This window comes from Chelonia mydas, chromosome 5 (genome assembly GCF_015237465.2).
Source record: "Chelonia mydas isolate rCheMyd1 chromosome 5, rCheMyd1.pri.v2, whole genome shotgun sequence".
In the NCBI taxonomy this organism is placed as follows: domain Eukaryota; kingdom Metazoa; phylum Chordata; order Testudines; family Cheloniidae; genus Chelonia; species Chelonia mydas.
The window spans coordinates 94,065,687-94,200,856 of NC_051245.2; the positions used below are offsets into that span (position 1 = coordinate 94,065,687).

General features: G+C 40.8%; 3 protein-coding genes across 9 annotated transcripts; 2 read left to right on the plus strand and 1 right to left on the minus strand.

The window, feature by feature from the left end:
• Nucleotides 1-18,838: 18,838 nt before the first annotated feature.
• Nucleotides 18,839-46,561, minus strand: OSTF1 (osteoclast stimulating factor 1). The gene is made up of 10 exons (XM_007065611.4): nt 46,247-46,561; nt 32,517-32,563; nt 30,270-30,320; nt 30,107-30,170; nt 25,815-25,868; nt 25,102-25,209; nt 24,516-24,565; nt 24,321-24,399; nt 23,747-23,845; nt 18,839-19,884 (listed from the first exon to the last, which is right to left on the minus strand). Exons 1-10 carry the CDS (start codon nt 46,278-46,280, stop codon nt 19,826-19,828), a joined length of 645 nt encoding a protein of 214 aa, XP_007065673.1. The 5' UTR covers nt 46,281-46,561; the 3' UTR covers nt 18,839-19,825.
• Nucleotides 46,562-46,695: 134 nt separating this feature from the next.
• Nucleotides 46,696-99,267, plus strand: LOC102942325 (carnosine N-methyltransferase). Of its 6 annotated transcripts, none has more exons than XM_037901830.2 (15): nt 46,696-46,923; nt 48,399-48,487; nt 49,296-49,386; nt 50,393-50,441; nt 52,313-52,484; nt 52,590-52,661; nt 54,311-54,417; nt 60,329-60,431; nt 67,471-67,666; nt 68,697-68,860; nt 84,887-85,027; nt 94,346-94,524; nt 96,963-97,076; nt 97,722-97,838; nt 98,126-99,267. In XM_037901830.2, exons 2-15 carry the CDS (start codon nt 48,459-48,461, stop codon nt 98,164-98,166), a joined length of 1,575 nt encoding a protein of 524 aa, XP_037757758.1. In that variant the 5' UTR covers nt 46,696-46,923; nt 48,399-48,458; the 3' UTR covers nt 98,167-99,267. The 6 variants fall into 6 exon arrangements, with proteins under 6 accessions (XP_037757758.1, XP_037757757.1, XP_027683718.1 ...); XM_037901829.2 differs by having other exon boundaries at nt 97,722-97,825; XM_027827917.3 differs by lacking the exons at nt 67,471-67,666; nt 68,697-68,860; nt 84,887-85,027; ... (2 more) ...; nt 97,722-97,838; nt 98,126-99,267 and adding an exon at nt 58,548-58,632 and having other exon boundaries at nt 60,329-61,170.
• Nucleotides 99,268-102,152: 2,885 nt separating this feature from the next.
• Nucleotides 102,153-108,844, plus strand: C5H9orf40 (chromosome 5 C9orf40 homolog). Of its 2 annotated transcripts, none has more exons than XM_043547606.1 (2): nt 102,153-102,773; nt 103,084-103,260. In XM_043547606.1, the coding sequence occupies exons 1-2, from the start codon at nt 102,201-102,203 to the stop codon at nt 103,132-103,134; spliced, it is 624 nt and encodes a 207-aa protein (XP_043403541.1). In that variant the 5' UTR covers nt 102,153-102,200; the 3' UTR covers nt 103,135-103,260. The 2 variants fall into 2 exon arrangements, with proteins under 2 accessions (XP_043403541.1, XP_007065614.2); XM_007065552.4 differs by lacking the exon at nt 103,084-103,260 and adding an exon at nt 107,413-108,844 and having other exon boundaries at nt 102,317-102,773.
• Nucleotides 108,845-135,170: the final 26,326 nt, after the last annotated feature.

Below are 135,170 nucleotides of genomic sequence, written 5' to 3' on the forward strand. Positions count from 1 at the left end.
GCTAAAAACTGAAATGAAGAACTTAATTACTGTAGCAGAAAAGATTTGTGATGTAAACGCTACCTCAGGCCATTTACTGAAATAGTCTATTAAAGGGATGGCATAATGGCAGTCACTTGGAGCAGTATCAAAGGGTCCTGCAATGTCATATATGGATATAAACTGGCCATTGGGAAGTTTAGACTTGAAATTAAACGAAGGTTTTTAACCATCAGAGGAGTGAAGTTCTGGATCAGCCTTCCAAGGGAAGCAGTGGGGACAAAAGGCTTATCTGGCTTCAAGATTAAACTCGATAAGTTTATGGAGGAGATAGTATGATGGGATAACATGATTTTGGCAATTAATTGATTTTTAACTATTCATGGTAAATAGGCTCAATGGCCTGTGATGGGATGTTAAATGGGGTGGGATCTGAGTTACTACAAAGAGTTCTTTCCTGGGTATCTGGCTGGTGAATCTTGCCCACATGCTCAGGGTTTCAGTTGATCACCATATTTGGGGTCGGGAAGGAATTTTCCTCCAGGGCAGATTGGCAGAGGCCCTGGGGGTTTTTCGCCTTCCTCTGTAGCATGGGGCACGGGTCACTTGCTGGAGGATTCTCTGCACCTTGAAGTCTTTAAACCATGATTTGAGGACTTTAATAGCTCAGACATAAGTGAGAGGTTTATTGCAGGAGTGGGTGGGTGAGATTCTGTGGCCTCCACTGTGCAGGAGGTCAGACTAGATGATCATAATGGTCCCTTCTGACCTTAATATCTATGAGTCTGAGTCAATCGCCACTTTTTCCCATGCAGATTCAGGAAGAGGAACAGGCTGTAATGGAGCGGTACCTGTCACTGCTGTCTTATCATGCATTTGGCAAGTGACACAGGATTTTATGTATACTTCAGTTTGAGAGTCCATCCCTAGCCACCAATACAGATCCCGTAGTCGTTGTTTGGTTCTGACAATTCCTTGATGAGTATCGTGTGCCGGGTCTATGAGTTTTGACTGTAATTCTTCTGGCACAAGTAGCTGGTGTGTACCTCATAGCACACAGCCATCAAGCAAAGAAAGTTCATCCCAAACTCTAAAATAAGGCAGCAAAACTGGGTCAAGGTTTTTAGGGTTACTGGGCCATCTCTTTGTCAGAAATTCCCATAGTTTTTCTTGAATTGGACATGCTGAACAAGCAGCTTGAAATTAGTCTCTTGTAACTGCAGTGAGAGTGCTTGTAAAAAGTGCAACTACTACCTCCTCCTCCTCCGGTGGACCATCTGGTGAAGGCAAAGGCAGGTGAGAAAGGCAATCAGCTACCACATTTTGGTTTCCAGGCTTATATTCCAGTTCATAATTGAAAGAGAGTAGTCTTTCAGACCATCAAGCAATACGGTATCCTGCTCTTCCCAGTCCTTTTGTGGTGAGCAACGTCGTCAAAGGGCTGTAGTCTGTGCGCAACTTGAACGTGTGGCCCCACAGATAAGTTCTCCATTTTTCAGTAGCCCAGACACAAGCAAGTGATTCTTTTTCGACTGTAGAATATTTCCTCTCAGCATTACTTAGTGTCCTTGAAGCAAATGCAACAGTCCTCTCTGTGTTGTCCTCCTGAAGTTGTGTGAGGACAGCCCCAAGTGCATAATCAGAAGCATCAGTAGTTACAATTGTGGGCAATGCAGGACTGAATAGTGCAAGTACTGGACTGTGTACAATCATACAACCGTTTCAAAACTAGCTTGTCCATCCATTGTCCACACTAAGGTTGAACTTCCCCGTAGTAATTCTCGTAACGGTTCAATAACAAAAGCATAATTGGGAATGAATTTTGCATACCAGGAGGTAAGACCCAAGAAGGAACATAAGGTTTGCAAATCTGTTGGAGTAGCATTTGAAATTGCCAGGATATGATCTGGATCCTGTTTTAGTCCAGCCTGTGAAATTGTATGCCCCAGAAAGGAGAGTTCAGTTTGTCTAAATTTGCATTTGGACCTATTGAGCTGGAGGCCTGCTGTGCTGATGCAGTTTAGTACAGACTGCAGGTTATTGTCATGCTCCTCAGCGCTATCTGGATGATATTATCGTGTTTGGAAATACTTCTGAAGTCCATTTTGATTCTTCAGAATCAATGACATCATTTTTGGAAAGCACTTGAGGCAGATGCGAGATCGTATGGAACACATTTAAAACGAAATAGTCCCTCGTGTAATAAATGCTGGGAGGTCTCTGCTGTCTTCATGCAACATAACCTGGTGGTATGCAGTCTGCAGATCAAGAATAGAAAACATCTTTGCTCCACGGGAGTTCTGCAAATACTTCTTCTATGTGAGGAAGAGGATGGCTGTCAATCACAACAGCTTTATTTGGCTCCCTTAAGTCCACACAAAGGCGAATGCCTCCACCCTTCTTCTGAGTCATTACTATAGGTGAAACCCATTCTGAGGAGTCGATCTCTTCAATAATATCCTTTTTGAACAAGTTTTCTAAGTTCATCTGAAACAGCTTCCCTGACTGAAAACGGTAAGCGCCGTAACTTCTGTCGTACAGGCATCACATTATTCCGCATTTTAACTTTATGCAGAAACCCATAAGCACAGTCGAGTTTCTCCTCAACCTGGTGTTGGGTCCCAGCTGAAACTGGTGTGTGTACCGCAAGAGTGCTTTGCTGAGGAAGATCAATTCATCCATTAGCTACCCTGAGATTTAAAGCAGCCAATAAATCTCTGCCAAGGATAGGAGTGCCTTTGTGGACAATGTAGAACTCTGCAGTTACACAGCAATCACCAAAAGTAACTGTTGCTGGCAGGCAGCCATGTATTGGAATATGGTTTTTCAAATAGCACACCAAGTTACTGGGTTCAGTAAGAGGCACATCTTTAAAGTAATGCAAATACATGGAATCAGGTAGTATAGATACTGCTGAGCCAGTGTCCAACATTGGATCGAGTGTGATTTGCCTGAGGGTACAGCGGAAACGTTTACAGTGCACTTTATTTGTTCTGGAATATGTGCAGTAGTGATTTTGTCCACGCTCAGCACAGCAACATCTGGTATTGTAACTGGATGCACCTGTTGATGGAACTGGCTGCTGCTGCGACATACTTTTGCAAAATGTCCAATCTTTTTGCAATGATTGCAGTGAGCTTCTTTTGCCTGACATCCTGTGTAGCTTGCAAGGTGTTGTGGGGATCTACAGCAAAAGCATGCTTTTGCTGTATTTTGAATTTGCTGATTCAGTGGTTTTCCATTAGTTTTCCTCTTGTAATCGTTTGTCTGCAGCGATAGTGAACTTTTCTGCAAAGGAGTTACAGCCTGGACAGTGCCTCCTGTATCAATGTTCATTATTTTGGCTTCAACTGTAGATGACTCAATCTGAGTAGCAATGATTATTGCCGTTTCTAGTGTAAGTTGTGGTTCTAGAAGTAAGCGTTCTCTTACATGAAGCATGGTTATTTTCTCAATGAGCTGGTCTCTAATCATCTCATCTGCCATATTCCCAAAGTCACAAGTTACAATCAGACTTCTCGGGGAGGCAATATACTGCATTATAGTCTCCCCTGTTTTCTGCTCACGCTGGCGAAATCTGTAGCGATTAGCTACTACGTTCACTTTTGGCACAAAAAAGTTCTTTAATGTAGTGAGTGCAGTCTCATATTTATCGTCTGCAAGGGGAAAAGTGTAAAATATAAGCTGCCCTTCTGCTCCAAGGCAGTGGATTAGCAGAACACACTTTCTTACTTCAGAAATCTCTGTAGCTGTGATTGCAAGCAGATAAGTCTCAAACATATGGATCCAGGCAGTAAAAGTAATTGGAGGCTCACCTGGGCTTTGGAGAAAGGGTGCAGGTGGATTCAGAGGCAGAAGATCCATCCTCGTCACCAGAATGTTGTAGCAACCAGGCAAGGTACTAACAAACTTCAACAGGACTTTATTTTTAAAGTGGAAACCTCTTTACCAAGCTGCTGCTGCTGCACCCTCAGTAGCTCTCACTCCGCCTCCTCAACTTCCCACCCTCCTTCCTGTTTCCTGTCCTTTCAGACTCCCAACAGCCTGTGCTCCCAGTTCTAATAATTACAAGCAACATCTAAACACCACACTGACGAGGGATTTTTTTGGGGGGGGAAGAGAAGGGGGTGCTGCTTTTGCACTTTTTGGAGACGGGTGGAAAGTAGTCAATGAGATTGACTACTCTAAATTATTAAACAATAACGTGCTCCTCTTAGTTTTTCTAAGTTAGCTCTTAGATAACTTCTGTCCTTTGTTAGCAATCCAACTTGTTTGTTTCAATCAATCTTTGCAAAACACTTAGTATTCTCTACTAAGAGCCAAATTTTTTCTGTGATAGATATGCATAACTTTCACTGACTTTGAAGGGAGTTGTGAAAAATTGAGCTTTATAATATTTATTTAGCTAGTGTGCTATCAAGTAAATATTCACTAATGTGAATAACTTCATTAGGCTGTACTATGCGATTAACTAGCTAGAAATTGACAGACATTGGCCATACTCTGAAATCTGTAGTGTCAGTTTTCATAACTGTGCATGTGCAACTGCATATTCAAAAATGCACTGGATTCTATTGTGCATGTCAAGGTTCCTTCCCCACTCTGAACTCTAGGGTACAGATGTGGAGACCTGCATGAAAGACCTCTTAAGCTTATTCTCACCAGCTTAGGTTAAAAACTTCCCCAAGGTACAAACTTGCCTTGTCCTTGAACCGTATGCTGCCACCACCAATCGTCTTACACAAAGACCAGGGAAAGAGCCCACTTGGAGACGTCTTTCCCCAAAATATCCCCCCAACCCCTACACCCCCTTTCATGGGGAAGGCTTGATAAGAATCCTCACCAATTTGCATAGGTGAACACAGACCCAAACCCTTGGATCTTAAGAACAATGAAAAATCAATCAGGTTCTTAAAGGAAGAATTTTAATTAAAGAAAAGGTAAAAGAATCACCTCTGTAAAATCAAGATGGTAAATACCTTACAGGGTAATCAGATTCAAAACATAGAGAATCCCTCTAGGCAAAACCTTAAGTTACAAAATGACACAAACAGGAATATACATTCCATCCAGCACAGCTTATTTTACCAGCCATTAAACAAAAGGAAATCTAATGCATTTCTAGCTAGATTACTTACTAACTAACAGTTGTAAGGCTGCATTCCTGATCGTTCCCGGCAAAAGCATCACACAGACAGACCAACCCTTTGTTTCCCCACTCCAGATTTGAAAGTATCTTGTCTCCTCATTGGTCATTTTGTTCAGGTGCCAGCAAGGTTATCTTAGCTTCTTAACCCTTTACAGTTGAAAGGGTTTTGCCTCTGGCCAGGACGGATTTTATAGCACTGTATACAGAAAGGTGGTTACCCTTCCCTTTATATTTATGACATGCATCAACAGGTTTGTTTACTTGGTTCCAGTCAGTTACACTTGTGCAAACACATGAAAGGTGATAGGCCCTCTGACTCCTATAAAACCCCATCTTGGCTTGCAGAACCCTTTATGTTTGGTGCAGATGCCTGAGATGGGAAGAATACAGCTTAGCTTTCAAGGCCCAGGTTGTGTTCTCAAGATGACAGTTAAAAACAAAACACTTAAGCAGAGCACGCTTGATATAGAAATCAATGAGACAAAGATGGAGCCTCACAATGACATTTTTACACTCAATTTTCAGAGTAGAACCACATTTTAAATAACTGATTTTAATTACTTAAACTTTGTTTTAGAGCTCTATGTCAGGCAACAGTGATTCTTACGAAATCTGCTCTGCTGGTATCATTCAGTTACACAAAACTTCATTTATCACCTATTGAAGTTCAAATACTATGAACTGCAATAGAATCTCATTAAAAAAACATTTTACCAGCCATTAAACAAAAGGAAATCTAAAGTATTTCTAGCTAGATTACTTACTAACTAACAGTTGTAAGGCATGCATGCTCTTTGTAACTGTAACATTAGTTGAAAGTAAATTTGCTAGGATGAACATGAAATTATGGATGTTGTGCTGGAGCTAAGTACCTACCCCTTCTAGAGTATGTGCAAAGAGCTTCTGCACTGCAGCTAACTTTGCCTTTGATCTGTGTGTCTGAAAGAGGCGGCATACACTATTGTAATAAGTCCAAATTCTGATCTCATGCTGATTTTGACACTGGTGTAACTGACTTCAAAGGGGGCACTCCTGGCACTCACCTCAAATGAGAGCAAAATTGGTCTGTAAATGAACAAACACAATAAAACAGATTCTTCACTTTTCAGAAGTGTAGCTTACAATACAGTGCTTCACAATATACTAATTCTAACTTCTGCCGTGTGTATCAATATATTCAGTTGTGCTGTAGCCATGTTAGTCCCAGTATATTAGATGCGGTGATGGGTGAGGTAATGTTGCTTTTTAAACCAATAAAAACCAGATGGGTGAGGTAATATTGCTTTTTAAACCAATAAAAGATATTACCTCACCCATCTTGTCTCCCTAATATAAACATCCATTTAAAGTGAGATTTTTTTTTTTTTTTAAATGAGCTCTCATTACTGTGTCTTGCAATCAAATCTTTGCTGGGGAGTTGGGAGACAGTCACATTTTTTGCCCCCTGCAAATTTGTATCCAGATGTTTGATAATCCATGCTCTTTGTAACTGTAACATTAGTTGAAAGTAAATTTGCTAGGATGAACATGAAATTATGGATGTTGTGCTGGAGCTAAGTACCTACCCCTTCTAGAGTATGTGCAAAGAGATTCTGCACTGAAGCTAATTTTGCCTTTGATCTGTGTGTCTGAAAGAGGCGGCATACACTATTGCCAACCCTGGATGTTCGAAAATCATTGGACCAGTTTAAATAATCTGTTTTGTCTTTTTGTTTTGTTTTTTTAAGTGCAGTTTGGATTATTTACCGTTTAGGGTACACTTGAATCATATTTTCAAGCTCTCTTCTGCAGCCATGAGGGCTAGAAATATACACTCGTATAAAAAATGAAAGCTCAAATTCTCATGTAGTCACATGACTCCATGAGCTGGGGCTTTACTATACCAAGTGTCCAACGCTGAACATGATCTAGTGGATAAGGCACTGAACCGGGTGTTGGGGTGGGATCTAAAGAAATACTTAGGTGCCTAAGTTCCTGTTTTTGCTCCACAAATCCCACCAAACCCCGTAGGCACCTAAACTCACTGAACACCTAAATTTCCAGTGTAAAAGCTTCCTCTGCACCTATGTTTCTGCCTCTGGGCATGTGAACTGCTGTCTCCTACTAGGCATCTGGATGCCTATCTCCTACCTAAGCCCCAGAGTGATCCACAAACCAGTGGAAAACAGGCATTCATCTACCTAACTTGCATGCGGGGCCTGATCTGGTAGGTGTGCTCAGTGTGCCTACAATGGATCAGGCCCCATTCAGAAGCAAGCTGGAGGAGGATGGTGTCCACTTTATAACTTTTAGCCCAACTACGGTACTCAGCAGGAGTGTGGGAGACCCAGGTTCAATTTCCCCCTTCACTGGCAGAGTGTGAGAGGATTTAAAAGTGGGGGTCTCCCACTTCTCAGGTGCTAATCAAACCGCTGGGCTAAAAGTTATAAGGTGGACATGACCACCATCTCCTCTCCCCTATCTTGTGTGGAGTGAGGCAAGCGCCTAACTCATTCCTGCAAGAAACAACATAGGTGGTTAAGCCAGGAGAGGGGCTCCTGTTTTTGGATCTCTAGGAGAGCTAGGCACCTTCCTGAAAGGGTCAGTGTTTAGCACATCAGCATCTCCCATTGGCTATCTTGAGGGGGGGTGTTCCCATGATTTCCTAGGCACCGTGATGTTCAGCATTGCAATACTTACATCCCTTTGAAGATTCCACCCTTCGGGTCAGTCATCACAAGGAAAATGATTCTTTGCTAATAGTGGGTGTCATCAACGGGTTTCACTCAACCTTTCTCAATTGAAGTGGAAGGAAATGATTTAACTGCTCTAGATTGCTTTCAATCATATTTCCTGCAACTGTTTGACAATAACCTTGTCACATTTACAGTAGCAGTTAAACAGTCTAACAGCTGATGGGGACCAGATGTGAACCATCATCATCAGTCACTTGTGTTTGAAAAACTTTAAAAGCCCTTCTATTGCAAATAAGAGTCTCACTTTATCTCATTGCTGTGACACTGAGGGTTCATCTACACAGGGAAACTTGGAAGATTGAGTAATCTGGAATAAAGTCCTTTTATTCTAGAATATTGTGTCCACAGGGGTGCGTTTTATACTAGCATAGCTATAGTAGAAAGTTATTCCAGTATAACTATAACAATAGTTATACCTGTCACTTTCCATGTGTAGACAAGCCATAAAACCAAAATAAACGCTCATGGCTAGGTTTGCACCAGTCTAACTAAATTGGTATAAAACAACACTTTTAGTTAAACCCAGTGGAACTTTCTTATATAGACAAGGCCTGAGCTTCTGCAACATTCCTTAAGAAATTTCTCTTCCATTATCAAAATGTTTACTAGACAGTCCCTTGGTGCATGTAGTAACACAAGGCCAGATCCTCAAAGGTATTTAGGTGCTTGACTGCCATTGAAAGTAATGTGAGTTAGGCTCCTAAGGACCTCTCTGGATCTGGGTAATTTTTGTTTTTTTTGCTGCTGTTCTTGTTTTCCTTGGAGACTGTTGACAAAAGGATGCCAGATCTCTGGAAGATTTCCTAGCAAAATATTATAATAAATAATACTGAAATACCTTACAGCAAAAATCAATTAACTTTCTATGATACAGCATGGCCAGAGGGCAGCAGGAGAGTGTTAGAAGGGAGCGTAGAAGGAAGAAAGTTTGCTATAAATTAATTAAAGCACCCGAAGCCAGTTAAAGCACCTGAAGCCAGTCACATGATAAAACCCCCCTGCTTCAATCAGACAAGAGGAGGAGTTGAAGCAGAGTGGATTGGTGTTGGAGCAGAGAGCAGTTTGGAGGGAAGCAGAGGAGAGTTTGGAGAAGTGCTGCAGTGCGCTAAGAAGACCAAGACCCTAGGTAAAGGGACACCTGGTTTGTGCAGCGGGAGGGCAGGAAGCTCCACAAGCTGAAGGGCAGGAGGGGGAAGGAACCGCTAGTTCAAGTGGTTTACCGCTATCCCTAGGGCCCCTGGGCTGGGACCCGGAGTAGAGGGAGGGCCTGGGTCCCTCCCTCTCCACTCCCCTCCTTTAGGACACTAATGGGGCAGTTAATACCACAGTTCAGGGGCGAGAAACGGTGCCCTGAACCCGCCCCAAGAAGAGAAAGTGCAAGACCATCAAAGTAGTGTCAGCAATTTGCCACACGTGGTGTTAGCAGTGGAATCTATGCGCTGGGAACTTAAACCAGGGTTAGCCAAAACCCTCCCGTCCCTAAGATGGACGACGTGGTCAAGGCCCTAATACAAGCCACTGCAGCCCAGCAGGAGGCTACCCGGGTCCAAGCAACCGCCCAATGGGAGGCGACTTGGTTGCAGCAGGAGACTAATGGTCTGTTGATGAGTCAGGCTGCCCAGGACTGAGCCCTGCTGCAAGAGCTGATGAACCAGATGGAGGCCCTTATGGAGCTGAACCACAACTGCAATGGGACCTGGACCATACGGGCCAGCCACTGCCTACAGAAAATGACACAGGAGGATGATGTGGAGGCATACCTCCTGGCTTTTGAAAGAGCAGCCCTGTGGGAGGCCTGGCCCCGAGATCAGTGTGAGGAGGCCCAGAAGGTCATCTATGATATGGCCACGGAGACTGCAGCAGATTACCCCCAGCTGAAGGCAGAGATCCTGGCCAGATCCAGAGTAATGAAGGCATTGCGAGCCCAGAGGTTCCATGAGTGGCAGTATACGGACGACAAGAAACCCCAATCACAGTTGTTTGACCTGATCCACCTGACCCAGAAATGGCTGCGCCCTGAGGCCCTCAGCTCTGAGAAGATGATGGAGCTCCTGGTACTGGACCAGTATATGAGGGGGCTATCACCAGGCCTCCAGGCTTCAGTTGGCCCGAATGACCCCTCCACCTATGATGAGTTGGTCTCCCTCGCGGAAAGACAACTGGCAGCCAGCAAACTGTTCCAGACCCCAGGGGGTGAGACGCAGCAAACCAGGAAGCCAGTCCCAAACGCAAGGCCCTGGACTGTTGAGAACTCCAGGAGAACCATAACTGGGAGGAAAGACACTGAGAACTGGCCCGAGGCCAAGAAGGGACCTGGGGGTTTGGGAAGAGAGGGCTGAGAGGGCTGGCCAAATAGCCCCAGGCAGAGGTGGCAACCGGAATAAGGGGGCTGTGTTATGAGTGTGGGGAATTGGGGCATATAGCAGCCCAGTGCCCCAACAGGGGAGAGCCTATGCAATGTAATCTGGGGGATCACGGGGAGCAATGTGGCCTAATCGGCCTGGTAGGAGTCGCAATGACCTCGCATGGGTATACAAGATCAGTAAAAATGAATGGAATCGAAACCATAGCATTAGTAGATTCCAGGAGTGCTGTCATGCTGGTCTCGGGAAAGTTGGTGGGGCAAGACCAACTAACCCGGGCCAAAAACACAGGGGTAACATGCATTCATGGCACCGTAAATTTCTACCCCACAATCCCGGTATGGATTGAGATCCAGGGGAATACTACCAGGGTGACTGCAGGGGTGGTCCCCAGGCTCCTCTACCCTGTCTTAATTGGTAGAGGACTTCCCCGGGTTTGAGAGTTTACTCCACCCAATAGAGCCAAGCGAGGGTAGCAACCCTTGGGATGAGACTGAGGCACCTACAGATCGGCAAACATTGGAGTGAGACTAATTTGCCCCAGAGTTATTCTCATCCCCTGGAAAACCCTGAAAGTCTAGGCAGGAAAGGAGGGCAGATAAAAGGTTAGGGACCAGGATTCTAGCAGAGAACAGAAAACCTCCGTTGTTGGTAGGCGAACCTGTTCAGGAGGCCAGGAGATAATTCAGGCCAGTGAGGACTCGGAGGCGGTTCCTAGCCCAAGTAGGGGCAACTCCAGGGGTGGAGTAGAAACAGGCCCCCTGGAATTAGGTCAGATTGGTATCGCACATGAGAATTTCGGGCAGGACCAAGCCAATGAGCCGCTATATGCAAATGTGAGAGAGGAGGTAGTGGAAGTAAATGGCGTACCTGTGGAAGGAAAAACCTAAGGCCATATTATGTGCTCAAACGCGATCTGTTATACAGGATAGCACAAATACAAGGGGAAGAAGTAGAGCAACTCTTAGTCCCACGGAAACACACAAGGGCAGTACTAGAGTTAGCTCACAGTCATCTATTTGGGGGACATCTAGGAGTAGACAAGGCACTGGATAGAGTCCTAAGAAGGCTTTATTGGCCAGGAATACATGCAGAGGTCCAGCGTTATTGTGTCTCCTGTCTTGAATGCCAGTTGCATAGCCCCCGACCTCACTTGCCGGCCCCATTAGTACCTTTGCCTATTATTGAAGTCCCTTTCGAGAAGATAGCAATGGACATAGTGGGCCCACTGGAAAGATCGGCACGGGGCCACCGAAATGTACTAGTCATCCTTGATTACACGACACGGTATCCAGAAGCCATTCCTTTAAGAAACCCCACATCCAAGGCAATAGCAAAAGAACTACTCCAGGCTTTTGCTAGAGTGGGCATCCCTAAGGAGATCATGACAGACCAAGGAACCCCGTTCATGTCAAAATTAATGAAAGACTTATGTACCCTACTCTGCATCCCAGGCCATACGGACCTCAGTCTACCATCCACAAACAGATGGACTGGTTGAGCGGTTTAACCAGACTCTTAAAAGTATGATCCGGTAGGTGGTAGCACAGGACGGAGAAAACTGGGATACCCTTCTACCGTATCTAATGTTTGCTATACGGGAAGTCCCCCAGGGGTCCACTGGTTTCTCTCCCTTTGAGCTACTAAATGGACGCCACCCATGCGGAATATTAGATATTGCGAAGGAAGATTGGGAAGAACAACCCAACCCAGGAAAGAATGTCATTGAGCACGTGACACAGATGAGAGAGTGAATAACTCAAGTAACTCCTATAGTACAAGAACATTTGGAAAAAGCTCAAGAGGCCCAGCAGACATATTAAAACCATCGGGCAAAAGTATGGAGATTTCAGCTGGGGGAAACGGGTAATGGTGCTAGTACCGACAGCAGAAAGCAAACTCCTAGCCAGCTGGCATGGACCATATGAGATAGTGGAAGCCATTGGGGAGGTGGACTATAAGGTCAGACAACCAGACCGCCGAAGGCCAGAGCAAATCTACCACATCAACTTACTGAAGCGCTGGCATGACCGAGAGACGTGCCTGGTCATTCGGGGAGCTCCACCCCAGACAGACGACCCATGGGGGCAGGGAAAGATATCTCCTGAGTTAACTCCAGAACAACGAACAGAGGTCATTGATATGATCCAACGGAACTAGGACGCGTTCTGTACACAGCCGGGCCGTACGACACTGGTCCAACATCATATTGTCACCAGGCCCGGAGTAAGGGTGACAATAAGACCGTACCGGATACCGGAAGCTAAAAGGGAAGAAATTAGGACAGAAGTGAAGAAGATGCTGGAACACGGGGTTATTGAAGAATCCCACAGCCAGTGGTCCAGCCCTATCGTCCTAGTCCCCAAGCCTGATGGCACCCTGAGGTTTTGCAATGAATTCCGAAAGTTGAATAAAGTATCCCAATTCGATGCCTGTCTGATACCACGCATTGACAAGCTAGTTGATCAGTTAGGCAAGGCCAGATACCTAACCACCCTGGACCTGACCAAAGGATATTGGCAAATTCCCCTGGCCAAGAATGCCAAGGAAAAGACTGCCTTCTCTACACCTGATGACCTGTTCCAATACACTGTCCTCACTTTCGGACTCCATGGGGCCCCTGCAACATTCCAACGACGTATGGACAAATTGCTGCGACCCCATGCCAAGTATGCCGCCGCCTATCTAGACGACATAGTCATCCATAGCCCTGACTGGGAAACGCACCTAGGAAAAGTAGAAGCGCTACTAGATGCCCTGCAGAAGGCTGGCCTCACTGCCAACCCTCTCAAGTGCGTGATAGGACTAGCTGAGGCCAGATACCTCAGGTATGTAGTAGGGAGAGGGTTGGTGAAACCCCCATGGAATAAAGTGGAGGCAATACAAGGTTGGCCTCGACCAGTACGCAAAAAACATGTCAGAGCATTTCTAGGGATAGGATACTATCGGAGATTCATCCCTCATTTTGCCACAAGAGCAGGGCCATTGACAGATTTTATAAAGGCTTGGGGCCCCGAGATAGTAAAGTGGACTGTTACGGCAGAAGGAGCATTTGCAGATTTAAGGACAGTCCTTTGCTGCCATCCAGTACTCATAGCCTCAGACTTCGAGAAGGAATTCATCCTACAAACAGATGCCTCGGAGGTAGGGCTAGGAGCCGTCTTTTCGCACATGGTAGGGGACGAACACCCGATCTTGTACCTCAGCCAGAAACTCCTCCCCAGGGAACAAAAGTACGCTGTCGTTGAAAAGGAATGTCTGGCGGTAAAATGGGCTATGGAGACTCTCCACAACTACCTATTGGGGTGGCGGTTTACCATTGTGGCAGACCACGCCCCACTCCAGTGGATGCACAGAAACAAGGAGAAGAATGCAAGAGTGACTAGGTGGTTACTATCCCTGCAGCCCTTCCATTTCCGGGTACAGCATAGGGTTGGAAGCCAACACAATGATGCTGATGGTCTATCACGACAGCACTGCTTCTCGTCCCAAGTAGCCCAACTACATAGTGTTGAGGAAGGGGCCGGGGGATATGTGATACAGCATGACCAGAGGGCAGCAGGAGAGTGTCAGAAGGGAGCCTTATTCCCTGTAGAGGGAAGAAAGTTTGCTATAAATTAATTAAAGCACCCGAAGCCAATTAAAGCACCTGAAGCCAGTCACATGATAAAAATCCCTTGCTTCAATCAGACAAGTGGAGGAGTTGAGGCAGAGTGGATTGGTGTTGGAGCAGAGAGCAGTTTGGAGGGAAGCAGAGGAGCGTCTGGAGAAGTGCTGCAGTGGGCTAAGAAGACCAAGACCCTAGGTAAAGGGACACCTGGTTTGTGCAGCGGGAGGACAGGAAGCCCCACAAGCTGAAGGGCAGGAGAGGGAAGTAGCCCAGGGGAAGGAACCGCTAGTTCTAGTGGTTTACTGCTATCCCTAGGGCCCCTGGGCTGGGACCCAGAGTAGAGGGAGGGCCTGGGTCCCTCCCTCTCCACTCCCCTCCTCTAGGACACTAATGGGGCAGTTAATACTCCAGTTCAGGGGCAAGAAACAGTGCCCTGAACCCCCCTCTCCCTCCAAGAAGAGAAAGCGCGAGACCCATTATAGTAGTGCTGGCAATTTGCCACATTTCATAGAGATCTAAAAATTGGTAGACCGAGAAGGAAGAAAACTACTATGAATTTCAGATTGTGAAGTGTACCATACCTTTTATCTATGCTCAGAAATAATACAAGAAAAAATTAAAATCTTGTCAAGTCTAGGATAAATTATTAATGTGGAACTAAAGGTTTTAACTTTCGTTGAACAGGAAGAACCTATTAAAATTGTAATTAAATTCCTAAAAATTTACAACTGATTTTATGTTGTAGGTCTGCGAAGAGCACTATGGACTAATTTCATTGTTATGAGATTTTCCTGGTAGACATGAATTCAAATGAAACAGTCACTAACTCTGCAATAAAGCAATGCATTGAGCCATAGAATAAACAAAACAGATCAAGCAAATAAAAATGAACTTTTATATTGGGCTTGAAGTTACACAAAAAGAGTGGGTTGGGCCTGTTGGGGCCTTGTATATCTTCACTTGTCGTCATTTAGATTGCAAGACCTTCAGACCAGAGACGTGTCTCTTGATATGCCTGGGACGTGCCCAGCATGCTTGTGGGTAGTATAAAAGATCTTTCCATCTTTATTTTATGTACTTGTGTGGTCATATCTAGGCTCACTGCAGCATTTGCAGTTCGATTAGATCTTTGCTGAGGAAAAGAGGGAAGGGAGAAGAGACCCTTTTCTCTTAGGGTGAAATTCATTATCCCCTATATAAATCCCAAGCAAATCTGTGCGGAGAAATTTACCGGTACTGGTGGAAGAAAAGATTCTCATATGCTATTACTGCCCCTATGCACCTCCTCCAAAGAGATTGGGGGTAAGTGGATATATATTAGTGCAGATCCTGAAAATTCTCCTGCATGTAACTGCGGCTGAGTGAAACTCATTTCTCAACAGGCAGAGGGTGAGGAGGCCTCTCTACAAACTAAACACAATCCCGGTTCCACATATTGTTGGGCCTGAGTTGCACAGGTAGCTTTCCATGCTGGTGTAAATCCATGCAGAGCTATTCAACAAAGATATTTTTCATAGATCTTTGCTGTGTTCCATCCACTGAAGGAGAAGGCCTAAGCATTCTTTATCATCCTTATAGAAGGTAGGTATTTTAACACACAGAAAATAGTTCCCCTATCCCATGAGTATTAGATTTCGGCCCTGGTCCCACCAAAGGAGGATTGGAGAGTTTGGCAGAGGAATGAAAGGCAATAGTGCAGGATTCTAGGAAGGGGCTGCAGACTGGAAGGTTGAAGGCTAGTCTGATTGTCAGGGCAGGGTGCATCAGCGTACTGGCTAGGGGAGATGCACAGACTTCACACAAATTATCACCCTTTGCCCACAGGTAAGATGAAAAAATTTGTAACATCATAACCATCAGGTTGTCAGAGTTCAAATAAATTTTTCTGACATACCAAGCAATTGTCCTGCTCTAGACACTGTCAATCGAAATTCTGCATGTAATATTTAGGAAAGACCTTCGAGAACGACTTCTGTTAACTGTTCGTGGATCTGTCAAAATTAAAAATAAACACTATTTCTAGCTTCAACACTTCTATAGTGAAACTAATCAAATAACTTGTTGGATTTTCTTAAGAGTTTCTGGTGATCAAATTCACTTCCTCTGAAGAATCATGTGGTACAAAGACCTGAAAAAATGCTTCTGCTTGTATGTGACGCTTTTGGATGATCAGCGTACACTGTGGTTAATAAGCTGTCTTGCAGTACTTCCCCTCAAACTTCATCTTTCATCTGTGTTTAAGAAGTTGGAGATTGATGGCCTTTTTTAAAATGAAATGAAATCACTTGAACTTTTTTAAAATTAAGCAGCCACCAGTCCAACACACAGTACTTCTAACTGGGAATGATCTGTGCTGCAAACACTTAAACATTTGAAATTCCTTCCACCTGTCACTAGCTTATCAAAAGATCAGATAAACTGACTGTAAAGCACATCCTTTTCCTGGATTTTAAAAAATCATGTATAAAGCCACAATATACATGAAATATCCTCTACATTTAAAACTATTAACAACTGCCAAACACTGACCTGAGCTGCAGATAATGTTAAAGGAAAGGGCCACATGATGTGAGTATTTTGCGTGACTTCATCTCTTTTTCCATGCTGTCTCTTGTAAATCACATGCACACAAATTGCACCTCAGGGAGATGAGACATTTGGGGATAGAAGGCTGAGTGGGTGAGTGGATTTTTTTTTAAACACCTTGCCAAAGCAGTACTACAGTAGCTTGGGATAAGTCACCTAGGCCTGGCTGCACAAAAGGACTTAGGTGTTACAATGCCTAACTTCTAGGCACTTAGGAAATCACAGGAAGAACCCACTGCAATCCACAACACATGACTCAGGCGTGTAGGCGCCTATATAATGCAAGGGGGAGAGAGAGGCGTCTAAGTCTGTGATCCACAAAAATCAGCATGGGAGGCCAGGAGCTTCCTAAGCCAGCCAATGGGAGAGGCAAACACCCCTCTTTATGGGTAAACCCTGCCTAGATGCACACGTTGTATCTCAGTGGCTAGAACAGTCTCCTCAGAGATGGGAGATCCTAGTTCAAATCTTTTCCCCCACTCAGGCAGAGGAGAGAATTGAACCCGGGTTTTCCCACATCCCAGGTGAGTGCTCTAATCACTGGACCAAAAGTTATCAGGAAGGTAGCACCTCTACCTCTGGCCAGATTTTGAATGGGACGTGATCCAGTAGGCAAACTCTGAGCTCACCCACTGGACTGGATCCCGCACACGAGATAGGCAGGCACACACTTATTTTCCTCCTATTCATCAATTTGCTCTGTGGCTTAGGTGGGAGATAGATGCTTCGGCACTCAGAGGGAGGCAGCAGTTGCCTGCTCAGATGCAGAAGTTTATGCACCCAGGGAATTTCTAGCCTGAAAATTTAGGCACTTAGTGAATGTAGTGCCTACAGGGTTCGATGCAAGCTTTATAGATCACAGTGGTACCTAAACCCCTAAACTCAGGTGCCTAAGTACCTTTGTGGCCATGGGACTGTCCCTATAAAATCGGGACATCTGGTCACCCTACTCACAAGAGAAAGCACTATGTTTGATGTTAATTCAGAGCCACAGAGTTTTTTTTTTTTTTTTTTTCAAATAAACTAGTTTTCTTACAAGCCTGAAGCCAGCTAGCTTTGCAGAAGTTCCCAGATTTTGCAGGAAGCCTGTACTGCATTGTGGTTTCAGAGGAAAGCCATGATACCTTTTGCATGGTTTCACCTTGAACTTTGCCTCCCCCCGTTTCCAGAGTTTTATTCTGGTTTTTGAATCATTCAGAGCTAAAACTCTAAGACAGACTTGCAGATTGAAGATCCCCAGAAACTGCTTGCACATAATGCTGCAAATGAAAACCGCTGGGTCCTGTACACATCTTGTGGAACTGAGCAGCTGTGACAATTAAATGTGTTGATAGTTGTTCAAGAAAAAATGTAGCTTTTTTTTTTTTGGACACTTAGTAACTATTTTGATCCCAGAAACAGTGTTAGGGTATCAGCTGCTGCCTGACACAATCATGCACTTTTTAAAATTTCCCTTCTTAAAATAAAAATCTTGATCAATGCAGTTTAAATTTAGGCTTCTGAGTCCAACTTAATGTCTGTCACCATTCCTCCCTTTCTAGTACCTCACAAATGTCCCTTAATGGTGGCTTTGCATGAAAGTGTTACAGAGGGACCTGGAGGTGAACAGCCAGTCCCCTACTCCGATAGGAGGCTGCTAATCTCATGGGTATGCGAGTGGAACCTGATTTTTCTTAAAATGGTGTCTCCTCTTTAGCTGCAATTGAGCAACTTGCAGGAGGATGACCAAACACAGGTTCTGCTGGAGAAGTCCTGCTTCAGGGAAAAGAGAAGAGAGCCAGCAGAGTTATCATTGCAAGCAACTCCTACTCCCACATCATGTTGACTAATTCAGTGTTAAATATTGTTCAGCACTCATTGTAAACCAGGGCTGCTGTGTCTTAACAGGTTATCTGGCTGCAGTGAACTCTATGGCCAGTTAACCACAACCAGAGATAGTGTGGAACAATACAGTCCTTGTCTCAGTCATACTTAACCAGTGTTCTAACACCATCTTTTCCTCTACACTTGAAAGGAAATATGACCCAACATTCTTACTGAACTGGACACGTTCATGCCATGACCTAGGTTAATTGTGAAATTCTCTGATTCATCTTCTTCCCCCTTCCTAACTTGTTTTACAAGAGGGTAAGAACTTGCCAAATTGCCAAGTTTTTTGCTTTAAAATGTATTGTGGTGTTGGAACTGTTCAAGCTGCTAATACATACACATAACAAAATATTATCCCATTTATAACTTCATGACAGAATATATTTATCAAGAACTCCTCAGCACAGTCTAGTGCCTTGAGTACAGCTGTTTGGAAGGTATGCCAGTTGAAGGAAGCTTTTAAAGAGTAATTTCACATGAAGGCTAAAAAGTAGTGGTTCAACTTACTTTTGCCAGCTCTACTGAATTCATAGGACTAGACCATAACTTCAAGTGTTTTAAATGATTTATTCAGATTAGGCAATTTTCTCAACACTTTTTTTGGTTTAATATAATATATATAGTTTCAAAAACATTTCAGCTTTGAGGTAAAGTACTTTAAAGGAAAAACAAGAACACTTTTAAAAATAAAAGCAAAAGATCAGTAAAATTCTTAGGCAGGATAAACAGAAAAATATTCCCTCCTCATTTCAATGCTAATGATTCCAACACCAATACAATTCAAACAGCAAAGTAATCCAGTCAGAGTCCAAGTTCCTTCCTAAGGCAAAATTCTCTGATTCCAGAGGCAATTTTGCCCAAGTAAGGATTTCAGGATTAGGCCCATAATAATAAACCAAGAAACTGCTCAGGGCAGCTCTTCCCCTGCCATTGTACCCCACACCCCCACTCCCATATGGTGGAAATTAAAAGAAGCCTTACATTGTCTCTTCCTGCTCTGTGGAGGTAGATAATGCATTCACCATTGCATTATCCCATCTCTTAACTGCAGGGTTTCCCCATGTCAAATAATGCTCACCTTGCCAGTATTATGTTTTAAGCAAGTTCTTATCCACACATAAGAAAGACACCTCAAGAAGATTCTTGGGAGTGCTGCCAGTGGGAGAACATCTATGCTGACAAAGACGACAGCTAGGATTCAGGAGTGTATTCTCGAGATACGAAGTACCTGAAGGGATATCTTGGGACAACTGCATGTTTAGAGGGTTAAGTCCATTCCCCATACAGCAAGATGGGGGAGAGAGATCAGCATATGACCTCCAGCATGATGATTTCAAGGGAACTCTGATTTAAAATTTGGCATTTCCTAGCCTTTGTGGGGTCTCCTTGTGCAAGAGATTTCACCCTCTGTTTACATGTTATAGTGAGAAATTGCAAGACTTCATTACTCTAAGGTATTTTTTACAGTTGCAAGGATATGATTTGGGAATGACAGGCAATAGAGGTTATCGTTTTTAAGACATTATGAAGGAAGTTAATCGGAGTCTTCATCATCGAGGTATTCCTCTGCGTTACTTAATGTCCGCACTGTATCTGAAAATAAAACAATTCTGCTTTAGCCAGGGACAGAATCAGGCATAAAACACAAAACTTTTAATAGTTTAAATTTGTGGTGCTGTGGGCAAACACATGTGAGCAACTCTTAACACTACATTAAGAGGTTTTTTTTTGGGGGGGGGGGGGGGGAAGGGGTATTTCTTAGGGTTTAAGATATTTGTAGGTGAGGAGCTAGCCAGGAGTTGGTCAAATGGTCACCTTTTCTACACATGAACCTTTGCATATGTCTGTTGGAGAAAGTTCAGTTGATGAGACACTGGCATGCCTGCTGCTCAGTTCTCTTCATGTGAAGCTCCAGGAGCCTGGCTGCCTGAAAAGCTTTGCACACCAGAAGAAAGTTGGACACAATTTAAACCTCTCTAATGGGAAAGTTTTAAACACAGAATATCTGATTGGTGAACTAGAAGAAATTTCCCTAACTCACTTTGAAGGCTCTAAGCCAGTCTTCATCCTCTACTTTAACTCCCATGCAGACATCTCCTGTCTCTTCTCCTGTCATCCACCGTCCCTTGTTCTCTTCCCCACCTGGTTGTCTTCTTGTTGACTACGTGTTAGTTTTTAGACATGGACTTATACTTTCAAAAACTGCATGTATAAAACACATCTAAACCTTGTGCTTCTGGATGGCAAGTAGAAAATTGGATACAGCAGAGAGGGAGGGCATAGGACTAGTGGACACTGGGAAAATGGTCCTCCTCACCCAGATATGTAGTAATGTCAAGAGAAGAGCATCTAGCTTGTGCTCCTTAAAGAGATGCATAGAAGGGGAATTCTTTTGTTGTTGGACAGGAGTTCCCCTCCTACAGGAGATGAGCCCTGCAAGGAGGTTCTCATTTACATCTCTTCCAGTGAAGGAATGGAAGGCAGTCCTAACCAACCACGGCTTCTGTCTGTTTCCTCAAATATGACTTATCCTGCAGAGTTGTGTTGTACAACCCATTCTCCATCAAAAATAACTGATGCATAATCTGTTCTACACTGGTTAATAAAATATATTTGATGATAAATTCTGAAGTTATGCAGTATTCAAAAAACAATCATCTTAGTAAGCCAGCCCATGTCTTATATTTTGGAGTAATTGAGAAGTCAATTTTAAACTCTGATCTCGGGAATTGTTTTGCTAAAGGGAGCCCAAAAAGACTTGTTTTTAAAATCTCAGAAAATCCATTTAAGATTTAAGAGTGAGGGTAGTAAAGGTGGGGAATATACACCATCTTGCTTAATAAAGGTTTAGTCCCAGCTGTAAGTGCAAATATCCACACAGCCTTATCTATCAAAGGGCTATGGCCCTTCCAGACACTGCTGTACCAAGGTCAGCCTCCGACTTCTCATTCTCAGAAAGGCCCAGCACATTTCTCTCCTATCTTCTTCCCATTCCTTTTTTCTAATTCCCTTCATCGCCTCCTCTTCTCAGGATCTTCTTTCTTTCTGCAGCTCTCTGCCAACCCCTCATCTCCTTTAAATCTACCTTTTTTACAGCCTTCCAATGAAGAATCTCTAATACCCCTTTGCAACCTTATATTTGAATACTTATCCCCAACTGTATTTGTTTGCCTGAATTACAATACAAACTTTCTGGGGAAGAGATCATGTCTTGAGTTTAATATTCTGGAGTGCATCACACTTTCCAAACATCAGAATTTCTCAAATATTCTCCTCTCCCCTAATCCTCCAAACTTTTAAACACAACCGTTATGATTTGATGTTACTACAGTAGCTTCTGAAAAGTAAACCAACTAAGAGGGTTCCTAATGCTTAAAAAATAAGGTTTATGGAAAGAACAAATCAATTGAATGCAGTGCCATTAAGTACAAACACATTTTTAAAAACATGCACAAATTAAAATATTGTAAAATGAGGTAAAGCAGACAGCAGAAGCTATAAATATGCCACATTCATGCTATAGGGAACATACTGGAAGCAGAACTAAACTTGGATAGTTTGATAGTAGGAACAGGAAGAGTCCTAAAATAGTACATAGCAAGTACTGAAATGTAAATTGCAAGGAGTGCAATAGATGCAGATGCATTTGAAAAACAAACATAAGAAGAGGGGAAGAACAGAATCAAATATGAATGGTCAGAGAAATTCAGGGAACAAGAAAAGCACACATGTAGCTGTGACCGTGTTAACAAGAGGGAAGATTATGGAAGATCAATTTAAAGGAGAGAAGTGAGCAAGAAGTTAAACACTGATGTTGAAATGAAAACTGCAAACAATATTACAAATTACATGGTGATAGATTAGGTGGATATTGATGAAAAATGATATGATTTTTGTTTCTCAGTTGTCTAGAAGGAATGAAGGAAATATTCCAGAAATAAAGATTAGCTTTCTGGAGATGGAAAAGGAAAAATTAATGTAACTAATAGGGACATTAGAACAGAGAAAGATTCAGTAGCAGATGCCTTGAATCCCAGAATTCTAAAAGAGGAAGATAAAAAATACTTCTCATGGAGATTAATTCACACTAGAAAAATGTATAGGAACCTAGGAAAAACCAGTGTGGCTTCTGTTATAGCTGTTTTTTTCTGACCCTACGTTGACAAACAAGATATTCTGATGTTGCAGGAAATTGAATATTATGCTACTACCTCCTAACTTACTTCCATAAAGTACTCAAGGTTAAGGAGTTGTCAGATGTTTCATTAACATTATTTAAGGGTGGTTATAATAGCTCTTCCTTGCCTAGTTAAACTTCCATATAACTATCCCCCAAACAAAACTGTTGCTAACTTTGAATTAAGATATACTTTCATCCTATTTCCTTTTCAACTCATTCTCCACCCCTTCAACACTCCATACAGGTTCCCCATCTCACTTCTATTCCCTCCCACAGTCCACCTATCTCACCCCTGATCCTGAACAACTGACTTTAAGCTTTTTAAAACTGCCCTGTATCAGTGTGTGTAGTATGTATAGGTGGATCTATACCTGTGTTTAAAAAGTTAATCTGTCAGGGGGGTGGCGATATGGGTGGGAAGATTGTGGAAAGATTATATTGACACACATTAGAGCACAACTCCCTTTCTCAAGCCAGCAGGAGGCTGGGGAGTATGTGAGGATAATGGAGTGGGATGTTGTTGATGGGAAAGAGTAGTTTCTGCTTCTGGGATAAGCTGTGGGGGGAGAAATAGGCATGAAAACATTTCATATGGCTAACCACATGAAGTACAGAGCAGGGGTGAGAACCTTTTTTTCTTTCTGAGGCCCCCACAACATTCTATAAAAACTCCACGGCCCACCAGTACCACAACAACTATTTTTCTCCACAGAACAGCTATGGCTGACACTAAGGGGTAGGAAGCAGGGCAGTTGCCCGGGGGCCCATACCACAAGGAGCATCGCAAAACTAAGTTGCTCAAGCTTCATCCCCAGATGCTGGAGCTCAGGGCCCTGGGCTGCAGTCCTGCAAGGTGGGGCTTCAGCTTTCTGCCCTGGGCCTGGGCGAGTCTAACACCAGCCATGCTTGATGGACACCCTGAAACCAGCTCGTGGCCCCCCAAGGGTTGGGAACCACTAGCATAGAGTACAGCTCCTTTCTTGCCTGATTCTCCCTCCCATCACGCTCCATCCTCCAGGAATGCCCTGCTTCCACAGGAGACCCCCACCTTTGCTCTCCACCAGGATACCTCTCCTTTTCTCCCTATCCAATCCCATGATCCCCCTGGACAGTCATGCTCCTCAACCTCCCTAGCCTCCTGGTGACTTAGGAAGCTCATCAGAACTCAGCTTCTCGTGGTTCATCAAAATGGAGTTGCTCTGATGAACTCGAGGTCTGTTAGAGCCCTGCTCCCCGTGGTTCCAACTGAACAAAGAAGTGAGAAACAAACAATACCTCTCCCTTGTTTCTTTTTAAGCAGAGAAGCACAGGCAGCATTGGTAGCCATATCCAGAGCCAATTTCTTCTCATTGTTTCTTAAATCTGTTCTTGCCCCTTAAAAAAAATAAAGTCCAATTATGTCCAGAAATACTGCCCTAGCAAAACCTTTAGTAACAGTAAAATGAAATCCCTTCTCACACAAGTAACTTGGTCAGCATAACCAATGGGAAAGGGCAATGGACAGCTCATCTAGGGGTTTATCCAAAGTCAATAGAAAGATACCCAGTGGGCTTAGGATCAGGCTCCTTCTTAGGAGCTGTGGAGCTCCCTTGCTGCTTTACTGGGTTTAGGTACCTATTTTTGTCTTCCACTGCAGAGTGAAATTTTACCCTGGATGGGTCAGCCTGTTGCACAGACAACTTCCAGGGTTTGCATGGTTTGCAAATATATGCTGGGCTAGCTAGGAACCATAACGAGATTATAGAAAACAAATTGATAAAATATGCAAATTACAAACTCAGCAGTGATTTACACACAGGAAGCAGATTTGCCACACACAGAGTATTAAAATCTTGGTGAAGATCTTTACCCTTTGCCAGTAGCATCTCTACAATATCTGCATAACCCTTCCAAGCAGCAGCATGCAAAGCTGTGTCTCCCAATTTGTTCTGTGGAGTTACAGGGAAAAGCAACAGGATTAAAACAGCAAAAAATAATCCATTTGCACTAAGAATTAACAATAACAGCACTGTAAATGTTTGAATAAACAGGATAAACTTCCTACCTGTTGATTTAGTTCTACACTTGGCTGGGTAAATAACACTTCCACTATATCTACATAAAATGAAGGGAAAGGAAAAGAAAACTTGATGAAATCAAAACTTGATTTCTTATATTCCAATTACAGCATTGAAGTCAGGATTGCACAGAGAAAGGATATAATTAGTTAGAGAAAATCCATATCATTAAAGCCTGTGAAGACTGCTGAGCAAGCACTACAAATAGATACAGAAGTGAAACATTAATGTAAACCTCAGTGACAAACACCATTTTTTTGCTCTTCCCCTCAGCAGTCTGCATTTCGTCTCTCATTTTTTATAATCAGACTGTGATTAAGAATGTCTGTCCGCTTTTAAAGTAAAAGGATTTAAAGATGTTCTATTTTTTTAAAAAACGCATTACATTTGACATATCTGAGCCCTTCTCTGCTGGTTTTTATTTTTATTTATTTTTTTTTGCTAACCTGAATTACATAACAGTATAGACTTTGTTACTGATTACAGCAGATTAAGTAGTAAGTGGTCCATTAGCCCAGCAAATAGAAAAAACTAGACCATAATCAGTAGAGTTGATTGAGTGCTATACTGTACCTTTGTGCCCACCATGGCAAGCCCAGTACAGAGCTGTGCTTCCAGCTTTGTCTAAACCATTGACACCAACTTGGTTATCTAAGCACTCTCTCAACCAGCTCACGTTTCCTGAAACAAATAGAAAAACCTGTTTGTTTTTTCAAATCACTGTTTTTAATAGAGATTTTGTTTGAAGAATTGAATAGCAGAACCACGAAGGGCATTTAGCTCTGTATGAATACTATGTTGCATTAGAACTTAATTTTTGTTTAGCAATTCATTAGAAACCATGTTTGGCAGTAATAGTTATTGCTACAGGTTATGGAGGGGGAAAAAATAGTCCAACTACCATTAAACATCTTGTTCAGAGGACAATTTTTTCCCACCTTAAAAGCTAATCAGTAATGGAATAGGACAAACACATTATATATTGCATCCATTTGCAATCTGGTAAATTCCCTGCCCTCCCTCCCACCCCCTTTTTTTATTTTACTCTGCTACTCAATGCTACAGAATTTAGATACCAAATGTATTCAAAATATTCAGGTTAGCCAGCCAAAATATGCAGCACATTCCGTCTTTATTCAAATAACATTCAAACAGAATGCCTTTGTTGGCACACATGTGCATACATACACAAACCACACACAGACTTCTTTTGGCATTACAAAATTTAAAATTCTCTAAATGAGAAGTCCAGGGTATCACAGTCCAAACCACACACCCACACCCACCTCTTTTGGCAGCTTCATGCAATGGATTATCAATGGACTCAGCTTGTTCAGCCACTGAAATGAGACACACAATAAATTCTGATCAGTTTCTCATAGTAAAGATTTTTGTATTTCATTTTTTTCAGACTCTTGATAATTAAGTCCGAGAGGCTAGTGTACAGAAGTAGATTTTGCATTTTGTTCTGATGGTGCTGAGGTTAGTGGTCTTCCTGTCTCTTGTGAAAGTGGGTTCAAGAATGATGGGTTAGTCACTGAGACTGTTCTACTTCCTGTGCACATGAGCTCAATTCAAAAGAGGCTGTGGAAGCTAGAGGTCCCAGGATGAAATCTGTTGGAAATCTATGGCAAAATTACCTCTAACTTCAACTGGGCCACAATTTCACACATGGTATTTCTTAGCCTAATGTAAGCTTGTGAAGTGACTGTAATGGTTGACCACCAGCATCTAGTGATCTGCACTCTGAAGCTCACATTTCCTGTGAGTGTTCTTTCTAGCTAAGACTTGGAATGGGGAGGAAAGCATTGACTGGTGCTGGTGAAGATCAGAAGGTGATGAGGGGTGCGCTCCAGATGCCCAGGGTGAAGCATGTGTGTTTGGTTTTCCCGGGCCCTATGCTGTTGCTGTGGGAAGTGGCAAAGCTAGTGAAATTCCACAGCAGAGCAGCAGGGAGTTGGTTTGCAAATGGAATGATTCTCTTTGGAAAAACTGAGGTGCAAGCATTAGGCAACTTTGAGGACGTGTCCGTGGTATTCATGTCAGTGGTACTCTGAAGAATGTGGTGGTAGGGGTCCCTTCTTTACATGAAAGGATTTTAATTCCATTGTCAAATCCCCTACGCTATCCAGACCTTCTTTGAGTTTTCCATTTATGATATCACCCAAACAGTGGTTTATAATTGCACTGTTTCATATGTTGAAGTACTTGATTAATCCTGAACAAACGAAAATGCAAATCCGAGATTCTTTGATTATGCACACAAATGCTGTTAAACAATTAATATATGGAGGGAAAAGCAGAATTTGATCACTGTATCTTAGCCACTCTGCAAACAGAATTGCTTAATTATACAGTACACTAAAAGCACTATACAATGTGAAGTAGAACTCTTCTTTTTATTCTATATGGATTGTACTTCTCTCAGAAGACTGAATTTCTTTTCCCATTATTTCGTACTATTGCCAAATGGCAATTTTTCCCCTCAGTTCCTTATGATGGAATTATTATGGCACTTAATATCTCCCTATTATCAGTATTGTCAAATTTACATTGGTTTTCAGTTTGTGCTTCTGCAGGTCAAGCAGATGGAGCACACGATCATTGGATAGGCATGCTTGCTGTATCAGGGCATATACCCTGAATTGGACCTCCTGTAATTTGTCTCTCATTTATCCATACTAAGTTTACATCAGGGTTCAGGCCAATGTACTGTGCCTCAAAGTAGCTTAGGGATGGGGTAAGGCACCATGGAACAGTTTCAGCAGGAGAGACTGAGGGATCCCCACCTTAGAATATCCCATAGTACAGTGGTTTGAGCACTCTCTGGAGAGGTTTGAGCCCCCCATGTTCAAATCCTCCCCCCGCCCCGTGGCAGAGAGGTGAGTGATGTAACCACTGGGATAAAAGTTATAAGGTGGGCACCACCTCCCGCTGGATTTTGAATGGGACCCGAGCTGGCAGGCAAGCTCAGAGGCTGCAACTCAGGTGGTAGCTGAAGAAGAAAAGACTTTGAGGAACTGGTCAGCACCATCGCAGTAGATCATGAATTTGTCACCAGGACACTGGATTGTTGCAGTTCACTCTACCTATGGTTAATTAGGACATTCATAAAGAAGTCACCGCTGGTAAACAAAACAGCGGTCCATTTTCTAAGCAGAAAGAGGCACAGGAAGCCCAATATACTGGTACTCTGCAATTTGTATTAGCTCCGTATCATTATTAGAGCCACCTAGAGATTCTGGTATTGATTTATAAATCTCTTTAAAGCAACAGGCTTATGCTATCTCAGACATCTTCTCAGAGCCACCACAGCAGTTGATTGTCAACCACAATGTATTTAAAAGATACTGTCACAGAGTGACTTGCCCCTGCAAGAAAGGGAGCAGGATTCAGTGCACCTCGACTGATTACCTGCTGCCCAGTTGGCCTTTAAGGGGAGGCACCTGGACTTTACAAAGGAGGAGACAGCTTCAAAGGGGTTGTCAGATGCCTGCAGGCACTGCAGGGAGTAAGAAGGCTCCTGAAGGACCCTGAGTTAACAGGGAGAAGGCCTAACTCCAGGCAAGAGGTGCTGGAAACACAAGAAGACAAACCCTCAGGGAGGAAGGGCTGTGCCCAGATTGTGATTGGGGAGAAAGAAGGCAAGTTTAAAGAAAGGACAAACACTCATGGATGAAGACTGCGTAAGCTTGAGTTCTGTTTTTAAAAGACTTTGTGCAGGATTTAATAAACTGAACTGCAGGAGGGGATTTTTTGTTTTGTTTTAATATCTAAACTCTGTAGACCAGTGGTTCTCAACCAGGGGTACATGTACCCCTGGGGGTACACAGAGGTCTTCCGGGGGTATGTCATAAATATAAAGGGAAGGGTAAACACCTTTAAATCCCTCCTGGCCAGAGGAAAAACACTTTCACCTGTAAAGGGTTAAGAAGCTAGGATAACCTCGCTGGCACCTGACCAAAATGACCAATGAGGAGACAAGATACTTTCAAAGCTGAAAGGGGGGGAAAAACAAAGGGTTCTCTCTGTCTGTGTTTTTGCTTTTGCCGGGACCAGAGCAGGAATACAGGTCAGAACTCCTGTAAAGGGCTAATAAGCAATCTAGTTAGATATGCGTTAGATTCTGTTTTGTTTAAACGGCTGATAAAATAAGTTGTGCTGAATGGAATGTATATTCTGTTTTTGTGTCTTTTCTTTTTGTAACTTAACGTTTTGCCTAGAGGGATTCTCTATGTTTTGAATCTGATTACCCTGTAAGGTATTTACCATCCTGATTTTACAGAGGTGATTCTTTTACTTTTTCTTCAATTAAAATTCTTCTTTTAAAAACCTGATTGTTTTTTCCTTGTTCTTAAGATCCAAGGGTTTGGGTCTGTGTTCACCTATGCAAATTGGTGAGGATTTTTATCAAGCCTTCCCCAGAAAAGGGGATGTAGGTTTTGAGAGGAGTTTGGGGAGAAAGACGTTTCCAAGCAGGCTCTTTCCCTGTTATATATTTGTTAGACGCTTGGTGGTGGCAGCAATAAAGTCCAGGGACAAAAGGTAAAATAGTTTGTACCTTGGGGAAGTTTTAACCTAAGCTGGTAAAAATAAGCTTAGGGGATTTTTCATGCAGGTCTCCACATCTGTACCCTAGAGTTCAGAGTGGGGAAGGAATCTTGACAGGGTACATCAACTCCTCTAGATATTTGCCTAGTTTAACAACAGGCTACATAAAAAGTTCTAGTGAAGTCAGTACAAACTAAAATTTCATACAGACCATGATTTATTTACACTGCTCTTTGTACTATATACTGAAATGTAAGTACAATATTTAATTTCCAATTGCTTTATTTTATAATTATATGGTAATTGAGAAAGTAAGCAATTGTTCAATAATAGTGTGCTGTGACACTTTTGTATTCTTATATCTGATTTTGTAAGCAAGTAGTTGTTAAGTGAGATGAAACCTGAGGGTAAGCAAGACGAATCAGACTCCTTAAAGAGGTACAATAGTCTGGAAAGTTTGAGAGCCACTGGAGTAGACTTTAAGGGAGCCTGAGTTAAGGGGAAACTCAGGAAGGCCTCTAAAAGCCTCTTGGACAGAAGGAGCTGCTATAGGGCAGGGACGCCCTTTGACACACATGTATAGACTGAAGGGGTTCCAAGGCGAGCCAGCAGTAGCCTTTCAAACTCCTCCACAAAGAAGGATATCTAGAATAGTCAGTTCTACCATCACCATGTTTAGTTTTTAAGATCACTCCTTAGTCAAAGCATTTCCCAAAGAACCACAAAAAACTTGACAGCATACCAGAGTAGGAAACCGATAGTTAGAGCAAGAAGTAGGACAAAAAACTGCCTGCATGTCTGGACAGTCCCACACGTTTCGTTTTGTTTGTTTGATTTTATAACCTATATACAATGTCTACCTATGGTGGTGATAGGTACTTGAGAAATGCTGATTAAGTATTCTGATGTACTTTGATACTGGACCCTTAACTGCAGCACTGTTACCAGTGTCCAAAAAAATAATCATATCTAGTAGTTTCTACTTAGTGATATGTAAACAAAGAGAAAAATAAATTCTAGACTTTACCATAGTTGCTTGGAATAAGTCCAGTCCTGCCTTTGCAGGTTCCCTTCCACCAATTTGTGTCACTCTGGAGGGGAAGGGGGAAAAAAAAATTAAAAAACAGTCTATTGCATTTTAAACTTAGTCAGTCTACATGTGACACCACTGCTGAAATAATGTTACTCACCATATCTGAAATGTAGATAATATCCCCTTCTTCAAAATACAACTCATCTGGCTGAAAAAACAAACAAACATAAATATGTGTGAAGAGATAAAGCAAGTACATGAAAAGAGCACAGCACCTTTAGTTTTTGTGGTAATATTGCACCATCCAAAAATCTCCAGTGTCAAGTCAACTGCTTGATAGTCATTTACATTCTCGGCAAGTCAAGCTACTTGTACTACAAGTAAGAAATGTGACAGGCAATACCGTATGAGGCATGTACGCTAGAGGAGAAAGCTGGTAATCTTCCTACCATGGATTGAATGAAACTATTTAAGTGGAATGGGGAGTAATTAGGTTTTTTTTTTTTTAATTCTTCTGCACAATATATCTTTGGGCAAACTGAATCTGTCATTTATCTGTCTGTACTAATGACATGTAATCTAGTTTTTAAAAAATAAAAATAGTGTGGAGAAGGAAACGCCAAAGATTCTAAGACATCTCAACAACTTGACTTTGGAAGGACAAGGTTAAAGCAGAGCAGTGTGTGAAATCTTACGAAGGTTAAAGCAGAGCAGTGTGTGAAATCTTATAGTGGGGCTATCACATCCTTATCATTAAGATTGACAATAGCTTACTGTTTAATAGCCAATTTTCTAAATGTTCTAAAATGTACATAGTGCAAATAAATATTTTGGAAACTGATGAAGGGGATACAGGATAGGACTAGTGATCCAAATTTGAGGTTGTTTGAGCAAAGGGTTTTCTGAGATACAGATCTCTTCTCCCCTCCGCCCCCTGGCCAAAATTATTTTAACATTAAAATAAACTTAAAATAATATTTTAACCTTTTGTGCCTACCTGGGACTCAAACTATGACTATGATCCTCCCCAAACTGATAACCATCCACTTGGGATTGATCTCAGCTAGGATCTGGCACCCACTGCCCAGTCGGAAAGCAATATTTAAATACTTAGTCAGTATAAAAACGGATCTACAATTTGCTTTCCAAACTGACAAGCCACAGAAAGTCATTTGTGTTTATGCTGCAGGCAGGAGCTCTACTGCAAATCCATGTTTTGTAGGTAGTGTGACATCACAGTAAATGAATGTCTCAGACATGCCCAAGTAGCACCCATGTACTAGGAGTTCAAGTGTTGATCTCGGCAGCTTACTGAGAACATGGGGTGTGGATGTTAGTTGCTCTCTGCCTGCATTCTGCAGTGGCTCCTCCTGAAAGCAAAATTCTGGTTTTAAGAGACAATATTTCAAAGTGCTCTTAAAATCCACACTTATGCTTCAGTTGTTTTGAAAATTGCTATCCTGTAACTCTATTTCCTAGTTTTCGGAGGCGTGAGTATAACCACACTTAACATTCTGGAAGGGTACAAGGCACTGTGAATGAACTTTAATTCTGTCAGGTTTTTGGCAGTGAATTGCACTCCTATTTGCCTTGTTAACACCCTTACACCTACTCTAAAGGAGGCAGACTTCAAAAAGACAACTAACTCCTGTACTGCCCCCTTACTGATTGTAATGAAACCCTTTCTGAAAATACTCTTCTTATCCTGGGGATTCTGCCAGGGAAAGGCACCTTAAGTTCTTGGTAGGACTCCACAGTAGCCCTTCTGGCAAAGGCTACTCAGAAGATGTGCTTATTCAGCACGAGTACTAAATGGCAAACTTTTAAGGGGAGGTTTGGTTTATGTTTCTCAGCTACCAATCCAATTAACCTAATTAAATGGGGATAGACAAGGAGCACAAACTAGTTGCCCCTCAAACCTGCAATCATGATGGAGGGGCAGAGGGTCAGCATTCATGGGAAAAGGTGTGCTGGTTTTATTGTAAACACCAGTGGGCTACACAAATGCTCACTAACCCCCATGTTTGATTTGCATCCCAGTCCAACCACCCCCTCTGTCCTGCTGAATTTTATGCTGCCTTTGGGAGGAGGAAAAATAAGTGAGCCCAAGTCTCAGAATTTGCTAATCCTCTATTGTGGACATGTGGTACCAAGGACACACCAGAGCTCACAGCATTACCTAATAGAAGTTGCATGTAGAGGAATCTGAGCTTGAGAAAGAAATGGACAGTGAATTCTTGTTTAGTGTTGGAAACTAGTTATAGCTCTGTTAAACCAATCATTTAGTTTTTATTTATATAGCAGGGTAACAAGGCTGTTTACGCTTTTTTTACAGTCCTGATGCATTAGTCCACGCAATTAGATCACTTTGTTCTATGAGTGAAATGAAAACCTAAGTACTTACAGTTCTGGGTTCAAATGTGTACAGGGCCCTGAACACTTTGACCTGTCCTAAAAAGAAGAAGAAAAAGCATTAATGACAGAGGAATGGGGATAGTTCTCCCTTCCTTAGGGCAGAATACATCATCAGCATTACAGATCTAGCTCAAAAAAGTCAAAGCTGCACTTCCTCCCCCAGTCGTATTATGGTTAATTTAAAATAAACAGCCCCTTATGTGTTGTTTTGTATGTATTAACTCTAAAGTCCCGCTAAGGCTCTACTCCATAGTATGGCTTTCATGTCAACAGCCAGTCTGTCAGCTAAAGAGAACCTGCCTTCTGTGGAAGGACATGGGGCCCTCATCCTGCACCATTACAGTCAACTGGAGTTTTGCCATAGACTTCAACGGAGTTCCACAAAACCAGGTTCTGAGTCTGATCAAAGCCCACTGAAATCAATGGGAATCTCTCTACTGACTCCAATGGTGGTTGGATCAGGCCTTAAAGCACCGAGGAAGGCATAGAGGAATTAAGTGCCTAACATGATGGTCTTTGACTGTAGCATTTTTTCAAGCAGACTATACAAATGGGATTTACGCAGTCAGTTGTATCAGTTTTTTTCCTTCAGGAGTCCCCTTAAGTCCAGTAATGTGTTGTGTTTTTGTGTGTTTGTTTGTTTGTTTTTTCGCGTGTGCACACTACTACATCTTTCCCCTATCCACAAGATGAGTAGGGGGGATTCAGGTAGGGCTTCTGTTTGGAGATTTAAATTAAAATTTTATTCTACATTAGGATTGTTTGTTTTAAATAGTTTTAAAACTGTCAAGGCCACCCACTAGCTAGCATAGCTGCTCTTACTGCAGAGTATCAAAAATCTAAATACATAAAAACTGCAGAACAAGCTTCTATACAGACATGAAATATCCTCCACTGCATTACTTTTAGGAAAACAAAGAAGGACCAAATAAATTATAGGAGAGGGTAACTTATCAGCTGTTCAAAGAACTATTGAAATCTATAGAATTTGCTGAAAAAACATCTTACACAGACAATTCTGCAGTGCTTAGTTTTAAGTGCTTGAAGTTTCAATCATTAGTCCTTCCACATAGTATTTCTAGTTCCTAAAAATTATAATGTTTCTTATGGTGAATCAGACCAATTTGCACCCAGAATATGGTGCATCATGGTGTTGTATAACTGGGAACCACATTCTATATTGCTCATCCTCACAGGCATCCATGAACTTAAAGTTGAGGTCTGGCACTGTAAAATAAACTGTGTGCTTAAATACCATTTTTCAAAAGCATAAACCAGAAGTCAAATGGGAAGAGTTAAACTATTTCCTTAGATGCATTATCCACATGCCCCCTCAGCTTCTGTAAGGAAGGATAGATATTGCTTTCTCTTCCAGTCCTGTTAGAAGGAAGCAAACTTAAGGGGGTTTTTAAAGTTGTGAGGTTTTTTTGTTTTAAATATGTTAGGCATGCAGTGATGTGTTCAAGGAGGCTGATAGAGATAGGTATTTAGCTGTGGAAGTGGTGAGAATGAGGGTCATTCTTATTTCATCTGGCAGTAAGCTCCACAGTTCTGGATTGACCTTTTTGTGTACAACACCCAGGCTCTCACCAAGAGCTATCCGGAAGCATATACTTACTGAGCTCCTGTTTTTAAAAGCCTACACAGGAGCAACCTCCAGGGAAAGACATTTCTGTAGCACAGTCTTTCATAGAATTATATTTAAATGGTATATCTTCATGAATAAACTCTAAAAGCTTTGAGTTACCAGATGCATATAGGCACTTCAGGATATGACTTTTTTTCCAATACATAACTTGACCCCTTAGCTACACCAAAACTTTAAAAATTTGAAGAAGAAAGTAATATGGGACTTGATCAGCAAAGTGAGAACTCTCACACTCACACAAGTTCTCTACAGTCATTCCTGAGCTTAGAAACATGAAAGGTTCAAAACTCTTCAATTAGGTACATCAGACCAAGTTCTTTTTCAACAGGACCACTATTTTGAGAAGTGTCTTCACAGAGGGGCACTTAACTCAGCAAGGTGTGAGAAGCGGCTGGTCCTGACCCCTCTGCACCTGACTGACGGGGACTGAGCGTGCCGGGGGATGGAAGTGGGTGGGGGGGTGCAAGCACAGCAGGAGGACAGAACCCTTCTCCCTGCTCCCCCTCCACCAGCAGGCCAATCTTGGGTGGCACTTGACCCTGCATACCCCTCCCGCCCTGATGTATCGCCTCTGCTGACATGCTGAGGGTCTAACCGATTTGCCATATCTAGAGTCATGAAGGAATTTTTCCCCAGGTAAGATTGGCAGAGACCCTGCGGGGGGAGTTCGCCTTCCTCTGCAATCTCAGGCACAGGTCACTTGCTGGTTTGAGCTAGAGTAAATAGTGGATTCTCTGGAACTTGACATCTTTAAATCAGGCTCTGAGGACTGCAGTAACTCAGGCAGAGGTTATGGGCCTATTACAGGAGTGGGTAGGTGCGGTTCTGGGGCCTGTGATGTGCAGGAGATCAGATTACATGATCATGAGGGTCCCCTCTGGCCTTAAAGTGTGAGTCTATCATAGAACATGTAAATGACTTGTTTAACTACTGATGCTCTCTAATCAATGACCTGCTTCTGCTACTTAAGTTAAAGGAAACAACTGAACCGCATAAGGCCAACCTGGCTCTCTCTGGGCCTTTCTGGATTACTGCTCCCATAAAATGCTATTAGGCACAGAAACATGATGCTCATAGAGACTTCTAAGACTTCCTTTCCAACTAAGAAACTGGTTTGTTTGAAAACTATGAACAACACATACAGTTTACAAAAATGAAATCCTTAAAGGGCTTGCAGTGGCAAATTAGAAGCAGCATTTTGAAGTGCTGTGACTGTTCTGTTACAAACAAGCAAGATGAGTACACAACTTTATTTATGTTTTATAATGTAATTTAAAAAGAAAAATATTCTCACATTAGAAAAAGCATATTTTTCCTCTGAGTAACTTGCAATTTGTTTTAATTGCAGCAGTACTAATGGAGGGCTGTTTTCAAATAAGTGCCTAGTGTTTTCCTGACAAGAGGCTACAGTTTTCTCACACTAGGGTTCTTCTAATCAGTTCTTTCCTTCCCCCAATTCCAACTCTTCTGTACCAGCCTGCAGTTTTTACATACTACCATGTAACAATCCCCTCTTCTATTACACTCACTACTAAAGCTTTCCCTGTCTTCCTCTTCTTCAGCTCCACTCCTCAAAAAAATTATCCATTATGTGTGAAGCTACTTATTTCGACATCTGAGCGAGGCTGAACTTCCGGAGAGGAAGGGGAGGGAAAGCTATCAACTGTATTTGGTTAAAATAAGTTTTGCTTCTGAAGTAGAAGAAACACAAGTTAGCTTGGGGAGCTGTTTATTTCTTCTTTCTAGAAAATGAACATTAAAATAAAGCAATAAACTAATATTTAGTGGAGCTGGTACTTGGCAGGGTGAGTTGATGCAACTCTTCTATTAGAATTCAGGGGCCCAGTTCTCCTGTTGTAGAATACAAACAGTTCCCATTGATTGAATTATTCATATTCTCCCACAGGAAAACAGGACACCAGGAACCAGATTCTGGCTACTGCTGTGACTGCTTTGCATTGCTGCGGCAACACCAAACAGCCAGAAAACCATCTTAACTAGCTTAAAGGGATACCCTGAGTGTCATAAATCACCATCTTAGAACCTGGTGTAGGGAGATTTGATGCAGCACCTCTATGCCCTCAGACTTATTTAATTTTCTAATGGACTAAACTAACCCTGGGCTGGCTCTAGAATCATGGGCCTTGAGGTTGCCATACAGTCATCATCATCCTTCAACCCATTAGGCTTCACTGGGCACAGTTCAAAATCTGGGAGCAGGTGCCTAGAATTGATTTGGGTAATAAGGGCTAAATCCTAGCCCCAACACACAGCATAAATATTGGATTATGCTCTAGATATTCATGGGGCTGAGGGTAGGGAAGAAAGGAATATCTTACAGGCCTCAGAACAGCACTAAATCCAGTAGCTCCTGCATGTCCCTTCTCCCAGAACTCTCTGATGAGTTGGGGACATGGATTTTGGAACAACTTGTGAGGTATTCCCATGGCAATGGAAGTAACTGGGCAGGAGAATGATTTGCCTCTAAACAAAAGGTTGTGGCAATGGGTAAGTGAGGAGAAAAGAGTTAAGTGCTCTTTCCAGAGTCCCTAATCAACACTGCAGACCAGGGTGGATTTGATTTAAATCAAATCATGATTTAAATCACTAGTCAGGAAGACTCAATTTAACCATGAATTTCTACATAAAAGTGCATTCTTGTTGGTTGTTATAACCTTAATACATATTCTTCACAACTCAGAGATCGATGTAGGTTTCAATTTTTAGAAGGTACACACTATACACTTGTTAAGTGATTTATTTTGAAAACTTTTCAGATTTGCTTTACAGCTATATCAGAAAATGAATGATTGGTTATTTCGTTTACCAAAGGTAATTGAAGCAGATATTTATGAAGTCATTGGGAGGTGAACTATCTCCAATTCAACAGGTTAATCATTAATATTTGGAGAATTTTCTTGCCATGCTGTATTAGAAGAACATTACCAGAGAAACATTTAAATTGTTTTATATAACTAAAACAACATTATGTATTCTGGATTTTTTTTCCTTCAACAGCAAACATATAATATTTTAACAAAACAAGCATATGAATTTTTGAATGTATTAAACATTCACGTTTTTTTAAAATAGGGTTTGTTTTTGTTAAAATTGTTTACCTAAAATAGCTAAATGAATTTAAAAAAAAACAAAAAACCCAAAATTAAATAGACTGTCAGCCAGGTCAACATTGGCTTCTGCAGCTAACTCAGTCGTCTTCACCTTCATTTTCCTGTTTGTTCATAATCTGGAAAAGAAAAACAAGTTTTCCTGCTTTTTCAGGTCCCAAACGATTTCTCAATTTGGAATGAATTAGTCCAAAGGAAGAAAATATTCTTTCTACACCGGCAGAAGAAGCTATTGCTGTTAAAAGTGAGATTATCACTTCAACAGTCTCTGAATCCAAGTGCTTAAGTGACTTCCACCAGTTCACTGGTGTGACTTTCTTTAAAACATCATCAGCAAACATATATTTCTTGAATGGTTCTTATTCTCAAACTGGGTCTCTTTTACAGCCTGCTGCCATTATAGGTTTTCCCTTCTAGTGACAGAGTGGTATGGTAAATCTCAAATCAATGAAGGCTACACTCAGAAACACCTCAAGACTTCTGGAATCTGCCGCTCAAGCAGTTTCACTTTTGTTTCTACTGCCTGTCCCTCCCTTCTCACATTTATCTCCAGACTTCTTCTCCTTGTCCAGATCTATTCCGCCCTCAACAATCTTATATTCACTGAACTTTTTGAAACTTTGCACTTTTATACAGAGGTAAGGGATTGACTCTGGGTACACAAATTTGAAGAGGGACAATAGGGTTGAGGTCTGTTGTTTTTCACCTCTATTATTTATTTATTTTAAAAAACATTTTTTGCTGTTAACACACATGTTATCTCTGGAGAAACAAATCCACAGTTTGAGAACTGCAAAACTAAGCATCTCTGATCGTATCTTCTAGACTGAGCACTGAGTCCCATTGGGTAGACAGAAAGATTAACCTAAATAATCTATACAGAAGCCCCTGGAACCCCATAAGATTGGGTCCCTAATCCATGAACTACTGGAACTCATTTTCTTAAACATTACATGAATATATTGTCTCATACTATAGAATTAGAATTTATAATCCCTATTCCATGATGAGATATCTTTGAGCTATAATGCATTTTAATTAAAACTATCTTTAGATAGGTTTTTTCCTCAAAGCATTTTATCAAAAAATCAGATTTAAGTTAAAAAAAATCCAAATTTTTTAAATGTATTTTTTTAAATCATTGATTTTTATCCACCCTGCTGCAGACACACTGTTAATATTCCCACTTGGTTCAATTTGAACTCATGACTCTCTCAGGTCCAGAACTAGTATATAGCAGATTTCAGAGTGGTAGTCGTGTTAGTCTATGTCAGCAAAAAAAACGAGGAGTACTTGTGGCACCTTAGAGACTAACAAATTTATTTGGGCATAGGTTTTCATGGGCTAAAACACACACACACACACAGCACATGAAAAGATGGAGGTTGCCTTACCAACTCTAACGAAACAAATCAATTAAAATGGGCTATTATCAGCAGGAGGAAAAATCACTTTTGTAGTGGTAATCAGGATGGCCCATTTCAAACAGTTGACAAGAAGATGTGAGTAACAGTAGGGGGGAAAATTAGCATGGGGAAATAGTCTTTAGTCTGTGTAATGACCCATCCACTCCCAGTCTTTATTCAGGCCTAATTTGATGGTGTCCAGTTACAAATTAATTCCAGTTCTGCAGTTTCTCGTTGGAGACTGTTTTTGAAGTTTTTTTGTTGTTGAAGAATTGCCACTATTAGGTCTGTAATTGAGAGTCCAGGGAGGTTGAAGTGTTCTGTGACTGGTTTTTGAATGTTATAATTCTTGATGTCTGATTTGTGTCATAGACTCATAGAATATCAGGGTTGGAAGGGACCTCAGAAGGTCATCTAGTCCAACCCCCTGCTCAAAGCAGGACCGATCCCCAATTAAATCATCCCAGCCAGGGCTTTGTCAAGCCTGTCCTTTTATTCTTTTGCATAGAGACTCTCCGGTTTGGCCAATGTACACGGCAGAGGGGCATTGCTGCCAAATGATGGCATATCACATTGGTAGACGTGCAGGTGAACGAGCCCCTGATGTTGCAAATCAGAATTAAGATGCCGTGCTAAGGCCATTTGGAGAATTTTACACAGAACCTGCTTGTTCTATATCCAGTGATCTTGAGTATCACTTGTCTCATTTTTATCACCACCAGACTCATGCAAAATAGTTCTATGTCTTTGTGGATTTTAAAGTTTCAGGATTAAGAACTGACAAAAATAAACTGCTTTTTCATTGGAACTACTTTAGATAAATAAATTTGTTAGCCCCAGAAAAGCTACCAAGGTCTATCATAGGTATTTCTAATGCATCCATCACAGTATTTAATGCAGGATATTTAATATCCTGATGCTGCAAAGAGTTATGAATGCAAGAAGTCCCACTGAATGCATAAGTCTGGATGAGTATTCTGTTGAAGAGATTGATTAAATGTAGATAAACTTGCAAAATGGAAGGCCATGCAAATCTGTTTGCTAATGGTGGCCTATATGGAGAGTAAGTTAGAGCACCTTAGCTATACTAATACTGTATCAATCAGCACCTCAAATATTGTAGGTGCCCAGAGTGTTTAACAGTTGTTTAAAAACAAACTGTATTGGGATATCTTCAAGGAAAAGGTATGAAAAATTATTTAACATAAAATTTACTTGCAAATAACTTTACAAGTGACGTTCAGGTGTCCCCCTGTTTAATACTGGGAACTTCATTTATTCACAGAGGTCTTGATCCTGCAGTCTGTGGTATGCAAGCAGACTACTGCACTTACATGGAGCTGGGCTCTGCACAGCAGTCCACCCAAGTGCAATGACTATCCAGACTGGGGCCAGAAATATCAGTTCGTATTTCCAGTGGTGTGTGGGGGTGTTAAACAAACAAACAAAAAAAAACCCGCAGCAATTCAGTGCTCCTTAAATCCACTTTCTAAGTCATGTCTGGCTAGCAGAAAGTTTTCTTTGGCTAGCAAGGGGACCTAAACTATCAGTGAATCTAGAATGTAAGCATTTGTTTAAAAAACAAAAACAACAAAATTCCTCTGGTTCCAAAGACTTTCCAAGTATGAATGAATGCAGTGTTCCCTTCAGTGCCTCCTCTTCAGCTTTTCTTTTCTGAACCATGAAATTAACAAGAATCTTATCAGTTTCACTACTGATATTTTACAATCCTGTTTGCAAGTGTGAAGATCTATTAGTGGCTGCATTTATCTGCATTAAAACAATTAACACTTATAAAAGTTGTTAAAAATAGGAACTAACCCTATGCATACGTTACACCACAAATGACTGCATAACCTTATCCTGTATAGCTCAGTTTTCCTCTTGCCATCCCTCTTCCCTATCCAATATCTCATTTTAAACTGTAAGGTTCTTGGGGCAGGATCTTTTCTTTTCCTTGTGAAGTGCTCTGCACACCTATGTGGCTAACTTATTTAATCTAGAGGATGGAGAAGTAATGCATTTTTAGCTGTTACCAGCACACTCCAAGAAGTTTGCCATAGATCTATGTACAGACAGTCCTTGGACTTACGACACAATTGGTTCCTGAAAATTGCGTCGTAAGTCGAAACGTCGTAACTCAGAACCGCAATACACTCCATTGCGGGACCAAGCATCATAAAGTTGAACCCAATTGTCATAATCGAATCAGGGGGTCAATTCAGAAACGTTGTAAGTGCCATTCGTTGTAAGTTGAACGTCATAAAGTCGAGGACTGCCTGTACTGTTCTTATTCAGAAATACTGTATTACTGGACATAGAGCATAGTCCAAGAGCACAGCTGGCAATGGCAATTCACTTTGTCAGGTTTGCAATGTTTGTAAATAGGATTAACATCCTCAACACAAAAATGTAAATAAGTTAAAAAACTCTAAAAAGGGCAATGTGGTTTGAGGATAGAATGGAACTGCTGAAAAAAAAAGGAGGATCCAAAACTTGCATAGTACTGACTATTGACAATAACTGAAATTTTCATCTTACTCCCATTCACCTCATTTGAATTACCAAGAACAGACATATCTGGAATAGGGCACATTGTTCTATTCTTGCTTCCTAGCACATACAGGGTAGAGATAGCAAAATTTTCACAGGGGATAAAAAAAATAAATACAGCAGTCCAGGAAAGACTTTTTCCACTGACCCAAGAACCAGGTTCTCTGCTTAACCAGCTGAGAAACATGTCATATGATTTCCCAAAGACCACAGATGCCCGAAAATGAAGTCGGAGGTGATTGGGTGGAGGGAGGCAGCATCAGATTTGTAACTTCATTTGGCATGTAAGTAGATTATGTGACAGGATTACTAAACATACACAGCTGTTGTCCAATACTAAACTTTCAAATGTTAAGATTATATATACTTATTTGGCTAGGATTCTTTTTTAAAGTAACCATCATTTGCCCCCTCCCAGAGTTCTAAAACTTTTTTCTTAATGTGTACAATTCTTGATAGATTATCTCATGGTTCAGCCCCCGTCCAATTTGCAATCATATAACATCCCTGTGGCAACTACAGTTGTTGCTTGTATGCAAAACAGATATTAGGAGAGTGCTTATGTATTTTTAGGTATTTTCATTGTGATTTTTTTTCTTTCTTTCTTAAAAAAAGGCCAATCAACTATTTCTTCCTCCCATCTGTTCACTTTCTGTCTACTACTAGAAATGCTTCTCTGCCACCTGGTCTGTCTCTTCTTTCTGCTCTGCTTTTCTGGACATTCCTCTGCTGGTGGTGGTTGCAATACCTGAAGACAGCTCCTGTTTTCTTATCTACTTCACTTATGTAGTAGCAGCCCAGAGTAGAGGTAGCTAGGCTTGTTACTCCTTATTCCTGCCTGGCTTTACATACTGGACACCTAGCAGCTGTGAACAAGAAAAATCCAGCACAGTGTGACCAACCACCATCAGGAGGTGCTCTCCAAGGAGAACTCCTACAGAGTATCCCATTGCCAAGGAAATTATACCACTGGCTGTGCTCCTCATAGCTTTATATGTCTACTTCTTTGTAACAGTGGGTACCTTTTGGAACATTTAGAACCACAAAACAAAGATTCATAGGAAAACGATAGTATTATAGGCTAATACAAGTAGCCTTATCGAGATGAAAAGCACAATATAGCCTTCATATAAAAATGGCGTCTTAATACCTTTAAAAAAAGACTGACAGCCTCTCCCTGAAATGGCCTGACAAGTTATTGCTGTGAAAACTGTCTGCACAAGGCATTCTCTCAAGAATTAAGAAGTTTAGAAATGTTCAGTCAATTATCCCTTTAAAAAGTATCTGAGAGGTAATCCAGTTTATAATTTATCTGTACAAATAGGTCTACAGATTACAAACTCATTGAAAAACCTTTTTTAAAAACCAAATTCTAACTAACCTGTCTGGTAAATTAGAAGATTAATACAATTAATTAAAGACATAAAGATCACCCATTCACACTTGGGTCTTAAAACTGGGTCAACTCTACTAGGAATCCTCTGAATTTCACTCAGCTATAATCTTTTACAGAAAGACAAACAGTGATAGTTCCATCAGCATTTTTTAAAGCCTCATTTTCAAAGGGGCTTAGCATTCAGCAATGAAGGGGAACATCCATCACAGGCTGAAACTTGGCATTTAATGTTCAGCTGATTTTTATTTTCTATTTTTTACTGTGCTCATCACCACAACATTTGACTGCCTTCCATAGTACAGTAAGCAATGTGAGTATACATCTGTCACATTTGTCCTCTCCTCCTCTCCCCAAAGTGGTGTGTCTTGTTTTGGTAGGGCTTTTTGTGCTGTTCTTGCTTGTGGTTTTTTTTTTTTAATTATTATTTATTTCTTCTTTAAATATAGCTGTTGCTATGTGTTTGTTATTAGAGAAGACAAGGTCAAAGAAATGGGTCTTACACTTGGAATGGAAACAAATGAGGTTTGTAATGGTCCTTACTTCCTGGGGGAGTTTTGTTCCTTGATTTTGGAGAAGTCTTAGAGAAAGTTCTGTCTCCCACACAGACAAGCTTTATTCTTATCGTTGAGTTCCACTGTGCCAAATGTGCAAAGCTGTTGACCATGGATGGTGAGTATCATAGGCTGGGGGAGGCTGTGCCTCCCCAAACAGCCTGTCGTGGTCCTGCCCATGTTCTGCCCCCAGACCCTCTCCTGCCATTCCTGGCATTGTACCCTGACCCAGACTGGCTGGGGCTGGCCGGCCTGCCCAGGTATATTTGTATTTCTGCAGTCCAGCCAAGAGGTGATGAAGGCATGAATAATATTTTTATACCTAGTGGGTGGCGTGTGTTTGTTGTGGGGCAATAATTTGATAGGGGAATGTCCATTTTCAGGTCCTACAAGGGGTTTTGCTTGTGTGACTTTAAACAGTCAAATGCAAAGAAGTTACTTTTAAAAACTGGCTATTTAGTCAACACTATCAACTGGGTACTTTAAGTATTTCAAGAAATATAGCAAGTGGCCAAGATATTGAAGATGAAAAATATTTTAGTGGGCACGTGGTAATTCTATGAGAGGCACCAGTCACAGCTCCACAATTACTTTAGAGTTAAGTTCTGCACTTAAAATAGGGATTCAACCTCTTATCTGTTAAAAATACAGTATATTCTCCCCCAAAATACAGCACTTAATATAGAATTTTCTGATCATTTAAAAATCTGTTAATTAGTTTTTCCAAACAAACTTTGTGACATCTAAATAAGGATGTGTTACATATTCCAACTACATTAAAGACTAGATCCTGCAAATTATTCAGGAAATTAGTCCTTACTCAGGAGCTTAGTTAGATTAAATTTGTGTAACGGTTAAGGATCATCTCCTGCTCAGAGGCCCTTCCTTCCTCCATTCAGATAAATAGGCGAAGCTTCTGTTCTCCCGGTCTCCAAACACAAGTAGAAGGGGATATTCAATGAAATTGAGAAGTAGCAAAGTCAAAACTGATGAAGGAAATACTTTTTCAAACAATGCTGTTAGACTGGAACTCACTGTCACAGGATATCGAGGCCAATAATTTCACAAAAATCAAAAAAGGGCCTGGACATTTGTATAGATAGCAATATCCCAAGTTTTGACAATTAATGCTAAAAGGATTATTGGAAGGGATAGAAAACCTCATGTTTCTTGGCTTAACTACCCTCCATCTATTAAGGATTAGGACGAGACATTCATGGGGGCAGATTATCCCACATCAGTCTTCTGTGGGATTTCTTGCACCTTCCTGGAAATTGACAGGATACTGGACTAGATACACCATAAATCTGATCCAATATGGCGATTTCTAAATTCCAATGACAATTTTGTTATTAATTCTAACAGAACCAAAACTGATGGTGGCTCATTAAAGGAGCCATGATTCTATTGGTAAATATGCATTGCTTCACAAAATGTGTATGTTTATAATTAAACTGCATCTCTTTGAGTAAACCAAGCATGTAGTATAGCTTTTGGTTTCTCTTTAAGAGATGCTATCGAGAAGTTTAAGTCACCAGATAACTTTCCTTTGCACAAGCATACAGACTGGCATAGTTAATTTCTCCCTCTTTTTTTTTTTTTAAAGAAAATTACTAAAATGACTGAATTAAAAATGGTATTTTACCTAAGTCTAAAAAGGAGAAAAAGAGCTGTAGCATATATATAAAACCCTCAATTCCTTCACACACACTTATTTTAGAAAATGCAAGAACTAGTAAAGTGTTAGCATTTTTTTAAAATGGAAATAGACCATTCCCTACTTAACAGCAAACTAGATTTAGGATCTAATCAGCGCTTAATTTGTGCCAGGGCTGAGCCCAGGCACTTCTAGGCTTGGCAGTTCAAAGCCCCGGCACCTCTGGGTTTATACTATGTCAGTTATTAAAGTAACAAAACTGCTCAGGCCTTGGCACCTCTTTCATTACAAATCAAGCACTGAATCATCTTGATAGCATCTTTTCCTAAACGGAAATTTAAGCAACAGGATATTGTCACATATTTGCAAATGACAGAAAATTCAAAAGTTTAAGGGTGACAACTCTAAGCACCTTAAAAGTCATTGGATCCCAGGAGATCATACCTTGTATAGAGCCCTGGATCCTTATCCAAGGCTCCATTCAACAGAGGACAAACTGTGTATTCAGGCTTTGGAAGAAGATAGTCTTCTGTGCTTTGGCAATTTCAACACGCTTTTACCGATCAAGCCTGGAGAGTTCACAACTCATTCTCTGATCTTTCATCAGTTATTGTCACAATTTTAATGCATTTTTTTTGGTAATAATAACTGAAAAAAAGTCTTGTCTTTTTAGGAGCAAGTCTCAGATTTATAGCAAGTACTAAATCACAGAATGCTATCGCAAGTAAGGAAAACTGCTCCCAAGAAGGGTGCTTGTTAGAACACCTCTTCCCACGTGGAGGCACCATAGTGACAATCAGCTTCAACTTTCTAGCTTGACATGCCTTAGTCACAGAATAATTCTCGGTGCATATGTTGCAGCTTGTTCAGCGAGCAGCCTTAGAAGAGCATTTTAACCGAGGCTTGTTTCCGTCCTTCCGCAATTGTCATGCAGCAACGAGTTTACTAAAAAGGGTTGTAAAATGATCCCAAGACCATTTGTTTCTGCGTCTTCCTCCTCGCCACAAAGCCTCAGCGGGGGCTTTAAGAGCTCAGCTCACTTCCTACTTCTCGGCCACTAGCAAGTGCGCTCTGACAGTGACAGCCCGAGCCACGTCCCAGATAAAAAGGAAGCCCCTCGCCCTGGAGCCATAACCTTCCTGGTGCTCTGCCAGCCCGAGGAGCCTGCCCCTCCCACCCCTTCTTCAGCACATCGCAAAGGGGGCCCCGCGCCGGACACATAAAAAGGGAGCGAGGAAAAACATCGCCCACGTGTCAGAGCCCAGCTCCGTGTCTAGCGCCGAGCATGAACTTCAGGCCCGTGTGATGCAAGTGCAGGCGGGGTGCAAGGCGGCTGCTGTTCCTGTGCAGGAGGAGCGCGGCGACAGGCCGCTCCCTTACCTGGTTTGGCTGGTTTAGGTGGCGGCTTGGACATCGCGGCGGCTTGGCTTAGCACAGAGCCGGGAAACCCCTTCCTCCGCCTCCCCGCAAACTGCCCTGGGCCGGTCCCTCCTCCTGCCCGGTAACCTGAGCCCAGCGGCGGCGGAGCCCCTCCTCTGCAGCGGGCGCGGGGCTCAAGGCGGAGCGGCGGCGGCTGTCCCAGCAGCGAGTCCCGGCGGAGTGCGCGCACTGCGGGCGCGGTGAGGAAGTGAGAGGAGCCGGAGCAGCAGCGAGCCGGCCGCTGGGCGCTGCTCCCTCTAGGGGCGGCTGCGGGACCAGGCGGACAGCGGGGCTGCAGGGGTGGACCCGGCAGCGCGAGGCAACCAATCTCCGCGCGCGTCGCGCCAGGCAGCTCCCCTCCCGTCGCCGACCCATCCTGAGCCGGCCAATCCCGGCAGTCAGTGGGACAGGCCGGGGTGGGCCGTGCAGGCTGCTGCCTGTCTCCGCGCGCTGGGGCGCCTGAGCGCTCGTCTTCCGGGGTGGGTGCCCGCTGCTCAGCCCAGCTGCTGGTGGGGCAGCGCTCCGCGGGGCGTCGGTCTGGCTTGGTAGTTCACGCGCACCTCTGTGCTTTCGCTGCATAGTCTTGCATTGCAGACCACCGGCCTGGGGAAGCGACGGCAGAGGCCTCGGCTGCTCAGGTAACGCGGTGGGTCGCACTGGACCCGATCGTACCGCTGCGGTGCCACCTACACACCCTAACATAGCGTGAAATCCGAGCCACGGCTGCAGCAGCGCCGTTCCCTTAGTTCAGATGCTCTTGCTATGTATTTTGTGGGGCATATTTGCAAATGCTGTCCTTACGCCAGTTTCTTGAATCACGCACCGGCTAGTGACTACTGCCAAGTTGGCAGATAAAGTTGAAAATTCTCTCGGAACCTTATTTTTCTGTGCATTCCCTTACAGATCACACACACGCACCTGTAACTGTGTCACTTCAAATAATTTGTGCAGATACTTTACATATACCAGTAGTCTGAAGTGGCATAATTAAAAATTGCAGCTGAAAAATTAGGAAATGCAAAATTAAAGTACCAATTGTGTACATCTGTGTTGGGAGGATTGGTGCCTTAATGTTTGGCATTGTAGGCTGCTCATGGTAAGCCTGATGATGACCTTGCCATGTGCAGATGTTATATTTGTAATTTTTTTATTGGTCCAACTTCTATTGGCGAAAGAGTCAAGCACTGAAGTTTACAGAGTTCTGCCTCAAAAATCTGTGTCTCACCAACAAAAGTTGGTCCAATAGAAGATACTATCTCACCAACCTTGTGTCTCTGATATCCTGCGAACAATTGGCTACAATTACACTGCAAACAAAATATTTTATTATCTACTCTTGGTTTCCACTTTTCTTTATTTTTCATATATATACAAATAAAGTTGCCTGCTTTATTTACTCTGGAATCCTTCCTTTAAATTGTGACTATAGTTGATACAGACAATGACATAAATTAATGAGTTAAAAGTTTTTCAGATATGTGTAGATGGTATGTGACTTGTCAGCTAGTACTGCTTTTTGGGTCAAAGCTTACCTGCACTGAAAGGCTTTATCTACGCTTAAAATGCTACAATGCACGACTGCATTACTGCAGCGTTTCCGTGTAGATAGTACCTATATCCCGTTGGCATAAGTAATCTACCTTCCCAAGAAGTGGTAGCTAGGTTGATGGAAGAATTCAGTCTAGGTGAACACCCAAAGTGTCCAAGAAAATCCTCCAAAAAATTGGGAAGACAAGATCTGAGATTCCTGATACTGTAATGTTAAAAATAAAAAATCAGAAAAGGGAGTTCCCAGAAGAAACTTGAAACAAAACAGGACACAAACTCATTACCCCGCCCCCCGACCCTTCCCTAGGTTATGTTCAACGGCCCAATCTGCAAACACTTTTTACTATTGCACTAAGTAGTCCTGTTTTCTGCAATGGGACTGCTCATGACAGTGAGAACTATGCTTGGTAGTAAGCAATTGCAGGGTTGGGCATTAAAGGAGCCCTCATGGTAAGACTGTGAAGACAACTGAATAAAAGTGGTAGAGGTTGAAAACCTTTAAAATGCCTTTTTGGGTAATTGGTGTTTTCCTGTGTAGCAGCTGATTTTCTCATTGTCCAAATAGGTTTGTTCATTGTTCATATTTTAAACAGTGGAAAGAAGGGAACTGGATAGAACACAAATTATGAAGGTGTTAGTCATTGGACTTGGAGGGTAAGTGCAAACAAGTTCAGCCTCTGTTAAAACAAAAATGTAAGATTGCCTCAGACTCCATATTGCGATCTAACAATCCCTGAGTGTGAATATAGCTGTCTTTAATTACTTTTTTTTTAAAACTTAAGCTTAATATTGTACTGTCAATTGTATTTAATTCAGGGGCATAGCCACAGATGGGCTTGGGTGGGCCGTTAGCATCCAGGCCCATCCAAATCTGAGCAGGAGTATAGTGGTGCCACAGTGCCCCGGAGCATCACTCTGGCACCTGAAATCCAGGACGGAGCTATGCGCCCGCCCTTCAGAAAGCTACGCTCCCATAGCTCTGCCTTGCCGTTTTCTGAGCCACCCCATGCGCATGCCCAGCTCGGCAGGTGAAGCCCTGTGTCTGGGGGTACCAGGGCTTGGAAGAGGGCATGGCATTGGGGGAGAAGCTGAGCTAGCACAGTCTGTCATTGCCCGTCCACCTGAAAGTCAGGGTCCACCCAAATTTCCACTCCTAGCTATGCCACTGGTTTAATTTTTGATAACTTGTCCCACCCTCCACCATAGATTGACCCTCTCAGACATCATCTCTAGTCTTCCTCTTTTCCATAGTCCTATAAGCAGACTAAAATTAGTTAAAAGATAGAATTGTAGGACTGGAAGGGACCTCAAGAGTATTTTCCAAACAAATGTTAGGAAACTGCAAACAGTATTTAATATTCTGAATAAAATTAGATTTTTTAATTGCCTTTTTGCTAGCGCACATTGGACATTATTCATTATTTTTGTCCTGACCCACTGTTTGTTCCATTTTCAAAATCAGTGTGACAAATGGAGGGAAAACAACACTGGCAAAACGACTTGGGAAACAGCTTCCGAACTGCAGTATACTCTATCAAGATGACTTCTTTAAGGTAACCGAATTGATGGAATGACTTCATACATAAAAGTAGACTTTAAATGTAGTTCTTACAAGACTCTATTCTTTTTTTCTTGATCTACCAATATGTGACAATTTAAAATGAATTCCGTTCATAGAGTCAGTATAAAGTATTATCTAGAAGAGAGGGAAATATAATTAAGAATGCTATAATAATGTTAAAGCTTTTGGTTGCCAAAAAATATTAGGAACATGACTAACAGAATAATCATCTCACTGCATCCTCTGATATATTTAAAGGTGAGTAGAGAAACAAATGCATTTCAGGGAATGCTTCATGCTATTGAATTCATCTTTTTGCAGTTCATTTTTAACTCTAGATAGAAAATAACAAATAGAAACAAAATAGCAACAAAAATTAAATATTGTTGCTTGTTCTTTCATATCTTAAAATGCAAAAGCATATCTGTATCTGTATGAGTGAGAGGGGCCTGTTCTTGTTCTTGATGGTGGCTGTTGTTCTCGAGTAAAACTATAGTTTATTCAGAAGTTAATATTAAAATCCAGAGATGCTTGTGTTTATATAATATGCGATATATTATCAATATCAATTTTGGTAGATTAGTAAATAATTTTACCTGGATGGTACTATTTCGGGGGGACATGTAGGAAAAATTATTTTTTATTTGAAGAGTAATTTTGGGGGACCCTAGTGATACATCAAGATTAAATTGGGAGGGGCAGGGAGCAACACTCCTGCTATGTTGCAATCCACTGTTTATGAAAAATACTGTGAATATTCTACTACGGTCTTTTCCTACACCACACGCTTCTTTGGCTTCCTGTTTCTCCCCCTGCCCATGTTACATTTTCTGCTTCATATCCTAGTAACCTAACCCTTCTCCCTGAGCCGTTCACACTGGCCTTCCGGCCTTCCATCCATCCCCACCATAAATACTACACAAGGGAATTCAGAGTAATAGGGTTACTATTGCCTTGTGGCCTGATGGTGGCCTTCATTGCATTTTTTTTCTCTCTAGCCAGAATCTGAAGTAGAGATAGATGAACATGGATTTAAGCAATATGATGGTAAGTAAATTGGTATATTGCTTTTGAACATTATGTATTAACTTTAGCTTCTGTTTCTTTTGGATCAATGCAGTCATCAGTGGGGACGGTGTATTGCTTTGTTTTTTTAAAAAAAAAATGGTTAGTGGGGTATGTCTGGCAAAAAATATATATATAATTCGATAGAGGATTTTTTCAGGATGTTGGTTTAACAAAAAAAGTCAGTATTTTAAAAGTTCATCATCATCGTACTGGACAGTTTAATAGAGCATACCTTTATTTGCTTATTACACAATACTATTACTATGGAATGGCAATAATATTTTAACTTCCTGCATTTATCACTGACTTTATAGCTTTCTGTTTTGCAAATTAGCTAGCCTTTTCTGTTTCTCCAGAAACAGCTCTTGCTTAGCATAGGGTATTATGAACATTTCTTCTGGTGACAGCATGTATCTAAAGTTCTGAGGAAATGGGTCTCCAGACTGCTTCATCCAGTGCTTTCCTTTTCTAGAGGCTAGTTAAACAAACGATCTGCAACAGACTTTATTCTCTCTATTCTTGGTCTTCTAAATTATGGTGCATGACACAGCCAACTGTCTGTTGCTTATAGTGAAACCTTTTCAATTTATTAACCTGTCAATATTAAGACTCTTCTGAACAGCATTAGTAGTTGTGATGTCAAACCTAATACCAATTACACCATTTTACAGTGTTAAATGTTTGTTTTTGTTTGGTCATTTAGGACCATATTCTGGCATTCTTACTCATTTTGGGTAGCCTCTTGCTTCACAATAGCCCCACTAACTTAATAGGGCTACTTGTGGAGTATGTTGTCAACATGAGTATCAGAATCTGGCCCATAATGAGCAAAATGCACCTTAAAACCAAATAAGTAAAATATAGATATTAATATCTTATTCTTGTTTGACAGTAACTTAGAGAAAACTACATTCCAGAGGTGAAATTCTGACACTCCCCCCCCCCCCCCCCCCCCCCCCCCCCCCCCAAGTCAGTGGTAGTTATATTTCAATTCCAGGCCAGTTAAATGAAATCAGATGTAATATAGAAAGTTATCAGATTAGCAAATAGTGCAATTTAATTTAAATGATTATCCCTTTTTTCCCCATTTGTAGAGTTGCACCTCATGACATGAAATGTCCTTGTTTTGTTGAATGGCTGTTAGCCTGCAAAGTTAGTGTAAGCCCAATCCTGGGAGGTTTTGAGCACTTCCTGTAACATCCTCAACTCCTGATGTGAAGTCACTGAGAATCAAGGCTGCTTAGCACCTCCCAGAATCAGATCCTAAATCAAGCAAGATTGGATCCAAGTTTCAACCTTTTTCTCATGCAAGAAGTCTCACTGAGTTCAGGACTCTACCACAGACCAAATGTGTTGTAGATTATAACTAAAAATGAGTCCAAATTGCAATTTGAGATCTGAATCTAAACTTTAAATTCTAGGCTAGCCATCAGGCCATCTCTAATTATAAACCTACAGTTTAATATCCTGCAGCTGATCTAAGATTTCCTGTAATACATGGGTATTTATAACATTAGCCTAAGCCTTGAATTCTGTGTTTACTACCAACATTCATCAGCTATGTAACTTTCAGTTCAACTTTTGAACTTCACTCAGTTGACAATGAAACTAGATGAATCAGCTGGACATTCTGGTTCACATGCCCAAGTTCAGTGCTGTTGGTTTAGGTTTCAGTAGTAAATGGAAATGTTAACATTTAAATTTCCATTTCTTTTAAATTAACCCTGCTTCTTTTACTTAACACCTACATTTAGCTCTTAAACCATTTGACAGGGTTTCTGCTTAACTCAGAAATAATGCAAAAATTAAAAGCCAAAACAAAAACACTTAACCTTTTGTGTCTTTTCTAGTACTTGATGCCCTTTATATGGAGGAAATGGTGACAAGCATACACTCATGGATGAAAAACCCAACGGGCTCTTCTGTCTCAACAGCAGAATCAAAGAGTACACCTCTCAATCTGAAAAGTACAGAAGAAGTTCACATTTTAATAGCTGAAGGTTTTCTTCTGTATAACTATGAGTAAGCAATGCTACCTAAGAAATAATTTTAAAATGTCATGTTATTCACGCCCCATTTACAGTTGATATTAAGGAAACAAAATGACTAAACATACTGTCATCTTAGGCCTCTTAATGAAGTATGGGATAGAAAATATTTTCTGACCATTCCATATGAAGAATGCAAGAGGAGAAGGAGGTAATGTTTTAAAATTATTGCTCACTGCAGATCACTATGCCCTAGTACCCGTAAGATAAAAAGGTTCCTGTATGCCAGTGTGTTCTCACACATCCGCCAACTGTAACAACTCTTAGAGCAGAGACTACTGAGCCTCCTCAGTCCCTTCGTGTGATCTTGCTATTGCTGAGGTAGTAAGCTCTGCCTTGTTACTATTCCATCCCTGAGGTTAGAGCCTTTGTGGTTCCCAGGGAAGTTCAAGCAGCATCTATAATCCTTAAATGTATAGATCCATCCCCTGTTTATCACTATTATTGTTATTATTATTTATTATTTATTGTTTATTATTCATATTGTAGGTGTGCATGGGGACACCAATCACTGTTTAGACTGCCAGTGTACAGACACAAAGTAAAAAGCCCCTCACCCAAGGAACTTAAAATATAGGTTAATTATAGTACAATGGCACTTAAGCATTGTTTAAGAGGGGACAGAAACAAAGTGTTTACTCTTGCAGCTACAAGAAACTGTGCCACTACAATGCTGTTCAGTGGCAGAGTTGACATGCAGTTACGTTGTGTATTATTTGAGTTAGATATTGGGCCCTTTCTGCCTTCAGTTACTGTTGCAAATCTGGTTTTGATGGTGTTATTCTAGAATGACACAAGTTAATCTAAGGTCAGAATCTGATTCACTGATTGCAGAATTCCCATATTCATAATGGCCTATGTTTTGAAAAGTGACTAGTAGATTTTGGGTTCCTTTCTTTCTAGGAGCCCAATTTAAGAGACCTTGAATTCAATCATCAAAAGGTGGGTACTCAGCACTTCTGAAAATCAGGCCCTCTAAGGCAGTGGTTCTCAATCAGGGGTATGCATACCCTTGGCGGTATGCAGAAGTCTTCAGGGGGTACATCACCACATCTAGATATTTGCCTAGTTTTACAACAGACTACATAAAAAGCACTAGTGAAGTCACTACAAACTAAAATTTCATACAGACTATGACTTGTTTATACTGCTCTATACACTGAAATGTAAGTACAATATTTATATTCCAATTGATTTATAATGGTAAAAAATGAGAAAGTAAGCAATTTTTCAGTCAGTGTGCTGTGACACTTTTATTTTTTTTAATGTCTGATTTTGTAAGCAAGTCCAAGTCGTCTTTAAGTGAGGTGAAACTTGGGGTATTTAAGACAAATCAGATACCTGAAAGGAGTACAGTAGTCTGGAAAGGTTGAGAGCCAGTGTTCTAAGGTGTTGCAAGTTGAGCAACCAAAATCACTAGTCCCTTCTCAGAATTTAGACCAATGTGAAAAATATTATCTGTGATAGAAGTGTATTTTGGCTATTCTTATGTAAGTTACTTATGCAATGAAGTTTGTTTAAGATGCAACATCTGTTTCAATAAGAATCTGCTCTTACCCAGTTTTGCAGTTGAAATGATCGGCAGAAATAGGTGATTTGATAGAGGTCATGTGGGCAATATGCTAAATCCTGTTATAATTAAGGAGTCTCCTTTGCTGTGACCAGCAGATACACAGCCTCCCTCTCTCTTAATATTTTGGATAGATATTCGTACTAAATAAACGAGGAAGGGTATATGTGAGCACACCAGAAAAAAAAAATGTAAAACTTGCACAAGAAAGCAAATATATTTTTCTGTAGTACCAGAGTTTATCAACCGGCAGATCCACCAGGATACTTCGATGGACATGTATGGCCTATGTATCTGAAACATAAGAGGGAAATGGAAGAAAATACAAATAATATTGGTATGATATACATAATTTGCAAAAATCACTACTTTTAATAATTTTTATATTTTTAAAGATCACTCTATTTTTCCTTTTTTTTTTTTTTTTTGGCATTTACGCTGCAGTGTTAGATGCATTTATTGTCTGCTCATAGATAAGTGATCTTCATGCAAGAAAATCTTGTAGAGATTACCCACCTTTGTGAGTTATGGGAATAAACCAAAATGTATTGGTCACCTTGACTAGTGATTCCTAAACTCCATGTGACAAACCAGTTTGTGTGTGTGTGTGTTTAACTAGGAAAAATTGTGGGGAGTTATATGGCTCATTGAGTTGATGCATTAGAATGTGGCTTACAATCCTGATTTAGGTCTTAGGGCTTGTCTACACTGCCCGCCGGATCGGCGGGAAGTGATCGATCCAGCGGGAGTTGATTTATCACGTCTACTATAGACACGATAAATCAACCGCTGAGTGCTCTCCTGTTGACTCCGGTACTCCTCCAAAACGAGGAGTGCAAGCGGAGTCGATGGGAGAGCGTCAGCTGTTGACTTACCGCAGTGACGACAACACGGTAAATAGATCTAAGTACATCGACTTCAGCTACGCTCTTCATGTAGCTGAAGTTGCATATCTTAGATCGACCCCGTGTGGTAGTGTAGACAATCCCTTAGATAGAATAAGTTTAATAGATTCCTCCAAGTTGTACACATTGCCAAGCCACTGCACAGTCTGACATAAGACATGTCAGGATTTTGGTGCTTTGGTGGAACTATGTAGGGAAGTTTGCATAATACCAAGCTAATAACGCTGTTAGAACCTGATCCTGCAACATGTGGAGCACCTTCAGCTTATATTGAATGGCAGTTAGGCATGCTCAACACTGTTCATGATCAGGCATTAAATTCTTTCTTCTTTTATTGATCAATATCATACTAAAGATTTGTATTTATCAAAAAGGTTAATGGTGAAATTCACCCGAGTGGCAAGAGATCATGCAAGGCTCTGTGCATCATGTATTGGGTGTACATAGAGCCTCTTACAGGCTCTCTACTAGAGTGAACTATGCCAAAATAAATGTGTGAATTAGCTGAAGCACATGTTTGAAAATCAGTGGGTGTGTGAGAGATGGGATGGGGGAGGGAATACAAACTGCCTTTAAAAAAAAAAAAAAAAAAAAAAAAAGCCTTGAAGGATCATTTCAGAAGTAGAGTTGTTCCTTTGGGTCACTTTCAAATGGATTATGCTAGAATTATGGGACATATAGTCATACATAATCTTTAGCTGGGGCCCTGTTAGAAGTAACCCATCCTGACACTGATTTACAAATAAAATCATAGAACTGGAAGGGACCTAGACAGGTAATCTAGTCCAGGCTTCTGCACTCGTGGCAGGACTAAGTATTATCTAGACCATTCCTGACAGGTGTTTGTCTAACCTGCTCTTAAAAATCTCCAATGATGGAGATTCCACAACCTCCCTATGCAATTTATTCCAGTGCTTAACCACCCTGACAGTTAGGAAGTTTTTCCTACTGTCCAACCTAAACCTTCCTTGCTGCAATTTAAGCCCATTGCCTCTTGCCCTATCCTCAGAGGTTAAGAAAAACAATTTTTCTTCCTCCTCCTTGTAACAACCTTTTAAATACTTGAAAACTGTTATCTTGTCCCCTCTCAGTCTTCTCTTTTCCAGACTAAAACTCAATTTTTTCAATCTTCCCTCATAGGTCATGTTTTCTAGACCTTTAATCATTTTTGTTGCTCTTTGGACTCTCTCCAATTTGTCCACATCCTTCCTGAAATGTGGCACCCAGAACTGGACACAATTCTCCAGTTGAGGCCTAATCAGTTCAGAGTAGAGCGGAAGAATTACTTCTCATGTCTTGCTTACAACACTCCTGTGAATACATCCCAGAATGATGTTCACTTTTTTTTGCAACAGCGTTACATTGTTGGCTCATATTTAGCTTGTGGTCTATGATGACCCCCAGATCCCTTTCCGCAGTACTCCTTCCTAGGCAGTCATTTCCCATTTTGTATGTGTGCAACTGATTGTTCCTTCCTAAGTGGAGTACTTTGCATTTGTCCTTATTGAATTTCATCCTATTTACTTCAGACCATTTCTCCAGTTTGTCCAGATCATTTTGAAATTGAATTCTGTCCTCCAAAGCACTTGCAACCCGTGCCAGCTTGGTATCGTCTGCAAATTTTATAAGTGTACTCTCTATGCAATTATCTAAATCATTGATGAAGATATTGAACAGAACTGGACCAGAACTGATCCCTGCAGGACCCCATTTGTTATGTCTTTCCAGCATGACTATGAACCACTGATAACTACCCTCTAGGAACAGTTTATTCCATTCTATTGCATCAAAGTATCTTTGCCTTTTTATTAAAAAAGACAACAAAACTAGCTAGCTGTTACATTTGTTAAAGCTTGTTGTTTAAAAGTGAAAAAAACCTTTACTCTGTAGCAGCGTTTTTTAACCCTTAGAGAATCTGCTTGCTTGTGTTCTTTTTTGGGAGTGCTGCTCTTTTCTCTTGAATGAGAGGCTGAATTATGAGACTTCGGTTTCTACTCAATTTCATAGTTAAAAAACAAAAAAAAACATGTCTTGTGCCCAGGGAGACTGACATCCCCACTCTGTAATTAGGAGATGCTGGTCTATTTTCAGAAACCTGGATCTTTTATGGAAAACAGAAGAGGGGAATGAATGTAGGCTTCCACAAATGGAAGACTCTATTGAATAAGCACCTGCAACATGGGTGTTCTCTCCACAATCTGAGAAAATGCAGTTCAACTGTTTGAAATGAAGCTAGTGGTGCCCAAAGCCCTGATAATTTAGGAACCCTGTGTGTATGATATTGTCCCCTGCAATCCCAGCCTTTCATTGTTGATCCTCCTGCCCTCTAAACGCTATGCTGAGGAATTGCCTAGTATTGTACTGGCTGAAGTGGGCATGTTTTCTTGTTCCTAAGAGGGGTCTCATCCATACACTGATCAAATCAAATCCTGCTTAGCGTGAAATTTGGCATGCTCAGATAACAGAGGGCTGCAGAAGGATGCTGAGAGACTCAAATCAGCATTCTCAAAATTTCTCAAACATTCTGTCTGGTGAAGATTTTATTATTATTTTTTAATGACAGAATAAATGTCAATCCTGCAAAAAGGAACAATAAAAGAGCCATATCCAACTTTTCCTCAGGTCCGGTCTACATTAGAAATATTTTTGCTGGGATAGCAATGTCAGTTGGGGGTGTGACTTGATTTTTCTTTTTGCAGTGTTTCTATACACTGGGGCTTTTGCAGGTAGACCGTTATATTGACATAAGTGTTCTTGCTGGTCTAGCTTATTTTGCTTGCCAAGCTGGGATAAGCACTTTTTTGCCAGTTTAATAGGGTGCCTCCACACTAGGAGGATCTGCCAATATAACTATACTTTTCTAATGTAGACCTGGACTTCATCAACCAATCCATATTTATAGTTGGGTAGGAAAAACAGTTTTGTTAAGTTTGTCATTATTTCCTTTAGGGATGGGGAAAGTAATAAAAGAGTACGCATAGCACAAAGATTTAATCTGTCTTCCCCCCCCCCCCAAATAAATAAATAAATAAATAATATATATTTTTAACCTAAACACCCAGGAGTATTAGAGATTACAGCACATTCATCATCGTATCCTCTCCCCATTAGGAGAGTTATTACAACCTAGCTGGAGGTCCTAACGATTACATACATAGTGGGCCACAGAAGAATATTAATTTGCATTAACCATCCACTTTCTAGTTGGCTGCGCAAGTTCTGGCAGTAACGGTTCCCAACCTTCTTCACCAAGGGCCTTCCCTTATGGGAAAATTTCTGCTGAATTTCTCAGCTTACCATAGAACTAGGATTTCTGTCCTTTTGGGACAACTATGGACTATGTATTTTTAAAAATGACTCTGGTATTTTTGGGTGGATTGATCCCCTATTTATGGACTTTTATTTAAGCAATATTGGGAGAGGAAGTATTCTTGATTTCTATCGTGATAGCACCTACAGATGCCATTTGGGATTGTGCTGGGTGCTATACAAATTTATAGGAAGTTACTAATTAAAATGAACCGTAATATTGTGACCACTTTTCTCTCCCCTTCTTTCTCAGTTTATTTGGATGGAACAAAATCTGAGGAAGACCTTTTTTCACATGTGTATAATGATATAGTACAGGAGCTAGAAACGTGGAAGAAGTAAGTCGTCTTCGGGAAATTGGAACAGGATAAGGGAACTCATTAACAAAAATCTATGCCAATATTAAGGGATAATGTAAATACCTAGCATTTGAAGTCCTGTGTTACAAAACTCTTGTTTTCCTACATAGGAAGCAAAAAGCTAAAGAAACAGCTTTTTTTGTGTGTGTGGTCTGAACCTTAGATCTAAAATACTTGGACTCTCTGGAACCATAGATTCCAAGTACACCAATATTGGCTTAGCCCTTCATCCTTTTGTGGTATGCTAATAGAGTATACTAATTGCTTACTATGGGTGGGCTTTAAGTAAAACTTTAAAAACTGAGCCCATGTTGGTGCTTCTTGGTCAGAGAAGACCTTATGGCATTTCGTTTAGAGCTAGATTTTGCCTATTTTCTTTGACCCCACTGAAAGACTGAGTTATTTTATCATTTTAGATCCCCTCTCTGTTCTCACTCTTGTTGGTGCTTGTTGCATGTTAGGAGTAACCTTTTTATTATGTTCCCCCAAATTCTCAAACCACTGCTTTTCATAAGTGGAGGAATTAGGCCTGTGGATTTATTCACAACTAGAGAGAATAGGAAGGCTCTTGAATAATGATTTAAATATTGAAGAACAGGGAAATTTAGTAAATCTAGTTTTCCTAATCCCCTATTCCACAATTTATTTGATTTGTAGTTATGGGGTGATTTTATTCTCTCTCTACTGAATTCTCACAATCATTAGAGTGTTTAGCTAAAATTCCCCCTTTCTTTCTTTAGATTAGGAAACATACACACACCTTTTTTCTTATTATTATTTTTAATTAAACAGTAGTTAAAGAAGTTGCAGCACCAAGCTAACTGAAATCTGTCAAATATCTCAACTGGTTCTTAAAAAGAACTCTAGAGGAAGAATCAATGCATCTTTATCTGAAAGAAGAAACAAGTTTGTGTCTTAACAGTTGATCCCATAAGTCTGGCCTTTCTACTGTGTATAACGTGTGCAATGCTTTTACTACCTCTTTGATACTGATGCAGTGCAGTGAATGTATAGATATCGCTGGTCAGTCTCTACATTTATTTTGTAACTCAAAATCCATTAACATTTGAATGTTCATAAAACATACATCATACGTGATATAGACAACTGGGTACAGAGTTGTGACTGATCTTTACTATTAAAAATAAGAGAGCGGGGAAATGAGGTAGCAAAACCCCAGCCAAATAAACCTCCTGGTTATGGTTTGTGCCAATACATAGCATGCATAATAGGCATGCAGAGAAGGTCATCACAAATAACTTGCTTCACTCTGAATAGCTGGTAACATTAATTGAAAAATTTAAAATTAAGTGAAAAATAATTAAAAATACAGTCAATGATATTGTGTGGATGTGCCATCCTTATGAATGAGAGGGATGTTTAGTATCTTAATGTAGATTATATAGAAATTGAATGTAAATACTTGTTGTACAAGTGCTTCAGATCTGGAACAGATCAATAGCTGGATAACTTTGCAGAATTAAGAGATATATTTGAAAGTTTTTGAGAGAAAGCGGTAACATTATGTTTGAGGGGAAAAAAGGTTTGACAAGATTTGAGCAGTAGAGGGAAAGAATTACGTATTTTGAGCTTCAGGCAGGTGTCAAGAATTGTGATGGATATATAATGCCCTGTAATATCTGTGAACTGATATCTTTACTTTTATTTTTTTAAGGTGAGCAGGTCACAGCAAAACCATGTGAGAAGTTGAGATTCTTTCCAGTATGGATTCAGGGTCAATTTTATGGTGTCTGGATGGATCGCTTTGCCAATCTACTGTATGTACATCAGTAACACCAGTTTATACAAATCCACATTGTACTGTAGTGACTGCTATTTCTGTTAGACTTATAAATATTGATGAACAGACAGTATAGGTCATCCAGTAGTCCAGAGCAGTATTTTTAAAGTGATAGCCTTGCTCAGAGTGGCATCTGTAACTCTGCGTCAAACTTTAAACCTGATTTAATATTTAATCATGTAATATACAGAATTTGAAAATTACTTTAATGTATGAAAATATAGCCCTGGATATTTCATAAATATACTTTCATAAGTATACACTATGTGCACAATTTCATATGCAAGTAAAATATTTTTGGAATTTAAAATCACAAATGCATAGTGATCGCATATGAGTAATATAGGGAAAAATAGAAGTAATAGCTCATAAAATATTAAATGAGTATTAAATGACATGATGTAGTTAAAGAGGCTAAAGCCATTTTGGAAGTATGTAAATAGAGGTATTGCTCTTGAGACCATAGAATTCTTCCTCTTTCACATGGTGCTTGTTACACAATACTCCAGATGTAGTGTATTGTTTGGGGCATATGGAAAGGATATTGATAATCTGAAGAGCAACTACTAGGCCATTAGAAAGAGTTGTAGGATAAGAAGAGAGGTTGGTGGTAGTTCAGATGTGTTAACAGTGATAGGATGAAAAACATGCAGCCTGGAAAATAAGAGGTTTGGAGTTGTAAAAGATGCTGGATGACAAATGCACAAAAGATGCTACAAAAAAGGAGAAGGAAAGAATAAGATTCTCATTAATCATAAATGATTAGAAATAAATGAAAAAACAATGTGATTAGAGAACAGAAAAATTATATGGTTTAGATCAGCTAAGGCAGTGTTTCCCAAACTTGGGATGCCGCTTGTTCAGGGAAAGCCCCTGGCCTGGATTGGCGAACCACGGCCAGTGGGAGCCGCGATCGGCCGAACCTGTGGACGCGGAAGGTAAACAAACCAGCCCAGCCCGCCAGGGGCTTTCCCTGAACAAGCAGCGTCCCAAGTTTGGGAAACACTGAGCTAAGGAATAGTACCAGCTTCTTCTTCATATAAAAATATATAAATACACACAGGGAGGACTTAAAACTATTTGAAAACAAACTATCTTTTGAGGATTGTCTAGATACCTTAATTCTACTCAAACTAAAGGTGAAAGCCATATAACCTACTACATCAGGGGTAGCCAACCTGTCGCTCCGGAGCCACATGCAGCTCTTCAGAAGTTAATATGCAGCTCCTTATATAGGCACTGACTCCGGGGCTGAAGCTATAAGTGCCAACTTTCCAATGTGCCAGGGGGTGCTCACGGCTCAACCCCTGGCTCTGTACAGACCCTGCCCCTACTCCACCCCTTCCTGCCCCCTCCCCTGAGCCTTCCATGCCCTCGCTCCTCTCTTCACCCCCCCACCCCCCGAGACTCCTGCACGCCATGAAACAGCTGAGCGGGAGGCACTGATCGGTGGGGCTGACGGTGGGTGGGAGGCGCTGGGAGCTGGGGAGGGGGCTAATGGGGAGTGGGAAGCTGCTGACGTATTACTGTGGCTCTTTGGCAATGTACATTGGTAAATTCTGGCTGCTTCTCAGGTTCAGGTTGGCCACCCCGTACTACAGGGTCCTTCTGGCCCTAAAAGTTCTAGTATTGTTCACTTTCAGGCATTTTTGGTAGCACAGAAATGTGGTTTTTTTGGTTGGGATATTTTTAGCCTGATGACTATAATATGGTAGCTATCTTGACTTTCTGATCATGAATGCAATATTAAGACCTTTACAGTATACAGAAAATACATTTGTGGTGATCTACTAAAACAGAAGCACAGTGTAAGTGTTTATAGAAATATGTTTAAGATGAAATACTTTCTAATGTGAATTTCTGTATCTCCGTTTTATACGAAAATAAAATATACTGTTTTCTCAAATGGCTTGCGAGAACAATAAATGGCTTTAAACATATATGTTTATTTTGCAGGGAGGTGTGCAGTCACATGATAGCAAAGCAAGTATGTATTAGACTAGCTGCTACTTGCCAGAAACTTCTTATTTTGATGCTCAGAAATCCTGGATTCTGTCTCTAGGGTATAAGTACAGTAAGACAGATAAAACTGGGTTTGTTAAATTAGAGATTTGGGTTCTATTCCTAACTGTGGTTGGAGAAGGTAAAATAGAAATGGGTATAACCTGTTAGTTAACTTTAAGTCCTTAAGAGCTATGATCTTTGATACATCTTTAGATTTTAGCTGTATTTTAAAGATATCTTTACAATACAATGTATTATACCATAGATCAGTGGTTCTCAACTGGGGTACACGTATTCCTGGGGGTATGCAGAGATCTTTCAGGGGGTACACCAAATCACCTAGATATTTGCCTAGTTTTACAACAGGCTATATAAAAAGAACTAGCAAAGTCAGTACAGCCAACTAGCGAAACGTCATACAGACAATGACTTGTTTATACTGCTCTATATACTATAAACTGAAATGTAAGTACAATATTTATATTCCAATTTCTTTATTTTATATTTATACGGTAAAAATTAGAAAGTAAGCAGTTTTTCAGTAATAGTGTGTTGTGACACTTTAGTATTTTTGTGTCTGGATTTTTTAAGCAAGTAATTAAGTTAGGTGAAACTTGGGGTAAGCAAGACAATTCAGACTCCTGCAAGGGGTACAGTAGTGTGGAAAGGTTGGGGGCCACTGCCACAGATATTTTTTTTCTAAACTAGCTACCGTTAACTTTAACTGAGGCTGGAGTTATATCTGCCGTCTATTCTCAGATTTTCTCCATCTGAGGGATCCTATTTAGACACCTCTGTATCCCTGCATATTCTTACATATTTTAAAAATATATCAACGCTATAGTAATATCCTAAAAGACAGATCTATCATTAGTGTAACGTAGTGTTTTGCTGTGTTGCAGGAGCACAAGTCCTGTGGTGATAAAAATAGTTAATATAAAATAGAACAAGTAGCCAAAAGCATCTTTCATTTTCATCTAAACAAGATGCTGGACTTTGATGTGGCTGGCCCTCGCTGTCCTCATTACCGCTTATTATAATCAAGACGACTCCTTCCTCTCACACTCTCTGCTCTTACTTTTTTGTGTTATGGTCCATTCTTAGGATAGTGCTCCCTCCTGCCCTCCAGTGCCATTAACAGCAAAGCTGCCCTGGAGTTGGAAAGGAGCAGAGTCCAGTCACAATATATGTGTTACTGACGTGCAGATTTAATTTTTTTTTTTATTAACGCTAATGTTAAAAATTATACAGTACCCAGGTGAAGAAAAGAGTGTCTATAGATCTGGGTATAGGGCTTAAATTATCCAACCATGCCCTTTGCAAGGGCTGGGCCACTCACGGTGAGAGGGCGCAGTTGCCCCCTGGTACCCTGTTTCTTTACAGATAGGTATGGCACCTCTTTAAACATATTTTTCAATGGAAAATAGTCACCACTGACTCATCCCTTCTCTTCTCTCTCTCTCTCCCCCCCGTTACAAACTACTGCCCCGTTCCCTGATGTCGCCTGGGGCCGCGCTACGCTCTCTGGCCAGGGAGAACGACTCTGCTGCAGCCAGGCTGCAGTCCAGCGGCTCCGGCTCCGGCTCCGGCTCCCCTCCCTCGGGTGTCTAGGACACCCGATCTGGATCCTGCCAGTAGAGGGGAGGGGTGACACCTCCCCCCCGCGACAGTCCGCGGTTAGGCCGTTGACTTTTCTCTCTTGCGTTGTCTCACGATAACTCACGAGCGGGTAGGAGGGGTCGGACGGACTTTTGTGCGGCTGCGCAGACCGTGTCCGTTGCGTATCGCCGTTGGAGGGCGGTGTCCTCCCGTCAGATAAAGCAAGTGCGAGGCGCGCGCGTGCGCCTCTTTCTCTTGTGCCGGAAGCGGGCGGGGAAAGCGTTGGAGTTGTCGGCCGCGTGCGGCCTGTCCTGGCAGGGGCAGCTCCCGCTGCAGCCGCGGCCCTGAGGCGAGGAGGACACACCTCGGTCAGGGCGATGCTCAGGGGGCGCCGGCAGGGGGACTGGGAAGGGGATGGGGGGGAACAGCGGCCGTGGCGAGACCGGGCAGGCTGCGACGACGGGGAGGTTCCGTTCAGCAGCGAGCGGCTCAGGCGAAAGCAGCCGGAGCAGGGGACGGTGAGCAGGATGGAGGAGGAGGAGGAGGAGCGGCTGGAGGGGGAGCATTTCCGGAGAATCATCAACGCCTTCCGATATTACGGGTAACCGATACTCTGCTCCGCGGAAGACCAGGGACCCCCCCCTCCCCGCCAGTTTTCCTGAATCCGAGAGACCCCGCCGCGCCCCCCCCTCCCCCGAGGCCGAGAGACGAGACCCCCTACCCAGTTCCCAGGCCTGGTCTTCCCCCGCCCTGACCCCGAAGAAACTACCCGGGTGGAGCCAGGAAGTCACTGCCTATATAACTTTTCTGCCCATTTTCTCCCATGCACCCCTTTCTCTCTCTTCCCACCCCCCACGCCACCGGTGTGTGTCTGCTCCCCATCGCTCTCTCTCTCCCCCATGACAGTTGTTTCTAGTTTTTCTCTTATAACTGTAGCAATACAAACTTATTTATAAGTGGAGCTGAGTGCATGTATAGAAGTGATAGCAGAGCATGTTGGTTAAGCTGGTGCTTTGTTAGCTGGAGAAATACTAGAAGCGGTGTTGAGGGATCTTCATATCTTCCCCTTCGGGCAGAGTTGCTTAATTACAGGAGATGAAGTGAGCAGTACATTTTTCTGTTTTTTAAGGTGAACCTGATTGAGTTTTGGATAATAAATGTAAAAGTACATAATTATTCATAAACATTTATTTTGGACTGTTGAGATTGAACTTTACAGACTATTAAAACACTGCAAAAACCAGGCCAGTTAACAGCGTTGTATTCAGTACTGACGTTGAAGGATATAACTAACTCTCTGAGCTTGGTTTCCTACCAAAATAGTGCTTTATGGCCCTTCAAAAAACAATAAGCTACAGTAGAAAGCCTCAAAAATAATTTTCTCCCGAATGTATAGAACAGAGGAGACACATCATTTAAACCAAAAATAAATGATCTAGAGAAAGCAACTGTTTATAGCCACACTTGTGACATTAACTTGGAAATCATATGTCTTCCGTCACTTTAGAACCTTTTAGCAAATTTAAATACATGAAACAGATTTGGGATGTTATGATCAATATTATACTTTTTATATTTCAATTGACTAACTTAACATCTGGGGCCATTATAGTGCAGTGGTCTTGTTTGGACAATGTTAGGTGCCATTCATGATCTTTAAATTATAGGACCATCTCTTTCAAAAGAGCTTTAACCAGATTCAGTTGAAATGAGCTCCATATTTAATAATTAGTGTCAATAAAACATGTTTCAGATGGCTTTATTTTTATAAACTGTACCAAGGTTATTGAAATTAAAGGGTGTCTCTTCAACAGTCCAAATGCTTGAATATAGAAATATGAAATGAGTGGTTTTAGATACCCATGTAAACTGTGAATGAAGTGAGTTCCAATTCAGGAGTGAATGTCTCTACATGACTGTCTTAGCAACCATTAAGAAAGGGATAGATAATAAGACAGAAAATATTCTAATGCCTCTCTCATATAAATATATAAAAAACCATAATCTGTGGTATGCCTTGAATACTGCATGCAGTTCTCATCGCCCCATCTCAAAAAAGATGTATTAGAATTGGAAGAAGTATAGAGAAGGGCAACAAAATCATGGAACAGCTTCCTTGTGAGGAGAGATTAAAAAGACTGGGACTGTTCAGTTTAGAAGAGAGATGACTAAGGGGAGATATGATAGAGGTCTCTAAAATCATGAGTGGTGTGGAGAAAGAGAATAAGGAAGAGTTGTTTATCCCTTCATGTAACACAAGAAATAAGGGTCACACAGCAAAAGTAATAGCCGCAGATTTGCACAATGCACAGTCAACCTGTGTAGCTTGTTGCCAGGAGATGTTGTGAAAGCCAAAAGTATAAGTGGGTTCAAAAATAATTAGATAAGTTCACGGAGGATAGGTGCATCAGTGGCTTTTAGACAAGATGGTCAGGGATGCAACCACATGCTCTGGGTCTCCTTAAACCTCTGGTTGCCAGAAGCTGGGAATGGACGATGGGATGGATCACTCGATAAATGGCCCTCTTAAATTCATTTCCTCTGAAGCATCTGGCATCTGAAGGTGTTAGAAGACAGGATACTGGGCTAGGTGGACCATTAGTTTGACCCAGTATGTACATTCTTCTGTTCTTAAATTTGCTATGGAATACCCTTAATTTACATTGATTTGAAAATATTGTACAGATCAGAATTAAAAATGAAGACAGCAACTTTATCCTATGTAGGTACAGTGAAATTTGTGTTCGTACTTAAATTTTCTGTTAATGAGGGGTTCAAGGTAGAGAACTAAGGCCTCAATTGTGTAGTGATTTATCCACATGCTTAATTTTCCATATTGTGAGTAGTTCTGTTGATTTAATTGGACTGTTCAGTGTGAAAAGGTAAGCATGTGCATAAGTCTTTACAGGATCATGGTTCAGGTAGATATATTGACAAAAACTTCTTCCTTATAGTGATGTTAAAAGTGAAGTGAGTTCCTTGTATCTTATGCAGCATAGTGTGTGTACTTTTAATATTATTTTCTTTACTTTTTCAATGCACAGTTAAAAGCTTGATATTTTCAAACCGTTTTCCGAATCAGTCTTATTTCCATGAATTTCTAATGGTATTAAAACCAATGTAGACTTCGGTTTGTGAACCAGTGCCATTGATGGTGACGCTAACGTGCACAGATCTGGGAATAGATAACTGCTTCATAATGTGCAGTCAGAAATAACCACATTCTCTATAAAATTCTTATGAATTGAGGGTTTTTGGCTTGGTTAGAGGATTATTGTGAAATGAGATCTAAGCTTTTTGAGTAAAGATGGAGAAGTTATGGTAGCTGTAATCTGGGGTATCTTCAAATGTGAGTTCTTTGCATTTATAGTTGAAGCTAAACACTGACAGACCTTAACTTTTTTATTTTCTAGAACTAATATGCATGAGCAAGTGAACAGAACAGAGAGACAGTTTAGATCCCTCCCAGCTAACCAACAAAACCTACTTCCTCAATTTCTTCTTCATCTGGACAAGATTCGGAAATGCATTGATCATAATCAGGAGATCCTACAGACCATTGTGAACGAGTGCAAACATATGTTTGAAAATAAAGAATATGGAGAAGATGTATGTAAAAATTGGACGCTTTTCATATTTCAGAAGTAAAAATTTCTGTACATTTTTTAGTTTTTTATTTCTTTTTCTCACTTCAGGTTTCCATTTCTTTTGTCCCCCCTCTCCCCCCCATGAATTCATTTTTGCTTAATTACCCTGCCCCCTCACCTTTGCATGTGTTATAGGCATGATTAATTATATTGTATAGTTTTTCAATAAAGGCATCTCTGGCTATTTTTTCTATATATAGGTACAGTTAATCATTCAGGAGAACAGTACTTGTCTGCTATGGCAAGTGTCAGTAATTACTCTTAATAACAGATCAGTATGATAGAACTCCAATGGAGTTCAAATCTACCCAAGTTATTTTTTTAAAGTTGACTTTTCACTTGGCTGCATTGACCATAAATAATGTTTTTGTAGTACATTAGTTTACACCATTCTTAATCACCTATGGGTTTTAGGTAAGTTCACTATTTGTGGTATTATAGTTCTGTAAAATTTTAGCATAATTTTCCCCCTACTTGATCTACATTTTTCTATTTTTGTAATGAAGTTTTACACTTATGAAGCTTAAGGGACTGGCAGTGATGGAAACTGAAGTCTTCTTTTTTTTTATATCCATAGGCTGGGTACAGTTCTGGGCAGCTCCAGTGTGAGCTTCTCCATGCTGCCTCATCAATGACCTGGAGGGACCTCCCTCTCAGAGTGAGAGGTTGTTCGATCTCCATACTAGCTCACCCCTTGTCCTTTCCTGAATAAGGACTACCAGTTGTGCTGAATTATGCTATATTAAGTATTGGTTTTGTGATGTGGACGCTGGTCTATTGAGGGCTGAGCTGATACCACCAAACTCATTTCATATAGGACTGTAAGCTGGGTTTGAGCCCTGGTCCCAGAGGTGAGAGGCGAGTGCTTTATCAACTAAACCACCCATATAGCTGCTACAGCATGTCTGTTTCAGTATTCAAAGCTAAGGTTGTTTGACGTCTTAAATTTCTGGATTTGTTTTTTGTCTAACTTTTATTTGCCCTTTAATCAGGAAAATGGGAAGATTGTGCCAGCGTCAACGTTTGACATGGATAAATTAAAGTCCACTTTGAAACAGTTTGTAAGAGACTGGAGTGAAACGGGGAAACCTGAGAGAGATTCCTGCTACCAGCCAATCATTAATGAAATTGTAAAGAACTTTCCAAAAGAGAGATGGTAAATAGTGCTTTGTTTTTAAGATTTATTATAAAAGAAAATATATAGGCCTTCCATGTTGCACGCCACTTGTAAAAAGTTTATAGAGAGTGGGGAAAAAAAAAGCTTGAATTTAAAAATATTTAAAAATAAGCGCAAATAGCGTTGGGTTAATTGCATAAACAAAAAATGCTTGTATGGTAGGGTAGTACAGTAGAATACAAAACGTTAAACCTAGAAATAATAAATCAGAATTATGTATTGTCTCTCTATGGGCCAATATTGATAGGTCTAAATATATTTTTATTATGTGAGTTCAAAAAGTTGTAATATAGTTAAGCCTAGTGATTCCACAGCAGCACAATACAAGGAATCAAAGTTCCAGTTTGGCAGCTGCTGAGAGTACTGTGATAGGATCCATGTCCAACTTGCCTTAGCTCAAGAGGAGGCCATAATATATGATCCCTTGAAGGGAAGGGGAAGTAAAATGTGGTTATCCTTGGTGAGAGGGGAAAGGAAATGAGTAAAAGGTTCCTTCACCTCTAGTACAGCTTTATTACATTTACAATCCTGTTTGTAAGTGTTCAGGCCCAATATTGATTTCAGGCACAAGATACAATGTATCTTGTAAAAATTCTCATCTGTTTGTGTGCATATCTTGATAAGTGACTTGACAAAGAGTAAGGCATGTCTGTGTGTCTGAAGGTAGGATGAATGCTGATATGGTAACAACCTAAAAAGAGCAAATTTATTTACCAAAAGTGATATAGTAATAAAAATGAGAAAACAATTCATTAATGAAATCCATGTCCTAAGAAGGTAAATATAAATGATTTAGTTACTGAAATTAGTGCAGTTGTCATAAATAAACATCATTTCACTTTTAAACTTACTGAGGCTCTTTTAATGAGGAAAAACAGTGGCGCACTGACACTTACGTTTTAATTTCATGTGTGAACTTGGTGTTTATAAAAGTGAGGACTGATAGCTCTGGCTATAGCCTAAGCTTGCTACAGCCAATAGCTTCCTCAGACAGTGCAAACAGTTCACCTCCAACCTGGCCTATAAATATTTCTTGCTACCTGTCATTTGGTTTTCTGCAGTAGAGCCTGCCGACCATTACAGACAGCAAAGTGTTTTTGATGCGGTCAAACATCCAAGTTAGAGATCAGCAAATTTTTTTGGATTGACTTGTCTTGAGGTGAAATGTTACTGCATCTCTTAGCCCAGTGGCTCTCAACGAGGAGTACACGTATTCAACTCATCTAGATCAGTGTTTCTCAACCTGGGGGTTTCAGCCCTTAGGGAAATCACGGGATCGGTTTAAAGGGATCGCAAGTGCAGGGTCGGCATTAGGCTGTGGCAAGCAGGGCAGCTGCTTGGGGCCCCGGGAAGCTAAGTTTCATGCCACAGCCTCACTGCCTGTGGCTTAGGCTTCAGACAAGGCTCAGATGTGAAAAACAGGCTCAAGTATCACACTGAAATTTAGGTACAATATTTATATTCCAGTTGCTTTATTTTATAATTATATGGTAAAAATGAGAATAATAAATTTTTCAGTAATAGTGTGCTGTGACACTTTAGTATTTTTATGTCTGATTTTGTAAGCAAATAGTTTTTAAGTGAGGTGAAACTTTGGGTAAACAAGACAAATCAGACTCCTGAAAGGTGTACAGTAGTCTGGAGAGTTTGAGAACCACTGACTTAGCCCACTAAGATTTCATTGGAAGATGAGATTTGTATAGCACTTTCAAAAATATAACTTGAATACTCTTCCCTTGTTAGATACAAGGCATTCAGGAATGTCTTCTTATAGAAAAGGTACAGTACGTTTAGTTTTTATACATTTAAGTAATCTTCTGTTTAGAAATTCCCTCATAAAAATGATAAAAATAGAAAGTTGCCCTGTGTTGTGGATATTTATGCATTATTATATTATTCTAAATTTCATAGGTATGTTAGTGCAGTTCAAGCATCAATATTGTCAGTGGCTTTTTCTTGTGAAATGGAAGCCTCTGTGTAAGACAGATCCTTGTCTTAAAGGCTAACAAGTTTTTTATATTTGGCTTCATGGAATCCCTCTTTTAGTTTTGCTTTGTAGGAAGGCTATGCTGGTGCTTCACTCCCAAAACCATTTGCAGTTCCTGTAACTGAATGTGCAATGGCAACTCTGAAGCAGTTTTCTATATGAAAGCCAAATTGGATGAAAGGTGGAGAATATTTATTAAGCTTTTCACTTCAGATATCTTAGGTGTACTGTTCCTACCAGGAAAAATGATGTAGAAAGAAAATTTAAATCTTTTTTTGACTTGTAACCCATAGATGAAAGCAGTACTTATGAATCCATGTACGTTAAATTTGGTAAATAGTGAAAAACATTTGCTTAACAAATATTTTAAAACTTTTTATTCATTCTGTACTTCGAGAAGGAGCTTTAATTTTGGGAAAGATACTGTGCATTCTTCATTCATAATGCAAGTTAAGTCTCTTCTTTCAAATGCAGAACTTGCCCAAACCTTAACTGTGGAGCCACGACTAATGTTTTTATGTCAAATGGCTTTGATAGGAAAATATGTAACTGAAGAAATCATATTCAGAATAAACTGCTTAGTAGTATAAAATAACTGTAGCTGACCATAGTTTTGAAATACAGTAAAGATCTGAACTTGAGCCCAAAAACTGAGGTAGGAGAAATTCTTTACTTTAGAATTCTGAATCCTAATTTTTTCCTTTATGTGGCTTTTTGCCTCTACCTCTTCAGGTTATAGGAGCAAGTTAGTGTCTTCTTGCTTTCCCACCTATGGTTGACTAGCAAATCATGACTTTTTTTTAGATGTGGACCTTGCCATACTTATTATAGCTTTGTCTCATAGGATTACTGTAATGTGCTCTACAAAAAGCTACACCTAGCAACCACTCAGACTGTAGATAATGCAGCATAGCAATGCCTGTCTGTCCAGGCTTTTTGCCTGAGGGCATATTTAGAGGCCAGTGAAGTTAAAGGAAGGTGGAAAACCTCTTTTATTGGCATTGAGCCAAATTGTTCCTAATGATTTAAAAATGGTATATGTGTAAAAGCAGTTCTGATTAAATTTGTCAAGTCTAAATTATTTTCCCATTTCTTACGCGACCAGTTGGATATAAGTATTTATAAAATGTTTATGGTGCAAGCATATTATTTGTTGTTCACGGTGTTTAGAAACAGATATGTAGACTTTTCAGACTAAAGCCTATCTTGAACTATGAGTTAAAAAAAGCTGTCATTCCTAGATAACTTTTCCCAACAAGACACACTGGATAAGACTATCCAAAGTACCAAGCCCTTAAGCACTCTTCAAAATTTCATCCAATTTATATTTTTAGCACAGTATATGAAACAATAAGCTTCAGTTTTCTCAAGTATACTTACTTTTGTTTGGCTTTTCCTAAGGCAGAAGTGCTCTGTCAGTTGGATTAATCATGTTGTGTTTTAACTGTAAGTGATTCAGGTTTTACACGTATTCGGAGTGAGTGTTAACAGATGCACTAAATAAATTCAAAAATAAATAAATTGGATCAGCCACTGCAAGTTAATTGACGTTTCTGTACAGATCTGTATGGGGCAGATTCTGTACAGATGCAGAGCTAAAGGAGGGATCATATTCATTAACTTTAAGAGTAATGGTCTTAATGTTAAAAATTAACTCTCAGGTTAAAATTTTCAAAAATTTGGCCATGGAAAAGCTCACTGTGTTTCAGCATCTTAACACTGTATGCCTGAAGTGGTAAAAGTCAAAACCTTTGATTTGTGATCAACAAACTCAAGTCAAACTTTACACTTGCATGTAGGAAGCAATATCCTGGCATAGATTGACTTCAGTTGACAGCTACATGATGATTTTAAGAGTTATTTTTTTTCACTTAGACAAAATATTTGATATCAGTTCCACCCCAGTAGCTATATGACCAAGATATTTGTTCTAAAATGCTGGTTGGAGGTCTAGCATTGTTTTTAGTCCCCATTGGTTTAGTTTAGGCCACTCAATCATATCTCAGTTCCACTTCAGCTGAGTGTCTGTGAAATAAAAGCACAAACATCTTTTCTATGTTTTAATACTATACGTTGGATTTCTTTAATGCATACTATAGTAATTTAAAAGAATTTGCTGTGTTTAAAACGCTACTCAATGATGGAAATGTGAGTGGTGCTTACATAATACATTTCTTTCTCTCTGCAGTATATCATGTCTATGCTCATATCCAGGGTGGTTTATTTGCTAGAATCTGGAAGATCTCTGGCTTCAGATTATCATGCCTCTTTGGGGCAACAGATGCAGTACAGAGTAGTACCCATTTTGAATGTTCATCTATTTTTGGAGTTTACTAGCAGTGTTCTCTTCCCATCATCCTTGCCCACTCTGTAGAAGAAGAAACTTGTATGGGCAAAAAAGGATATTACTAACCTGCTTCCTCTTTTTGGATGTTGGTGGGGAACAGCTGCTTCCCTTCACAGGAGGAATCAAGTTTGTTAAGATATGGAAGGGAATGCAAGGTGCCCCATCTGAGCAGAGAACAGTGTTTAAGGTACTCTTGCTGTTGAATATGGGGCAGATGGTGTTTCCCCTTTCTTCCATCAGAGTTGGTTCTAGAAGGTTGGGGAGTGGGAATCTTAGAGATGTTGGAAGCTGAAAATTAAAATTTGTTTCTCTTTGCTTCTAATGGGAAAAGCAGCCACAGGATCTTGTGATCAAACCAATGGGTAGAACTTCTGACTAGACTTAGAAAATGGGACTGTTATCTACCTATATACAGAGTTTATAACTCTTAAACTTTCGAGTATGGCCATGGAATTCTGGAATTCTCTTTTATGGAGGTCTGCTCTAAGTGTACTTTGAGGATGAAACTCTCTGGTATGAACATGACCACTCACCTAGAAAATAACATTTAAGGAATGCTATCGAGATTGGTAATGTCAACAGATTCACCTAGATGTCAAGTGTGGTTACGGGAAAATATATACACAAACGGTTATCAGTATGAGAATTGTCAGGATACGAGTCACCTTTTAGTTTCTTTTAAAATTTGTTTTGCTAGAATTATACATGCAGTACCTAGTTAGAATAATTTGTATTTGTTCACACACTCCAGTGTTAAGAATAAAATAGATGGGAGTTCTATAAGGTAGCACAGTTGTCTAGACACTGAACATGAGGATCTGACATAGCTGGTTTCATACGTTATCTCTTAAAGAAATGCCCAAGCCACAGTGACAGTTTGTTTATAGCTCCATGCACTCAGGTATCATATCATCACTTGTTTTCTATTCTCATATTGGGCCAGATTCCAGCCCTCACTGTGGCCCATGTGTAATTCCTTCAGAGCAGTGCAAACTTATGTGACCCTCTACTGCCATTCTATATGGCCCCCATGATAGGATCATGCTGTAGGCAGAGTGGTGATGCCAAGAGCAGGAGAGGGATTGATGGCACACTGTATGTTCCTGGTTTCAGAGTAACAGCCGTGTTAGTCTGTATTCGCAAAAAGAAAAGGAGTACTTGTGGCACCTTGGAGACTAACCAATTTATTTGAGCATAAGCTTTCGTGAGCTACAGCTCACTTCATCAGATGCATACTGTGGAAAGTGTAGAAGATCTTTATATATAGACACAAAGCATGAAAAAATACCTCCTCCCACCCCACTCTCCTGCTGGTAATAGCTTATCTAAAGTGATCACTCTCCTTACAATGTGTATGATAATCAAGTTGGGCCATTTCCAGCACAAATCCAGGGTTTAACAAGAACATCTGGGGGGCGGGGAGGAAAAAAACAAGGGGAAATAGGTTACCTTGCATAATGACTTAGCCACTCCCAGTCTCTATTCAAGCCTAAGTTAATTGTATCAGATTTGCAAATGAATTCCAATTCAACAGTTTCTCGCTGGAGTCTGGATTTGAAGTCTTTTTGTTGTAGTATAGCAACGTTCATGTCTGTAATCGCGTGACCAGAGAGATTGAAGTGTTCTCCGACTGGTTTATGAATGTTATAATTCTTGACATCTGATTTGTGTCCATTTATTCTTTTACGTAGAGACTGTCCAGTTTGACCAGTGTACATGGCAGAGGGGCATTGCTGGCACATGATGGCATATATCACATTGGTGGATGTGCAGGTGAACGAGCCTCTGATAGTGTGGCTGATGTTATTAGGCCCTATGATGGTGTCCCCTGAATAGATATGTGGGCACAGTTGGCAACGGGCTTTGTTGCAAGGATAGGTTCCTGGGTTAGTGGTTCTGTTGTGTGGTATGTGGTTGCTGGTGAGTATTTGCTTCAGGTTGGGGGGCTGTCTGTACGCAAGGACTGGCCTGTCTCCCAAGATTTGTGAGAGTGTTGGGTCATCCTTCAGGATAGGTTGTAGATCCTTAATAATGCATTGGAGGGGTTTTAGTTGGGGGCTGAAGGTGACGGCTAGTAGCGTTCTGTTATTTTCTTTGTTAGGCCTGTCCTGTAGTAGGTGACTCCTGGGAACTCTTCTGGCTCTATCAATCTGTTTCTTCACTTCCGCAGGTGGGTATTGTAGTTGTAAGAATGCTTGATAGAGATCTTGTAGGTGTTTGTCTCTGTCTGAGGGGTTGGAGCAAATGCGGTTGTATCGCAGAGCTTGGCTGTAGACGATGGATCGTGTGGTGTGGTCAGGGTGAAAGCTGGAGGCAAGTAGGTAGGAATAGCGGTCAGTAGGTTTCCGGTATAGGGTGGTGTTTATGTGACCATCGTTTATTAGCACTGTAGTGTCCAGGAAGTGGATCTCTTGTGTGGACTGGACCAGGCTGAGGTTCATGGTGGGATGGAAATTGTTGAAATCATGGTGGAATTCCTCAAGGGCTTCTTTTCCATGGGTCCAGACGATGAAGATGTCATCAATATAGTGCAAGTAGAGTAGGGGCGTTAGGGGACGAGAGCTGAGGAAGCGTTGTTCTAAGTCAGCCATAAAAATGTTGGCCAACTGTGGGGCCATGCGGGTACCCATAGCAGTGCCGCTGATCTGAAGGTATACATTGTCCCCAAATGTAAAATAGTTATGGGTAAGGACAAAGTCACAAAGTTCAGCCACCAGGTTAGCCGTGACATTATCGGGGATAGTGTTCTTGACGGCTTGTAGTCCATCTTTGTGTGGAATGTTAGTGTAGAGGGCTTCTACATCCATAGTGGCCAGGATGGCGTTATCAGGAAGATCACCGATGGATTGTAGTTTCCTCAGGAAGTCAGTGGTGTCTCGAAGGTAGCTGGGAGTGCTGGTAGCATAGGGCCTGAGGAGGGAGTCTGCATAGTCAGACAGTCCTGCTGTCAGGGTGCCAATGCCTGAGATGATGGGGCGCCCAGGATTTCCAGGTTTATGGATCTTGGGTAGTAGATAGAATATCCCAGGTCGGGGTTCCAGGGGTGTGTCTGTGCGGATTTGATCTTGTGATTTTTCAGGGAGTTTCTTGAGCAAATGCTGAAGTTGCTTTTGGTAACTCTCAGTGGGATCAGAGGGTAATGGCTTGTAGAAAGTGGTGTTGGACAGCTGCCGAGCAGCCTCTTGTTCATATTCTGACTTATTCATGATGACAACAGCACCTCCTTTGTCAGCCTTTTTTGATTATGATGTCAGAGTTGTTTCTGAGGCTGTGGATGGCATTGTGTTCTGCACGGCTGAGGTTATGGGGCAGGTGATGCTGCTTTTCCACAGTTTCAGCCCGTGCATGTCGGCGGAAGCACTCTATGTAGTAGTCCAGTCTGCTGTTTCGACCTTCAGGAGGAGTCCACCTAGAATCCTTCTTTTTGTAGTGTTGGTAGGGAGGTCTCTGTGGATTAGTATGTTGTTCAGAGGTATGTTGGAAATATTCCTTGAGTCGGAGACGTCGAAAATAGGATTCTAGGTCACCGCAGAACTGTATCATGTTCGTGGGGGCGGAGGGGCAGAAGGAGAGGCCCCGAGATAGGACAGCTGCTTCTGCTGGGCTGAGAGTATAGTTGGGTAGGTTAGCAATATTGCTGGGTGGGTTGAGGGAACCATTGCTGTGGCCCCTTGTGGCATATAGTAGTTAGGAAGTTTAGTGTCCTTTTTCTTTTGTAGAGAAGCAAAGTGTGTGTTGTAAATGGCTTGTCTAGTTTTAGTAAAGTCCAGCCACGAGGAAGTTTGTGTGGAAGGTTGTTTTTTGAGAGCTCATTCTTAATCTTTCCCTGTTTGCTGTAGAGGATGTTGATCAGGTGATTCCGCAGTTTCTTTGAGAGTGTGTGGCACAAGCTGTCAGCATAGTCTGTGTGGTATGTAGATTGTAATGGATTTTTTACCTTCAGTCCTTTTGGTACGATGTCCATCTGTTTGCATTTGGAAAGGAAGATGATGTCTGTCTGTATCTGTACAAGTTTTTTCATGCAGTTGATAGATTTCCACTCCATACAGCTAAATGCAGTGCCTTGCATAATGATAGGTTTCAGAGTAACGGCCGTGTTAGTCTGTATTCGCAAAAAGAAAAGGAGTACTTGTGGCACCTTAGAGACTAACCAATTTATTTGAGCATAAGCTTTCGTGAGCTACAGCTCACTTCATCAGCATGCATCCGATGAAGTGAGCTGTAGCTCACGAAAGCTTATGCTCAGATAAATTGGTTAGTCTCTAAGGTGCCACAAGTACTCCTTTTCTTTTTGTGAATAATTCTTATGCAAAAGCACAATGAACATCTCTTTCCTCCTTTACAAAGGCACATAGAGATTAATTTCTCACGATCCAAGGACTGAAGAAATGTTTAACCCTTAAAGTTAGCTAACATCAGTCTAGGCATTGGCTAGAGCTAATTCGCTTGAGTACAAGGAATTTCCTCAAAACCTCTATCACCACCACTCAAGTTCCTGGATGGAGTACATCATCTCTGCCTTAGTACAGGTCCTTGTTACTGGCACCGATAGGTTAGTAGTTTATAGTATTAGTTAGTGATAGTTAAATTTTTTTTATGATGTTTATCTTTTTAAACACTTCAGTTCCTGTTCTGAGTACTGTTGCCATTGCCAAGGCATGCCTCAGTCACCAGGATACAAGCCCTGCCACTCCTGCAAGAAACCAGTGCTAGTGAGAGACGCCCCCCCACTCCAAGTTGCCTGAAGTGTGATGCGGAGTTGCATGTCAGCGATTGGTGTCAAATTTGCAGGGACTTTAAACTAGAACCAAGAGACACAGGGAGGCCAGACTTTAATTTCTTCTGATAGATTCAGCTCTGCTCCCTCCATCTGAGAGACTTTCCTGTTTCAAATGGATGCCAAAGCACTTTGGTTTCAGTGAGGAGTGCTCCACCTGTAATGGCTGAGTCCTAGCACTGATTGTCTTCCTCAGAGCTGAGAAAGAAACATTGCAAGTTGGCCTTCACGGACTCAACATCAGTGGAAGGGCGATCCCCTGTACTGAAGGCTGGCAGGCATGCAGACAATGGAAATAGTCAATTTGAAGCTGAGACCATCGACTCCAGCACAGGCATTATCAAGACCATCCCCTGAGATGGCATCATCGAGCTAATCAGTGCAGTCTGCTTCTACCCACCAACTGGAGGCTATCCTTGTGCCATCAACTCAGGAGGCATTTGCTGCGACAAGGGACTTGTTCAGCCTCTAGGTACCGGTGTTGCTCATGATACAGGTGTCTCTTCACACGGTACCAACAACTGCAGGTCACACTTTGCCAGCTACTACAATACTGTGTTAAGTACTGTGGGCACCTCTGGATATCCAAATGTCTATCATACAGTGCTGTGAAGAGGAAAGCCAGCGATGATTTCTCCAGTATCGTTGTCCGCAGGCTCCCAACACTGATCACAGGCACCGACAGGATCAGTCCCCCAGCCTGCCTTGGTCAGAAGAGGCTGATTTATCTTCAGACTAAAAGGTCTGTTCATACGTCTCGCAATTGTGTCATGTACCTTGCTGTTTCCCTCAGAGGGCTTACCACTCCTTGTATCCACAGTAGAGCCCTTCCAGGCCAGCCTGTAGGGATCCATGGGCCTAAAGTAATTGAGTTTCTGGGCTTTACCAGTGCCATTCTGGAATGCTTTGGGATTCCCACAGATGTCTGGGTACTCTTTGTGCCCACCCCCTTCTGTGACATCAAGTAGGTGTTAAGAACCATCCCGCCAAGTACACCAGGAGTCAGTGACCAATACGACGCTGAGTACCATGCAGGAACTGATGCATGTTGCAGATGTTCATGTCTCCAGTTTCCAGGCGACTCTCCCTTTGAAAGGCCGGGGGGCTCCACCTCAGCCAATTATGGCTTTGGCCTCTTCATTACCTGATGAGGCAGTGGTTCAGATGATTAGAGGGCCCACCAGGACCTTTTAAAAAGGGTGGTTTCTGCCTTGGCTATCCAGGTGGAAGAGATTTTCTTGTCATTCCACAGGCTGATTGACATTTTAGCAACTGCTGGACTTCTTGGGTGGTGCTCTGATTAATGTAGCTATCCTGGAGCCCACCAAGGTTCTGTGGTGGACTCTGTCTTTCCTTCCCCCACATCAGAGTGAGCTGAGCGCAGATATCATGTACCCTCATATAAGATTAGGGTTGGAAGAGACCTCAGAAGGTCATCTAGTCCTCAAAGCAGGATCAATCCCAACTAAATCATCCCAGCCAGACCTTTGTCAAGCCCTCTCCATGGTTTGAGCACCTCTGCACCCATCTGTCTCCGGGGTTGCTGTTGGTCTCAGCTGCCGATGAGAAAGCACCAGGGGCAACAGTTGTCTACTTTGCAGTCAAAGGCTGCTACAAAACTTGACCTGTTGCAGAAAGCTTTATTCGATGGCTGGCCTGCATTTCAGGATTGCTAACTGCAGGGGTTGTTAGGGTGCTATGACTTCAACTTCTGAGGTATGGTATATTAAAAGAGACAGATGGCCAGAGAATGCAAGACAGGAATTTCTTGCCTTGTTGAAGAGGTAAATTAGTGGCTAGAACCTCACTTCAGGTGGGGGTGGACACTGCCGACTCTGCTGCTAGGGTCACGGCATCAGCCATTATGATTCACAGATGTTCATGTCTCCAGTTGCCAGGTTTGCCTCGAGGTCCAACAGACCATACAAGACCTTCCTTTTGAAGGGTTGTCGCTCTTCTCTGAGACAGGCTGCATGGCCTGATATTCGGGCATTTAAAAGCAGTTTTGTCCTCAGGAACCACATCACTGGTTGCTTTCATTCCTCACTACCATGACCCAATGAGGAAAAAGAACAGAGATGATTGGAGAAAACTCCCCCCTTCTTCTGCAGCAGCTTCTAGTTCATCCAGACAGACTAGGAGTTCTAAGCAAGTATTTTTATGTTTATGTCAAGGACAGCATGCCAGCCTATCCTATCCCTCTGTTTACCAGCCTGCTATCTACCTGCTCAAGTGCTTGGTCTCAAATCGTTGGAGACCAGTGGATCTTAAGTACAGTGGAATTGGAATACACGCTTTAGTTCATTTCTGTCCCCCTTTTTCCAAGCCCAGGGTGACGAGATGTCCTGATATTTGCGGCTTTGTCTTAGCTTGGCACCTATATACCTCCCAACCCATTCTGATTTTTCACACTTGCTATCTGGTCACCCTATCCAAGCCCCTTCCCGGTCTCTCTTCAGGGACCACTCTCATGAGGAAGTTCTGCTTTGGGAGGTGCAATCTCTCCTCCATTTGGCAGCCACAGAGGAGGTTCCGCAGTTTCTCATAGAAAAGGGATTTTATTCCTGCTATTTCCTGATCCTAAAAGCAAAAGGAGACCCATACTAGACCTGTGGTAGCTCAACAGACCTCTCTGGAAAAAGATAAAATTTAACATTGTCATGTTGTCTTCTATTATCTCTTCCCTGGAGATGGGTATGCTGCCATCAGTTTGAAAGACTCGGGTTTCCATGTGCCAATAAATCAGAACCCCAGGAAATTCCTGAGATATATGGTCAGCCAGTGCCATTACCAATTTGCATGCCTACCATTTGGCCTGTTCAGCTCCCTGTGTATGTTTGCAAACTGTGTGACAGTGGTGGTGGCATTTCTTAGAAAATCAAGATTTCAAGTTTTTCCCTACCTGGACAATTAGTTGGTGAGAGGCCAGTCCAAGACTCAGTTGCTGTCCAGCATGACAGTCATCCAGTCTATCTTCGATACGCTAGGGTTGCTTATCAGCGCAGAGAAGTCCTATCTCCAGTGCAAAAAATAGTTCATAGGAGCAGTCTTGAACTCTGCAGAAGCCAAGGCATTTGTCCTGCAATTACAATTCCAGATGATGCTGGCTATTCTTTTAGACCTGAAGATTCGTCCCACCATGACAATATGAAATTGCCTCAGGCTTCTGGGGCGTATGGCTTCATGCATTTATGTAGTCCAGCATGCCAGGCTCCATCTCAGGAAATGGCAAGGATAGCTGGCTTCAGTTTACTTGTCAATTCATCACCCTCTAGATGTGATAGTGCAAATGCTCACTCAAATTCTGGCTACGCTGGGCTGGGGGACAGACCCCTCAAGTGTGTGTCTGGAGTGCCATTTGCTTCTCCTCAGTCAGCTTTAATCCTAGTTACAGATGCTTCTGCCCTCAGGCAGGTCGTCTCGCCTGGGTTCTCTGCAGACACAGGTTTTAATCTGTACAGGATTTAACTCTGCATATAAACATCAGAGAATTGAGGGCCATTCAACTGATTTGTCAAGTCTTCCTTCCTCATATCAAGAGAAGTCTACATGTAACCTACAGACAAGGAGGATCTGGTTGATGCTGCTATGCCAAGAGTCATTCAGGCTGTGAGACTTGTGCATCGCCAGTTCAATCAGCCTCAAAGCCTCTCACATTGCAAGTGTGAAGAATGGTCTGGCAGACTGGTTAAGCAGATCATTTACTAGTCATGATAAGTGGTCTGTCCATCAGGACATTGCCACATCCGTTTTGTGGCTGTGGGGGACTCCCTATGTAGACGTCTTTGCAACATAAGTCAGCAGGAAGTGTAATCAGTTTTGTTCTCAACAAGGTCACAGTCCAGGGTCCCTCACGGACACTTTCCTGTTGCCCTGGGCAAGCGTGCTCTTGTATGCACTTGCTCCACTCCCACTCATACCAAGAATATTGTTGAAAATGAGGCAGGCTCATGCCCAAGTCAGAGTTACAGCTCCAGCATGACATCAGCAATGTTTTCCACTCTGCTGTCCCTCTCAGTCAAAGATCTGCTGACTCTACCGCTGGATCAAAACCTGGTCTCCCAGGACCACAGTCACCTCCCCAACCTGCAGATCCTCTACCTGACAGCCTGGATGCTCTGTGGTTAATGCACCAGGAAGAGGTTTGTTCAAAGGAAATTCAAAATCCACTTTTAAAGAATAGAAAACCATACACTAAGTATACTTATCTGATTAAATGGAAACGATTCTTCATCTTGTCCCACTAGAAAGAGGTCTCCCAAGTCCAGTTTCCACCACATCATATTCTGAGCTATCTGTTGTTCCTGAAACAATGTCTGGCTATTCATTTAATTAAGGTTCATTTAACAGCTACTTTAGGTTTCTACACTCCAATTGATAGTTCTGTTTTTCCCCCCAATTCTATGTCAACAAGGTTTTTGAAGGGTTTGGAAAGGTGGTACTCTCAGGTGGAGCATCCTGTTCCTCCTTGGGACTTGAGTTTGGTGTTGTCAAAACTTATGGTTACTGCCTTTGAATTGTTAGCTATATGTTCCTTGTTGTGTGTCTCTCTGTCAGGGTACTCTTTTTGGTGCCAATCACTTCTGCCAGGAGAGTAGGTGAATTGCATGCTCTGTCTTCTCCTCCATACACTGTCTTCTACAAAGACAAGGTTTATCTAGGTCCACATCCAAAATTTCTTACTAAGGTGTGTCTCATTTTCGTATCAGTCAAGCAATGTACTTACCTTCTTTCTTCCCGAAGCCTCATGCTCATGAGGATGAAGAGAGACTCCACGCTTTGGATATCAGGAGAGTGGTCCTGTCCAAGTAGAACACTAAAAACAGTTTAGATCATTCTCACAGTTGTTTGTGGCAGTTGCAGATAGGAGGAAAGGTCTCCCAGTCTCTTCTCAAAGGATCTCAACTTGAATATCCTCCTATATAGGCTTGTGTTATGACTTGGCCAGTGTAGCTTCACTAAGCAGAATACAAGCACATTCTTCTACATCACATGCAACCTCTGCAGCCTTACGAGCTCATGTGCCTGTGCTAGACATTTGTAAAGCAGCAACTTGGTCTTCAGTGCTTACCTTTGCCTCACACTGTTGACTCTCAGCAATCTAGAGATGATGCTGTATTTGGGTATGTGGTCCTCCAGTCCTTATTCAGGTAGGTTCCAAGCTGGAGGTGGGATCGAACTGCTTGTGAGTCACCTAAAGTAGAATGGATATGTGCAATCACTTGAAGAAACAGTTACTAACCTGTTCAGTAACTGTTGTTCTTGGACGTAAGTTGCATGTGCCCATTCTATAACTAACCCTCCATATCTTTCTCTCCAGTAAAAAGGAACTGATTGGATTTGGGGTGGTTCCACCCTGTATACCACCATGCATTAGTGCAGGGCAGCAGATGGGTACTTCTAAGGGGAAACTCTCCAACAGTGCACTGGGTGCACACACCTGAAGTGGAAGGGACACGTGCAACACATCTCAAAGAACAAGTTTGTAACTTTTTTTTTTAAGGTGGATGATGTAATATCTTTTATTGAACCGACTTCTGTAGATGAGAGAAAAAGAAGTTAGTCCAATAAAAGATATTACCTGACCGACATGGCTATAATTATACTGCATACATGGTCTTTTTTAAAGAAGACCATCTTTAAAGCTGGTCAGCATTTTCTTCGCTGCAATCTGGATTTGTCTCTTGAAGCCAGTCTTTCCAAAGTTAGCTGACTTTCCCCACTCCTCTTTATGCTTTGGAAACATGGTAATGCCAACTCTTTGTAACCATTCTGGCTACCTGGTTCTCAATATTCTGAAGACTGCATTTCATTTTATCCCACCTCCACATCTTGAAAATTGGGGTTGTGCTGTCCTGCATACCAGTCGGATGCTGTTTTTAAGTGTCTTAGTTACATCCATTTAATGATTTCTTGACTTAAAGGTGACTTGCAAAGGGGGAGAAGAAGTTGAGTGCACACTATTTTTTTGCTTTTATGACATACAAAGGGGCCTGAAATTTTCTCCCCCTTCCTTCCTCCCTCAGTTTTTGTCTGCTTGTTCTTTTCTAGAAACATCAGGAATATCAAGTCTTTCCTTTTCTGTTCTTATTGGTAGACGCCCTGCAGTGACGTAAATAAAGTTTGAAAGAGCTCCCAAATCCATAATCAAAGGGGGTACTGAATGTATAAAAAGTGCTTGAGTTAAATATATTAACAGTTTTTAATCAGCTGAATACTTCCATGTCAATAAATAAGATTTCATTTATTTTGTGTTTCTGATGTCAAACCCTACTAGGTCTGCAATTGTCCATAGTCCTTAAGGAAAAGCACTCTTTTAGGGTAAACAAGACTTGAATTTCTAATATTTAAAAACTTAGTAGGTTGTCACTCTGCATCAAGAGAAGGCGGGGGGGGGGAAGGGGCACAAACCTGTTTTTTTCTTTTGCAAGTCACCTTTACAAACAAATACAGTTGTTTTTTAGAGGGCTAGTCTGAAAAGTTAAGAAAACTATTTGAAGAATAGCTGTCTTTTAATTTTGTATTACACCGCAACTAAGGATTGCCTAAGTGTGAATTATTTTACCTTTTATTCGGTGTGAATGTTGTTTTTCACAAATCAGGTTTTTGCCTATCGATTTTTTTTAATCCCCCCCCCCCCCCCCCCAAAAAAAAAAGAATATTTTAAGAGATTCCATAACTTATTCTGTTACAGTATGATGGGTTTTTCCCCCCCGGGGCACCTGTTCACAACAAGTCTGATTTGTCTGCAGAGAAATCATAACATATAAATGAAAATTCTTATCGAATTATCTCTGTTTAAATATATGAAAACCACAGTATTTAGCCAGACCATAGACATTCTATTAAGACGTATTGGCTAAAGGATTAACTACTATTTTTGTTTTGTTGCAGGGATCTCTCCAAAGTTAATATCCTGGTACCTGGTGCTGGGCTAGGTAGATTGGCCTGGGAAATAGCTATGCTCGGTTATGCTTGCCAAGGAAATGAATGGAGCCTCTTTATGCTCTTTTCTTCTAATTTTGTACTCAACAGGTACTTAGCTTATATTTTACTTGCTAGTTGCAACCTACATATACTAGGGAGGCAAAAATCAGTGACCAATCCTTTAACAAAGTAATAACCAATCAAAATAAATTTCTAAATCCCTAATCTAGATAACCAGATCTTTTAGATCTCTTGCGTTCATGTAAATGTCTGGGAGAGGGTAGGAGGGAGGAATGGGAGATTATTCCAAAATTTGACTTGGAAATTTACTATATCCATACCTGTATGTCATAAAGATTGTAGAAGCAAGAATTGCCTTGTGATTTAAGCACTGAACTGGAACTCAGGTGATCTTGGCTCAGCCTCAAATTTGAGCTTGAGTAAGTTATATAATTTCTGTGCTTCTGTTTTAAATCTGTAAAATGGACATACTTTCCATCTCATAAAAATGTTGAGTATAAATTGATTCATATGTTCAAGGAGTTCTGATACTATGGTGATAATCATCAAAGAAAACTTATAAATAAAAATAAAATAGGTTGCATTTATTGCTAAAAGTTCAGGCAAATTTCCACAAGTATTTATTTAATTTTATGTATACATTTTTTGTTGTTTGACAGAAAAATATTAATAGATGCCTCATTGCTATAAAAATATCAAAACACGTATTAGGCAAGCTTTCTCATCCAGTGTACACCTTCTAATTACTCACAGGCTCACAGCTGTAGAATCCACTATAAGTGTTAAGTTTAAGTGAGGCTATGATATAAGCATTACACCGCACACTTAATTAGAAGCATGACATGTTGATGTCCCATGTTCATTTTCCATTAATGACAGATATTAGTCATGTGCTGAATGCGCTACTGGAAGGCGCTCGGATTCTATGTTAATGAGTGCAGTATAAGAACCTATATAGAATAGAATTATTTCCATAACTAATCTTCAGTTGACAAGTCAAAACAATACTGAATCAGGAGTGCTCCAATCTTTCTTTATCCAGGTGTTAAGCTGCTTTCTGTTTTGTACCTCACCAGCTATCTCCAACAATACATTATCTGAAAAATGATATGAGCAGGAATCTGGTGCCACTTTTAGTCAGTTTCTGGCTAATGCTCTAAATTTCATTTAGAAAGATCTCACTGCAGAAGCTCTAAATTCAGAGTCTGTTCCAGCAGGATTATAAAAGCTTCACATATGAAGTGAGTTGCTAACCATTTTTTTTATTCGATACTTTCTCTTTTGGTACTTGCATTTTTATTTACTGACTTTTAAAAAACAAACAAACCCTCGTGCTTAATTTAGTAAAAAGGACTCTTATGTATTATATCTAGATGTAAAGTGTAGATAGCATTCCTCTCTTTTCCTTTGTCCATACCTTGTTTATCACATTTTGAAAAAAAAATTGTTTCAAAAACATGCTGGTAATGTAGCTAGTTTTTGATGGATACTAAAATTCTATCTAATTGTTTGCCTTTAGCATCAACTCAAACAGCTTCCATACTTCTAAATTGATATGGACTATTAATGTGTAATTAAAATCACATCCCTCTCTAAACATGTTTGCCATCAAACACTTGGTTCAGATTTGTATTTAAGTGAGTGAAGTTAACATTTGATTCAAAAGCATTGTATGCAAATTTAAGAACCATGGGAATTTGATAGGGAAGCAGAGAGAGAAGAGTGGTTGGCTGTTATCAAAGTCCGAGAAAGGAAATAGCCAATCCTACTACTGATAAGCTGTTTAGAGGAAGAACAGAAAGTGGATTTGGGGAGGGGAGATATCAAGATACAATAGTTGTTCTTATCTTGAGTTGGAATGCCAGCAAGTATATGGGAGGATATCACATTTATTATCTCCCAAGGTTCAAAAGGAACCAGATAGCCAGTAGACTGGTTCATCTGTCTGAAGTGAGACACACTTGTGAAAACACTTAATACTTTGATTCTTACAATTTTTTTTTAAAAAAAGGTTTATTACTGTAGCATCCAGGAACCTTAGTTATGGACCAGGACACCACTGTGATAGCATTGTACAAACATATATCAGAAAAATGGCTCTTGCCCCAAAGAGGTTATAGTCTAAAGTTGTGTGTACACTGCAATTAAAAACCTGTGACTGGCCTGGGCCAGCTGACTTGTGCTCAGGCTAAGAGGTTGTTTAATTGCGGCATAGACATTTGGGCTCAGGCTGCAGCCCGAGCCACAACGTCTACACTGCAATTAAACAGTCCCTTAGCCTGAGTGAGCTGGCACGGTCCAGCCATTGGTGTCTAATTACAGTGTCGACATACTCAAGTATAAACAAGAGCCAACAGATGTATATGTACAGACAAACGGGGGAGAGGAGAGAAAGGAAATAATGACTTTGTTGTTCATCGTGATAGGCAGTGATATCTCGTGGTTGGGAGACTGCTTATGTTTAGTGTTCACACTTTTATCATTCATAACCTACACATCTAAGAGAGATTATTCATTTAACACACCTGATTTCCTGTGTTGTGTTGAGACCCCTAAATGCAAAGTCCCCTCCCGTATAAAAATCATAAAAAGGTCTGGAAAGGACTTCAAGAGGTTATCTCGTCCATCCCCAGTTAGTTATGTGGTATAATTAATATATTCTGTAAGCCACTGGTTCTTCAAGTAACGTCCCTATGGGTGCTCCATTCTAAGTGTGCTTGAACCTCCTGCACCTTTGATCGGAGATTTCTCATTGTACTATCCGTTTGGCCTGCACATGCATGTTACTTAGTCTCGTGCTCTGTGCTGTTATATAGCACTGCGTGAATGAACCGCCTTCAGTTCCTTCTCAGCCTTCTCGGCCTCAGATGGAGCCTTAGCAGTTATCTGAGTTTTTACCTCCACTGTGTCCCATGAGGTTTTTTTAGTAGTTAGTAGTAATTTTGGCTGTAGTAGTTTAAATATAAATATATAGCTATTTTTCTTAGTACCCTTTAGATAGTTTCTCCTCTCCTGGGAGTTTGATTTTTCTCGGAGGGTATGCTGGGATCTCCTGGTCTCAAATGTTGCCTGTCATGCCAGGAAGCAATCCCAATGAGTGACCGTTAGTCCTAGTGCATCTGTTCTCAGAGAATCTTATATTTCCCAAAAGTGCTATGTGGCATTAAAAATCTAGAGCCAGAAAAACAGGGAGATCAAACTTCGATTCCTCATGATGAAGAGTTCACTGCACCTGGCCTCTGCCCCTGGCCAGGGGACTCCCTCTGTACACCAGTCTGTGAATAAGTCTGCTGCCGTCACTGTTTCTGAACTGCTCTCCTTGAGGGCATCTAAGAGGAAGACCCAAGATTCCTCCATAATATTCACAAAGACCGTCCCTCAAGTTTCTTCATGTAGCAAGTCTGCCTCTAAGAAGTTGTGGTCTCCGATGACTCCTGTATTTCAGCACTCATTGCTCTCTGACCTGGTACCCACAAGGCTGCCGATTCTTCAGGCCAGTCAATTCTGAAGACTGTAGAGCAGAGGTCCCCAAACTGTGGGGCGTGCCCACCGGAGGGGCATGAAGGAACTTTGGGGGGGGGGGGGGGGCGTGGCTAGCGCCCGGGCCAGCCCCCACAGGGGGTGGGGAGGGAGTGCCACCTAGCTCCGCTCCTGGCCCTGTGCCTGGGGCCCTGGCTGCCAGCACCAGCCTCCTTACCGCTGTCCGCATATCCCACCACCCACCCACCCCCGAGCTGCAGCTCCACTTCCAGCCAGGACGCAGATAGGGGAAAGGGGGGTGTGACCCTGAAAAGTTTGGGGACCACTGCTGCAGAGTCTTAAGCTCCAGGAGGTCATCGATACTACCAGTGGAGCAAGGCTTCAAGAAGAGCTCTATCTCTTCTCACCCAGTACTGGAGAAGCACACTCGGCTCTGTGTTGTCCTCGAAGCAGTTGAGATTCATGGTACTGTCAACTCCTTCAGCCACTATTATTTCAGCGCAGGCCATGGACAAGGTACAGACAACACTTGGTATCACAGGAGTTTTGCTTTTCCCTTGACTTTTCTGTGCCCAGCTCATCATTACATGGCTCCGATATACTCCCATTACCGAGGGCTTCCAGATTTCCAGACATTCACCCAGTACTGATGGTTTCATCTTTCTTCAGGTGCTTCACAACTACAGAGTGATTTGGAAGAGGATGATTTTGATGAAGATCTTGCCTTAATCTCCCAAATATCTCTGCAAAGCTCTCCCTCCGTTCTTATTGAGGCTCTTTTCGAGAGATGTCTGAGGAGATTGGTGTTGCTTGTCAGAAATGGCTTGACCACTGTCTCGCTGGTATGAACACTCATGGATGCCTCCACCCATGCCACATGCACCACCCCTTTGGCCATACTGGGACCTTTGGACAGCCTATCATCAGTAATTTTCTAGCCCTTGGGAACCACTACTCACAAAAAGAAAAAGAGTACTTGTGGCATCCGATGAAGTGAGCTGTAGCTCACGAAAGCTTACGCTCAAATTTGTTAGTCTCTAAGGTGCCACAAGTACTCCTTTTCTTTTTGCGGATACAGACTAACACAGCTGCTACTCTGAAAACTACTCACTGACCTGGTACCCACAAAGAGAGTCATCACCCTTTCTCCCTAGGAGACCAGAACCACAGGAAGAAACCTTTTGAGGAACAGGAATCTAGGGCTGATGAAAAGGTCTCTCCACCAGCCGACCTCTCTTCTTCATCCCTGGATGAGGCAGCTATGCCAACGCTTCCATCCTTGGTGGATGACTTCAGGCAATTTCAGGAACTTGCCAATAGAATTGTGGATTCTTTGCAGATCCCTCCTGAGAGGGTTAAAGAGCCACACCATAAGCTGCTTCATATCCTTCATACAGCTTCATCTGTCTGTGTTACCTTTACTGTTAGAGGCCCTACTGGACCCTGCAAAGGTTATATGGCACACCCTCGCCACCTACATGCAAGGGAGCAGATAAGAAATACAGGAACTCCTCCCAGTTAACGTTGTTTCGTTGCTGATCAATTAGGGATTGTGCTCGTTTAAAGTTGTGTGATGCTCCCTTCTTATGTCGTGTGGCAGCCACCTGCTTTGTCCACTGCTTGCAAGAAGAGCAGCCCGTTGCAGCTAGCTGGTGGGTGGTTGGAACCAGAGTGGACCGGCAGCCCCCCTATCAGCTCCCCCCTTCCCTAAGTTCCCTGTGCAGCAGCTGCTCAGCAGGCTATCAATTACCTGCAGTTCAGCTGTCCCTCCCCCCACTGACGTGCTGCTCCTGCCCTCTACCTTGGAGCTGCTCCCCGAGACTCCTGCTTACTGTGTGGGGGGGAGAGGAAGAAGAGGGGGGCTAATGTCAGGGTATCCTCCTCCCCCCTGCTCCTGCACCCCGCTTACCCCATCTTCCATAGAGCAGGGGGGACACACAGAGGGAGGGAAGGCAGCAACTGCAGCTGCCCTCTGGTCTGAACTTGCTGATCTAATTAACAAGGCAGTGTACTTCTGACCCCACTCTTCATACTTAAAGGGGAAATGCGCATCTCTGTCTCTCAAACACACACAGGGGTGTGTGTCTGTGTCTGTCTGTCTGCCTGCCCTCCCACCTTTCCTTCTGCCTTGTAGAGTGTGAGAGTTAACCATTGAGGGCTCAGCCAATTGCTATTTCATTTAGCAGTAAGGCATTCCCTGGGAAATAACCCCCCCTCTTGACTCCTCCACCTCAACCAAGCTTCACAATCATCATCACTGTGTACCAGTATTAAATTGTTTGTTTAAAGCTTATAGTGTGTGTGTGTGTATATATATGTGTGTGTGTGTGTATATATGTGTGTGTATGTGTATATATAAAAAAATAAAATACAGTCTATTGTCTGGTGAAAAAAATTTCCCTGGAACCTAACCCCCTCATTTACATTAAGTCTTATGGGGAAATTGGATTCGCTTAACATGGTTTCGCTTAAAGTCGCATTTTTCAGGAACATACTACCATGTTAAGTGAGGAGTTCCTGTATTATATTCAGTCTAAGGACGCAAAATTTTTATTTTCTCACCCCTTTCCTAACTCCTTTGTGGTTGACGCAATTAATGAATGTGGGAGGCAGCACCATGCTAAATCTATGACCTTTCACAAGGAGCATAAGCACCTTGACCTGTTGGGTAGAAAATCATATTCGTCAGTACTTTGCAATTCAGAATTGCCAGCTACCAGCTGTTAATGGTAAAGTACAATCATACCAGTTATGTCAAGCTGAACTCATTAAGCATCTACCAGCAGAACATAGAGAGCAATTCCAGCCAATTATTACAGAAGGCTAGCTGCTCAGGCCTCTGCCGGCTCCCTCGATGCTGCTGATACTACCGCCTGTTCGATTTCTACAGCGGTAGTTATGAGGCGGGCCTGCTGGCTCCAGCTCTCAGGATTTCCAAAGCAGGTTGAAAATATGGTCGAAGACCTCCATTTTGATAAATTATTTACTAACAGCGTGGACGAATCTCTGCATACATTGAAGGACTCCAGGGCTACTTTGCATTCTCTCAGGATCCATACAGCTGCCCAAAAGAGAAAGCTTAGTAATTTCCCGTTGGTGAAGAGATTTCATCCTGCTCAATTGTTGAGCTCCCCCAGAGACTATATGAACCTCAATGAAAGAGACAGAGATTCCAGGGAAGAAAACCACCCACTTCTCAACCTTTTACCGCTCCTGGCGGGCTTGGAAGTCAATCACTATGGACAAATTAGATTTTGGAGATCAACTGCATAGGGTACTCCATCCATTTTACTTCTCTTCCACTTGCCAACACCCCTTTCCTGTCCATCTTCAGGGACCCCTCTCACAAGAACCTGCTACAAAACTAAATATGCTCTCTCCTTTTCTTGGGGGCTGAAGAATTGGTTCCTGTGCAGTACAGAAGGAAAGAGTTTTATTCTCAGTATTTTCCTGGTTTCAAAAAAGAATGGGGGTTAGAGACCCATCCCAGCTATAAGGCTACTAACACCTTTGTGAAGGCCCCAAAATTCAAAATGGTGACACTTGCAGCAATAATTCTATCACTGAACCAAGGGGGTTGGTTCTTGGCCCTTGACCTTCACAACATTCATTGCCATATTGCGATCCAAGAATCTCACAAAAGAGTCCTATGTTTTACTGTTGGTCAGGACCATTTATAGTTCAGTGTATCTTTTCAGCCTATTTTCTGCCCCAGTGGCCTTTTCAAAAATTGTCAGTAGTAGGGGCATACCTCCACAGAAAAGGAAATCTTGTGTTCCCTTATCTAGACAACTTCTGAAATGTTGCTCCCTGGATGTAACTTCATGGGCATGTTGTGAAGCCACAGACCTCTTCCTCAGGTTGGGCCTACTACTGAACATTCAAAACGTCCACCTTGACCCCTGTGCAAAAGTTGGAATTCATAGGAGCTTGTCTCAATTCAATAGTGGCAAGGCAGGCCTCCCAATGCACAGATGCGTGGCCCTGTCCAACATAGTCAACGCAATTCAGATCAGCCCTCAAAACCTGGTCACGAACTGTCTTCAGCTGTTGGGCTATATAGCTGCTGGCTCTTTCATTATAGACCATGCAAGACTGTGAATGCATTGCCTTCAGCAGTGGCTCAGTATACAGTCTAACTACACTACTTTCCATACTCACCTTCATAAGGGAATTTCTCAATTGGTGGAAATACCCTCACAATGTTTGTGCAGGGAGTCCCTTTCACCGGCCCTCCCCCAATGGTTGTCGTCATGACACATGCAGCCCTCTTGGTGTGGGGAGCACATCTGGACACACACATGGCCCGGAGCAGGTAGTCGCCTCCAGAAACCACTATGCACATCAACCTCCTGGAACTCAGGGCTGTCGGATATACCTGCTTTTAGTTCCTACCACTAATCTGGAGCAAACAGATAAAGGTCATGATGGACAACATGCAATGCGTGTTCTATATCAACCTGCAAGGATGGGCAAGATCCCCCTTCTCCTGCACTGAGGCTGTTTGTCATCACAGCAGCTTCCCTTCCAGGAGTTCAGAATATGACTGCAAACACCTTCAGCAGGCACTTTTCTCAAGAACATGAATGCGGGGGGGCTTCATCATGCCTCTCCACGTATTCCAGCAATGGGGCACCCATGGACTAGAACAGTCTGCCATGGCAATAAACAGGAAATGAACCTAGTTCTTCTTCAGAGGTGGGTGGTGTCACTGATCCTTGAGGGATGCCTTTCACTTTCAGTGTTCATCAGGTCTACTGTACGCATCCGTCTCCTCACCCCCGACTCCTCTAATATCCAAAGTTCTAGGAAACATAAATTTTGAAGGACAATTTATATCCTCAGTTATTCCTACACATTTCAACTGTCCTCAGTTATGTCTCTGCAATCCCACTTCCATTATTGGGACTGAGTGAGTATAACTGAGGGCAGAAATTTTCTGTAGTATTTTATTGGTGATGCATTGGATAGAATGAAAACAGCTTCACCTTCTGATTCCAGGATGAGTCTGCAGGGATATCCGAAAAGCATCTTTTAATAAACTGAGCAAGTGTGATCTGGAGATGTTGATACAATAAACATGGGACTCCACTATGTCATTTTAGTCACTTTTCATAGTTGAAATAGTTTGTAAGGGTTCCATGTTACTTTGCTATGTGTTGGTCCACATTGCGGTGTACAGAAAGAGAAATGGCATGAGGCTGTTAAGATGAATTGCAGTACTGTAGGTGTATACGCTCAAATGATATTAGTAAAACTGCCCATTGGCAAATTATTTTACTTTGCAGATCTATTGAAATAATCTAAATACATATTTTTGTTTAAAGAATGACAGTTTCAGAAAAATGTTTTTACTTTGCTGTATTGCAAAGTCTCTTTTATTCTGACTCAAGAAAGGCAACTCTCAGCAAGAATCTAGAATGAAAATAGGTACTCTTGGGAAAATATAAAAATAAGAAAGGACTTAAGTCATCACTCTTCTCTTTATTTATAAAATAAACAAGTATCCTCTTCCATGACAAACAAATGGGAATTCTAATGGTTTAGCACAACTGAACATATGTAATGGCAATTTTCACTTATCTTACAGAAAGAACTACACTGTTGGTTTTCTTTTAAGCTAGATATAAAACATGGTTGAAATACAGGAAGCAAAAAGAAGACACCCCCCCCCCCCCCCCGCCCTTCAATAAAACTTAGTGTGTTTTATTTGTCTTGAAGAAGTTGGAATAATAACCTAAGTAAAAGTCTACAGAAATACTTTATAACATCCAGATTAGCAACTAAATTCATCATACATATTGTTCAAAATCAGATCATTTTATACTTACCAAACACATTTTATACTTGCAAAACACTTACTTTTCTAAGTAATACATGAGCAGTTAGTTGAAACTGAATCGTTCTGACTTTCATATTTTGCAGATGCTCAGAAATTAACTCTCATAAACTTTATCCCTGGATTCATCAGTTTAGCAATAACAGGAGATCTGCTGATCAGATACGACCAGTTTATTTCCCTGATGTTGACCCCCACAGTCTTCCTTCTGGTGCAAACTTTTCTATGACAGCAGGGGATTTTCAAGAAATTTACTCAGAGTGCAGTAAGTAGAGAAATTAGAGGTCAGAATTCATGAATACACTAGATATATACCAAGTATGGAAGAACAGAATTCTATTTAAAATTAAAACCAAATTATGGCTTGGATCATTAAAGTAGGCACTAAAGTTGTATATTACGACTAGATTCTTCACAACCAAAATGAGTTGAATTGAAAGAAGCAAAAGTTATATGTGTGCTCTCGCATATTTAAGTGTCTAAATTGTATCCTTGTTGTAGGGTTATATATGCTCTGTTCTTTTAATGAGAACAGTGGTATCTTGGACAACTTCCAATACTGATCTTTCATGCCTATTTTCTTTCCTTGAATTAGATGAATGATTGATGTTAAAGAAATGCACAATATAAACAGCATATGCTTTACATGGATATAAATAAAGTGAAGTCTAATTATTTATTGTTGGTTTAAAATAGACAACATAGCAAATTATTACTAAAACAATTTATTTACAAATAAAACAAATAGATATTCATTAAATATCAATGACCAGTATTTCAAGGATCACAATGTTCCTGTCAACACAAACATCCTTATTGTCACTTGTGAAATCTGTCTGGACAAATAATTTTTGTTGCAACTGATGAGGTAATTTTTCTCCCCTATTTCATGTACAGAAGATAACTGTACTTAAATATTTTCCACCTCAGTTCCTAGTACTAGTAAGACTGGAAGTGATGATGGATTTCTTTCTTTTATCTGGAGGTTACTTGTCTATACAAAGTACTAAATAACCAGCTGGTGCTCTTCCTTCCTTGCACTTGGCATCCATGTCTGAACCCACAATTATTCTCCTTGAGCTAGCAAGTTTTTGGCCTGCCATTTTTTAGACCTTTGCCCTGCTAAATGCTGGTTTCTTAAGAAGAAGTAATATCTTTTTCCACAGGCATAGTGGCTTGTAATCTCAGCCCCCTGCTACTGCTCAGATGTTTGTAGCTCAGACCAGGGAATGAAGGCTGTATAAGTCAGAAATAAATCTAAAAATAAATGTTTTTTAAAAAATATTTATTTGAAGGTAACAGGGCCTAACCTTTCATAACTTAAGAGAATATGGGTAGATGGAAAAAGGAAATCTGCACTTTAAAAGACTTTCCTTGTATCTATGCAAAGCATTAATTTAAAGAAAAGGTTAAATACAATAGAAAATACAAAATAAGTGTAGAAATGTGTGGTTTTGGATAAAGATATTTCAAAGTGAAATCACCAAATATTTTGATGATGGGCAGCCTTCTGTTCTGGATTTTAAAAGTGCTAAAGAGGGCCAGAGTCCAGGTACATTTTTGATTTCTTACTTTTGTGTATACAGTTGTGGTATCCATGCTCAAACAGTTGTGTGCAAAATCAATGAATTAAATTCAAGCATCAGATTTTGAGCCTTGCTTAATGGAAATCTGGCCCTAAGGGTGTGTGAACACCAGTGGTTCTCAAACTTATTTGATCTTGTCCCCCGTCTTTGTATCTGTAGTAGTTTTACATCTCTGTTCCTGCCACACAAGTACATATACCCATATATGCGACAGTGGTGCTTCACTTGAATCAGTTTCAGCATCTTTGTTTTTTGCTTGTCTCCCCCACCCCCGGTGGCACGAATGAGCCAGTGATCCATTGTAATAAGAGCAAAAGCAAAACTGTAGTTGTGGTCCCTGCTTACAGTTAAATGTACACTCTGCATTATAGCAGGCAGATTAATGTACAGATGGCAACAACTTTGTATAATACTGTGCAAGCTTAATGGAAATCTATCAAAATGCGCAGCCCCATGTAGAGTCAAATGCACAGTGTCATCTAAAGACCTGATATGCGCAGAGGAATCTGTTTTGCTCTAGTTATTCATTGCTGTGGGTAAAATGTCCACAGTAAATGTTTCTTTCTTTGTTTGTTTTTTTCATAAAGCTTTTCTCACCCCCCTTTGCCTAAATGTATTCTGCCACTCAGTTTGAGAACCTCTGATCTAAAGTGCAATTAAAAACCCAGTGCTGGCAGGGCTCAGGGGAAGGGTCTGTTTAAATGTGTTGTGGAAGTTCAGGCTTGTGCTGGAGCCCAGACTCCAGTAGCTGCAAGGAAGGAGGGTCCCAGAGTTCTGTCTGCAGCCTGACCCCAAATGTCTACCCCACAATTAAGCAGCCTGAGCCCGTGTCAGCTGTTATGGGCCAGCCCAGGGTTTTTAATTGCAGCGTAGGCATACCTTTTTTGTCCAGCTTTTACAGTAATACAGTATTACTGGTTTCCTTTCAATAAAATGTCAGGAAATATTTAACTTCTAGCCATTCTCTTTACTGTTAGAGAAAGCTGATCTTAGGTGTGACTAAGTACCTATATATTCTGATACTAAATGCTAAATACAAGCCAACTCTGAAGTCTTGCACAGAGGATTGATGTTGAAACTGATCATGTGCACTCGATAATATATTTTCTTTGTACAGATATGTGGGACTGCATAGCAACCTGCTTCTTCATAGACACAGCGCATAATGTCATTGATTACATTGATACAATATGGAAAATTCTCAAACCAGGAGGAATATGGATAAATTTAGGTAAATTGTTCATCATCTTGCTCTCACGTCTATTGCCTGGCATGACCAATGGCCCCTGGTGAGTGGGAGGAGCACTTGCAGGGGAAGTTTTGCTCAGCATTCATAGCCATAGAATCTTCAGCATTTTTAGCTACCTCATTCTCTCAAGCCTCTGAACATGTGTCAACAGTGATTTTCAGTTTCTTATAATTCAGCCAAATCTGAATGAATTTTCATAAGGAAACAAAATACATCTCCCTGGCCTGAGGACTGCACCCTTCAAAGTGTCACATCCATCCTCCAAAGCACTGAGGTGCTCAGTTTCTTAAATTCTTTAACCATTTCTTTTTAACATTGGCAAAACAGTGTATTTTCCCCCCAATCTTGTTCTCTCAGATGGCTGAACCATTTGTTGCTGAAACTTTAGTTTGGTAAAGCAACTGAAAATGGGCTAATAATGGAAAATGGTGGACAACCTAATTACAGGCACCACTGTCAGCTAGCGCTACGTATTATCAGTTTATTTTACAGCTCAGTGTGTCATACTTTTTTTTTGTTGACTTAATACTTAGCCGAAATGCTATAGAGTTGACTTTAGATAAAAGTGTACTTCTGACAATAAAATTGGTATTAGTGTTACTGAATCCCTTTATCTTTGTATTCTAGGTCCTCTCCTTTATCACTTTGAGAACTTGGCAAATGAACTTTCTATAGAATTGAGTTATGAGGATATAAAAAATGTTATATTACAGTATGGATTCCATCTAGAGGTACGGATAGATTGTGAGTAATACTTATTGGAGTAGATGGGTCAACCAAAACTATACATATTAGGGCTTTACCTTTAAATGTTTAATATAGATTTTTAACTTTTAAGATGCTTACATGTTTATGTTGCCAATTGTAGTTATATTTAAGTTGTCTGGTTTTTAATTCATTAAAGGGCAAATAACACTGAGTGTAAACACATAACAGTGATGCCTGTTCAGAGGAGAAATACACATTTTGGAGGGAATTGCTTCAGGTGCAATTTCAGAAAATATTCTGAAAACTTCAATTTTTATTTTCAGGTGGAGAAAGAATCTGTATTGTCAACATACACTGTGAATGAACTATCCATGATGAAATACTACTATGAATGTGTGTTGTTTGTGGTTAGGAAACCAGAGTTGCAGTGTTTCAAATAGATTCTTCAGAAAAAATGCTGGAGATAATGCTAAAATTTACAACACACAATGGACTAGGTAATGACTGGATACAACCTCAAATCAGTGGTGCCTTGTTTATTCTTAACAGGAATTTGAGAGTGTCTATTTTCTTAATACCTGTATTGCTATCCAGATATATACTGTGCCATGCATATTTGTACTGTACTAGTGAAAATGGAAGAAAATGTACAGATACACTGCCCTCGTTCATCAGAATCCATAAAAACATCCCATTTTCATAAGTCTAAAACTCCTGGTTTTATGTCTGCCATGAGGTTGTCTTGATAAGGCTGGTTTAATCATTACTAAACAATACTGAAATCCAAAATAATTTCCCTTTTATCTGCAGCTGTCTGTAACATGCACAATCTACAGCTCTCAGGACCTGTTGGAAAGGATGTACAATTCTGTGTTTGATATCAGAACTGGGAATATTATTTCCACTTTTGATCTGAGGCTTAAAACAAAAATGTTTGTATTCTGCCTCAGTTTTTAAACAAAATTCTAATTGTTTTCATTTTTCCTTGTGGCTTTATGAATGTTTAGAGGTATGATACAAGCTGAGCCACAGTTTAGAGAAGGATTTCTTAACATCAATTTAAAAATAGAAAATTTACAAAATCTGAAATTATTGAAGAGTGCTAAAATGTTTCTTGAAAGCTGCATTCATTGTGACTTAGCGCTCCCTGACCATTTTCTGTAGGACTGAAAATAGAAACAAAAGATATAATTTAAGAGCTTCTAAAATATTTTAATTTTCTGGCCATGCTAAGCTTAGCAATCTATTCTAATAGTTTGTTGGCTTTGGTAGTTTGAATATTGGTATATGAAATCATAGTACGGAGTGAAGCAAAGCATCATGTCACAAAGGAGCGGGAGTAAATTAACCTTGAAATGGAAATAAGACTTGGTCTGGTAACGCAGGAACTGCACTCTCACTTTGCCCATTTGAAGTTTATCAGTGTAACTTATCTGTTGCTTAAATAAAGTGTTTGAAGCATTTATTTTAAGGATTACTAGACAATAGAAAAATCCTGCAACTTTCTTTTCTTTTTAGAAAGCAGTTTACACAGTTGGGACAACTGTGCCTAGAGTGTACAGCTGTGCAGTAATAATGGGGAGTCATTAAATTTAAAATTAAGCAAATCCAATGTGAAGTGCCTTTGCCTTGCACAGGAGCTTCCCCTGACCTGTGTCTTTGCAGAGCTCATCCCTTACCCCCTCCTCACACCTGCTGCTGGAAGCAGCTCCGTCCCTTCCCATGATGGAAAGGCAGCTACTGCCTCAAGGCTGCTGCTGCCCATTGACATAAACCAGCCACCTCCTGTTGCCCAGCTCCAGCACAGACAGGAGGGAGTTAAGGGTGCATTGTGCACTAGCCCAGGGAACCTGCAGAGGTGGTTGGGATCTGGCACAGAGGAGGAGGAGAAGACACCAAACCCTAGCCTACCGAGAGTAAGGGTGAGGGATCCTGGCTCCTTCCCTTCCCTGCAAATGGCATCGTCTGCCCTTTTGCACAGACAGCAGCAGCAGCCAGCTAGGGCAGCCTCATGTATGTGCCCTTGGCTGAGCATAGGGACTCGGCCCGCTCCAGACAGTGTAAGCTACCTGCTGAAGATGGGGGACAAATGGAGGGGCACTGCCCAAGGACCGAAGGTCATTCAAAGCTACCCCCAGGCTGGCAGAAATCTGGAGGTCTCAGTGCAGCATGGATAGGCTCTGAGGCTGGCTCACAGGGCATGTCTAGAGCAGCAATCAGCTTGCTATGCTCCAGCAGTGTCTCAAAGTGCTTTACAAGCTGCATTGCGCTGCTAGGAGTGAGGTGGGGATCCCTCATTATACAGAGGGGGAGGACTTGCATTTAACCTCATGCAGCTGTGCAGGCATGTGTGTGTGCACAGGGGCTGCACCTGCAGCCCTGAAAAGTGGGCCCAGCTGCCTTGTCCCAGCTCTCAAAGTCCATCACAGAGCCAGGAATAGAGTCCAGGGAGCTGGGATCTTGTGGCCAAAGGCCAGGCTGCGCTGGGAGTGTATGGCCAAAGGTGGGGCTGGACAGAGGGCAGGGAGCTGGCTTTGAGCTGGGAGGTGCTGTGCATTGCACTGAAGAAGGCTCAACGAGTGCCTGTTAGACCATATGGTACGCCCTTCCACCTGCACACGTTGCCTGTGCTGCCAGGGTTTGTTACAGAACCATTAAATTTGCCTCTGCAGCAACCCTCATATTTCTGACCACCTGGTGTGAACCCTGGTAGAAATCTTGGGGGCATGTGACCCCATGGGCCTGCCCCCCAGTCCCTCTGGCTGTTAGCAACAACTTCTGTATTTGTTTCAGCATACCTGGGTTAATTGTTGGATACCTGGTTGGACCTTTAAGGCAATTTACCCTTGGTACTTTAAATCTACCTCTAATATTATGTTTCCTTGTTCTAAGTAAATTACCTACTAAATAAATTAGATGGATATTAATCCACAGATTGTAATTTCATACAATCGTTTTGTATTTTGAAGTTACATAAATATTTTCTATGAGAATAATTATTAAATGGCTTGTGTTTAGAGGAAGGATCTAATTAATTGTGGTGTTCTCTTTACATTAATCTAATGGTTAATTTAGCTACACTATCATCCCCTTTGAAAATCCTTTTAAAGGTAAAAAAAAGGTATGGTAGGGAATCAAGCCTTTTCCACGGATAATAGATTTTAAAATTTATGGTATTTTAAACTTACTCTGACTCATCTAGCTATGGTCCCTTTTTCTTGGGTCATTTTTCGCTTTCTGTTTTTAAGGCAGATATTTCACGCTTCCAATTTTGCTTTAATTGAAAGTACAATTTTAAAGTTCATGTGGGCAAAAAAGCATTTACTATTTTAAATGCTGTCTAGGACTGCATAATACTTGCACATTTTTAAAAACTGTTCTGCTCAGATCCCTAGCCAGAAAAAATATTGGATTAACAGCAGTTTCAATAAAGGTTTACTTGCAGGTAGTCTGAACTTTCTAAAAGGAACCAGATTTTTGCTTTTTTAATAAAAATAAATTAGTCCAACCTTAAGTAAAGCCTGTTGAAAGTTTAGATGCTGCCATTAAGGGAAATAAAAATAAACAAACTTGTTGCCTTAAGAAGGCAACTGATGGTCTTCTGTGGCTTTTTGTACACACACACACAAAATCTACTTTAATCCTTTATAGATAGATACTTTCAAAAAGCCTTTTGCATTTTAAAATTTATTAAAATAAGGTACATTTAGGGTAAATGTTGATCATACAGTCCCTTTACACCTGTATTATTGCCCAGTTGCTCTTGCCCTTTTATTTCAGAATGCATTTTTTCTCTATCTGTGTGCACACTGTGTGTTACTGATTTTATTTAGATAATCATTACTAGAAATATCAACTTGTTGCAGCCTAAGCCCAAAAAAAGTCCCAGTCCTAGACCTGGAAGGCAGTTATGCTAAAGCGACAGCAAAGTTTGTAATAGAATAAAGCTGCAACAAGGTGAATCTACATTTGAACTTCATCCCCAGAGATATGTCCCTAAGCAGGGATGTACTAAATCCCTCTTCATGTGACTTTGGTATGCCCACAGCTGGACCCTTGTGGTGAATTGTAGGTGTCACCTTGCGCCAAGATAAATACAGGGGCTGAAACGTAGCTCCTCTGTCCCGGGCGGCATTAAATCAGCACTGCTTAGCTCTAGTTTATACCCTGGGTCCTAAACAGCTGGAGCCTGGTAAATTACAGGTGGTTGGTGAGGTTGTACAGCTTCGTGCCCCCGCTCCAACACGGGGTAGCTACAAAACAGGAGAGAGTTCCGAAGCAAGCAGCCCAACCAAGAAAGGCGCGGGACGGGGTGGCATAGATAAGTGACAGAGGTTCACGCGGTACCAGCCAGAACTCGTGGCAGGCTCTAGTGTTCCCCCCTGCATTGGTGTGGAGATGGCGGCTTCTAGCCCACCCCACCGCGCAGAGAGAGAGCTGGCGGCATGCGCACGCCCCCTAGAGGGCACTACGAGACGCGGAAGGGGAGGGAAGGACGCTAGCCCCCCGCAAGTCGCATGCGCACCTAGCCCTGTCCCGCCCGCTGGGAGAGAAGTGCTTGGGGCCGCGCGCGCCGCGGAGGTACAGCTGCTCGCGCTCAGCCAGCTGATGGCCAAGCGGCACGCGGAGCCGTTAGTGTGTCACGTGCCCTGGAAGCGTTTCCTGCCCGAACCGCCTCCGTTGCTCCGCGTGCCCGGGAGGTGCCTGCGGGACGGCCCCGAGCTGTGGAGCCCCGGCCGCGCGGTATCCGGGGGCCCTGACAAGAAGCGGAAACTGGAGGAGGCCGAGGCGCCTCCGGGGAAGCGGCCTGGGCTCAGAGGCAACAGGCCTGGGAGGGAGCCCGGAGACCCCGCCAGCCCGGGAGGGAGGAGGCGGCAGCAGCAGCGCGGGGGGGACGTAGGGCCCCGGCCGGAACCGGCGATGCGGGCAGGCGGCCCGGATCCTCTGGGGGAAGAGCGGGGACCCGAGGAGGTAAAGGCCGGGGAGGGGGAGGGGTCGTGCTGATTCGGGTGGATCGGCTGTTAGGGCTTCGAGAGGGTCCTAGCCTGCAGACCGGGCTTGGTTTCGGCGGTTCAGGGTCCCTGTGCCAGGCGCTGGAGGCACTGAGGGGAAAGGCGGGGTGGGAGAGACTCGGACACACACAGCTCCTCTGTGGGGGGTGTGTCCCGCATAGGTAACAAAAGCCCGGTAAAGTCAGTGCAGAAAGCACAGCGTGCCCCTCTCTTGTCTCTGCCCCTCCCTAGCTGCTCTCTTCACACCAAACTCTCTTTTGTGCCTACAGAAGGCATTTGCCATTCATGGGTATGGCCAAACAAGTGTTGGGCTTATCTGAAACACCTGGTGGTTGTTCGCTGTCCAGATACAGCTGTTCCTCCCAGCTACTTCTGTGTAAATCTTGTTTGAAGGTTGAGCATTATCATCTCTGCTTTTTAACAAAACATCTTTTGTAGCTGGACCAAGTGAGTGTTTTCCTACACAGGTGGTTCTTCAGCTGGGCAATATATAAAGGTTATTTGCATCAGTCTCTAACCACAAAACCGTAGGTACTTGAAGTAGTTTCCATGCATGGTATACAGGGTTTACAGTTAGGTTCAATGGCTCTCAGTAGCCCCACTATACAGATTGTTCCACCACCGCTGCACAAAACTTACTGGTTTAACACAGTGCACGGACTTCACTTGAATTTTAACTAGATAAGATACCTTACTCTGTATTTCTAAGATTTCTGTGTAGCTTGTGCCTCCTGTAAATGGAGTCTTCCATGGATTACACATGCCTTCTTCAGGGGTCTTTCATCTCACTGGAACACTAGGAGGACTTGTATCACCACTCTCCCTCTCTGTAGTGCTCATTCTCCAGGCAGAAGGTAAAACTGAACTTTTCCTGAACACACGACAGTTTAGTTTGACTTCACTTCACCATTGGAATACATACAAGAAGGATTGCATGTTAATGGCTGACATCATTTCTAGATTATTAAATCCACAGAGTTGAGGTTTCTCAGAGACTAATTTTTCACTGAAATTTTTCCCTGGCACAGCTGTTCTGTGCAGTGCTGCCAGAGTGACCCACTTGAAGCAACAGGTCCAGTGGGAAGATGTCACAAATAAGTATCAGTTCAATTATTATTATTATAAAAGTGCAATTCGCAGATCTGTGATGCTGCCCATTATATTCAATATTATAGGGGGAAAGTACATACTTTTAACCTGTTGCACATCTTTAAACCTGTCATGAGGCAGAAAAATAAATGCATATTTAAAAAATAAAACTAAATGGCAATGATAGGCAAGAGTTCTGCAACACTTAACTTTTGTTGAAGGAAATTCCTGAATAAAACAACTGTAAAACCTCCTCCCCAAGTATAAATTACAGAAGCTGGGGTAGAAAAGATCTATTAGTTCATCTCCCAGCCAACTTAGCTGTTTTAACTGAAAATAGAAGCCTTGACCAAATTAATGGGACGTTCTTGGAGACTTAGTATTTTTGAAAATCTGGCCAATTATAGACTTAAGACCCCAGTTTGAGGTAACCATTTTTTAAAATCTGGGTCCTTGAAGACATAACTATGTACAACTGACAGCTGTGTTGGGCTTTCTGCTTTCCACGTACAGTATCGTGTTCTCTTCTCCTGCTCCTCTTTCTTTCCCTCATGGTCAGAAATGTACATATGAAATATGTAGAATTATCCCACAGATGAAGTGAGGAAGGATTTTTTAATCCAATGGAAAACCCATACTACGCCATGCTTCATACAAGAACATATCTCTGTTTAGAAGGAGAAAAGACCGACTCCTTCCTCCACTGAGTATTTTGATAGCACAAGTTGGTTTAAGGATTTGTATTGGAAATGTTGAGTTCATTATTTATCTCTGTTTTTACCTTAAGTCAGGGTAATTGTAATTACTAATTGTAATGATGTAAACCTTTATTCCTGTATAGAAGGCTGTAAACATACCTTGTTCTGTCTTACTAAGGAGATAGATATGACTTGCTGAAAATAATTCTGCAGAAAGATTTTTAAATGTCTATTTTTAAAGTATCTTTTGGGCTATATGTTGACAAATAAGTCTTGACAAATTTACTAGTTTCTATAAACTCTGCTTAGGGTGCTTCTTTTTTGATATCCTCTAGTTTCAAATTTATCAGACATACACACTCCTGAAGAGGTGGAGTTTTCTGATAACAGAGCTACTTGGTTACTCTACCCCTCTAACCTGTTTATTTGGGGTCCAGCAAACTGCTAACTCCTCCATTGATGTGTCTACTACTCATAGCTGTCCCAAACAGCAGCATAATGAAATTGACATTATTCACAATTTTATTGCTTCCTATAGATGTCATAATAACAGTAGCAAAACGGACCGGAATCTTTTTTTTTTTTTAATTTCATGCTGCTGCTTGGCAAAGCTGTGAATAACTGCAGTTGTCTTAGAGCTGACTTTGCAGACTCAAGAAGACAGCATCGTTTGTCACATTTGGGAGTTTATCTTTGTATCGGTAGAGTTAGAAAAATCAGTCTTTTCAAACGAAAGATTAAATTCTATAGATATAGATGGTTTAAGGCCTTTAGGCTTTCCACTTACTCTTGACAAGTGGATTTTCAAAGCCCTGTTTTGAAAATATTCCAAGGTTATACAAAAGATCTGACCCTTCCCACACATTCTTTTTGCTAGTGTTTGGCACTTGCAGCGATCTTTTGTGGTCTGAAGTTATCCTTTCTTTGGCAGTATAGGTTGTGCATGATACAAAGGGACTCTTTCTCTTTGTTAATTTTTTCCTTTAGGTAAATAAGCTGAGGTCCTGTTCCTACAACAGCTTACACACCTGCTTAAAGTTAAGCACATGAGTGGGCTTTGCACTGGGGCCCTACATTGTAACCACTTGGGATAAAAATTTAAATTTGAAAGATTTTGATGCATATAATCCCCTATATTATGAATGTAATTTTGTCTTTATTTTAATTAAAATGTAAATAGCCTTTCCATCTCTATGGCACTACATTCTCCTACTGCTTGTGTCACAGACATCTAACGTATGGGCATACTATGCTGTTTTAGTCTGTCTCCAAAGATCTCGTATAAATGAAAAACACAATTTGTGATAGTAAAGCACTACAGTGCCTAGCATGATGGTGTTCTGGTCCTTGACTACAGTTCCTAGGCACTATGGTAATACAAATAGTAAATAATAATGATGATAAAGTGCTGTTAGCTGAAAACATAATGCATTTGTGCACATGTATGTGGATGTGGGCTTTGCAAAATGCCTAGAGATCTTCATAAAAACTGCATGTTGGGTTCAAACACTTAATACTATGACACCAACTGACTGCCTGATAATTCTATGTAATTATTTGATTACATTTTGTTTTCTTCTACTGCAGAGCCAGCAGAGGGTGCAAAATTTTATTTCAAAAGCCATGTCTACCCTGAATGATGCCAATTCCACAGTTAGAAATACCATATTAATTTCAAACTCTAATAGAAATGGAAAGAATTGTTTCAAGATTCTGAGTATTAGAAACAATACAGTAAAACAAAACTATACAGAAATACATGTCATTTTAAGTTGTGACAGGAGTAATTGTTTTTGCTTAGTCCCTTAGTGTAGGAAGGAATCATGAGTCTGGAGGAGCAACTTTTATACATAACAAATATTTTATATATTCCACAATGGATGACTTGGAGGTTTAATTATGTTCCCTTTTTTATGGTCTGTGTTTCTTCAACAGAAACAGTCTTTGCTTGGAGTGTCTCACTCCATTAACTTTAGTGCTGCTTATTTGAGTAATGATCTCTGGCTAAAAACAGATAGATTTGCCAACGGAGGGGGGGGGGGGGAACAGTTTTGTAACAAATCTGTCTGCAGAGTAAATCAGTAATGAATTTGTTCCAGTCTTATTAGTTGTCATCTGCACTGCTTATCATATACTCTGGTGAAAATTCATTATTAACTTTGCTTTGTTTGTATTTACATATACGTAGATATAGAAAGAAAAAAGGAACAGAAAATATTAGAAATCTTTTCTAATATTTTGCTTGCACTGTAGCTACCATTCTTTAAATAAATCTACCATAGATGTATTCAGCTCCCTACTGGGGAAATACTTATGATTCTTGTGACTGATACCACTTATGGAAATTTTCTTGAATGTTCCTTAAGCTAAGAAACGTCTCATGAGTCTCAGACTTTGAAATTGTCCATAGTGTTTGTATATTTTGTGAGAGGCAACAAAGGAGGGTTTGTGATGAACAATTTTGATTTGTGTAAAGTTAAAGTGCAGAAACATTGCCTCTTAAATATCATTGCATGCATAATCTGTGAGCTGCAGTAGACAAAGTTGTACACAAGGTACTCAAAGACAATACAATAGTCCTCAGCAAAAATATTTAAATAATTACGCCCAAAACAGAAGCAAATTATTTGGTTAGGATTGTCCATTATTTTTTAATGTATTACGTTTTCTTAAAACATTTAAGAAAGTAAAATATATAACCCTAAAACCATCTGGGAAATATCTCTTGGCTCAGTTTCTTTTGCAAAGGGGGTTATTCTCTTCTTTCTACTGCAGTGCCATACATTAACGTGTTATGTTTTATTTCCAAAGCATGAGGAAGAAATTTGGCAATACAACTCATTCCAGTACTGGAGAGCACCATTACCTGCTATTGATCTGTCTGGCATTCTGGACTTAGATGGGGAGAACATGACAGATGCAAGAACTACTTCCAGGACTGAAATCATAGAGACTGAAATGGAGACCTGAGTAATTAATTCCTTGTAGCAAATCTATTTTGAGGGGGCTTGTTTCTGTTTGTATTCAGGTTTTTCCTACTTTGACAAAAGTATAACATTCTTTTTTCAAAATGTCAGAAACATACTTATTGTTCCAATCTGCATAAGTAAGGATGGGTTTGTCTACATTGATTGAAGGATCGTTGTTGGACACTTGCCAATAAATTGGAAAGGTGAATTTACCTATACAATGGAGAGAAGGTTACTGACACAGTACTGGCAGAAATATTTGAAAAACGGATGTGTAACAATGTGTAGAAAATCAGAATTTATTTCTGGACTTTCATAGCCAGCAAAATGAATAGCTTGGAGCGCTACCGGTAGAAGACAAATGCCAAAACATTCCTCCTGCCCTGAACAGAAAGGATGTAGTTGACATACATAAAAGTGAGGTTTTTATACCATGCACTTATTTAAAAAAACTACACCAAAACAACCACCTTTACAATCTTTTCTGATGTTTTTGCTTTAGATGTTGAACAAAAACAAACAAAAATCAGATACAAGTATTTCTATGCAAACCAGAAATGACTATGGTGAGATTTTCTTTTCTGCTGAGAGCTGCCCTAAGTTACTTCACCTTCTCGCTAGTGATAACTTGAATCAGTAGGTGGCTTATGAGTGTATTGTTTTCTTTTTCACGTGCTCAAGTTAGTGCTGTTCCCATTTTTTGTTGTCATTGGGTTTAGAGCATTTTGTGGGGTTGAACTGCCTGAGATGTACAAAGCTGACAAGAAGAGCAGAGTGAAATGATCAGGCACACTTTTTCAGGGTTGAGTGATTTAGGTCCCGGTCCTGCAAAGACTTGTGCACGTACATAACTTTTCACACCTATGTAGTCCCATTGAATTCATGTGCTGCTGCAGGAATGGGACCTTAGTGCTCATTTTTTTTTATTTGATACACTTTTGTCACTAATAATTGTCCGAAATTAGATGTCATGTCTTATCGGTGAACTTTGATTTCATGTGATTTGTCTCCAAGTATCCTGGAAATAAGATATTTTTGTTGGTATCATATCTGCTTTGAGAAGGTTTTTGGTGAATTTTTAAAAAACTTATTTTGTTAAAGAACAATAAAGTTTTCAATGTATATTTGAGCATTTTTGTACTATATTTAAATTACCCAACTTTTCTTCTGTCTTCAGAATGTTACTCATGTAATTGTAATTTGTTATTGCTTGGATATGTTTGTTTACAGTACTAAGTTGGATGGCCTACTTAGTAAACATTTCAGAAATCCTTTTTAGTGTTTGTACTTTGTCTTCAGTTTTTACACTGTGTGCAGCTTGAATTCATTTTTTTTGTGGTACGCACAGAGGTGAAGAAAGGGGCTAGACCTGGGCATAGCATGAAGCTTTTGCTGGAAATCTTTCTTACCATGCTGCTTATGAACTCAGTGTATCCTGGTTCTCTCCTCAATGTTCCCCTTTGCTGCGTTTCCCTAAATAGACTTCTTGTACTCAAGTGGCCAGTATTTCTGGATATTTGTCAGATTGTGTTGGTGTTTTTATTTGACTAGACCTCAGTTGCACTATAGCAAAACAAAATAAATTTCATTTTAATTTGTATGTGATCCTACATCTCCAGAGGTGTATCTAATGCTCTAATCATTGCTACTATATCGAGGTCCATTTTTAAAGCTTTCAGTGTTTGTTTTGACTGTATAATTTTTATTATTTAAGTTTTACAGTATCTTGGATTTAAAGGGACACAGTCAACTTTTTTTAAAAAATCAATTGTGCATAATTTTTAAAAAATTATGTGCTTTTCAGTAACATCTATGTTTACTATAACTGAAAAGTTAGTAGAAAGTAAGATTTTTCTTTTTTTTTTCATAGTTGGTTTATTTTGTGTATTTGATGACATCTTTGTGTGTGGCCAGTCTCCCTATTTCCATAAGTTCTTGTGGTGTATTTACCCAACAGCAAAGTAGAAAAATCATTTTTAAAAATAGGAAAATATTATAAAATCAGACTCTCAAGGGAGTCAGGTGCAAGCGTAGTACCTAAAATTACTTTTAATTTGATGTTTTAAGCTAATATTTCTGGCAATGTTTCTGTAAAACATGAATAACATGTACATTCACAAAGGTTATGGTCATACTCCACTACCCAGTTATTTAGCAGCTTATTGAACCAAACACTGACTAGAACTAATTACTGTTTCAAAAGGTGTCAAAATTCCAGGTAAGAAAATGTGAGGTAGAAGAATTTAGAATTTTTTTTAAAAAATGGTGTGTGTGATTTAAACATCTTACACTACATATGCTGAAAAGGCAAATTTGGTTACGAGTATATGATTCTTTTCTATATATCATCTGTGCAGGATTCTCACTCCTAGGTCATGTGTTCTTTAGTACAAGACACAGAACTCTTCTCATTCTCAAGATTAGAACACAAATCATACCCCTTAATGGCTTTTGGGCACAATGCCCCTTTAAGTGTCTAGTTGGCAAAGGAGTTTTTGGTTTTTTTTGAGAAGGGTGTGCGTGACCATATCAAAAGCCTTACTAAAGTAAAGATATACCACATCTACCACTTCCCTCCTACCCCAAGGCTTGTTTCCCTGTCAAAGAAAGCTATTAGGTTGGTTTGACACAATTTGTTCTTGATAAATCCGTGCTAACTTGTTACTTATTTTCTAGATGTTTACAAATTGATTGCTTGATTATTTTCTCCGTTATCTTTCCAGCTACTGAAGTTAAGCTGACTGGTCTGTACTTCCCCAGGTTGTCCTTATTTCTTTTTTTTTTTTATAGATGGGCACTATATTTGCCCTTTTCCAGTTCTCTGGAATCTCTCCAGTCTTCCATGACTTTTCAAAGATAATCACTAATGGCTCAGATATCTCCTCAGACAGCTCAAAATTTTGTGCACGGAATTTTTAATTTTTTGGTGCAGAATTCCCCCAATAGTAAAGCATGTAGAGGATCCTTAGGGTGAGTTTGTGGGGGAAGAGGTTGTAGGAAGACACTTATGCTAGGAGCATGTTAGCCCATAATTCTTGCATGTTTTCTTGAAGCATCTGGTATGGCATAGTTAGAGATGATACTAGATTGGATGGACTACTGGTGTGATAAAGCAATTCTTGTGTTCCTTAGGTGATGCTGGTGTCCCCCAGGGATCTGTACTGGGCCCAGTCCTATTTAACATATTCATAAATGATCTGAAAAAAGGGGTAAACAGTGAGGTGGCAAAATTTGCAAATGATACAAAACTACTCAAGATAGTGAAGACCCAGGCAGAGTGCAAAGAGCTACAAAAGGATCTCTCAAAACGGGGTGACTGGGCAACAAAATGGCAGATGAAATTCAATGTTGATAAATGCAAAGTAATGCACATTGGAAAATATAATCACAACTATACATACATAATTGGGTCAAAATTTGCCATTACCACTAAAGAAAGATCTTGGAATCATTATGGATAGTTCTCTGAGAACATCCACTCAATGTGCAGCGAGTCAAAAAAGCGAACAGAATGTTGGGAATCGTAAAGAAAGGGATTGATAATAAAATACCATATTGCCACTATATAAATCCGTGGTATGCCCACATCTTGAATACTGTGTGCAGATGTGGTCGCCCCATCTAAAAAAAAAAAAAAATATCGGAATTGGAAAAGGTTCAGAAAAGGGCAACAAAAATTATTAGGGGTATGGAACAGCCGTCGCATGAAGAGAGATTAATAAGACTCGGACTTTTCAGCCTGGAAAAGAGAGGACGAAGGGGGGGATATGATAGAGGTTTATAAAATCATAACTGGTGTGGAGAAAGTAAATAAGGAAGTGTTATTTTCTCCTCGTCATAACGCACGAATTAGGGGTCACCAAATGAAATTAATAGGCAGCAGGTTTAAAACAAACAAAAGGAAGTATTTTTTTCACACGACGCACAGTCAACCTATGGAACTCTTTGCCAGAGGATGTTGTGAAGACCAAGACTATAACGGTTCAAAAAAGAACTCAATAAATTCATGGAGAATAGCTCCATCAATGGCTATTAACCAGGATGGGCTGGGATGGTGTCCCTAGCCTCTGTTTGCCAGAAGCTGGGAATGGGTGATGGGATGGATCACTTCATAGATATCATAGAATAGCAGGGTTGGAAGGGACCTCAGAAGGTCATCTAATCCAACCCCCTGCTCAAAGCAGGACCAATCCCCAACTAAATCATCCAGAACAACTGAACCAAAAAGATAAGTTTGAGAACAGCAGATGTTCTTTTCCAGCTTTGTTAAGGGTATAAGAATTTCTCTTCAAAACAGAGATGATTTTAGGGAAACCAATAGCCACTTGTTTCCATGCCATATCCAGAACATACCTAACATATGTCCACTCTGGTCTGATGGATCAAGCCTACTGGTCAGGAAATGTACAAAACCAGGATACTTCACTAGCCTGGCTTTAGCCAGGCAAGATCTACTGTAGGAATGTCCATATTTAATTTTGTGCTGAAAGAGGCAACACCCAACTCTGACATACATGCAAAGCATGTGGGAACTCCCAACATGTTTCTTTGTTTCTTCCTCCCCAAACACAAACTTTGGAAATAGGGTTTTACAAGTCTCTATCTCTGACTTTCTTTCACCTTTTCCTTAGCACTTTGGCTGAGAATAAGGGTTGAGGTGAAGACAAGAATGAGGAATGAAATAACTATTGGTAACAATTGCCTATATGGTTCCTTTCTTCATCTCTAAATCTATGAGCCCTCATTTGAAAATCTTTAATCCTAGTAAAGATCCTGCTCTAGGCCCTGAGTCAGATAGACCACAGGTAGAATTCTAAGGTAGATTGTAATGTTCACATTTAAATTTGTCCAGGAAACAGGATTAACACCATTACTCTATAACTTGATGATTACCTGTTCTGTTCATTACCTGTGGGGCACCTGGCATTGGCCACTGTCAGAAGACAGGATACTGGGTTAGATGGACCTTTGGTCTGACCCAGTATGGCCATTCTTATGATGTTAAATAACTTTTAGACCAACCTGTACATTTGGCTGGGTTAATTATTTCAGAGCATACAGTTATAACCTTGAAACTGTAGGTGGCAGTGTACATACACAATAAACTATTGTAAAACGGAACATTTTGTTATCATTGGAATGTTATCCTGAACTGTTGCTGAAAATCCAAGTAAGTGACATTGTGAATGTTAATCATTTATTTACTGTGATTCGCAACTGAAAGCAGATGAAGGCACATGTTCCTGATTACAAGGTAACACAAGCTCTTCAATTTCATTACAATAAAAACAGTTCACCAGAGTTTTCACAGTCAATCACCCTGTTCCTCTCTCTGAAAGCTTTTCAATTTAAGCACGTGGAAATTTGTAGTAATTGTTTCTTAGCACCGTTTCCATTAACTGCAATTGCAAAGCAAGCTTTATCTGATTGTGTGGTATATGGAAACTTCAGTCTAAAATTCAGTGGCTGAAGGCTACATGAAGTTTATTCATTAGTCATAGGGATGAAGAAGGTAAGTATGTTAACTCATAAGAATGAGGGTTATTGTTAGGGGCAATATTTAAGAATTTGTATACAGATAACTGGCATTTAAAATGTGATGAAATTTCTAATGTGTTCTTACAGTTTTAATGAATGATTCTGCCTTTCAGTAACTAGTGAAAACAAGAATATGTTTCCTTCATTAAAATGATCTTGAATTTAAAGTGCATATTTTATTATGGGATTTGATTTCAATACAGTAAGCTATGCAGTTTTTAATCATCAGTGTTTTTCTTTAAGTGAACTGTTCTGTTAATATGAAGGTGATTTGAGCACTTCTGTGCAATGAAATGGTAGCCAATGGTAACAAATGTACTTAAAACCAGTTTTCCTAGATTAAACCCATGCAAATCATTCCAAAGTGTTATGGACTGTTTCTTGTCTGAAGTAAAAGTAGTTTCCTTAATGCTATTTATTGCTAGCATCTGAAAAACTGGAAAATTGTTTTCTAATAATATCATTTCATAGTTGAGACTGTATGGGCAATCGGACAGATTACCTTTGGATTTTCTTGGAATGACTGTGAACTGATGAAAGTGGGAACAGAGGCTTGTGAAGTATCTCTTTTTATGTTTGTTTGTTTTATGATGACAGAATTTTTTAGGGATTTGATTTGAATATGGTGGAAACAAAACTGCATGAGAAATATGAGGCTGTGAAGAAGAAATTAAAAGAAAAAGTTGTGGCCTCAATGAAAACTTGAAGGAAAATGTTAGTTATCTCTGGTTTTTATATATAGGACCATAGAACTTTTACACAATATATGACACCACACACAGCTCAGTTTTGTAATACCCTTGATTGGAACAATGCATAATATGCTTCTAATTACATTGAAACACATAAAATTTAGTCTCATAGGATCAAACCTTAAGTGTCAAACCTCCCCTTTCTTTATAAAGGGAAAGTGCTGAGTGTATTTCCTGTGTGATCTTTTATATTCCAGATTCTGCAATTTTTTTGTTAGTTTGTTTCCTCTCCCTTTTCTTCTTGGGATCTCAAACAGATACATTTTGCTTCTGATTATTTAAATGCTGTACACATTAATTTGATAAACAGATATAGACTAAATGCCACACAGTTTTACAATTGTCGCTTGTAAATCACAGTATATTTTGACCAGACAGTATCATAAAATCTTGCTACTATGCTCATATTACAGAGTTATTAATGTGCTTTTTAAGTACTAATTTTTCCAAACGTTGGAAAACCTTCTGTGGTTAAATGGTGTAGCACTATGTTTCAGAGAAAACTTTGTGCTTCCTTGTAGATAACATGTAATTTAAGGAGGAATGTTAGGGGGCTTATTCCTTCACCCACTTACTTCCCTGGTCCTTCTCGCATGAATAGAGAGCAACAATACCCGAAGTCCAAAGGTGCAAACAATTCGATGTTTATTGGGGTGAACTTCCAGCAAGCATGATTCCAGTTTCCTTCCTTAGTATCCTCCTTCCCAGCTCTGACACCACAGAGCCTTACACATGTGTCCCTGTTCCCATTCCTGCCTTTAGCAAAATATGATTCCAATTTCCTTACCCCCATTCCCTGTTCCCATTTTCCCACCCTCTCACTTCCTGATTGACTGCAGACTATATAGTAAAACTTGAGTTCTTCTTAGCTATACCTTAACCAATCATTTTCCTGAAATTTAACTAACCAATCCTAACATATTGTAACATGATTATGTAACCAACTATATCCCACCACCTTAATTAATTTAAACCCAGCAAAATTAATTATACAGCAGTCAGGAACAATCACAGAACCAGACAGAGATTATACAGACAAACAATAGCAAAGTGGGACCAAACAATACAGAAGTGAGGATTTCACATCCTAGCTATTGATAAGTGAGTTCTTGCCAGACAGGATGCTATCAAACTAAGTTTCCTTTTACATTTTCTAGGCACTTTCCTTTCTCTGGAGGTGATAGGCAGTATTAGGACAAGATTGTATTCCAATAGTACCTTCTTTCAATGTGACTAGTTTGGAATGTGAGGATGTGACCGATCGCTTCCCAGTTTATGCAAAAAGAAAAGGAGTACTTGTGGCACCTTAGAGACTAACCAATTTATTTGAGCATAAGCTCATCTTCTGTATTTTCCACAGTATGCATCCGATGAAGTGAGCTGTTGCTCACGAAAGCTTACGCTCAAATAAATTGGTTAGTCTCTAAGGTGCCACAAGTACTCCTTTTCTTTTTGCGAATACAGACTAACACGGCTGTTACTCTGAAACCTTCCCAGTTTATGGCTGCCTGTTGCTTAGCCAAAGGCCTTAGCCTAAGAACAGGGCCTCAGACTGTCACAGTAAGAGAAGGACCTTACATCAGCAGACAGTGATTTTGATTCTTTCTTTTATACCTCTATAACTAGCCAAGTGATAAGAATACACCTAAATTCTTGAAGTACAGGCCTTTGCAGACAGGCCTGATTATCTATATCCTAACAAGGAATGCATGGCATGAAGGAAGAAAATTTAAATCTTTTTTCTTATAATCAGGTGTATCAAACTCGTTCAATGTTGACAGCCAAATTGTACTTTCAGTTGCACTCTATAGTGACACCCTGAAGGAGAGGGGCAGGGAGCAGTGCAAACTTCCCTTCCCCCCAAAATAAAACCTCTTAAAATGAATAATATCCAAACTGAAGTGATTTAAAAAAATTAGGTTGAACTGGAACCCAAATAGTAAAATGCCTTAGTCACAAGCAATATGATTGCATGGTGTAACTACAAGGTAAGGTATAGATTTCTTTGATGCCTTAAATGTGCATTATCATCTTTTAATATAAGGAGGTGGTGGTTTGGATTGGTTGGTTGGGTTTTTTGTTTTTGTTTTTTTTGCCCTTCAATTACTGATAACTACTCTCAATCTTAACTCATTTTATGTAGTAGGATTTTTTGTTTTTTTCCCCCTTTTGTTTGTGAATATATGCTATTCAGACTCCCCATTAATAAAAATAAGAAACATTTTGCCTTTCAAGACCTGATTTTCAAGGTCTGTGTTTCTTCTGTATTGTTCTACTATAAGAGATAGAAATAGCATCAGTTTTTGCAGGGGAAATGCAGTTTTCTAATTTAGAGCTCAATCCTGCAGACATTAAAAGAGTAGTACTTTACTGCCATGAGACTTAGACACTAAAATGGTGACTTCAATAGGGCCGTCCACAGTATTAAACACTAAGTTTAGTAGTAAGCGTTTGCAGGATTAAGCCCTTAGGACTCAGCAGATAAGTAATCAAGGAGATAATAATTTCCAATTATTTAAAAAATATATTTATTTGTATTCTCCACATCATCTATACATATTTTATATTTATTTGGGGATGCAAGTTACTTATTTATAAAGATAGCTTTTCAGTTCACCTTAGAGAATCAAAATACAAATACTACTAGAGGTCAATACCTGTATTCACATACACAACTAATATGCAAGCACGTGACTCCCTTTGACCTGTTCATGGAAGCACCATTTGCACAGCAGAGAGCAGAATTTCACTGCAGTGTGAGTGTTACAAAATCTATTAAAAAACTGGAGAAAAGAAACGCATCACTCGGCAAAACAGCAATGTTTCAACAGATAATGAATTCAAAATAGTATACAATGGGTTAAATCCTGGCCTCATTAAAATCAGTGGCAAAATTCCATTTAATTTTTGTGGGGCCAGGATTTCACTCAAAGGATTTAATATGTTCCTAAGAGCAGGAAAACTTAAACAGCATTCTCAGAAACAAAGTAGTTGGATTTCTTTTTTGTCAGTGATTGATCCATCTATCTGCCAATTTATCTAAGATAAGTTTTTATGAGACACCACGACTGTGGTAACTGAGCACCTCAAAAAATAAAAAAAGTAAATACATAAGACTATAATAGCTTGCTCACTCAGTATCTCAGTATCAGGCTCTAAATTGCTTGTAAAATACTGATGGGGAAGTTGAATTTTGGGGCTTTGTTTTGGGGTGTTATCCGGTTTTTGATGTATCTTTTTCTGTTCTAGACAGTTTTAACTAAAATTAAATTATTTCCCATTACCTTTATTCTTTGTATTTTTATCAATCCTTGATACAGCTTAAAGTTCATTTTTGTGTTACAGCTGTGGTACAGTTACTAAAACCGAATATTTCTGTGCCACTCAAGAACTAGAAATTAATTGTTACAATATAACCATTGACAACAGGTACAACACAATTAATATGACATCTCATTACTTTAAAATAGACCACTTTGTTCTCCATTCAGCAGGGACTTGAACTTGCAGACTCTGGAGGGCACGATAAATATATTATTATTATTGGAAAATCTTACATCCACACTTCAGCTCTCTTTGTATATAGTTGCGTTTCAACTATTCAAGGAATATGGACTTGATCATACAAGAAACCTAGGTACTAGGAGAGAACTCTTGAAGCTGTACACTATCCCATCTCGTGGAGTTTGATCTTGCAAACTCTTCCTCCTGCGAGTAAGGATTATTCATTCCCATGAGCATAGGTTTGCAGGATCAGAACCATGGAGAGGTACTAGTACTGTATGTTTATTACAGAAAGGATAGTTGCAGAAAGCAAAGTTCTAAATGTTCAACTTCATTTTTTACAGTTTTAAAACATGGATGGATTGCTCATAAATGGTCTATCCACTGTAGAAATATGTAGTATGTACAGCTACCATGCTCCCACTCTCAACCTGTATTATTTCTACACCAATATCTGTGACCAGAAAAATGTTTCACTTTATTAAGGCGCAGATCCTTCAAATGTGTGTGTACTTAACACATAAATCATCCCATTTAAATCAATGGGAATACTCCAGTGAGAAAATTTACATACAAGTGCTTGAAGGACTGAAGTATTTGATCTTTGGGTCTGACTGAATTGATCTAAATCCAGAACCCAAGCTGGTGGGACCAAGGTGGCTGTGCCTTTGTGTTCAAGAGTTAAAGAGGGTTTCAAGTTTGCCCTTATATGTTATAATTTGCCTGGGCAGCTGTGATCATTTTTAGATAATTTTTTATTATTTTTGTAAAGAAACAAATGCAGTTATGTTTTTTAAATGTTCAAATGAATTCCAAAAGATTTTGTAAACTCAAACTTTTTTTGAGTCTAATAAAACATTAACTTTTAGCTCTAATGACAAATATTGAAAGTGCTACTGATCAGTGTCACAGTTTGGATGGTCCTTAGTCCATGTAGAGATGTCTGGCAGCAACAACATGTGTTAACTACTGCTGTGTGAAGTGAATTTTCAGCTAATACACTTGGTTATATTTACCCCTTCAACAGCTAGGTGAACATTAGAACTAATTAAAATTAACTTTAAAAAAGTTTTAGGTATCACAAAGAAAGACAAAGCAAATTCAGGGTTTTTTAAAAAAATATATTCCAAATTAGATCTGGGTGTAAATTGAAGAAAGAATTACAAATAAAATATCTGCAGAATTCATATACACAAATATTTTTGAATTATTCCCCTGGCTCTATGGCCCTGATTCATCAAAACTCTTAAGCATGTGCTAAGTCTCACTGAAATCAAAGCTCAAGCATACGCTTTAGTGCTTTACTAAATGAGGGCTTAAACAGTATTTATCAAATAGCATAGGGGACAAATTACATTCTGATTAACTTTATTTGACCAATTCTATCCCTATTCTCAATATAGCAACTTTTTGCATTACATTAACATTGTGTAATGTATTTTAATAATGATAACATGGTGTATGTGTGTGTATAAGATATATTGCATTATGAAAAGTTTATGAATATAATTACCATTACATATATAAAGTTAATAGACTACTTTTATAGAGTAATGGTGTTAATCCTGTTTCCTGGACAAATTTAAATGTGAACATTACAATCTACCTTAGAATTCTACCTGTGGTCTATCTGACTCAGGGCCTAGAGCAGGATCTTTACTAGGATTAAAGATTTTCAAATGAGGGCTCATAGATTTAGAGATGAAGAAAGGAACCATATAGGCAATTGTTACCAATAGTTATTTCATTCCTCATTCTTGTCTTCACCTCAACCCTTATTCTCAGCCAAAGTGCTAAGGAAAAGGTGAAAGAAAGTCAGAGATAGAGACTTGTAAAACCCTATTTCCAAAGTTTGTGTTTGGGGAGGAAGAAACAAAGAAACATGTTGGGAGTTCCCACATGCTTTGCATGTATGTCAGAGTTGGGTGTTGCCTCTTTCAGCACAAAATTAAATATGGACATTCCTACAGTAGATCTTGCCTGGCTAAAGCCAGGCTAGTGAAGTATCCTGGTTTTGTACATTTCCTGACCAGTAGGCTTGATCCATCAGACCAGAGTGGACATATGTTAGGTATGTTCTGGATATGGCATGGAAACAAGTGGCTATTGGTTTCCCTAAAATCATCTCTGTTTTGAAGAGAAATTCTTATACCCTTAACAAAGCTGGAAAAGAACATCTGCTGTTCTCAAACTTATCTTTTTGGTTCAGTTGTTCTGGATGATTTAGTTGGGGATTGGTCCTGCTTTGAGCAGGGGGTTGGATTAGATGACCTTCTGAGGTCCCTTCCAACCCTGCTATTCTATGATATCTGGATTGTGGTCAAAAGAAGACACTACACTCAGGCAGAATATCAGAAGCCAGGAATGTGCCACTCTGAAGACTTGATTCTAGTGGGTATAAGAGAGCCCCTGGCTAAGTTCACCTATTCTTGTAGATGTTGTTGCTTTTAGTCATACCTTACAGGTAAGAAATGATACATTGAAGACAAAGGATGGGTAAATGAGCTCTCTGGTCTGAAGATGAGTCCCATTGAAATAGGATTGATTGATTTTTCTAGGGAAATTGTAATAGGAACATCTCAATAATTCAGACACAAGGAGATAATGTGGTAAAGAGGTACACTCTACATAGATTCCTGATGATTAACTTGATAGTTAAGTGGTCTCTGAGGGTATGTCTACACTGCAATAAACACCTGCAGCTGGCCCATGTCAGTTGACTTATGCTTGCAGGGCTGTAAAATTGTAGTGTAGATGTTCAGACATGTTCAGGCTCCAGCCAGAGCCCAAACATTTACACTGCAGTTTTATAGCCTTGCAGCCCAATCCCCACAAGCCCGAGTTAGCTTATGTGAGGTTAGATATATCCTGAGGTACCAAATATCAGGTCTTTAGAAAATCCTTGTATCAGATATTGGTGAATATAGTGGTAAAGTTTACAACAGCGTTAAGGTGATTGGGTTGGTGGAGTATACTATGCCAGATTTATTTATTTTTATACAATTAGTTCTAGAGATGACCCACACTGAGCCCTGTCCAATGCCAGGGAAAACATAAAATCTGTCATGACTGAAAGAATTCATATAGTTTGTAATGAGGTGTGAGAAACATGGAATTGTGAAAATGCCAAATGCCCTCGGTCCCTCACTGAAATGAACACAGGCAGATGTGTGCTCCTTCTTGGACACACAATGAAGCCTGTGAGGCTCTATGAGGGTGCTCGGGTATACCTGTACACAACTCATTGCACAGCCAGGACCTACATTATAGGCAGTGCTAGTAGCAATGTCTGTTACTAAAGTTGTCCCACAGTTCCCACTGTAAGACCCAGTTTTTAGTTGTTTATAGGTTTACCAAAATTTAGCTGTTTGGGCTGAAAATTTCCATGCTGGGTGTCTGCCTCAGACTGAATTAATTTATTTGTTAGAAAATGTCACCCAGAATGACTCAGCTGGTTCTGAGAATATGGTTAGAAAAAAATACATTTTGCCTACGGTAAAAAGTCATAGTGACCTTTTTCTTTGAGAAGTTTTAGCACCCGCATGTTTAGGAGTAAAAACTTTAAATTTGGCAGTTGGTTGCCTAAGGGTATCTGATATAGAGGTTTACACAGTTAAAAAAAATCATATGTCATTGCTCTCTTGTACAGCTCTGTATTACTTAACATACTTGCTTTGATGATTACTATAAAGCATGAATCCCCACGAGTATGAAGGACAACCCTGTAGACAGGGAGATATATTTTTTCCAGTTGTTAAGTACCTGTGTACAAGTAACATAGCATTTAAAATCCATAGCTTAATTATAAAATCTAGTAATTAGCAGGTACAATGGAAAAGCTGCTATAAAAGAAGATTAACTACAATATAGAAAAAAAAAAGGGGGGGGGAGTGGAAGGGAGAGGTGTGTGGGTGACAGTCTCATGACCAGAATATATAAATCATTACTAAAGCTTCTTGTGATATTAGAGTTGGACAGATTTGACTGCAGTCATTAAATAATGAAGATAAGCAGACACCAGTCTTCTATATTGCATCCTAAAACTCAACTTTGCAGTGAGGAACCTCAGTTTTCTCCCTCTCATTGCTCCTTCTTGCCCCTGTCTAGTACAGGGTCTGTATTGAAGAATTTTAATGTCAGTCAATCTAATTTGTTGCTCTAAAACTATCAGTTCCATAGATGTTTGTATTCGAAACTCACAAATGCAAAGTAGAAACTGGATGAAGGACAATTGTGCCTTTTCCCACCTGGGAAAGCATGACTGGCAGTTGCCGTTTATGGCAGCAAGGAGGGATGTGGATCTTCCCTTTTCTTCCCCCTTCTAAACGGGGAAGCAGGTGAGGTGACTTCAAATTTTGGGTTTCAGAGTAGCAGCCGTCTTAGTCTGTATCCACAAAAGGAAAAGGAGTACTTGTGGCACCTTAGAGACTAACAAATTTATTTGAGCATAAGCTTTCGTGAGCTTCTGAGCTGTAGCTCATGAAAGCTTATGCTCAAATAAATTTGTTAGTCTCTAAGGCGCCACAAATACTCCTTTTTTAAATTTTGGGGAAGGACAGTTTCAATTTTTCATTTTCCATTTCAGCAATATTGGACAGAAGTTAACTCAACATCCTGCCACATTAGTTTGATGTTTCTGATGACTTTTTCATTGCAGTTTATTTTAACAATACTGACACTTAATCATTATTACATTTTAGCCTTAACAGCCAATTGAAATGAACAGGAAAAGTTCACATCTTTCTTAAAATGGTTGTTTAAGGCTGTATTCAGACTCAGGAGAAGACAAGATTCATTCAGATATACCTGATGTGTATATTACAGACAAAATAATGGTGTTTAATGTTAAGACTGCGAAGTCAAGCACTAATAAATTAGGAAATGCCAGAATTATGGTTGCCTATACAACTGTAATTGGCCCCCTTGGGTGTATGCGTTCTATTTTTTTACAGGACCGCTGTCTCATTGCACAGGATGGATGGTACTCACTGAAGAGGGAGGTTTTATTATTCTGTGTGGCCCCATGCCTTATTTACTGCATACTTTTTAACCCCCGCATCGACTATAGAATTATTAATTTCATCCTGTCATTCATCACCATACTATCTGAGTGCTTCACAAACATTAATGAGTTTATCTTCACAATACCCAATGAGGTAACTTGGTACCATTGCCTTCATTTTACAGAAAGGGAAGTGAGGCACAGAGAGATTAAAGCCAAAATTGTCAAGTGTGTACTAATTTTGAGTGCTTGTCCTGAAACACTGAGGCCTGGATTTTTCAGAGTACTTAGCATTTTTATAACACTTCATTATGGTATGCAATAACAAGATCATAATTAAGGCTGTGTCAAAAATTTTCTGTTATGGAGTCTGTTTGAACCAAATTTCAGCAACTAATTGATAGTTGGGATGATAATGCTTATTTTGTTTGTATGTTGTGGGTTTTTTTAAGAAAATTTCTGAAAATTGGAATTCCAGAAAAGCCTGGTTTCTCCCCCTTCCCCCTACGGTGCAGATTTGCTGCCCGTGTGCTAGTCCTGCAAAGTAATGTTGTGATATCAGAGATAATCAGTCATTCATTGCTCTCTCCCTCCAGTTCATTTACATACTCAGAGAGACTCTCACTATTGCTCTGGTTGTAATGAATGGCAATGGCTGCCTTTGATGATTGATATACCATAATCAAAGCATGCTGGGTATGGGTAAGTTCCTGCTATGGTTCTTTGGATTTGCGTTGTGTAGTAAGAAGAAAAGGAGTACTTGTGGCACCTTAGAGACTAACAAATTTATTTGAGCATAAGCTTTCGTGAGCTACAGCTCACTTCATCGGATGCAGGTGAATGGGGCAGGTGTTCAACTGACAACAGCCTGTCTCATTGCACAATGCTGATTCATTCTCTGAGAACCATCCATCCTGTGGAAAAAATAATAGGTGATCATATAATAAAACTGTATTGACTGAATCAAGACTGCACCTTTAACAGGTTTCAGAGTAGCAGCCGTGTTAGTCTGTATCCGCAAAAAAAAAGGAGGACTCGTGGCACCTTAGAGACTAACAAATTTATTAGAGCATAAGCTTTCGTGGGCTACAGCCCAATTCATCGGATGCATAGAATGGAACATATAGTAAGATTATATATATAATACACACACACATACAGATAAGTTGGAAGTTACCATACAAACTGTGAGAGGCTAATTAGCTAAGATGAGCTATTATCAGCAGGAGAAAAAAACTTTTGTAGTGATAATCAAGGGTGAGGACAAAGTCACAAAGGTCAGCCACAAGGTTTGCTGTGACTTTATTGGGGATACTGTTCCTGACGGCTTGTAGTCCATCTTTGTGTGGAATGTTGGTGTAGAGGGCTTCTACATCCATAGTGGCCAGGAGGGTGTTTTCTGGAAGATCACCGATAGATTGTAGTTTCCTCAGGAAGTCAGTGGTGTCTCGAAGATAGCTGGGAGTGCTGGTAGCATAGGGCCTGAGGAGAGAATCTACATAGCCAGTTCTGGGAAAAGGAATTTTTTCCCCCCCTTAACACCCTCTCTCTTCAGTCAATTTTATAAAATCATAGAAATGTAGGGCTGGAAGCGGCCTCGAGAAGCCATGAAGTTCAGCCCCCTGTGCTGAAAAAGGACCAATTATACCTAGACTATATCCTTGACAGGTGCTTGTCCAACGTGTTCTTAAAAACCTGGGATTCCACAATCTCCTTTAGAAGCCTATTCCAGAACATAACTATGCTTAAAGTTAGAAAGTTTTTTTACCTTAGTATCATAGGTGCTGACTCCTTGGGTGCTCTGGAGCTGGAGCATGCACAGGAAAGAAATAGTGGGTGCTCAGTGCCCACTGGTGGCCCCACTGATCAGCTCCTCCCCGGCCGCCCGAGTGCCTCCACCAGCCCGGATTAGCTGTTCAGCAATGTGCAGGAAGGGGAGGGCGCAGAACAGGGCAGGAGTGGGAAGAAGCAGGGCAGGGGTGGGGTGGAGGGAGGCCTGGGGCAGAGCAGGGGTTGAGCAACCCTGGGGAAACTAGAAAATCGGCGCCTATGTGTAGGATTCCTTTTTTATTTTGAGGTCATTAAAGAAATCCTGATGGCCTCTTATTATTCCTCCTATCTTTCCTTTGCATAAGGATAGTTTACAGTTGTGCCTTAATATTGTATCCTTGAGAAACTGCCAGCTCTCCTGAACTCTTTTTTCCCTTAGATTTTCTTCCCTTGGGACCTTACCTAACAGTTCTCAGAATCTGTTTAAAGCCTGATTTTTTGAAGTCCATTGCCCTTACTTTGCTGGTCTCATTCTTTTCTTTCCTTAGACTCTCAAAATCTGTCCCTTCATGATCATTTTCACCCAAATTGACTTCCACCTTCAGATTTGCTACCAATTTCTCCCTGTTGGTCAGAATTGAGTCTAAAATGGCTGCCCCTGGTTTCTTCTTCCACTTTCTGAAACAAAAAGTTATCTCCAATGCTTTCTAAGAACTTAGCAGGAATTTTTTGTGTTGCCGTATTACTTTTCCAACCAATGACTTGTATATAAAGTTCCCCATTGCTACCAATTCTTGTGGCTTGGATATTTCTGTTATTTGTTCTAGAAATGCCTCATCTGCCTCCTTCCTCATTTGGTGGTCTATAGTAGACCCCTACCATTATGTCATCCCTATTTTTTACCCATTTCATCTTTACCCAGAGTCTTTCAACTGGTCTGCCTCTCACCTCGTTCTGGATCGCAGAACAAGTAAATATACTCTTGATGTATAATGCAACATCTCTTCCCTTTTATCCTGTCTGTCCTTTCTGAAAAAGTTACACCCCTCTATACCAATATTTCAGTCATGTGACTTATCCAACTAAGCCACACACTGTGATGCCAATTAAGTCATAATTTAGCTTGTGCTAATATTTCCTGTTTATTCTCCATACTCCTTGCATTTGTGTGCAGACATCTAAGATGTTGAGCAGATTCCCCCACTGATTTCCCTCTTGTTGTGCCTATGATCCTATTGTCATTTGTCTTGTCTCCCTTCTCCCCCACCCCAACATCTAGTCCTCCGTTAATGTCACCTGCCCCCTTTGAACCTAGTGTCCTCACTAGGTTGGCAAGTCAGTGCGCGAAGATGCTCTTCCCCTTCTTGGTGAGGTGGATCCCATCTCTTTAAATGTATCTATGTATCTATCAGGGTTGGGGAGAACAAAGGAAGACAATAGCAGTTTAAAATATTTTCTGATTTCTTTTCTATGTCCATGACAATCCAGGTGGAAGTATAAAGGTCTAATAATTGTTTTAGAGACTAGAAGATAACTAAAGTGCAAGTGTCAACATTCCCTCTGTCCACAAAACAAAGTCTGATCTCACTAAATCTATGTCTCGGTGCATGTGCACGCTATTGCAAAGTACTTACAGGATTTCACATTTAGCCTTGGCTAAAACTTCTAAAAGCCCCATTTTCAAAAGTGACACTTACACACCTAGGAGCCTCAGTCCCATTGAAAATCAATGGAACCTAAGGCCCGAAGTCTCTTTTGAAATTGAGACTAGTCACCTAAATCACTTAAGCATTTTTGAAAATTTTACCCCTTGTTTCTCTTCAGACACACCATTTTAACTAACTATGTGTTTTGAAATGACTTCGCTAAACCAGTGCAAAACACACTGTGGACACTCTTAATTCAATTTAAATTTTATATTGATGTATACTGATTTAGCTTAATTTAATAACTTGTATATAATTTATGATGTACATAATATATATTAATAAAATTCAGAGTGCCACATTGTACTTTGCACTGGTATAATTAAATCATTGACATAACTGTTTTAAAGTTGAACCTGTGCAGCTTTGGAAGATTAGTTATTTTACACCAGTGCAACATGAGTTCAAGGTAGGTGTAAAGCACTACCCCATAGTGTTGTTAACTGCATAAGATGCAAGGCAAAAGAGAGTCTAATGTATTTGTAAAGAATTTTGGGATATCTTAAGTATTAAACATACTAGGCAAAAAAAAATATTTTATTTGAATGCTGTCATTCAAAGTTCTTCTCAACTGCTTCTGTGTACCACAGAGTCTGGTGTCTTAAAAAAAACACAATAGATTTTAACAGTCCTAGCGCCAGATTCATCCCTGGATAATATTGGCTCTTGCTCTGTTAGTGCTTCAGCAGGGGAATGTCTGCCTATGGGAAGTTGCAATGATGAAAAGTGAAAGCAATTTCCTTACTGAAGTCAAGTACAGAAGAACCTCAAAGATACGGACGCCAGAGTTATGGACTGACTGGTCAACCAGACACCATGTGAAACTGGAAGTAACCAATCAGGCAGCAGCAGAGACCAGAAAAAGAAAAAAGCAAATACTGTATTGTGCCTGTATTGCATTTTAAAGATAGGCACATCTGGGCTGCCTGTCCTCACCTCCACGTGGGACAGCCACTTGCAACAAGACACTGGCCAGAGCCAGCAGAGCAGGAGCAGCGCTGGGGTCTGTGCTGCTTTCACCCCTCCCCTCAAAAGGGGGATGTGCTGCACTGTTTTTACACCCTCTCCCCCAGGCTGGGGACATACTGTTCTCTCTCTCTCACACACACACATGGTGGGGGAGAGAGACAAACTTGCAAACTCATGCTGCACTGAGTAGGGAGCTCAGCTGCTGCCGAAGCCTGGCCTGGAGTGGCAGCTGCTGATCCGGAGCCCGAACTGTGCTTTTTTCAGAGTTACAGCAGCTTCCATTCCCAAGGTGTCCGTAACTCTGAGGTTCTACTGTATAGCCATAAAAATGAGTAGTGCTGTATGGGAAGGGTGGGGCCAGGGAGAGTGCTCATTTGGCACATCCCTTTGGTAGCCTCCATCACTATGGCTTCTACTGAGGGTATATCTACAGTGAGCTGAAGTTGTAATTTCTAGCTTGACTAGACATACCCACACTAGCTCTGACTGAGCTAACATGTTAAAAATAGAAATGTAGTCATGGCAGTGCGAGTAGCTGGCCACTCCAAGTAGGTACCTAGAGTCTCCAACAGGTACATTCTCAGGGTGGCTAGCTCCTCATGCTGCTCATGCTACTGCAAATACTTTTATTTTTAGTGCACTGGCTCAGTCAGAGTTAGCAAGGGTATGGCTATCTGAGATGGAAATTATGACTTCCATCTCCAGGGTAGGCAAACCATTAGTCCCAATTGTCTACAGCTATCATCACCCTGGGAGAAACCCCAGAAGGAGGGGTGGAGATGGTAGCGCCATCTGTGCTCCCTAATAATGACTAACCCTGTCATGGTCTGGCTGGCCCTTTGAGGTGGGCTGGGCTCAGCCTTGACCATGACTTAGCATCTATTCCCCAGTCTCATTGAAGAGCTGGCAGCATAAGGGCTAATTAGTGACTCCAGATAGATGTAAAAGGGTTTAATTAGAAAAACTGATCCTAGCTGTGGTGGTTAAAGAGCACGAGAGAGCACTACTTAAACAGAGCTGGGAACTTATTAGAGGAAAGAAAGCCCTGGAGGGAGGAATAAGGAGAGTTCCCCTCTGGGAAGCCTGCAGAAGTCAGGCAGACTCTGCAGGAGGCCCTAGGCCCTGAGTTAGGACCTGCAAGAGCAAAATAGTTTCATGAGCAGGCTGCTGTGGGGGAGCCCTGACATAGGGCCTAAAAAAGGAGCAGGGAGATTCTCAGAGGTAAACTGCTAGAGTCCCTGGCCAGGGGAAGCAGTAGGGGATTTCTTCTATGGAAGAAGCAAGATAACAGAAGCTCTGCAGGAGCCAGGAGAAGGGCTCAAGAAGCAGAGGACTTCAGTGTCACTTGAAAGGAGCAGAAGAACTATTAATATAGGCATTTGATTTGGGCTTAGTTGGGTCTTTTTGTTATTCCAGAAGGGAGGTGAACTGTTGCATGATTTGGCTGGAGGGCTGAGCCATAGAAAACCCAGAGAGGGAGCTGGGAAAAGATACAAGCTGGGACTGACCACTGGAGACAACAAAGTGACCAGTGGGTGGGATGGAATAGTGCAAACCACTGTGACACTTGTATAACTGTCTTTGGCTTTATGTGTAATGGGTTGGTGTGAGTTAACGTGTAACCCCTTGCCTCAGTGAGTGAGGACTTGTTGGAACTAAACTGCATGTCCTCTCCATGACACTCCAGACTGTTAGCCTCCTCCACGCCCCCCATATCCTCAAAAGCTCTGCTAGCCTCTGTTTTGCCTTGCAGGTTAACCTTAGGTGCACTCTGACCCCAACCTCATTACAAAGCATTCCTCTGAAGTATCCAGCCCTTGTCACTGGACACTCCCAGAAATTACCAAATCTGCTGTCTCCAAAGCGACAGTATACACACCACCCTGTTAGATCAGCTGGGGATCAGCAATTTAATATATTGCATTGAGATGAACTTATAGTAAAACCAAGAATAAGCTTACTAAAAAAGAACAGAGTTTAAGTGATACTAAGCAAAGGTAATAGAAACCAAAAATAGTTACAAATAAAACAAAAGTATAACACACTTTCTAGAGACTAATATTTAACACGCTACAATCCTTGTCTAAGGCAATTTCTCCCATAAAGCCACCTCTCAGCATCACCAACCCACATGACTGGGGATCCACCATTCATGGATACAGAAGATGCTGACCTCTTTGTTCCCTCAGTGATGGATAACCACAATGTCTCTTTCCACCCCCACCCGCCTTAGAGTTCAGCAAACCTTTGAAAAGTATTCTTGATATTCCCACAGTGCTGGTACCAGGTACTCTTTTTTCATCCTCTTGTTATTTTGCTTTTCCTGTTGCATTCAGATGCAAATGTAATTCCCATTGGCTTTGGCCTACCCTGCTCCATTTACATTCTAGACCTAGGCAGACAGGCAAATCAAAATTCCTCTGTCTGGACAAACTTGTTTACCAAGCTTGCCTTGTTTCATGGTTTGAGCATATTTTTAGTACATACCCACAACTTTTTAATTGTTATCTGTACGTACACTATGCAATGATTAGGATGACCAGTCTGATATAAGTTTTCATTTAATCCCTTACACAACATTCTTTATAGATAAATACCATGACGACAATATGTTGGTAGTGAGTTTGTGAGGTCTGATAGACAGTGCTGCTACATAACAGTGAACTCTTTGCCAGTGGGCATTGAAGGGCTCTTGGGTCAGAGCTGGAACTTAAGAAATGTTGTTGACTGCACAGAAAAGTTAGAATCCAGCTTGCTTCCTCTCAACTGTGCTAATTCTGCAGGATGAACAGAAGTAAAGAGTACTAAAAATATGTATTATCAATTATTTTGCTTAATGAAATATTATTATTACAGCCCGCAGTCAGGATAGGGGCTCCATTGTTGCAGGTGGAGTACAAACACACAAAGACTTTGTTGCTGCTCTAAAGAGCTCATAAACTAAGGCCTGTAATACGCACAATTTCTGTACCAGTATAATTATTAAAATTAATGGCATGACTTTTTTTTTTTAACCAATAGTTATACCAGGACATGCCCTTGTGTGGATGCAGTAATACCAGTATAAAGGTGTCTTATACTGGTATAGTTTATTTCTCTTCCTTATATTGATACAACTACACCATCCAAAAGAGGGGATTGTACCACTTTACTGGTGGGCAAGGCCTATGGGCAGGTTAGATTCCTAAGTCACTTTGGAAATGGGACTTAGGCGCTTAAATTGCTTAGGTGTTACAGGATGATTGGCCCCTTTAAGAAGGAATGGGTCCTGTTCACCTGTGAGTAATTAGCCGCCTCCCAATGGGGCCGATAGAAAGCAGCTGGCATCTCTAAAAACCCAAGAGGCAGTTCAGACAGGGAGGAAGAAGATGCAGGAAGGATCAGCAGCTGCTGCTGGGAACTGTTGAAGGTTCCTTGGAGCAAGCTGCTAGTTCTGCACTAGCTCTTTCCTGCCCCCCTCCACACCTTCCCTCCAAAAAAGAATAGGAGTTGAGAGCTGCTTCAGGGGAAGTGCTAGTGCACAAAAAGAACAGGAGAGAGTTGACTGGCTGGAGCTGGGGAACCTTATCAAGCAGAAGGCCCCCAGATAAAGGGGAAGATCTGGCTTAGGTAGGGGCAGGCTGAATTCAAGTGAAGAGCATGATTCTGGAGGAATTCAGCAGGGATGAGACTTGTGGGAAAAGGAGGCCTGGAGAATGGAATGCTGTGAGGAGCCTGCTCACAGAAGCCCTGAGATGAGGGTTGTGGCAGAAGAGTTGTAAGAAGCTTGGAGAATGGCCAGCAGGGTGGAGGTCCTGGAGTAGGGGCACAGGTATCATGGAACAAGGATCGTGTAGATGACCTGCAGAGGTGGGGTCCTGGGAGAGGGATGACAAAACTGGTAAACTGTTCTTTTTTAGCTTGTTTTATTTTGGGATTTGTGAACAGTTTCACTTTGAGAGACCTACCAATGGATGTACGCATATTAATAAATGATGTCTAGAAGAGGGCTTTTATTAGTCTCTTAGGGGGACATCGTTCCTTTCCTAGGCTGATGAGATGGCCAGTGGTCTGGTCTGTGGAAAAGAGAATGGGCAATTTTCTGGCTTTGGGGAATGAAGTAAAGGAAAGCTTGCAGGTTGTGCTTGTTGTGTTGTGGTCAGCCACATGAGGGTACCCTGTTTGGGAGCAGATGTATGACAAGAATTTTGAAAATTCTGCTCTAAGGCCCATATCTTGCAATATGCAGTGTGCAGGTGGACTGCTGTGCCCATGTGGAGCCCCATTGGACAGGGTCCCAATTAAAGATAAGATCAACAAATGAATGTAACAAACAACTGGAGGGAAGGGGCGGGGAGAATGAATGACAGAAATAAGATCAAGTGGTTACATAGGCTACCAATGTGCACAACTTGATGGCTCCAAATCATTTAAACTTTAATTATAATTAATCTACATCAAATCACTACCTACTGTGCCATTTGACATTGCCCCCAACCAAAGTGACCCTCAGCTCAGTAATTATTTATGCCATTTAAGTAGTGTGTATTTTGTTTTCTTCTTTTGTCCCTGCCCCCAGCCACCTATCAGTCTTATGAACTCCTGTTTTTATTTAAAAACAAAAAAAACAACCCAGAAGTTAAACAATTCCCATGACTCCTTATCCATCTCCTACTCTCCCTCTCTATAAGCCCCACACCCCAGGGTTGCTTTACCCATCTGGAGACAGGAAGGATTTCCTACCCTCTGCCGCTGTCCATGAGGACAGAGGTGGGATCCTGCAGGTGTCAGGTGAAAGAAGGAAGAAAGGTCTTTGCTGAAATGGTTTTGTCATTAAGAAATGAAGATTCAGTATGACTCTGAATACACACAAAGAACAAATCTTTTGAGAAAAAAGATGGTGCCAGTTTCCTCATTGTCAATGTTTAGAGCACAACAGTATTTTAAACATCATGTGGGGTGTATTATGGACTTCGCTGGATACTACAGCTGTGATTTTTAACCTTTTTTTTTTTTTTTCCATTTTCTGACCCTAAAAATTTTCAAATGGAGGTGCAGACCCCTTTGGAGATCTTAGACATAGTCTGTGGACCCCTAGGGTCCATGGACCATAGTTTGAAAACCACGGGACTAAAGAAAGTGAAACGAACAGAATTTGGTATGAAGAATGCTGACTATGATAATAGAAAGCTGTGACTAGTGAGCAAAGAAAAAACAAACAAACACACATAATGTTTATTGGTAAACTTTATTTGAAAAGCATAAACATACAAAATGTGTTTTATAGTACAGACAATAAAGTGATAGTGATATTTAACATTGTTTCATTTTTATTGGCCTATGTAAGGCTCACCCAGAAACTATATGTAAAATTGCTGAATAAAGATAACTTTGAACTATCTGGTGGAGCCCAGTTCTTCTAGGAACAGTAGATGGATAGCTCATGTTTAATTTAAGACATCTTGGTAAAAATCCAGGTTGTCCAAACAGCTGTATAGAAGTAGCTTCAAAAATAGTGTGTATTGATTGGAACCTCTTTATATTATTGACTTCACCAAGGAAAGAGCATTTGGGGCTTTGTGAATAGCCACCCTGAGCAAGATTTTGAATTTAGAAGAAGCAAGCATGTTACTGGCTAGCTGAATAGTTGAACTCTGTGCCCAAAGCATCAATACCCCAGGCCCTGATTGCATTTTGACTACACAGAAAACTACACAATCACTCCAAAGCAGTGTGAACTGTAACAATTTATATATATATTATATATATATACACACATACCTATCCAAATTTGCAGAAAACTCATAATCTGGAAATACTGATATAAATTATAGACCGAGGGCCAAATCCTGCTCTCCTTGTTTTTATAGGAGTAGCCCTATGATTTCAGATGGAATACTCAGGCAGGATTTGATCAGGACATGCAAATGAAAACTGCACTTGCTTTCAAACTACCAATCTGAAAATTAATAAAGTAAGCACCACTTTTTATCATAGACTGACATATTTGAAAATATAGTGAATTAGTCAGCATTTCTTGATCTAAATTTAGTGCCTTTGCACCTTGCTAGTAGTATGGGAGCCAGCTGTAAGTGTGTGTTAAATAATTAATTACAATGACTCTGAGAAATAATGTTTTTAAATTCTAGCTGCCAAATCCTGCAGTCCTTACTCAATTGTAAAATACATGCAGGATTCTCTAGCTAATCCTTCTTGCTGATCACTCAGTGCAAGTCTAGATGCCTCATCAAAGCATTAACTTAAGAAACAGAGCTCAGTAAATGTTACGGGCCAGATCCTTAGCTGGTGTAACTTGGCAGAGACTATTAATGCCAGCTGAGGATCTGGCTGTAAATGAAAATATATCAATATTTTCCATCTCCTTTAGCGCAGGAACTAGGGAGCTCACCTTCACTGAGAGGGATAGTTGCAAACCTATATTTTATTTTTCCCAATTTTGGTTTAGTTATATTTACTTATTTGGTTTGTTGTGATTTTTGTTTATATCACTGTCTAAGGAACTAGACAGTGTCTCACGAGCATCAGAACATCACAAAACGTGTACTGCATGTAGTTTAATTAATCTTATTCTGATGTGAAGATAATAGCCTCACAAGTTCAGAGTTATTGCATTTTGTTTTAACCAGACTTCTTAAACATGAATACATGTGGTCCTGCAACCCAAACCTTTTAATTGTTGCCTATTATAGCTGTGTCCAACATGGAAATAACACAACAACTATATATATTTAAATTCTCTAGAAAGGCCTGACCATTTTGTCCCATGAATAAAAATTAAATAATGTAGAAATATTTGTAGGGACGAATTTTCAATTCTTTCTTGCTCCTTTCTGGTGCAAGGGGAAACTTACTTATTCCCTCAATCCAGTTTGAAATTGTGTACAATTTGAAATGTATTATTGAGAGGTACTAGTGAATGGTTTAGGAGAAGCTATTAAGAGTTCTGAAGTGGAATTAAACAAGAGATGTGAATGATGCTGTAGGGGTTGGTGCAGACTCTGGGAATCGTATACCCTCTGACAGTGTCCCCAGCTTTAGAAGGAAATTCATTGATCCTGCACTATTGAAGTAAATGGGAATTGTGTCATTGACCTTACCTGAAGCAAGATTGTATCTTTAGGGCCTGATCCAAAGTGCATTGACGTCAATAAGATTTTTTCTATTGATATCTTCAGGCTTGGCTCATTGTGATTAGAATTAGTGTGGTCAGCTATCTAAGGATTAAGTTTTATGGGGTGATTATTGCCATTATTGTTTTAATCACCGAAAAAACTGGCTGTGTATTAACGGAATGCAAATATGCCATGGGAAGTACCCAGAACATCTGATGTCTATCTTTACCTTCTTTTTTTTTTTTTTTTTTAAGAGATGTACAAATCTAATGCTAGTTCAGAATGGGTTGGTGGTGTGACGTTGCACTCCATATGTTTTATGGAAATATGCTGATGAGTGTGAATATAATGTAACTGGAATATGCTTCATGCAAAAGGTCTCTTGTAAGGTATCATTACAAAGTTTATAATCTACTGAGTGTGTTCATCGTATTTGTATGCATGTATCATTCTTAAATATGAAATATAATTCTGAAGTCCTATTGTAATTATGCAAAATGTGGGTCATTGATTGTGGTTTAGAATCTTGATGGCTCCATTGACTGGGACAATTGGTTGTAAAAGGCTCTTTTTACTTGCAAGCTTTCCTGCATTCCTGTGAGTCAGGCCGTGGAAAATGAAGGCTTGAGGTCTCACAGGACATGTGACCATGTCACCTGGTACTGGATTCCATCTTTAACCTGGTGCTTTTCCATTTAGAAGGAGGGGTGGAGACCCAGAGAAATAAGATTCCCGCCTTGTGCCAAAGTTATAAAAGGGGGTGGAACAGAACAAAGGGGGCTGCCAGTCATGAGAAATCCCCAAGTTACCACTTGAGCTGGAACTAAAGGTCTGTAGCGGGGAAAGGCTTGGGCCAAGAATAGGAAGGCGTCTAGTCTGTGAAAGACGCTTATTGGAACATCTCTAAGGGTGAGATTTACCTGTATTAAGTTTCTTAATGTATTAGGCATAGACTTGCGTGTTTTGTTTTATTTTGCTTGGTAACTTATTTTGTTCTGTCTGTTATTACTTGAGACCACTTAAATCCTACCTTTTAAACTTAATAAAATCACTTTTGTTTATTAATGAATCCAGAGTAAGTGATTAATACCTGGGGGAGCAACCAGCTGTGCATATCTCTCTATCAGTGTTATAGAGGGCGGAAATTTCTGAGTATACCCTATATAAGCTTTATACAGAGTAAAATTGATTTATTTGGGGTTTGGATCCCATTGAGAGCTTGGTGTCTGGGTGCTGGAGACAGGAGT

Coding starts and splice junctions, on each gene's coding strand:
- LOC102942325 (XM_037901829.2), top strand. CDS start 48,459: ATGAAGGTGTTAGTCATTGGACTTGGAGG. Junction 52,662..54,310: donor GAATGCAAGAGGAGAAGGAG/GTAATGTTTTAA, acceptor ATTTTTCTGTAG/TACCAGAGTTTATCAACCGG. Junction 94,525..96,962: donor AGAAATTTACTCAGAGTGCA/GTAAGTAGAGAA, acceptor TTCTTTGTACAG/ATATGTGGGACTGCATAGCA.
- C5H9orf40 (XM_043547606.1), top strand. CDS start 102,201: ATGGCGGCTTCTAGCCCACCCCACCGCGCAGAGAGAGAGCTGGCGGCA. Junction 102,774..103,083: donor AAGAGCGGGGACCCGAGGAG/GTAAAGGCCGGG, acceptor TTGTGCCTACAG/AAGGCATTTGCCATTCATGG.
- OSTF1 (XM_007065611.4), bottom strand. CDS start 46,280: ATGTCCAAGCCGCCACCTAAACCAGCCAAACCAG. Junction 24,400..24,515: donor GTGTAGAACTAAATCAACAG/GTAGGAAGTTTA, acceptor GTAACTCCACAG/AACAAATTGGGAGACACAGC. Junction 19,885..23,746: donor TAAAAAGAAACAAGGGAGAG/GTATTGTTTGTT, acceptor TTTTATTTTCAG/ATACAGTGCGGACATTAAGT.